Source organism: Neoarius graeffei, chromosome 19 (assembly GCF_027579695.1).
Source record: "Neoarius graeffei isolate fNeoGra1 chromosome 19, fNeoGra1.pri, whole genome shotgun sequence".
NCBI lineage: Eukaryota > Metazoa > Chordata > Actinopteri > Siluriformes > Ariidae > Neoarius > Neoarius graeffei.
Genome location: NC_083587.1, coordinates 60,522,485 through 60,666,663, shown reverse-complemented (window position 1 = coordinate 60,666,663; position 144,179 = coordinate 60,522,485). Strand labels below are relative to the sequence as shown.

Below are 144,179 nucleotides of genomic sequence, written 5' to 3'. Positions count from 1 at the left end.
CCCGGAGGAAACCCACGCGGACACGGGGAGAACATGCAAACTCCGCACCGAAAGGCCCTCGCCGGCCACGGGGCTCGAACCCGGACCTTCTTGCTGTGAGGCGACAGCGCTAACCACTACACCACCGTGCCGCCCTATTTGAACTACTACTTCATTTTATTATTTTATTTTTATTATTGTTTAATTCTTATTATTTTCTTTTAGTTTCTTTTAATTCTTTTAATTAATTGTTTTAGAATAAAAATTAAATTATTTTATGTAATTTTATTTCTCTATTGTTTACTGTTTTTGTTTTTACTTCTGTAAAGCACATTGAACTGCCATTGTGTATGAAATGTGCTATATAAATAAACTTGCCTTGTCTTGCCTTGCAGTCTGCAGTGCAAGTTTTAAGTTTTCATAAAACAATTTGATTCTGCTTGTTAAGCAGCACTGATGTGTCCATGCTTACAGAAAAGTTGATAATACTAGCACAGAAATGGGAATTTTCTGTATGTTGTAGTGAAGCAACTCTTGGTTTTGCCAGCAGTGGAATAGAGACAAATATATGTCTGGCAAGAGTGTGTAGTTATGTATGTGAAATGTAATTTTACAGTGGTCAGTAAATTCCGATTTTCTTCAGTGACACAGATATCGTGATGTGGTTGAAATTTCTTGCAATATATCGATTATTGCAGAATCACTGTACCGTGATATTATCGTTATCGTGGGCAAAATATCGCCATAGTATCGTATCATGAGGTATCTGGTGATACCCAGCCCTAGTATGCAGGGTTCAGGGATGGATCCAGCCCAAGAAGCTGACAGATGCACATTTGCAGAAATATTTTCACTAACTTTACCAGATCGCTATGGATTCTCACAGGGGCACAGAGCACACTGAGCCCTTTCCGAAGAGGGCAGCCACGGCCAGCTATTCGCACCTGAAGCACCCGCACGAGCGTGGCTCGCCAAAAACTTTAACTTGAGCCCTGGCTCCAGTCACACACTCATGCAGGGATTTAAAAATTCATAACTCCGCCACCAAAAGTCCTAGCCCTGCCAAACTTTACTGGCACCTCCTTCTCCCTGAGACCTTTCGAAACAGCCCAGGTCTGGCCCGCATCAACCATGGCTCAGCCCATTAATCATGGCGAATTTCAGCCTTTTTCTGGAGCATTTGATTGGTTTCACCTACTACATTCTTTGTCTCAGGTCATGCTATACAAAGAGAATACAGGTAATTAGGTCAGGAAAGCATCGCCGCTTCCCACAGGTGATTGGATCCTGAACCATTGGTCTGTCGGATGAGTGTGGCTATAGCCCATGTAGCCAGCTACTGGCAAAGTAAACTGCGACCGATGCCAAGTGGTGCACATATATATTTCTGACCAGTGCATGTGCATCAGTTTCATTGGTCTAGATCTGTCCCTGGAGTTCTTGCGATCTTTCGGCTGCACCCACACATATGGATATTTTTTAAACAAAGTAGTTTTTCCATCTCTATTTTAAAAATAATTTGCGTCCATGGTAATGAGGTTCAGGTATTGTTTAAGCTTAGACTTGAAGACACAATGTTCCTCCAGGTTTTATTGAAAATCTGAGCTTGTGGTATGGATCAGGAGCAGTAGAGCATGCATGAGAATCTGGCGCCTCTGCACAAGGGGAAAATAACATGTTTGACCATTTAAATAATGCTGTGTTCACACTTATACCGGTACGAAAGTGGTATAACTGTATCGATACAAAGTATACCGGTACAGTTTAGTGCATCTGTCCACACTAGCGAGAAATGTTTGCAGTTTTCTTTCACGGAAGTTGAAATGCGCGTGCGCGAAATGTTTCCGTGGTTACCGAGTAACTTCCTTCCGAGAATATGGCGGATGAAACAGCGTGTGTGTGCTTTTTGTTGTCAGTGTACAGTCTGTATTTCTGGTGGTCATTTATTTAGTCGAATCGTATAAAACACGCGAGGCAGTTGGGAAAGAAACAAAGAAAACGAATCTCCCTTTCTCCCCCCTCACTTTCTCCATCTTCCCTTCTCTTCCCCTCCCTTTCTCTCCCTTTTCCCCTCTTCTTCCTTTCTTCCTCCCTCTTTCCCCCTCCCTCCCTCCCTCTCTCACTTTCTCCACCCTTTCTTTGCTCCATGTAGCTCCACGGCCATTTTGAGCCATTTTACAGCTGGAAAGCGCGTGCGTATTGTATTGTATTGTATTGTATGAATAACCCGGAAGACGTAGGAATGGTTCATTGCGCATGCGCATTATATTTGTATCGATACAGAGCCGCTTCATCTGTCCACACTACAGCGAAGCGCTACAGTACCGATACTGTACCGGTACACTCTAAAAAGTGTTTTCAGCAGTAGTTGAAGTAACGTAAAGTTCTGAGTGAGTTTCATTCAGATTTCTGCTTTAGTGAAGGCAGTTTACATTTGTGGAGTATATCAACTTGGAATTACACGTTGTTCCCTCAGTACACATGTAACCTGCTATTCTCATTTGAGTGAACCTGCATCAGTTAGGTTTCTCGTGATGCTGTGCTTCTGACGTCATGACGTCTCCGCCTTCTCCATGTTTGTTTACCCCTGTGCGCCACTGTATTTCTTTATTCAATGCATTTAAATAATCGATTTTTGGACGTTTGTGAATCGATTCAGAATCGTTCACGTCCGAATCGCGACTAACCTAAAAATCGGAAATTTCCCCCACCCCAGTTGAGATTGTTAGGCATATTTGTATAATACATTGTTGCACTATTTTGCACTTTGCTGACAAAGTAAGTTTGTGGTCTTACCAACAGTTACTTATGCATTTTGTGCATATGTGTTTTAAAAAGGACAAATGTGTAATGTGATGGCACAAAAGCTGTGTTGGTGGCCATAAAGTTAATGGTCCTTTACATTTATACAATAAAGTATGAAAAAACATCAGATTATGAGGGTTTTTTTTAAATATTTTCAGCCAACTTAAAAATGTAATTTTAGTTATATTTAACAAACTAAAATTTCATTTTAAGGTTACTACAAAAAGTAATTTTAATGAAACCATGGTATTAGGTTAGAAAGGAGCACTATTTTACTTTTGGGTTATGCAAATTATGGAGTTGGAAAAATGGAAAACTTTAAGTTGCCTTTTAACTTTAAGCCTTAATTTTAAGTTGGATTAATGCAAAACGTTGATTTGAGAACAATTGAATTATTAAGTACATGTGACTTAAATCAATTGTGTTAATCTAACTCATTAACTTAATTTCAAAGAACTTAATTCATTTAGGTGTTACCAATTGAAACAATTCAATTAAGTTGGTCCAACTATTTTCTTTTTTCAGTGTACGAAACCCATACATTTGTGGGTTTCGTACCGATACAGTTATACCGCTACAGTACCGGTATAGTTGCTAGTGTGGACAGGTGTTGCGGTACGAAAGTAGTATCGTATCGGTACAAAATCCCTAGTGTGGACAGGGTATTAGAAATCACAGCCCACAAAGTTACAACCTGGGGTTGGTTTCCTAAAAGCCTCTTAACGCTAAGAGCATCTTAACTAGGAGAGAGAGTGTTCATTGTGCTGCTTGCTCTACCATTTAACCATGATCTTTGTGCTACGATGCTTTTGGGAAACTTGGCACTGGTCAGCAGTCCTGATAAACTGCATCCTAGCATGTTCATAACAGGGTAGTTCTTCAGTAACAGCAAAATGTGTTAACTTTTTTAGTTGCAGTACTCAAGATAATGGTATTGAATAAAAATTTCACACTGTTTGGGGAATCTTTTGACCCTAAAAAAGCATTTAAAAAATTGGCTATGTTTAACTCCAAACACAAAATCTCTTATGAGGAAAGAAAAGTCAGTAACGGAATTACATCAGAAAAAAAAAAAACCCTGAACTTTCATTTCTTAAAATTCCAACCAAGATTTCTCTGAAACAACATTGCTATAATTGGGGTGATGATTTTTAAATATGGTTTTCAGTACATTTTGCCTTGGATTCCATACTTTAGCAATATCACTGAGCTGATAAGTTAAGGTAACCTTGACCATTTCAAAATTTTGGCCTCTCTGCTGAAGAAAGAGAGAGCACTTGGGTTGGTTTTCCACATCCACATGAAAACAGTTCTGACGGAGTATTGAAAAGCTTTGTTTTGGTGAAACAAAAGATTGTTTATGTCTGGGCACGAGATCAAAGCACAGAGAAAAAGAAACAAAAAACAAAAACGTCTGGATGGGGGATATATTCACTGGCCACTTTAACAGGAGCTTGTTCCTGATTCTAAGATTCCTGTTCTAGGCTGCAGGAGTGGAACCCAATGTGTTCTTCTGTTCTGCTGTTGCATGCTGAGATGCTTTTCTGCTCACCACGGTTGTAAAGAGTGATTATATGAGTTGCTATATCCTTCCTGGCAGCTCAAACTGCTCAATCTGGCCATTTTCCTCTGAGTTCTCTTCTCAACAAGGCGTTTGTTTCCACTCACAGAACTGTTACACATTCACTCGATTTTTTTGTTTGTTTGTTTGTTTGTTTGTTTGTTGCACCATTCTAGAGAGTAAACTCTAGAGACTGTTATGTGTGAAAACCCCCAGGAGATCAGCAGTTTCTGAAATACTCAAACCAAAAATATTCATCTGGCTCAAACCAACACCCACATCACAGTGAAAGAAAGTCACACTGTGAGATCACAATTTCTCCCATTCTGATGTTTGAACATTCTGAACATTAAAGGTCCCATGGCATGAAATTTTCACTTTCTGAGGTTTTTTTAACATTAAAATGAGTTCCTCTGACCTTCTTAAGTCACCCCAGTGGCTAGAAATTTCATAATGTGTAAACCAAACTATGCCCAACATTTGAGAATGGCGCGTCAAAACGGCGCGTTGATAAGCTCTTCCCTTTACTACGTCAGCAAGGGAGATGATCCCCACGCCCCCCCTCTGGATTCCCACCCACTGTATGGATTGCCCCGCCCAGTTGTAGTGAGGAGACCATAGAGGACACAACAACATGGCATCACCTAAGCGAGCGAAACATGGAAATTGCGCTGTACATGGATGTGACAACACAGAAAAGAGTCTGTTTTTACTGCCGACGGGAGAGCCCCTGAAGACACAGTGGCTTAATTTTATTTACTTCAATAATACACCGTCGAGTCTACCTAAGACGGTGTATGTTTGTCGGAAGCATTTTCCTGAGGAATGTTTCCACAACTTGGGACAGTACAGGGCAGGTTTTGCACATCAACTGTCACTGAAGCCTGGGTCCGTACCAAGCATCCCTGCCGCATCAGCCACAAACACCGAACAAGTAAGTGTATAACTGTTAAGTCGTTTTGCCGTGTTTTAAAATCGGTGCGTTAGCCTAGCAATGGCTACATTAGCTGTGCAGCTAACCGCTTCCTGCAGTTAGCCAGGTACTCTGCGCTACAAAACTAAAGAGCATGCAGCATGCTCTGTTAAACTGAGTTTAGTCTGGAAATTGACTGTAACTTATGAGCTTATGTTTGACTATTGCTCCGCAATGCATGTCTTCTGTTGGATAAGCGATATGTTGCTGTAGTTGCTGCTTCTATCCTCTTTGGTTATGGAGTGCGTGTTCAAGCCTAGGGTATTATACGTTCGTAAACTACCACTCCAAACACTCTCACTCTCTGTTCTCTGTGTCACATTGAGTTTACGAAAGGAGTCCAAGGGAGAACGGGGTTTTGTCTTAGCAGCGTGGCTACAGGCACTGATAGCGGCGAGTATGTGTGTGCGCAGCTTGGTCAAGCCCCTCCCCCTCCCCCATGGCCCACCCCTACCCTCTACCCTTCCCCGCCTCCTGCTTCTCATTAGCAAAACGACGCACTGGGAAAAGCACTGAAATGGAGCTTTCTCCCAGGAGGCTATATTTACGTGCCGAGGGTTCATTTCGAGAAAGGCTGGGGATATAACATCCGGAAGCCTCCACGAGCCCGTTTAAAGCATCAACAAACCACCATGCCATGGGACCTTTAACCGAAGCTCTTGATTTGTATCTGCGTGATTTGATGCTTTGTGCTGCTGTCAAGGGATCGGCTGATTAGGGTTGTTTTACAATCAGGGTATGCAAGCTAAAAATCAGATTTAACACTTATTATCTTCAATATCAAAAGGCTTGACTAAATAAACTTGGTTGTTTATTGTAGCCCTGTGATAGCTCTATTTACCATGCAAAAAAAAAAATTGGTGATAACGTTATTTTTGGTGAATGTATGGCAATATATGTCATATTTAGCAAAATTACTCGTGTCATTTAGAAAAAGTGCTTTTTTGACCACAGGTAGCTCCAAAAGGGATGCACTTAAATCATTCTTTGTACCATAAAACAAATATTTGGTTCCATGTCATTTGGAAACATAGTTAAGTTTTAATGTTGAATGCCAGTAAGTTTTCAGACTATTTTGATCAAATTAGTATGTAATTGTGTAAAAAAAAATGTCCTCTCCGAGACAGCTAATTTTTCAATATAAAATAACATACGGTATCTAAAATGATTATTTTCATCCTAAAATGTGGTCGAGATATTGGGACATAAATATTAGAGACAACTAACACAAAGCTTACAGCCTTATATTTAAAAGCACGATGGAAGTAGTGGATTCTGAATTGTCAAAAAAAAGTCCTCTCCGAGAATCACTTCATTTGTTTCTCCCAGCCCTGCTTAAAGCTACACTTAATCTTGTTATAATACAAACTATTACACATGCCTATGTTCATCTAATCTCATTATCTGTAACCGCTTTATCCTGTTCTACAGGGTCGCAGGCAAGCTGGAGCCTATCCCAGCTGACTACGGGCGAAAGGCGGGGTACACCCTGGACAAGTCGCCAGGTCATCACAGGGCTGACACATAGACACAGACAACCATTCACACTCACATTCACACCTACGGTCAATTTAGAGTCACCAGTTAACCTAACCTGCATGTCTTTGGACTGTGGGGGAAACCGGAGCACCCGGAGGAAACCCACGCGGACACGGGGAGAACATGCAAACTCCGCACAGAAAGGCCCTCGCCGGCCACGGGGCTCGAACCCAGGACCTTCTTGCTGTGAGGCGACAGCACTAACCACTACACCACCGTGCCGCCCCGCCTATGTTCATATGTGTATTAATTTCCAAAAGTGCAGATTTGATAGTTTTTTTTTTTTTTATTTGAATTTTGGACCCCTGTGACACAAACTTTGTACCCTGATTGTAAAACAACCCATTAATGCTTTTATGGCTGAGGACTACAGTTGACTTGCTAACTTTAGGACTGCAGTTGTCATGAACAGTTTTGTTTCCATCAATGAAGAGTTTATAACATCAACGAAACTGACCATCTTAAAACTGTTAATGTTATAGACTTACTTTATTCTGTTTATTTTTATGTTTATTTCTTTTTTTTATGTTTATTTTGTAACAGTCCAATAAAGTTGGTTGTCTGTTGTTACCCAAATGAGGATGGGTTCCCTTTTGAGTCTGGTTCCTCTTGAGGTTTCTTCCTCATGTCGTCTGAGGGAGTTTTTCCTTGGCACCGTCGCCACAGGCTTGCTCATTGGGAATAAAATTAGCTCATGTTTTAAGTCGTTCAAATTCTGTAAAGCTGCTTTGCGACAATGTTTATTGTTAAAAGCACTATACAAATAAATTTGACTTGACTCGATTAGAGAACAGGTGGATGGGTGGGTGTTCCTAATAAACTAGCTTTCTCGTGCTCTCCATTGTGCTTCGTTGGATTGTACAACCACGATTTCAAAAAAGTTGGGACAAAGTACAAATTGTAAATAAAAACGGAATGCAGTAATTTACAAATCTCAAAAACTGATATTGTATTCACAATAGAACATAGACAACATATCAAATGTCGAAAGTGAGACATTTTGAAATTTCATGCCAAATATTGGCTCATTTGAAATTTCATGACAGCAACAAATCTCAGAAAAGTTGGGACAGGGGCAATAAGAGGCTGGAAAAGTTAAAGGTACAAAAAAGGAACAGCTGGAGGACCAAATTGCAACTCATTAGGTCAATTGGGTATAAAAAAAGCATCTTGGAGTGGCAGCGGCTCTCAGAAGTAAAGATGGGAAGAGGATCACCAATCCCCCTAATTCTGCACCGACAAATAGTGGAGCAATATCAGAAAGGAGTTCGACAGTGTAAAATTGCAAAGAGTTTGAACATATCATCATCTACAGTGCATAATATCATCAAAAGATTCAGAGAATCTGGAAGAATCTCTGTGCGTAAGGGTCAAGGCCGGAAAACCATACTGGGTGCCCGTGATCTTCAGGCCCTTAGACGGCACTGCATCACATACGTACAGGCATGCTTCTGTATTGGAAATCACAAAATGGGCTCAGGAATATTTCCAGAGAACATCATCTGTGAACACAATTCACTGTGCCATCCGCCGTTGCCAGCTAAAACTCTATAGTTCAAAGAAGAAGCCGTATATAAACATGATCCAGAAGCGCAGACGTCTTCTCTGGGCCAAGGCTCATTTAAAATGGACTGTGGCAAAGTGGAAAACTGTTCTGTGGTCAGACGAATCAAAATTTGAAGTTCTTTATGGAAATCAGGGACGCCGTGTCATTCGGACTAAAGAGGAGAAGGACGACCCAAGTTGTTATCAGCGCTCAGTTCAGAAGCCTGCATCTCTGATGGTATGGGGTTGCATTAGTGCGTGTGGTATGGGCAGCTTACACATCTGGAAAGACACCATCAACGCTGAAAGGTATATCCAGGTTCTAGAACAACATATGCTCCCATCCAGACGACGTCTCTTTCAGGGAAGACCTTGCATTTTCCAACATGACAATGCCAAACCATATACTGCATCAATTACAGCATCATGGCTGCGTAGAAGAAGGGTCCGGGTACTGAACTGGCCAGCCTGCAGTCCAGATCTTTCACCCATAGAAAACATTTGGCGCATCATACAACCCCGATTCCAAAAAAGTTGGGACAAAGTACAAATTGTAAATAAAAACGGAATGCAATAATTTACAAATATCAAAAACTGATATTGTATTCACAATAGAACATAGACAACATATCAAATGTCAAAAGTGAGACATTTTGAAATTTGATGCCAAATATTGGCTCATTTGAAATTTCATGACAGCAACACATCTCAAAAAAGTTGGGACAGGGGCAATAAGAGGCTGGAAAAGTTAAAGGTACAAAAAAGGAACAGCTGGAGGACCAAATTGCAACTCATTAGGTCAATTGACAATAGGTCATTAACATGACTGGGTATAAAAAGAGCATCTTGGAGTGGCAGCGGCTCTCAGAAGTAAAGATGGGAAGAGGATCACCAATCCCCCTAATTCTGCGCCGACAAATAGTGGAGCAATATCAGAAAGGAGTTCGACAGTGTAAAATTGCAAAGAGTTTGAACATATCATCATCTACAGTGCATAATATCATCAAAAGATTCAGAGAATCTGGAAGAATCTCTGTGCGTAAGGGTCAAGGCCGGAAAACCATACTGGGTGCCCGTGATCTTCAGGCCCTTAGACGGCACTGCATCACATACAGGCATGCTTCTGTATTGGAAATCACAAAATGGGCTCAGGAATATTTCCAGAGAACATTATCTGTGAACACAATTCACCGTGCCATCCGCCATTGCCAGCTAAAACTCTATAGTTCAAAGAAGAAGCCGTATCTAAACACGATCCAGAAGCGCAGACGTCTTCTCTGGGCCAAGGCTCATTTAAAATGGACTGTGGCAAAGTGGAAAACTGTTCCGTGGTCAGACGAATCAAAATTTGAAGTTCTTTATGGAAATCAGGGACGCTGTGTCATTCGCACTAAAGAGGAGAAGGACGACCCAAGTTGTTATCAGTGCTCAGTTCAGAAGCCTGCATCTCTGATGGTATGGGGTTGCATTAGTGCGTGTGGCATGGGCAGCTTACACATCTGGAAAGACACCATCAATGCTGAAAGGTATATCCAGGTTCTAGAGCAACATATGCTCCCATCCAGATGACGTCTCTTTCAGGGAAGACCTTGCATTTTCCAACATGACAATGCCAAACCACATACTGCATCAATTACAGCATCATGGCTGCGTAGAAGAAGGGTCCGGGTACTGAACTGGCCAGCCTGCAGTCCAGATCTTTCACCCATAGAAAACATTTGGCGCATCATAAAACGGAAGATACGACAAAAAAGACCTAAGACAGTTGAGCAACTAGAATCCTACATTAGACAAGAATGGGTTAACATTCCTATCCCTAAACTTGAGCAACTTGTCTCCTCAGCCCCCAGACGTTTACAGACTGTTGTAAAGAGAAAAGGGGATGTCTCACAGTGGTAAACATGGCCTTGTCCCAACTTTTTTGAGATGTGTTGTTGTCATGAAATTTAAAATCACCTAATTTTTCTCTGTAAATGATACATTTTCTCAGTTTAAACATTTGATATGTCATCTATGTTGTATTCTGAATAAAATATGGAATTTTGAAACTTCCACATCATTGCATTCCGTTTTTATTTACAATTTGTACTTTGTCCCAACTTTTTTGGAATCGGGGTTGTATGACCTTTGTGCCTGTTTTACTTTTCCACCAAGTCGCAACTCAAAGAAACAATCCTGTTCTCCTTAACTATTTTGCAAGTCAGGCAGAACTGCATAAATACATTGTGAAACTTGTTATTTCTCCACAGTAGGGTAATTTATTCCCTTGATCTTCAGTCAAAGAAGGAGACTCGTTTCAAAGCTGAAATTGCACCTCTATTACATCCTGCCACCACCAAAGCATTTCCGTTGAGGCACTGTAATTCAGCTGTTTTTGTGTGTGACAAGCGGTCGAGGGTCAAACTCAACCCGTCTTAAAGTACTGAAACTGTGTTATACTATTTTGGGAAGAACTTTTTTTTTTCATGGTACGTTTGCTCCATTGGCTGGTTATTCATTGAGTACGAAACAGCAGAGCAGGCGGCAAAAAAAAAAAAAGTGATTACGCTTGTACGGGCAGTGACATTTGATTTGTCAGCGACTGTGCTGCAGAATTCTTTACCTGATGAAATCTACCAATAGGCTTGTGCAAAATGCTCAGCACAGACTGACATGGGTTAGAAGTGCTTGTGTCAAGCAGGAAAATAATTCCACATGCTATTCTGTCTGGCAATCAAGCACAAAAATGCTCACTGGAATAGCTGGGACTTGCGAACTGATGCATAAGGACACTGACTAAAATATTTCATGTGGCGGTTCATACGATGACTCATATAGCCTTAGAACTCAAAACGTCCTGCACTATGCGTAAGCAATTTATAATGGACACACTCCTACAATGTCACACATTAAGTAGCAGTGACTCATTGTACAAAGTAAAATGTCAGCTATAAATGATCATGGTTTTAAATTTATATAATGCTGGTGCAGATCTGCTGCTAAATATACAATATATTCAATGTCAAAAACTGGACTGTTTGGTTACTGCTTCTTCGAAACTTCCACCCCCCACATACGGTACCATGGAAGTTTGTAACAAAGCTCATTTTTACCCCCAGACTTAGTAGTTTGGTACATTTGGCGAAGTTTTCAAGAGGAACGATCCGAGGGCATTTCAAAAACCATTGATTCATCATGTCACGTTACTTCCTGTTTCAAGTTTTTTGATGGCAGAGGAATTGTTATGATCAGAAAAGGAGTTCGAGCATCTTATTGATTTATAAAAACTCACTTTTCATAGGACTGGAGGACTGCAATTAGCTCATCTCTGTGGTGCAAGTGCTTGCACGTAGAACCTCGTGAAAAAAATGCATGTTTCGGGTTTTTTGTGTGTTTGTTTGTAGGTTTATCTAGATTTTTAGCATAAGTCGTGCTAATTATTAGCTCATCCGGCTGACGGTTTACGCCATCATGTGTTGTCCGGCGTCGTCCAAGTTTCACGAAAATCTCTTCTTCTCTCTCAGTTTTTCACCGATTTTTATTCTTTTTGACAGGAAGATAGGTCTGTCTGGGGTGCATAGAGTTTCTACCCAAATTTGCATAATTGCAATTACTAATGAAGATATCGAGTCATCAATCCCTAATGAGCAGTTTACACACAAATCGCTTCTTCTCCCTCAATTTTACACCGATTTTGATTCTTTCTGGCATGAAGGTAGGGGTACCTAGGGTGCATATAACTTCTACCCAGATTTGCTTAATTACAATTATTAATGAAGTTATGGACTAATTAAGCCTTAATGAGCAGTTCAACAAAAATCGCTTCTTCTCAGTCAATTCCTGGCCGTTTTGGATTCTTTCTGGCAAATAGGTCGGTATTTCTAGAGTGGATATCGCTTATATAGCTTGCAACATTTATTGTGCAAGGTGGCCCACTTTAGCTCGTTCCTTCTGGACTAGACGGGGCCGGAGTGAGCTACGCCATCACTGACGGTCTCATTAACAGTTCTTGAGGACTGTCAGGCAAAGCCATGGCCAAATAGTTAGAGAAGCAGCTTTGGGACCAAAAGGTTGCCAGTTTGATTCCCTGGACCAGCAGGATTAGCTGAAGTGCCCTTGAGGAAGGCACCTAACCCCCAACTGCCCCAGCAAGAGTGGTGGTGTACCTTGTGTCTGATTAGCCAAAGAAAAGCTGTTGAATTATCAGTTTGAACAGTGCCTGGCCACAACTAAACAAAAAAACTTCCTGTTAAGTTTCAGTGTTCATTTTCATAGGCCAGGCTAAATCTTTTACCAGTTAACGGCATGTTCTAGCAAACTATTTGACCCGAGTTGCATACCTCACAGTTAACATTAATTTGTGACTTTCAGCCTATGTTAAGTTTTTGTCATTTGTGCACAAAACAAAACAGACAAAAAAGTGTTTCAAAATAGTCATCAGCATACAACATTATTTTATAATACCATGAGAAGGTGTAACTTGTAAAACGCAAACATGTTTTGTTTCATCAATCAATTGATCAATCAATCATAGCTTTATCTTCAATATGTACAATGAGTCAAAGACTCATAACAAATACATTCAAACTAATAAAAGATCTAAATTAAAAATATAAAAAAACAAACATTAAACTCCTATAATCAGTGGATATCAAATATATATCTTATGAAGAAGTCTTATAGAAGACATAACATTAAAATTAAAAAGAAAAAAAAATAATTATATTAAATCGAGAATATAACTAAATGCAATGTAATTCTCTTGATCACACATAGAAACAAACAACCATTCACACCTACGGTCAATTTAGAGTCACCAATTAACCTAACCTGCATGTCTTTGGACTGTGGGGGAAACCGGAGCACCCAGAGGAAACCCACGCGGACAACATGCAAACTCCACACAGAAAGGCCCTCGATGGCCGCTGGGCTCAAACCCAGGACCTTCTTGCTGTGAGGCAACAGTGCTAACCACTACACCACCGTACCACCCATCTGTGAGTCCATTTGCTGTTCAATGTTGGTTGTGCTAGTTTGAGCTTAGCCCCTCTTAAAGTATAACAGCTTTGTTGTATTTGAAAGAGCTCCTTTATGTAGTTTGGACTGCAGGCTTGATAAACCAAGGACAAGGAATGGTATGACTGTCTGTGTTCAAGTGTCTGTAGATTGGCCATGTCTAAAGCATCTTTATATGAACAGTAATAATGCAGTTTGAAAATGGATCTAAGACCAAAACAACTGGCTTTCTCAAGTTTATCAAAGTCCCTTCCATGCCAGGATCTGGTCTTCCCAGGCAGTCTCCTGTCCCAGTACTAACCAGCTCTTTTTGAGGTGCATGGGTGTGGTGCTGATCTCTGTTTCTGTAGCCTTCAGCCTCTCACCTATACAGCTAGGGTTACAGTGGGGGGCTAGTCCTCTGGTAACCACAAGAGTTTGACTTCCCTACTTGCATCTCTATTGCAGCATGGCTTGCCAGATAGCAGTAGGTACCATTTTTATGATGGTCTTTGGTATGATCTCCCAGTCAAGAGGCAGACACGCTAACCACTAGGCCAACTCGTGGTCACAAGTTTATCCCTGAGACTATTAGTAATATCCAGTAGTAATGGACTAGCCTGGGCCTGCCCATCCTAAGCGTGACGCAACACGAGGGCCTGTTGTGAGCTTAGTCTGGCAAGGCAAGCTATCTACAGCTCTTCCAAGCTCCCGAAAAATCGGGAGCCAATCAACTTTGAGCATCTCCAAACGGCCCTGGGTAGAGGCATGTTCAAGGCAGTGACGTAGTAGAACTGCGACCGGAAGCCATAGATTGTTTACAGAATCTATGCCGGAAGCACTTCATTCACTAGAAACATTACGAACATGGAGCAGCGGCAAGCCTTTGACACAGTGGTAGATGCTGTATTGAAAGCATTCAACAGGAAGTTCTCATTGAAAACGGAGCAAAGAGCAGCCCTGGAGGTATTTATCTTCTTCCTGTTACTCAAGCAGTTTCTGTCGCGTCACATACGTCAGAGGAAAGAGTGATGTTATTGGTTTAAGCTTCGTCACAGCCTTTTCTGGCTTCAACCAGTAGCAAACTGAGGCATTTCAGGGAGGCGGGTCAACCACGCCTTTGGGAAACGGTTGGGCTTAATATCTTTGCCAGACCAAATGCTCGCAGAGCTTTGAAGTCGCGTTAGCCAGACTAGTAATGGACTACAGTATTCAAAATGTGGCAAGATGAAAGCCTTAAATAGCTTCACAGCGGTGTTGTTGGAGATTACTTTTTTTTATTTTTTGATGACTGAAAGTTTAGCGTATATTTTAAGTATATTCTTAATATGAAGACCCATAGACAAGATACTGTTAATAGTAACAGCAAGTACAGTAGTTCCAAACTGTCTTTCTGTTCATTAGCCTTGTTCTTGAGTGCCGTATTGTGATAAACAATGTTGTTCTGTAAGGCAGGCTGTGAACCCATCGACCACTGATCTTTGTTGTATCTCACAAGTCGAAAAGTGTGTAAGACTGTTTTGTGTCTCATGAGAATGGTTCCCAGATAAGTCTGTGCTCTTGAACATGGCGGTGTGAGTGTGATATTCAAAAATGCACACCTCAAATGTTGTTTTCCCACTTTTGCACATCAGAGATAGAAGCATCAAGAGCATAACAGTGGCATATGAGGAGAGACATGAGTGAGAGAAAGGCAAGCAAACAAACAAACAAAAGAGGGAAAGGAGTTGAGCTGGTGGAAGATTGTACGCTGTGCTCCTGAAACATTCACAATCATTTGTAGCACAGACGTTACATTGAAGCTACCTACCAGTTTAACATGCTATTAAAGTCCATAAATGGTATAAAGTCCACAAAAGTATCTCATCTCATCTCATTATCTCTAGCCGCTTTATCCTTCTACAGGGTCGCAGGCAAGCTGGAGCCTATCCCAGCTGACTACGGGCGAAAGGCGGGGTACACCCTGGACAAGTCGCCAGGTCATCACAGGGCTGACACATAGACACAGACAACCATTCACACCTACGGTCAATTTAGAGTCACCAGTTAACCTAACCTGCATGTCTTTGGACTGTGGGGGAAACCGGAGCACCCGGAGGAAACCCACGCGGACACGGGGAGAACATGCAAACTCCACACAGAAAGGCCCTCGGCGGCCCCGGGGCTCGAACCCAGGACCTTCTTGCTGTGAGGCGACAGCGCTAACCACTACACCACCGTGCCACCCCCACAAAAGTATAGGCTGTGCAAAACAAGATAAAATTATCACAAGATTTGTATCATTACGTTACAGACATTTAGCAGAAGCTCTTATCCAGAGTGACATACCCACATACCTACAGCAGTCAGTGTTGCCAGATTGGGCGGTTTCCCTCCCCAGTTGGGCGGTTTCAAGTGCATTTTGGCGGGTTTTGAACATATTTTGGGCTGGAAAACGTCAGCAGTATCTGGCAACACTGACAGCAGTAGGCAGCCCAAAGACCAGTTGGGGTTAGATACTTTGCTCAAGGACAATCTGTGGTTGGTAGAAGAGAGCAACTGGACTTGCTTGAAAAGTCTTGAAGACGTTTCGCCTCTTGTCCGAAAGGCATCCTCAGTTCTGTCTGTCTAATAGGGAGTATCAAGTATTTATCCTCTCATGGATCATAATAGAATCCGAATCAGAATGCTGATGGCTGTATTGTAGGTGGCTGATAGATGTCATAGACACCCACCTCTGTTCAGTGATGGTCGTTCCAGGTTGACAAAAATGAACGATCCTCTCTGGCTAAGATGTCTGCCAGTTTTCTGGAAGTCCTCTCATACTCCCGCACTAGTCGAAGGGAACTCATCCCAAAGTGCGTAGAAACATATCTGTGAAGATACTCAGTCATCCAGGTACATAGTAATCTGTGGTTGACATCTATAAGCCACCTACAATGCAGCCATCAGCATTCTGATTCGGATTCTATTATGATCCATGAGAGGATAAATACTTGATACTCCCTATTAGACAGACAGAACTGAGGATGCCTTTCGGATGAGAGGCGAAACATCTTCAAGACTTTTCAAGCAAGTCCAGGTGCTCTCTTCTACCAACCACAGATTACTATGTACCTGGATGACTGAGTATCTTCACAGATATGTTTCTACGCACTTTGGGATGAGTTCCCTTCAACTAGTGCGGGAGTATGAGTGGACTTCCAGAAAACTGGCAGACATCTTAGCCAGAGAGGATCATTCATTTTTGTCAACCTGGAACGACCATCACTGAACAGAGGTGGGTGTCTATGACATCTATCAGCCACCTTCAATACAGCCATCAGCATTCTGATTCGGATTCTATTATGATCCATGAGAGGATAAATACTTGATACTCCCTATTAGACAGACAGAACTGAGGATGCCTTTCGGACGAGAGGCGAAACGTCTTCAAGACTTTTCAAGCAAGTCCAGTTGCTCTCTTCTACCAACCACAGATTACTATGTACCTGGATGACTGAGTATCTTCACAGATATGTTTGCTCAAGGACACTTCAGCCATTCGTGCTGGTCCAGGGAATCAAACCAGTGACCTTTGGGTCCTAAAGTTACTTCTCTAACCTTTAGGCCATGGCTTTCCCATGTTTCTAGTGAATTTATTAGCTCATATTATTCATTTATTTTACATTTAGCAACATGGTGGATTTCTAGAATGCCAGAATTTGGGTGAAATGCTACAAGCACTTCCAACTGTGAAAAGCACAGAACAATCTCACTCAGTCATGCAAGTAAGATACTCTTGTGCGTACTTCTGAGGTGCATGTCATCAATATCTGAGCGTGAGCTAGCAGAGGAGCAAGTGGGCTTCAGAAAAAAAGTGTTGGTACAAGGGATCAAGTGTTCAATCTTCGCCTTATCTTGGAGAAAGCATGGGAGTATAACCAACCTCTATACTTGGCTTTCACAGACTATAAGAAAGCTTTCGATTTCATAAGACACCAAAAGCTCTGGAATGTAATCAGCCAGATAGGAGTCAGCAACAACACCATCACAGTAATGAGAAGCCTGTATCAGAACCAGTGTGCAGAGAGAGAGTGAGAGTGGAACAGGAACTCACAGATTTCTGCCCCATGAAGAAAGGAGTTAGGCAAGCATGCTTATTGTCACCTATATGCTTCAATCTATAAAGTGAAGAGGTTATGCGATAGTCCGTGGATGAAAAGGACCAAGCTGGGATTGCCATCAATGGCTGCAGAATTAATAATCTTTGATATGCTGATGATATAGTTCTTATTGTCAAATCCCCAGACTCAGTACAACAGCTATTAGATAAAGTAGATGAGATCTCAAGGGAATATTCATTAGAGATCAACACCACAAAGCAAAGTAATGAAGGTATCCTATGAGGTAGCACCAATAGACATCTGTTGTAATGGAACTCAATGAGAACATGACACCTGCTTTAAGTATCTTGGAGTGACCATCCATCATGACAAAACTGTAGCAAGGAAATCCATGCCTGACTTGGAATGGCATGTAAAACAGTAAAAGAGATCTTGATGTTATGGAAAGATAGAGCTCTCTGCATACGCACCAAGCTGAAATTACTCAGAAAACTAGTGTGGCCCATTGCAACCTATCCTGATTAAAACACAGTACAGGCTTTCGAGCTCTGTGCCTATTGTAGATTACTCAGAGTCAGCTGGACTGAAATGAGAATGGACAAGTGTTGCCAAGCAAAACAAACCTTGCCTGGCAGCGCTTATTTTATAGCTATATGTTGGTAATGGTAATATTTCTCAATCATCAGCTGTCAGGTTATAATCCTATGAAAATCCATGACCTTGAGTTTGACATTTCAAAGTCATTCATGGTCAAAGATCATGGTGCCAAATGAAAGCCCATATGGCACTTCCTTTAAGTTGATAATGGTAAATATCTGTCTACCATCAACCGTTTTCAAGTTACAGCCCTCTGAAAATCCATGACCTTGAGTTTGACCTTTCAAGGTCACTCAAGGTCAAAGATCATGGTGCCAAATGAAAGGCCATATGAGAGTTCCTGTATGCTCATAATAGTAAATATTTTTCTATCGGCAACCGTTTTTGAGTTATAATGTAAAATGTTATTTTGACCAAAAGGTTGACCTTTCCGGTGATCTTGACCTTCACCTTGACCCAATTACCCCAAAAATTTAATCAGGTAATCTACAGACGATTGCCCACCTACGCAGAAAATTTGAAGTCAATCGGTGCAACCGTCTAGATCAGGGGTCACCAAACTTTTTTCTCTGGGGGCCACATTGTCGTTCCTGACTGTGATGGGGGGCCGGGGTCGGGTCAGCTATATAATATAGAATTGTATGACCCAGACAAATATGACCACCAGCAGGCCTCATTGTGTAGTAGAGATTACTAGCCTGGCACAGCCGTCCCCACTACTATATACACACTACTATATCCCCCACTATTATATCCCCACTACTATATCCCCACTACTATATCCACACTACTATATCAACACTTGATTCCTGGCACATATTTGTTTATCTTTACTAGTGGTTTGCAAAAGTAGTAATCGAGTCTTCACACTTTTGTTTTAATTTGAAATACCACAGATATTCCATTTATTTATTTTCTAATAAAAATAACATCAAAGCTGTCAAGGTAAGAAACATCTGCCTAGTTGAGGTGATTGACACTGGCAAAGGTGAGTGGAAAATTATAAATTGTAGGTAGGCCTGTTGATATTATTAATAATATTAATAATAATTGTGTGCAGCACTTAATAAAGGTCAAATAAATAGGCCTATAAAATAAATACATTTAAAAAAACAGTGAAATTATAATAATATGAGCAATAGATCAATAGATCACAGCAGTTGTACTGTGTCCTGCATGTCATTGCTCTCATCCATGGCCAAAGCAAAAAACTAGAATTCTGACACTTTCTCGTTCAGCTGGTCATACACGTTGTCCCCCAAATCTTCGGTTCGCCTGGTCATAGCAGGTGCGGAGAGACTCACCACGTTGAGCGCATCCTTCTTGTCGGGACACACCTCCTCGGCCACAGCAAGCATGTATACTTGAACAAAGTCCCCATCAGTAAACGGCTTTCCATGGGCAGCTAGTAGGTGAGCTACCTTATAGCTAGCTCGGACAGCAGCCTGGTTGATCTGGGTTTGGTGAAGGAATACATTCTGTTGTGCAGCCAGTCCGCATTTCATCCTCCGAATCCTGTCTTCTCTTGTTTGCCCTCGCAAACTAGCATACTCTTTGTGGCGGGTTTCGTAGTGACGACGCAGATTATATTCTTTGAAAACCGACACACTTTCTTTACATACAAGACAAACTGCACGGTCCTTACACTGAACGAAAAAATAATCGGTGGTCCACTGTTCTTTAAAAACTCTGCACTCTCTGCCAGCTTTTTGCTAACCGCTAGCCATTTTGCTGTCCTGAACACTGACAGTTCTCTGCGCGTGCGCTGCCTGTCACTGCTTGATCGCGAGCATATGACAAAAATTCGGAAAATATGAATAGTTCATTTTATAACTAAATATCAATTTTAATTGATAAAATCAACAAAATACAAGATGCAGACATGTTATTATTTGCCAAAAAGCAATTTTAAAAAAATAGGCCATGACCACTTTTGGGGATTGCCTCATAGGGCCGGTTCAAGTGGTGGGGGCAGAGGGGCTGGGGGGCCGGTCAAAGGGGGGTGGTGGGCCAGAGTCGGCCCGCGGGCCGTAGTTTGATGATCCCTGATCTAGATACTAGATTGTGAACAGACAAACAAACAAACAAGCAAACAAACAAACAAAAAGTCGTGCAGAGCACAATACTTGTGAAAATTACAAAGAAACAAAAGTTATGGCCAATTAGGTGTTTCTCCAAAATTTGACCTTGGTGACCTTTGACCTTGACCCACCAAAAACTAATGATGTCTGTGTGACCCTAGTGAGTTTTCCTGTGCATTTTGGTGAAGATTGGTCAAGAAATGATGGCGCTAGAGCACAAACAAACAAACAAATGGGCAAACGGACAGATCAACATACTTGCGAAAATCTCCAATTTTTGCAAGTAACAAACCGCACTGATTACAATATCTTGGCCCGCTTACTCCATCATGGGCGAGGTAACCAGTCTATATCAGAAGAATTTCAAACCACAAGCCAGTTGTTACAACACATCATGGAGAGGAAGCTGAAGTACTTTGAACACATTACTTGAGCTGGGAAGCTTTCTTCTGTTATTCTACAGGGGAAAATGGGAGATCAGAGGCCAAGAAGCTGACCAAAAAGAAGATGGTCAGACAACATCAAAGACTGGAGTGGGATGTCGCTGGTGAAATGTAGCAAGATGGCATACAACAGGAAACAGTGGAGAGATGGGACTAAATCCATGATCTCCAACCCTCATTAATGAGGAAGGAAACACACAAGATGTGACGCTACAAGCATGTCATTTTCTCAAGGCTGAAGATACTGGAACTGGAACAACCAAGTCCTTAAGGAATCCTTTGAAATATAGATTAGGATGTCAGGAAGGCATGCTTTAATTACACCACTGTGCTGCATACCTGAATATGTTTATGGGGGAAAAATTCAAGTTTATATCCTTAAGGTGTAATATTGACTCAGTAAAGTCTCCACCTGTTTATTCCACAGCTCTGACCTGAAGCTGGGAGATGAGCCATTCGAAAAAGAGGCTGCTCCAAGCACAAGTACTGCAGTGAGATCAGCACTATTGGATGGGCCCTATTCCCAAAATTGTAAAACAAACAGATTCAGGGCAAGTTCAAGCTGAGTGGGAACTGTGCACAAAGAAGAAAAGCTAAATATCTGGTTCTGTTCAAGCAACTCCAAATATCCAAACTCATATGAAAAGGATGCATGCTGATGCATGCTTGAATGTGAGCACCGTCAACATTATTACAAAAAGACATTTGTTCCAACACACAGGCAGACGAAGCTGTTTACTGACCATCTCAGATCTCACAAAAGAAAAGAAAAGAAAAGAAAAGTAAGCTTCTTGTCTATGTGGTGAAAGCGATGCATCATCTTTCAACTGTTGAGTAGAAAGGATTCATTCATCAACCTGATTCAGGAACTGAGCCCACAAACATCAGTGATGTCAAGAAGAACTCAAGGGAGAAGAAATGATTTCAAGTTTGCCTCAAAAGTGAACGGTTTGAAAGAAATCTTGAAACGTGTCAAGCACCTGTGTACCAGAGCTGACATTTGGTCTACGAGTGTGTCGAGCTTTATTGGTATGACAGCACAGTGGATTAAGCCAGACACATTGGAGCATCAGTCCGCTGCCTTTGCTTGCTGTCATTTCTTCAGTCTGCACACAAATAATCGAATAACAGACATACTGAATGAAATTCACTCAAAGTATAAAGTACGGGTAGTCCTGTGAATGCATTGTTGCAACAGAGCAGTTACAGATAATGGGGCCAACTTTTTAAAGGCATTCAAAGGATTCAGTGTGCCAGGAGTGTGTGTGTGTGTGTGTGTGTGTGTGTGTGTGTGTGTGTGTGTGTGTGTGTGTGTGTGTGTGTGTGTGAGAATGAACAGAATCTCAATGATGAAAAAGAACTCGGTTTTGTGACCATAGACTCCAGAAGAGAATGAGCCTGGGATAATTTTGCCCACTCGTCTGCATATGCATGCCATACCCTCAGGTGGCGTTTACATTAGACCGTATCCGTATCATTTTCGTTGCGGATGCACTGTCCGTGCACATTAAAACGCCGGGAAACGACTCCACAAGCGGAACAATTTGAATCCGCCAGGGCCCACGTATTCAACCCAGTACGTATCTGATCCGGTGCTGTGTAAACATTGAGGAACGAGGATACGCAGTGCTGAGCTCTAGCTGACGTCGTCATTGGACAACGTCACTGTGACATCCACCTTCCTGATTCGCTGGCGTTGGTCATGCCACGTTGGTCATGTGACGCGACTGCTGAAAAACGGCGCGGACTTCACTTCCTGCTATTTGTCGACGGAAATACAGCATGGAAAACAACATGGACAACGACAGTCGCATTCAGAATCTTCAGAACCTGCTCTCTGTCCTACTGCTGGCAGTACAGTTTGCCCAGAAGTACTTGGCGAAGAGGCGCGAGATTCTGCAAGCCTTCTGCGATGTGAATACCCTGCAACTGCGGCAACGGAAGCCGTACATGGAGCGCCGGTTTTGGGTTAGACCAGGAAGAAGCAGCGCTTGGTGGGACAACTTCGTGGACCAAGTTGTTGTCGCCGAAGAATGGCGTGAGAACTTCCGAATGTCCAGATCAGCACTGATACACCTGTCGGAGCGACTATGTCTACAGCTGGAAGGGACAACCACGAGAATGAGACAGCCCGTCGACCTTCTCACCAAGGTTGCATGCACCTTGTACTACTTGTGCGATGAGGGGCGACTTCGTAAAACTGCCAATGCTTTTGGACTTTCCCGGTCAACTGTCTCTGTCATCATTCGTCAAGTGTGTAAGGCAATATGCACCACCTTGGGTCATGAGTACATCGCCACACCAAAGACGGAACCTGAGGTACAACAGCTCGTAGCCAACTTCTACAGCAGTAACGGTATGCCACAATGCCTGGGGGCAATCGATTGCACGCACATCGAAGTGAAACGACCCAGTACTGATTCCACAGGGTTTGTAAACAGAAAGGGGAAACATTCTCTGAATGTACAAGCACTGTGCGACTACAACTACTGTTTTATGGACGTCTTGGTGAAATGGCCGGGCAGTGTCCACGACGCACGCATCTTCACGAACTCTGTGTTGTGCAGTGAACTGAGAGATGGGACAATACCACCCTGCCCAAAAGAGTTGGTGGAGGGTGAGGATGCGGTTCCTGCATTCATCCTTGGTGATCCAGCTTATCCCCTGCTGCCTTTCCTAATGAAGGAATACCCCAATGGCAGAGCCACTCCTCAAGAACAGTATTATGGACTAACGCTGTGCAAGGCACGTATGGTGATTGAATGTGCGTTTGGGCGCCTGAAGGCACGGTTTGCAGCTCTGAGGAGGCCTATGGATATAAACCTGGATGACCTTTACTTCGTGATATATGCTTGCTTTGTACTGCATAACTACTGTGAACTGCAGAAGGAACCTCTGCCAGAGGGTAGTGTGACTGCTGCTAGGCAATATGACCAAGAGTTTCAGCCACCAGCTGCAGCGGACAAAACACACGAAGCTGAAGGAAGGCGTGTGAGCCGTGTTGTCACGATGTTTTTGGATCCATGAGTACCATTTCAGGTGGGGTTTACATTAGACCGTATCAGCGGATCATCAGATTAACGTTTTTAAAACGATTAGCGTGCACACAGCAACACCAATACACGATTCGCGTGCACACAGCAACACCAATACACGGATACGCTCGGCTCCGCAGGCATCCTGCGCTCCAAATCACTCCGCCCTGAACAGCAAGTGCCCTCTGAAGGGTGCGCACTCCGGCCCTGCACAGCTCACAGAGCGCGCGAGTGAAGTGCACGAGCAGTGATTTGGGACTGAGCCGCTGTGTGTGTGATCTCAGTGCATATCACTTACCACTTGCAAGTGGAAGGATGGCAAGCCTAAAGACAATCATAACTACACAGTGAGCAGTATTTGCAGTATTTTCATACTTTTATACCCTTTAATGAAAGGTGATACAAGGCGGAAGTCCGCGCCGTTTTTCAGCAGTCGCGTCACATGACCAACGCCAGCGAATCAGGAAGGTGGATGTCACAGTGACATTGTCCAATGACGACGCCAGCTAGAGCTCAGCACAGCGTATCCGCGTATTCTCAATGTTTACACAGCACCGGACCAGACACGATCTGGATTGAATACGTGGACCCTGGCGGATTCCCGTTTCCCGGCATTTTAATGTAAATGGACAGTGCATCCGCGAAGAAAACGAGACAGATACGGTCTAATGTAAACTTGGCCTCAAGGTTCCATTCAAGATAGGCTTGGTTAGTTCTCATCGACTACAGGGATGGTCGGAGAACTCTGCATGATTTTGATTTTTTGTGTGTGTTCAAACTGTCATTCCATATCATACACTCTTGTGTTCATTAGTTATGTTCATTAGTTATCACTCATCACTAGTTATCACTCATAGTTCATTAGTTGTGTTCATTAGTTATTGACATTTAATAAACTACTCTTTAACATCTCTTTGTCCTGTCAATATATTCAGCAGCCTTCAACATGTTGATGAGTACTTGCTTTGAGTGGTGTCAATGTGAATAACCATAAATGAAGTTACACTAATATTAACACCTGCACAAAATGTGCGTGCTAGGCACACATGTTAACTTTCTAGAAGGTTGTAGTGAAGACACCATATCAAACTGCTTTCAGTAATATCTGAGTAACCCCAATCATACATGTTACATTGTCATTTAGCCCAATGTCAATCCTCTGTGATATAGCTTTCAGTGCAGAGGAAGAGCGCAACACTGCTGCTTTACGTATCACCACTTTATTTTTTAGCTTGCTGACGTTTCGGCGTCAAGCCAGAGGCTTGACGCCGAAACGTCAGCAAGCTAAAAAATAAAGTGGTGATACGTAAAGCAGCAGTGTTGCGCTCTTCCTCTGCACTGAAAGCTATGAAACTTCGAAAAGCTGCACCTGCAAACAAAGACTCTCAAGGTGTGCGGACCCTTGCAAATCCTCTGTGATAAATCATAACTACACAATGGGCAGTATTTGCATCTTACCATGAACAACATTAAGAATGACAAAGCAAAGCATTATATTCATACTTTTATACTCTTTAATGAAAAACAAAAAGGTGATACAAGGCGGAAACAATGCCCACACATGAGTACAACACGTATTAAAAGGTGCAGAAAAAATTAAACATGGGTATAAACATGCAGTAAAATGGTATAAGTGCTACATGTTTTTCACTCAATAAAATTAACAGTGAACAAATTGAACTTGAAATTGTAAATTTAAAAGGGTTTTTTGCTATTTGATTCTTCTGTTAAACACCATGTTCTACTCACCCATGGTAGCTGACGTGTCATTTGGAGCACTGCCGAAGATAATGGGTTTGGCAATATCCATGAAACGCCTTCCTATGGGCAAGCAAATGCAGGCACAAAATACGTTATTTTAAATGTATTAATTGCGGTACTGTAGCACTAATAACGTGTAGTGAATGTTCTTGTTTGGAAACATCTGGGTTATGTGGGGAATGCAATTTTTGCAAGTCTGAATGAATGGACGGCAGCCACTCCAGTCAGGCACCAGCCTATGACGTCAAGAGCACCCGCCTTCACCAGACTTGCAAAAATTGTATTCCCCACATAACCCAGATGTTTTCAAACAGGAACATTCACTACATGTTATTAGTGCTACAGTACTGCAATTAATACATTTAAAATAACGTATTTTGTGCCTGCATTTGCTTGCCCATAGGAAGGCGTTTGGATATCACCAAACCCAATATCTTCGGCAGTGCTCCAAATGACACAAAACTACCATGGCTGAGTAGAACATAGGCCCAATTGCAAACAAATTTTCTTCTCCTTTAAGTGGCAATTTACAGATGCTCATAACTGGGATATGGCATGCCATCCTGTGTGTCACTGTAGTATGAGGTACCGTGGCGTGGTGTGCTGTAATGTAAGGAGGTGTGGTGTGGTGTGCTGTGGTGACTGAAGCCTCCTGTGGCTGGAGCCACTGACCATGTGCTGCACCAGCATTTCAACTGATGTGGCCATGCGGTTCATGGCGCCGACGAACTCACAGCCAGTCTCCTCCAGCCGCTGGAACATCTGATGCTTTAGCTCCAGTTCCTCCTGAGCAATGACAAGTGGCGAGATCTTCCTCTTCAGCCGGTCTGTGCGGTGCGACTCCATCACTGTGGCCAGTTGAGTGCGACGCCTCGCAACCGTCTGCCCACTCAGCACCTGGCTACCCACCTCATCCTCATCACAGTCAGCACTACCTTCTGTCGTGGAGCTTGATGCCTCAGAAGGTTGGTCTGCACAAAGGTCTGCTGTCTCTATTCCTCCAGGAAGGGAGCAGGTGCCAGCTGATCCCCCCCAAATGGCCTCACACAATTCAAAGAAGAGGAGAACCACTCGGCCGCAACCACTCCTCCGCCCAGCATCCACAGTAGAGCCCTGCACTCCCGCGGGAGTCCCGCGGGACTCGCGGGACCCGCCGCAAAGCAGTGCGGCGCGGGACAAATTTTGAAAGCTCATTGCGGGCACGGGCGGGAGCAGGAGTGCACATATGCGGGCACGGGCGGGAGCGGGAGTGCACATATGCGGGCTCGGGCGGGAGCGGTGATAAGCTGCAGTCCCGCTAACTAAAAACGTGTTTAAAATAAAATTTATAAATTATTAATTTATGTCTATCATATATAATTTGTGCTAAATTTGCAGAGAGAGTCAGATTGCCAGATTGAGTGAGGAATGGCATCTTAAATTTGCCATTGATCACCCTAACAGGCAATCCTTTGATCACTCTAATGACTCGCCGTTCACACCCAGCCTCCAGTGACCCACACTAACATAATGCCTCAATGACACTGTGGCAGCGGGGGCGTGGTCGAGCGCCGGTCTGTGACAGGAGGGTGGAGCCGGGGAAGGTGAGTGGCAGAATCGCGACACCTGAGGATAATTAACCTGTGTTTGTGTGTGTGTTTTCCCAGTAACCGCTCCCTATTTAAGGAGGCAGAGAGAGAGGAGAGCGAGCGCAACCCGGGACCAGACGAGTGTGTGTGTGTGAATAAACAAACAAACGAATAACTAAGATTTGTAGACTGAAAAGTTGTAAGAATAAATCACCTTGTCTGCCCCCAAACGCTGTCCTGCCATCCTCTGTGCTCCACCCACACTCAATACGCGCTACAGTGGTGCCGAAACCCGGGAAACGGTGGAGCACCAACACAGCAGCCCCATGGAATCCTCCCCGTTCACGGACTTGGTCCACGCCCTCGCCACGGCTCAGCAAAGCCAGCACCAGGCACTTGTCACGCTCCGAAAGGAGCAGGAGCGCCGCTTCGAAGCCCTGGTGCTGGCCCAGCAGGAAGATCGAGAGGCGTTCCGGCGTCTCCTCGCGTCGGCGGGGTCCACCAGCGCCCCGGCCGCGGGCCCGTCTCCCTTCACCGTGACCAAGATGGGCCCGCAGGACGACCCCGAGGCTTTCATCACATTGTTTGAACAGGTCGCCGAAGCCTCGGGGTGGCCGATGGAGCAGCGCGCGGCGCGCCTCCTCCCCCTCCTGACGGGAGAGGCGCAGCTGGCCGCGCTACAGCTCCCCGCCGATCGCAGGCTGGCCTACGCCGACCTTCGCCGGGCTGTCCTCCAGCGCGTGGGGCGCACGCCGGAGCAGCAGCGCCAGCGCTTCCGCGCGCTGCGGATGGAGGAAGTCGGCAGCCCGTTCGCGTTCGGCCAGCAGCTCCGGGACGCCTGCTGGCGGTGGCTGAGGGCCGAAGATCGCGACGCCGAGGGAATCATCGACCAGGTGGCGCTGGAGCAGTTCATCGCCCGTTTACCAGCTGGAACCGCGGAGTGGGTCCAGTGCCACCGCCCGGCATCGCTGGATCAGGCCGTGGGACTGGCGGAGGATCATCTGGCGGCTGTTCCTGCAGCAGGACAGCGGACGACAGCATCTTCTTTCTCCTCTTCTCTCTCTCTTTCTCCCCCCCCTCCTCCCGTGTCCCGTCCTCGCCCCATTCCCCCACCGCGGAGGCGGGGGCCGGCTCCACCCCAGCCGGCCCGCCGCCCCCGTGGTGCCCTCCCGTTTCTCCCTTCTGTGTCTGTCTCTCCCCCCCCTCAGGTGAGTGAGCCCCAGAACACAGCTGCAGAGGGAAGGCCCGGGCCGGTTTGCTGGCGCTGCGGGGATCCGGGCCACCTGCAGCAACAGTGTGCAGCGATGGAAGTGGGGGCGGTGGTGCGGATCCCCGACGCGCCAGAGGCTGCCCTCGATCGGGCCGGAGCGTATCGCATACCGGTAAGTGTACAAGGGGCTACATATCAGGCGTTGGTGGATTCAGGTTGCAATCAGACCTCAATCCGCCAAAGCCTGGTGCAAGGCGAGGCATTGGGGGGAGCACAAGGGGTGAAGGTGTTGTGTGTGCACGGGGATATTCACAGCTACCCGTTGGTGTCGGTCCACATACATTTCAGAGGGGAGAAATCGATAGTGAAGGCGGCGGTTAATCCTCGCCTTACCCACTCTTTGATCTTGGGGACTGATTGGCCGGGATTTCGGGGTTTAATGGCACGCCTAATAAAGAGTGGGTCCTGCCGGTTAACAGGGGAGGGTCCCGGTGTCGCTTTGGCTGGAGCTGCGGTCGCAGAGCCGTCTACGTCATCTCCGCGACAGAGTGAGGAGCCACCGGCCCCTCCTCTTTCTATTGGGGAATCCCTCGCGGATTTCCCACTGGAACAATCGCGAGACGAGACTCTGCGACACGCGTTTGACCAAGTGAGAGTAATCGATGGTCAGACGCTCCCGCCGGGCGCCACCCCGTCCTTCCCCTATTTTGCCATTTTGAAGGATAGGTTATACCGAGTGACGCAGGACACTCAGACGAAAGAGCGAGTCACCCAATTGCTAATTCCAAAGAGCCGCCGGGAATTGGTATTTCAGGCGGCTCACTTTAATCCCATGGCTGGACACCTCGGGCAGGATAAGACACTCGCCCGGATAATGGCCCGGTTCTATTGGCCGGGGATTCGCGGCGACGTCCGTAAGTGGTGTACGGCGTGCCGCGAATGCCAGTTAGTAAATCCAGCGGCCATCCCAAAAGCGCCCTTGCGCCCCCTACCATTAATCGAGACCCCATTCGAAAGGATTGGGATGGATCTCGTCGGGCCATTAGATCGGTCAACACGAGGGTACCGCTTTATATTGGTTCTGGTGGACTATGCAACGCGATACCCGGAAGCGGTGCCTCTTCGCAATATCTCAGCACGCAGTATTGCGGAGGCCCTCTTCCACGTCATCTCCCGGGTTGGAATCCCGAAAGAGATTCTGACTGACCAAGGCACCTCGTTTATGTCACGGACACTGAGCGAACTGTATGGGCTACTGGGTATTAAGCCAATCCGCACCAGCGTTTATCACCCACAGACGGACGGTTTAGTTGAACGGTTCAACCGCACCCTCAAGAATATTATCAAAAAATTCGTAAGTGAGGACGCACGTAACTGGGATAAGTGGCTCGAACCCTTGTTGTTTGCAGTGCGAGAGGTCCCCCAAGCCTCCACGGGGTTCTCCCCATTTGAATTATTATATGGGCGTAAGCCGCGCGGCATCTTAGATGTACTGCGGGAAAATTGGGAGGAGGGACCTTCACCGAGCAAAAACGAAATTCAGTACGTTATGGATCTGCGCGCAAAACTCCACACGCTCACCCACCTAACTCAGGAGAATTTGCGGCAGGCCCAGGAACGGCAAACCCGCCTGTACAACAAGGGCACGCGCCTTAGAGAGTTCACTCCGGGAGATAAGGTACTCGTCCTGTTGCCCACGTCGAGCTCCAAATTAATCGCCAAGTGGCAAGGACCCTTTGAGGTCACACGGCGAGTCGGGGACGTCGACTATGAGGTTAGGCGAACGGACAGGGAGGGGTCCCTACAGATCTACCACCTCAATCTGCTGAAACTTTGGAACGAGGAGGTCCCCGTGGCGTTGGTGTCGGTAGTTCCGGAGAAGGCGGAGCTGGGGCCGGAGGTCCAAAAAGGGTCATTGGCATCGCGTACCTCTCCGGTCCCCTGTGGAGACCACCTCTCCCCGACCCAACTCATGGAGGTCGCCCAGTTGCAGGCCGAGTTTTCGGATGTGTTCTCGCCCCTGCCCGGTCGCACTAACCTCATAGAACACCACATAGAGACGCCCCCGGGGGTGGTAGTGCGGAGCCGTCCTTATAGATTACCCGAACACAAAAAAAAGGTGGTTCGGGAAGAACTTCAGGCCATGCTCGAAATGGGCATCGTCGAGGAGTCCCATAGTGACTGGAGCAGCCCGGTGGTCTTGGTTCCCAAGGCCGACGGCTCGGTCCGGTTCTGTGTGGACTATAGAAAAGTCAACGCGGTGTCTAAATTTGATGCGTACCCAATGCCTCGTATTGATGAGCTGCTCGATCGACTAGGCACGGCTCGCTTTTACTCGACACTGGATTTGACGAAGGGATATTGGCAGATCCCCTTGACTCCCTTATCCCGGGAAAAAACGGCCTTTTCCACACCGTTCGGCTTACACCAGTTCGTCACACTTCCTTTTGGGCTGTTTGGGGCGCCCGCTACATTTCAGCGGCTGATGGACAGGGTCCTCCGGCCCCACGCCACCTATGCCGCCGCTTACCTAGATGATATCATCATTTATAGTAATGATTGGCAGCGGCACCTACAACACCTGAGGGCCGTCCTTAGGTCACTGAGGCGGGCGGGACTCACTGCCAACCCGAAGAAGTGTGCGATTGGGCGGGTGGAAGTACGGTATCTGGGCTTCCACTTGGGCAACGGGCAGGTGCGTCCCCAAATTAATAAGACGGCAGCGATTGCGGCCTGCCCGAGGCCCAAGACCAAAAAGGGGGTGAGGCAGTTCCTGGGGCTGGCTGGCTACTATCGTAGGTTTATACCTAATTATTCGGACGTCACCAGCCCGCTGACTGACCTCACTAAAAAGGGGGCGCCAGATCCGGTCCAGTGGACGGAGCAGTGCCAGCGGGCTTTCTCTGAGGTAAAGGCTGCACTGTGTGGGGGGCCACTTTTACACTCCCCTGACTTCTCTCTCCCTTTTGTGTTGCAGACCGATGCGTCGGACAGAGGGCTGGGGGCCGTTTTGTCCCAGCAGGTGGAGGGGGAGGACCGCCCGGTCCTGTATATCAGCCGGAAGCTGTCGGTGCGTGAGGGGCGCTACAGCACCATCGAAAAAGAGTGCCTGGCGATTAAGTGGGCGGTCCTCGCCCTCCGTTACTACCTGCTGGGGCGCTCTTTCACTCTCTGTTCGGACCACGCGCCCCTCCAGTGGCTCCACCGCATGAAGGATGCCAACGCGCGGATCACCCGTTGGTATCTGGCACTCCAACCCTTCAACTTCAAGGTGGTCCACAGGCCGGGGGCGCAGATGGTCGTGGCGGACTTCCTCTCCCGTCAAGGGGGGGGGGAGTCGGCTGCCGGCCGGACGAGCGCCCGGCCTGAGTCGGGCGGTGGGGGTATGTGGCAGCGGGGGCGTGGTCGAGCGCCGGTCTGTGACAGGAGGGTGGAGCCGGGGAAGGTGAGTGGCAGAATCGCGACACCTGAGGATAATTAACCTGTGTTTGTGTGTGTGTTTTCCCAGTAACCGCTCCCTATTTAAGGAGGCAGAGAGAGAGGAGAGCGAGCGCAACCCGGGACCAGACGAGTGTGTGTGTGTGAATAAACAAACAAACGAATAACTAAGATTTGTAGACTGAAAAGTTGTAAGAATAAATCACCTTGTCTGCCCCCAAACGCTGTCCTGCCGTCCTCTGTGCTCCACCCACACTCAATACGCGCTACAGACACCTTAGATGAGCTGGTCATCAGAATTCTGATTCTGATCCAGGAGAGGATAAATAACTCTCGTACATTTCCGATTCCTTTCCTCTTCCGTGTTTGAGATCTCCGATCATGGCAGAAGAGCAGAGCTCCTTTACTGAAGCTCACAGTGCTTCAAAAGTAAGTGCTGCTTTAAAAAGAGGTACATTTACCGTTAAAAAGTCAAGAGTCCTGAAATCGGACATTTTAGTTAGAAATGCTTTACAAATGTAAACTGGGTTAGCCTAATGTTTTGTATGGCTGAACAATAAATATACCAAATTTCCACTTGGAATTACGTGCTCGCCTGTCTTTTTTTATTGTTTATTATTATTATTATTATTATTATTATTATTATTAGAGACACTGACGAAGGCAACAGCCGAAACGTTTGTCTCCTTCTGCTGCTAAAAACAACTGAAAAGAAATGTAACTAAAAGAATAAGTTCAAGAGTGCGATCCATCTCTCCTTTCACACTAATTATTCATAGGAGACGCACCACGGGAGAGCGCATACTTAAATGATTAGCCTACTTCAATAATTATTATTATTAGGTCTACATGCTGCAATTTCAACATTCCGAATTCAGAAACAAGGTAAATAATAACAAACGTGAACGTGAGCTGTAGATATTTATGCTCAAATCCACTCAAAGTAGGGGGCGGGGCACCATCACGCTGTGTCAAGACAAGAACTTTCCTGAGAAATAACGTGAACGTCTGCATCATGCGGGATTTGCGGGCGGGAGCGGGACAAAATATGGCAGGCGCGGGCGGGAGCGGGACTGAAAATCATAATTCTTTGCGGGCGCGAGCGGGAGCGGGACTGAAAAATCATAATTCTTTGCAGGCGCGGGCGGGAGCGGGACTGCACAATGCGGGCGCAGGCGGGAGCGGGACTGAAAAATCCGACCCGCGCAGACCTCTAATCCACAGCCCATCTGTACTTTGCGCGTACGGCCTTAAGCTTCGATGTCACTTGAGCTGAGAATACAGGACAAGACACAAAACATCAACATCTGAAATATAACAAAATGTTCTGTGTGAATAATTCTGCACAGATTGTATGACACTACAGCATTTTTTTAGGTGAGCAAAAGTATTGGAACGTGTGTAATGGGTGTTTCATGTTGACCAGTTTTGTTGAGTTTAAGGTTGATTTTTCAAATATTAAGTAGTCTGCATGGCTTACAACCTTTTGGCCTGGGTTTAAACCCATAACGACTCTGCATTTCTTGTCAGAGGATAAACAAACATGACATTAAAGAAGGCCAGAAAGTAGGAAAGTCATGCAGACTATTTAAAATTTGAAAAATCAACCTTACACTCAACAACTGGTCAACATGAAACACCCATTACACACATGTTCCAATACTTTTGCTCACCTAAAAATGCTGTAGTGTAATACAAACAGTGATAAGTCCAAGATTGTTTAACATATCTAGATGTAAATACCAGGAAATAAAAGCTGACATTCTGAACTATTGTCTCATTATCTTCTTTTGGTCTTGAACCCAAATGTCTTCAGTGAACGACAAAAACAAGAGAATTTGCCTTGTTGTTCTTTTGGAGGGGACTGTACATTTGGGCATTTCGCTTATACGTATCATCTACGGAGTTTTGGCGCACTCAACCAGATATTTTTGAAAACACCGTCCAAAGGGGAGATTTTGCAAACGGATTTATTTTTACCCATTTGACTACGTTTACACCTATATGGATAAAAAAAAATCGTTTTGCAGAATCTTCTCTTTGGACTACTATTTAAAAATATCCACTGGAGGTCACTAGACTCCGTTTAGTAGCTTATAAACGAAATGCTCTGCCTTTTCACCGTCTCTGGTTAAACTATAAGTCCTCAAGCAATCGCATATAGAATAGAGCAGCTATATTTAATCACTACAGCATTAACAATGATTTGAGGACTTCTCATTTATTTTTTGAAGGACAACAGCATAAACAATGAACAGCTATGTACCATAGCACGCAGCACAACAACATTGCTTGTCATTATGGTTGGAGTGAAGGTAAGCTACTCTTACAATGATGTCTGTTATGTATTTAGCCACCAAAACTTTCCCTTACCGGACTAATTTGACAACTAACACATGTTTCAACATTATATACTACATGAAAAGCGTTTACGGGGTAAGATATTTGTACAATTTGTACAATAACGACGGTGTACGGAACTACTGTTACTACTTTGTGAACGTCAAGCAGACATCTGTAGTTCGAAAATATTGGGCACTTCGCTCAAACAATCAATCGATACATTGGCCATTCTGTTCAGAATTAAGTGAATGAGCAATACAGGAAGTGTGTTGGTTACCGTAGCACTAAATAGTCTTGTTGTAATCGCAAAAAACGGCCGTTCTGCGAGGTGAAGAGTGTACCGAACACGGTTAGATCCTTCTAGCATAAACACGAAGGCCATACACGGTGTAAAAAGGGCGTCATTGTAGTACCAGTACCGCCGATAACAGACTGGCATACTTCTTTTTTTACAACGACATTTCATATTTACTTCAGTTTTAAACAAAGACATATTTCAAATATGTACCTTTTGACATCTCCTTCGCGTGAGGGAAGTCTTTCCCACTTGCGCGGGCATCCTTTGGCGAGGGGTAGTGGTCCAAAAAACGGCCCAGTATGTCCCCATATTTTGTTTGGACACTTTCCCAGTCCACACCCTGAGCCGACACCGTTGTTTTATAATCCAATGTTACGTTTAGTAACAATTGGACCTCGTCGTCCGTCCATGAAAAAATGGTCTTTAGGATTGCCATCCTTCCACTTGCAAGTGGTGAGTGACTTGCGCATGCCCGATATGCACTGGGATCATGTGACGTGCCGTCTAATTAGTCATGTGATTAGTGTATCCGTGTATTGGCGTTGCTGTGTGCACGGGGAACGTTTTTGTTGCGGGCACAGAAATTGTGTGTGTGTACTCAAATCGTTTTAAAAACGTTAATCTGATGATCCGCTGATTCGAAATAATGTAAACAGGGCCTAAGATCCCTGTTCTTGGCTACAGGAATGGAACCCAATGGGGTCTTCTGTCCTGCAAGCTGAGATGTTTTTCTGCTCACCACAGTTGTAAGGAGTGATTCAAGTCAAGTTTATTTGTATAGCACTTTTAATGATAAACATTGTCACAAATCAGCTTTACAGAATTTGAACAACTTAAAACATGAGCTAATTTTATCCCTAATCTATCCCCAATGAGCAAGCCTGTGGCGACGGTGGCAAGGAAAAACTCCCTCAGACGACATGAGGAAGAAACCTCGAGAGGAACCAGACTCAAAAGGGAACCCATGCTCATTTGGGCAACAACAGACAACATGACTATAACATTAACAGTTTTAACATGAAGTCAGTTTCGTTGATGTTGTAACTCTTCATTGATGGAAACTTGAGTGCAAAACTGTTCATGACAATTGCAGTCCTGAAGTCAGCAAGTCAACTGTAGTCCTCCGGCATAAAAGCATTACTGTAAGTGTCCAGAGCGTCCTCCAGGTGTGACTTTCAACTGTCCACATGGGGCCGTCCTCCATAGGAGCGATGCGATGAGACTCCAACCAGACACAGGGCACCAGGATGGATCAGGCAGGTCCGAGGAGCAAAAGAGGTCAGCATCTCGATAACAGGACCAACATGTAACTCAGAGGGACAGATTTATTTATTTATTATTTTTTTTTTGGGGGGGGGGACAGGTTGTAAGGTATGCCCAATGTCACCTGAATAAGTAGGAACAGTATACATATTGCACTGAGTACAAGCAGGGACTCCAGCAACTAACTATGACAGCATAACTAAAAGGGGAGAGCCAGAAGGTAACACAGGCATGAGGGAGCCCCGGGACATAAAGCAGCAGCCACTACACCGTCAACAAACTCGAGTGAACAAGTGAGTGGGGACTGACAGCATCCATACATCCCAGTTTACCAAACACTCTATGTCTGAGGACCCTCCAGATCTATACCTTTACCTCATAAACACCATTAACACAAGGCTTGACGAAACAGATGTGTTTTCAGCCAAGACTTAAACACTGAGACTGTGTCTGATTCCCAAACACTACTTTGAAGGCTGTTCCATAACTGTGGGGCTTTGTAAGAAAAGGCTCTGCCCCCTGATGTAGCCTTCACTATTGAGGTATTTCACTCACGTGACCAAGTCATGTGATGCTGCCATTTTGGACGGCACGGCTCAAATCAGTTTGAATGCGAGGAAGGCGACAAACGAAAAACATAAAAGAAAAAGGAGCGAGATGCAGAAAACACCTTCACTATCCAGCGACGTAGGGCATTTACAGGGCGAGCAGAGGGAGAGGTATTTGCAAAAATTGAGGTTAGCAGGCTTAGAGAATGACGTTTACCTGCTTCCACCAGGATTGTTCACTGACGTACGGAAGTACACGAAGCCCTCGTCTTTACCTGACTTCAGCCCACATGATCTGTATACCTATGTCGTTAAAAACCCATCGCCATACACAGGTATTGATCTGAAAGCGTATACAAGTTTGGATGCCTACAAATATTTTGTGTCAGGCTGGGTAACATGCCTACATCAGCGGGTCATCCCTGGAGCCGGTGGTCGCCATCTTATTACAGCTAAGGTTTGTTCACATTTTCATTTACTTTCGGTCCTCAGGATAAACAAAATGTTATTAAATGTCATTGAAATAACTTCTTAGTCTGTTGAGACATGGCCCGTTATAAATTTGCTGTTACCAGGCAATGACCAAGAACTGTATTATTACGGTCAGTGTAGTTGTAGCAGTGTATTAGCAACTAGCTGTTAGCACTAGCTAATGTCAACAACATCGTAGCTGGTATGTTACTGTAGCAATGTTTACGTTCAGTCATTTGGATGACTGTTAAAACCTTTCAGTCTCAAGTTTTTCCTTTACTGGATTTACTAGTTTACTGAGCCATCGCGCGCTCGCCGGCCAAGCCGGGAGCCATCGCGCGCTCGCCGGCCAAGCCGGGAGCCATCACGCGCTAGCCGGCCAAGCCGGGAGCCATCGCGCGCTAGCCGGCCAAGCCGGGAGCCATCGCGCGCTAGCTCAGTAAACTAGTAAATCCAGTAAAGGAAAAACTTGAGACTGAAAGGTTTTAACAGTCATCCAAATGACTGAACGTAAATATTGCTACAGTAGCATACTAGCTACTGTTGTTGACATTAGCTAGCTTGCCATCCAAAATGGTGGACACCGGGGCGTCACGTGACCCTGTGACGTCAGGTGAAATACCTCAATACAACGTACCAGCAGATAGCCTGCACCTTTTGATCTAAGTAGGCGTGGCGGGTCATAGAGGACCAGAAGTTCGCTCAGGTACTGTGGTGCGAGACCATTCAGTGCTTTAAAGTTCAATAGTAGTATTTTATAATCAATACGGAATTTGATTGGGAGCCAGTGCAGTGTGGATAAGACAGGGGTGATGTGGTCATATTTTCTAGTTCTAGTAAGGACTCTTGCTGCTGCATTTTGAACTAACTGGAGCTTGTTTATGCACTTATTGGAACATCCAGACAGTAAGACATTACAATAATCCAACCTGGAGGTAATGAAAGCATGAACTAGTTTTTCCGCATCATGTAGTGACATTAAATTTCTTATCTTAGAATATTTCTGAGATGAAAGAAAGCTATCTGGGTAATGTTATCAATGTGAGTTTCGAATGAAAGACTGGGGTCAATAATCACTCCGAGGTCTTTTACTGCTGCACGTGAAGAAACAGAAAGGCCATCCAGAGTTACTGTGTAATCAGAAAACTTACTTCTAGCTGCATGTGGTCCGCGTACAAGTACTTCAGTCTTGTCAGAATTAAACAGAAGGAAATTAATAAGCATCCAGTGTCTAATGTCCTTCACACATTTCTCAATTCTATTAAGCTGGTGTCTCTCATCAGGTTTTGCAGAAACATACAACTGTGTGTCATCAGCATAACAGTGGAAACTAATACAATGTTTACAAATAATATCACCCAGAGATAATATATATAAAGAAAAAAGCAGTGGACCCAAGACAGAACCTTGTGGAACACCAAACTTTACCTCATGTCTAGAAAAATCACCATTTACATCAACATACTGATAGCAATCAGTTAAATAAGACCTGAGCCAGGAGAGGGCCATTCCCTTAACTCCCACAACATTTTCTAGTCTATCCAGAAGAATGGAATGATCAGTGGTATCAAATGCTGCACTAAGGTCAAGCAACACAAGCAGCGAGACACAGCCCTGATCAGACTCCAACAGTAGGTTGTTTACTACTTTAACCAGTGCTGTCTCTGTGCTATGATGAGGTCTAAATCCTGACTGATACATTTCATGGATGTTATTCCTATATAAATATGAGCATAACTGCTGTGCCACAGCTTTTTCAAGGATCTTGGAGATAAAGGGGAGGTTTGATATTGGCCGATAATTGGACAGCTGACAGGGATCAAGGTTAGGTTTTTTAATCAGGGGTTAGATAACTGCTCGTTTAAAGGATTTGGGTACATAGCCAATCGTAAGAGAAGAATTAATTTTTTTAGAAGCGGTTCAGTTACTTCAGGTATTATCTGTTTGAATAGATGTGTAGGTAAGGGATCTAGCACACAAGTTGAGGCTTTTGATGCAGAGATTAATGAAAGTAATTCATTTTTTCTAAGGGGAGTAAAACATTCTAATTGCTGATCTGATACAGTTATATTGTTAATTACAGGGTTACTTACATTGTCTGACCTTAAATTAGTAGTTTGAAATTTTTGTTGGATCATCTCAATTTTGTCATTAAAAAAATTCATGAAGTCGTTGCTACTACATACTGCAGGTGTGCATGTGTCTATGATTATATGAGTCACTATATCCTTCCTGGCCCAAAAGCTCAGACCAATCTGGCCATTTTACTCTGACCTCTCTCATCAACAAGGCATTTGTTTCCACCCACAGAACTGTCGCTCCCTCACTCAACTCAGTGTTTTTTGTTTTTCGCACCATTCTAGAGTGTAAACTCTAGAGACTGTTGTGTGTGAAATCCCCAGGAGATCAGCAGTTTCTGAAATGCTCAAAACAAAATACTCATCTGGCTCAAACCAACACCCATACTACAGTGAAAGAAAGTCACACTTTGAGATTACAATTTTTTCCCATTCTGATGTTTAAACATCATGAATATTAATTAGCTGAAGCTCTTGATTTGTATCTGCACAAGCTGCCATCAAGGGATTGGCTGATTCAAGAACTGTGTAAAACAGCAGGTGTATGCACGGGTGTTCCTAAAAAAGTGGCCGGTGAGTGTATGCCTTAAAGTGCCATTCCACCATTGGATGTGTTCTTTGGCATAAAATACAATATATTTTGACAACATATATAAATGGTATCACTAGATAGAGAAATCTTTGAGCTTCAAAATGATATATCAAACATAATTTTTTGACAACGACAAGTATATTAATTTTGCGACCAAAGTCACCTACCCTTTTAATTTCCGCGCGTGATGTCATCGGCAGGTTCCCCTTCTTGTGTACCACGTGACGTGTGACGTGGCACATATTATCAGCAATGGCGGATAGAACACGATAAAAATAAAACCAATAAATCAAGCTAACTGAAAGATTAACTCAAAATTTTTCGCAATTTTTTTGGCCCCCATATACGAGGAGAAATGACTCTCTCACTTTGGGGGTTTCCTGGTCTAAAAATAGACCGATACGTGGTACACAAGAAGGGGAACCTGCCGATGACATCACGTTTCACTACCGAGCGGAAATTAAAAGGGTAGGTGACTTTGGTCGCAAAATTAATATACTTGTCGTTGTCAAAAAAGTATGTTTGATATATCATTCTGAAGCTAAAAGATTTATCTGTCTAGTCATGTTGTCATAAAATATATTGTACAACCCCGATTCCAAAAAAGTTGGGACAAAGTACAAATTGTAAATAAAAATGGAATGCAATAATTTACAAATCTCAGAAACTGATATTGTATTCGCAATAGAACATAGACAACATATCAAATGTCGAAAGTGAGACATTTTGAAATTTCATGCCAAATATTGGCTCATTTGAAATTTCATGACAGCAACACATCTCAAAAAAGTTGGGACAGGGGCAATAAGAGGCTGGAAAAGTTAAAGGTACAAAAAAGGAACAGCTGGAGGACCAAATTGCAACTCATTAGGTCAATTGGCAATAGGTCATTAACATGACTGGGTATAGAAAGAGCATCTTGGAGTGGCAGCGGCTCTCAGAAGTAAAGATGGGAAGAGGATCACCAATCCCCCTAATTCTGCACCGACAAATAGTGGAGCAATATCAGAAAGGAGTTCGACAGTGTAAAATTGCAAAGAGTTTGAACATATCATCATCTACAGTGCATAATATCATCAAAAGATTCAGAGAATCTGGAAGAATCTCTGTGCGTAAGGGCCAAGGCCGGAAAACCATACTGGGTGCCCGTGATCTTCGGGCCCTTAGACGGCACTGCATCACATACAGGCATGCTTCTGTATTGGAAATCACAAAATGGGCTCAGGAATATTTCCAGAGAACATTATCTGTGAACACAATTCACCGTGCCATCTGCCGTTGCCAGCTAAAACTCTATAGTTCAAAGAAGAAGCCGTATCTAAACATGATCCAGAAGCGCAGACGTCTTCTCTGGGCAAAGGCTCATTTAAAATGGACTGTGGCAAAGTGGAAAACTGTTCTGTGGTCAGATGAATCAAAATTTGAAGTTCTTTATGGAAATCAGGGACGCCGTGTCATTCGGACTAAAGAGGAGAAGGACGACCCAAGTTGTTATCAGCGCTCAGTTCAGAAGCCTGCATCTCTGATGGTATGGGGTTGCATTAGTGCATGTGGCATGGGCAGCTTACACATCTGGAAAGACACCATCAATGCTGAAAGGCATATCCAGATTCTAGAGCAACATATGCTCCCATCCAGACGACGTCTCTTTCAGGGAAGACCTTGCATTTTCCAACATGACAATGCCAAACCACATACTGCATCAATTACAGCATCATGGCTGCGTAGAAGAAGGGTCCGGGTACTGAACTGGCCAGCCTGCAGTCCAGATCTTTCACCCATAGAAAACATTTGGCGCATCATAAAACGGAAGATACGACAAAAAAGACCTAAGACAGTTGAGTAACTAGAATCCTACATTAGACAAGAATGGGTTAACATTCCCTTCCCTAAACTTGAGCAACTTGTCTCCTCAGTCCCCAGACGTTTACAGACTGTTGTAAAGAGAAAAGGGGATGTCTCACAGTGGTAAACATGGCCTTGTCCCACCTTTTTTGAGATGTGTTCTTGTCATGAAATTTAAAATCACCTAATTTTTCTCTTTAAATGATACATTTTCTCAGTTTAAACATTTGATATCTCATCTATGTTCTATTCTGAATAAAATATGGAATTTTGAAACTTCCACATCATTGCATTCCGTTTTTATTTACAATTTGTGCTTTGTCCCAACTTTTTTGGAATCGGGGTTGTATTTTATACCAAAGAATACATCCAATGATGGAATGGCACTTTAAGAGCAACGAATAACACTTCTAATCTCTTATGCCTGAATAACTCAACAATGGGAAACAGTTCTTTCTTCTCTGTAGAATGTCTCAGGAAGATTCAAAATGGCTGAAATGTTGTCTGAAATGCAGCTTTATACCACTTTGTAGGACATGGTGGAACTCTGTTTATGACAACCTTCGTAAGCTATCAACCATATGAGAGAGACTCACTGACATCATGACCAACATCGGGTTGGATCTTCTGACATTTGGGCATCCTGAGATGGATTTGATCAAAGAGTACACAAAAGTCTTGATGCCAGGTTGCAGTGGTCATTGAGAGATTACAAGCAGAACTGGTTTTGCTGTTGAGATAAAACTTGAAGCTTTGCATGCCTCCAATCTGCAATACTACTCTCACCTTTTGCATGTTGCTGTTGATGGTTTCTAATGCAGATTTAGTGGCTTCCTAGATCTTCAACCAGAAGTCAAATCAATGAAGCAATCCTGGCAAGTGTGATGCAGTCATGCTTCAAAATGCCTCCCCAAATGTCATGTAATAAAAAAAGGATTCTTCATAAACTAATGTTCAGGCTGCCACAAGACTTGGGCTTGTGACAGAGAGAGAGGCTTCAAGTTCAGCTGCTGTAACAGAGGAAGATGACAGCTCTTTCATCTTCATAGAGGATGTGGACGTTTTCCAGAAGCCAACTCAGAGCAAGGCAGAGCTGGAGTCATGGCAGTACTTTGAGGATCATCTTTGGAGGAGTATCCCTTCATCAAATACCTTTATGTGAGGTTCAACACAATTCTCAGCTCCAGTAGAGCATTTATTTTCCTTCACTGGATTGATCAATAGGGCCATTGATGACATCTAAATGCCAAACTCTTTGAAAAGTCAGTTGTGCTTAAAGGCATCAGTAGCTAAAGAGACTCTTGTAGTGTAGGCTACAGAGCACCTACACTCACAAATTTGCCTGTTTTTGGTTGAACCTTTGAACCGCTTTGAAACACCTAATCTGTAGTATTCTCTATTTAGCCTTTTTGGAGTTGTAATAAATGTTTTTACTTGACTGTGAAGGTGTGTGTTCTCTAAACCCACATTCTGCAGCTCTCAAAAGGTTCAATGATTAGCGTTGGGTTTGTACAAACTCCTGGACAAGTTCAGCTGCAACTTTCTGATCACATTTCTGGCTTTGTTTAAAATCAAGGCATATCAATCATTTAAGAATTGTTAGATAAGTGCTAAAATGGTTGTTTTCAACTTCCAAATAGGTATCCACTGTTTGAGAACTAATAGACTGGAGACCTGCCCAGGGTGTACTCCACTTCTCACCTGAAGTCAGCTGGGAATGGATGGAGTGATGGATGAAGTTATGGAGTAATGGATGGATGGAGGGAGAGATGGACAGAGTGATGGATGGAGTCACGGTGTGATGGATGGAGTGATGGAAGGATGGTGGGATGGAAAGATGGATGGATTGTTGATGGACAGATTGTTGTCTAAATAATTGGGCTAAATGATTGAACCCTAATTGAAGTAGCTGGTTACTAAGCTCATGCATTGACATTCCATTGAATGAATGACTCCCTGACACAAAATTTATTATTAGAATTTACAATTAACAATTGAATAATTGCTTACTTAGAGACTAGTTGCTATGGCTAAAGGTGCTATCAGTTCTTTGCTTATGGATTTGGGTGTACATATCAACGCAAGATTCAAGATGAACACTTAACCGATCAAGTAGGATGCCTTGCTGATAAGACACAAAACAGATGGACTAATGCATTAAGCATTGATTCCCAAATCCATCCATTATCCATAACCACGCTTATCCTGTGCAGGGCAAGCTGGAGCCTATCCCAGCTGACTATGGGCAAGAGGCGGGGTACATCCTGGATAAGTTGCCAGGTCATCACAAGGCTGAAACATACAGACAAACAACTATTCACACTCACACCTACAGTCAATTTAGAGCCACCAATTAGCCTAATCTGCATGTCTTTGGACTGTGGGGGAAACCAGAGCACCCGGAAGAAACCCACGCAGACACGGGGAGAACATGCAAACTTCACACAGAAAGGCCGCCGTCGGCCTCTGGGCGTGAACCCAGGACCTTCTTGCTGTGAGGCAACAATGCTAACCAGTACAGCACCATGGATTCCCAAACCACAACAACAAATTGTGTTAGAGTTTTCCAATTTGCTCACTATAGAACTGGATGAAATGATGGAGAACATCATGAAATACAATTACAGCTTGCATCGAAGTGGGAATACAAGCTCTAAAGATGTTAAAGCTCTAAAATTCTAAGTGTTCTTTATTTCTTTCTTTCTTTCTTTTCTTCAAAGCAAAGAAATGAACCTTGAGGGCATTTAATCATTCTTACCTGACCCTGTTTCACTTCTCTGACTTAAAAACTTGCTTGTGACCAAGAGGTTTTGCCCACAAGGCTGAATTTTTTCCTGCCATAAGCAAAAACCAAACAAACAAACAAAAAAAAGAATTTCCACATGAAAGACTTCTTCATGGTGATAAAATGCGAGGAATGGAGATATACAAATGTAAGAAATGGGAATGTATCCTGCATCATTATGTGTCAATAAATCTCCATCGTTATGAAGCATGATTGTGTTTTGTTTAATTAATAGCCATAAGCACACAAAATCCCATCCTTTCTGAACAAGAATGGGGATTAATTTGATAGTGGGACTGGTCATTAATTCTGAATCAAAAAATTTGCCTTGGCATATTTGTTCAACCCTTCCCATCACACCCAATTAGGAGATATTCAGACAGTGAATATATTAAAGCAAAATATATTCAATGTAGTCCAATTTTTACCCTTTGATATACAAAGAAATGTAATACAGAGCTAAAGACTATGCAGGCTGATAGGGACAGATCTCATCTCATTATCTGTAGCCGCTTTATCCTGTTCTACAGGGTCGCAGGCAAGCTGGAGCCTATCCCAGCTGACTACGGGCGAAAGGCGGGGTACACCCTGGACAAGTCGCCAGGTCATCACAGGGCTGACACATAGACACAGACAACCATTCACACTCACATTCACACCTACGCTCAATTTAGAGTCACCAGTTAACCTAACCTGCATGTCTTTGGACTGTGGGGGAAACCGGAGGAAACCCACGCGGACACGGGGAGAACATGCAAACTCCACACAGAAAGGCCCTCGCCGGCCACGGGGCTCGAACCCGGACCATCTTGCTGTGAGGCGACAGCGCTAACCAATACACCACCGTGCCGCCCCCTGATAGGGACAGATGATACATAAAATCAACTCAATAAATTGACTGGTATTTGTGGGAGATTTTTAAAATAAAACTGACAAGTTTTGATTGACTTCATTGGTTATGTAGTTATGTAAAAGGTTATGGAGCTGCATAACAGCTATGTAAGGTCTTTGCAAAACCTACATTTAACAGTTATTCCATGAAATTGAGTCATCCATGAACTGATAGCCAATGAGGTGGGTAGCATCTTACCATGAAATACTTTCATTCCAGATTTTGTTTCTTTTTTGGGGGAGTTTTGTTTTCGAGTAGAGTTTTTATTTCGTCCTCGGTTGGTTCAGCAACACGCCCTGCCATTTTCTTCTTCTCCTTTAGGTTTTTTTTTGGTGGTTGGCAAACCAACTTAAAGGTGCATTTCTGCCACCAACTGGGCTGGAGTGTGGAACAAGAGATATTGGGGGGGACCATCCATTATCCATAATCGCTTATCTTGTGCAGGGTCGCAGGAAAGCTGGAGCCTATCCCAGCTGACTATGGGTGAGAGGCGGGGTACACCTTAGACAAGTCACCAGATCATCACAGGACTGACACAGAGACAAACAACCATTCACACTCACACCTACGGTCAATTTAGAGTCACCAGTTAACCTAACCTGCATGTCTTTGGACTGTGGGGGAAACCAGAGCACCTGAAGGAAACCCGCGCAGACACGGGGAAAACATAGAAACTCCACACAGAAAGGCCCTCTCTGGCCACTGGGCTCAAACCCAGAAACTTCTTGCTGTGAGGTGACAGTGCTAACCACTGCACCACTGTGCTGCCAGGGGGACTATATTCTTTTATTTATCCATTTCTGTTTCTTTAAAATACTTGATAACAAAGTGATATATTTGCCTTGATGCGCTCTGCCATTTTGTTTTTCTCTACTCATGGTATATGAGCTGATAGCCTTGTCATCATCAGCTGTTCATCACTAGCAATGATGACAGTTTCATTAGGATGTGCAGAAACACAGATGGGGCGTGATGCCTGCACCAGAGTGACAAAGTCGCCCACAGTGGTAGCATGAATGGCCTGGCCAAGCTGCCATGGAATGTCTGGCCTTGTGAGCTCTTGTATACTATGCACCTCTCCTAACAAAGCACCTTGCACAGTAAGGTAAGGCAAACAATGTCATGCCCCCATCATGTTGTCTCTCTGGACCTTCAGACCTGATGCCAAGTGGTGCAAAAAAGTGCCACAGACCTGACGGGTATGAAAGTTGCCCTGCTGTGATAACTAGCTTGCTGAGTGATGCCATCCGTTGGCCATTTGTGTGGCTCTTCCGCATGCCATCTGGTGGTGTGCCATTGACCCTGTTGGGTTCATCTGCCACATTGCACCAAAAAGTGCCCTGCTGCCAGTGCCTTATTGGTGATGTACTATTTAACCCATAGCTGGAGCCCAGGCAGGTACTACCACTCCGGGTCAGAGTGGACCTGGGAGCAATGGTGATTAAGGGGTAACGCCACTTTCCCCAATACTCAAGTCCTCCTGGACCTGAGACTCACCAGTGGTTGGAGTTTAAAGTCATACCCAGGATTATGCTGATATCATAGAAGTAGCTGATATCCTGGTAGTAGAGTAGCCAATCAGAGCACACGATTGCTCATATCCAGTGAAGATGGATAGAATAAAACAGTTATCAAGACATATCAATAGTTATTGGCTGTCAAAAATTGCATTTATCAATGTTGAGGTCAGTTTGACATTGCTGGAGTCAAGACTCTTGTTGACCTTTTCCTTATCAGTTGTGTTGTGATGTTTTCTGGAATGGCATTATAATGTTACAGCATTGGACACACCAATCAGGCTTCGTCACGCTAGCATGTTTATATCCATGTTTGTGTATGTGGAAGCCATGGCCTAGAGGTTAGAGAAGTAGCTTTGGGACCAAAAGTTTGCTGGTTGGATTCCCTAGACAAGCAGGAATGGATGAAGTGCCCTTGAGCAAGGCACCTAACCCCCAATTGCTCCCTGGGTGGGGTGTGTCAAGGTCCTGGTGTGCCTGTAATGTAAATAAATGGATAACTGGGATTAGTTTACGGCTCTTTTAGACCATTGTTAGCTGTAAGTCTCAATTAAGGCTGTGTAATTTTTCATCAATTGTTCGTGAGGACAATTTAGGCCAGCGTTAGCATTAATGTATGCAGAGAGCAAGCGTGCAAGGACGTGATATGTGACAGACCTTTGTGTTAATCTCATGGCAAGCACTTAGCAATTATCATCATGCTATAAGGGCAGCTATCATTTGTGTTGATAATTACATCAGTATGATTAATGCACAATGCAATCTCATTGTAAATTCATGGTCTAGACACCAGCAGGAATGTGTTAGAGAGAGAGAGAGCATGGAAGTCTCCCAGGGACAGCAGCAGAGAAACTGTAGAGAGAATGAGTGATGGGAAAGCCTGGCTTCATGCGTGTGAGAAATAAAAAAGACAAGCACACCATTAGGGACAAGGGACAAGCAAGCGTGTTGCATCACTCCGCCTGATCCCCAACCGTGACAAACACAAGGGTGTATTTGTAACTCGCTGTCCTATTAGACTTGCTATTCTCTGCCATTTATTCAGATCTGCATCCGCTCGACCTCCTCGGCAAAGACGGGTGTCAAGCACTCACCGGCATCTCTTAACTAAGATTAATTGCTGCTAATCTGCGATGGCTGGTGGAACAGTGAACAAGGAAGGCTGCAGATCCCATTATGCAGGTGCTAGCGGGGAAAAATTAGCTCACTCTGCCCTCTGATGCCAGGAAGAGACGTGAGCACTCGATACGCTGTTCGCTTCCAGCTGCACATAGATCTGTCAAAAGGAGAAGAGGAGGAGGGGTGTGTGTGTCCGAGAGAGAGAGAGAGAGAGCGAGAGAGAGAGAGTACAATGCCAGCCCTTTAGCTTTTATCCAATTTCTGTCCTTCTCCCATCTGGCAAAGGAAGGAGGGGGGATTACTCTACCAGGAAGTGCCTGGTGCATATCTGAAAATGGTAGACAATTTCATATTTCACACTTAATCTGTACAGAGCATCTCTGGTGAATATCTAATGACCTGTAGGATTTCAAGTGCAGCAGACAGAAAATTCAATGGGACTTATGGTCGTACAGCATCAGAATTACAAGCACACACACAAACACACGGACACACACACACGGGTAGCACGGTTCTGCCTCTGATCCAAAAGTGATTCTGTATTCACTCTATGTTTGTCAGTCTTGCAATTTAAAGCAGCCATCTGCAAATTTGCAACTTGTCATGATGATGTATTAATTACATTATTTCAAATTTACTTAAAGGCGTCACGCAGTGGCGATAAAAGTCGCATTATTCTGCACCAGAATGCTTTCGAGATTCGAAATAAATTGACCGTCGATTTTTCAAAAGCTTCCCGCGGTTGTAATCGGTCCTTATTTGGTCATGCCCATCACTTGAAATTTCCCGCATTCGCAGCGCCCCCTCTCGGTCAATGGAACAGCTGCGTGACGTCATACCAGTAACCACTCGGTGCAGTTGCAATGACGGACACACCAGAAAATAGGAGCGATGCTGAGGAAATTAGCTTTGATTTTACCGATACAGAAGAAGAAAATGGCCCACAAGTAGAGATTTTGACAGCTGAATGTCCTGGTGGTATCCAGCCTTACAGATTTGAACCTGAGCGCTCATCTTCAGAAGAAAATGAGGACAGTTCTGACGACGACAGAAACGAAGACGAGAATGAAGAAGACCGGCGACTTGAAGACTTGTTTTGGTTGGTTTCTCTGACTAAATCACTACTTGTGTGTATTTTTAAAGACCATTTTCACTTGAATTAGAATGCTGTATGATTAATCTATGATTATGTGTAATACTGATAGCTGTAGGGGGTGAAAGTATAGCTAGAAAGATTGAATTCTAGCAACTTGACAGCTTGCGATCTCGCGAAATGCAGTGGGCCTTCTGATACAGTAGACCCCTTGATATTCCAGTTTTCATCATTTTCCTTTTATTGCGGTTGATTTTAACTTGATATTCAGTATGTTATAGGCTGGGAGTATTGAGCTTTGTATTGTATTGTTTAGTAAACGTACAATCGTCAGTAATAAGTGATAATTATTAGTTAAAGGCAGCTCTGTGGCATAAATCTTTCAAGTAATCTTCTGTCATCCATTTGCTAAAATGATGTGCCACATATGTTATCAAGACAGCACTTCATGTGACAAAGAAAGATATGACAAATACATAAATGTATGAAAATCATTTTGTACAATTAATGATTGATACATAGAAACACTTAAAACACGTGTTTTTAAAAAAATATTTTTTTTCTATCAATACCTAGCCATGACCTTGAAATCAGATCCATTGATAACAACAGTCACAAATAGTGTTCAGTGTTCGTTGTTACAGCCAAACACAATACACCGATTAGGCATTTTGTATCACAGAATATTAATACATCATTTCATAGTGTTTTGAGTGTTCAAAACTATCCACAAACTGAATAAATCCACAAAATCCGCAAAGTAAACAACTCTGGTAAACACACGCCATAGAGAAAACATGGCGACAGGCCAGCATCACCCAAGGGAGGTTACTGGTATGACGTCACACATAAGTTGACCTAGTTAACGGCTGGCTGCCTAAATTTGGCTGTGCGTGTCAACTTTAAAGGCTTGTAGCGGGCGCATCTTGACACTGAGATCGCGGGAAACCGAGGGGCTTGAATAACCCACCAAACCCGACATTTTGACACATGATATAGCCTGATTGCTGAAATTACCACACGACGCCTTTAAAGCTAGACGACCTTTCGATTTCATAAAATCGGTGAAATTTAGTTCTCTCTGAAATTTGGTCATGTTTATTTCTGTAACATCTCAAAAATATCAGGCCATTCTGTGGCTGGGAAGTTATTTAATTAGAGAGGATTCCCGATCAAATAATGTGCATGAAATCGCTCGCTTTGTACAGTCAAGCAAACAGAGGAAGCCCGTGCGTGCGCGCATGTGCAGGCCTTTGAGCGTGCACTGACAGTTCCATCATTCTGTCGCTAAACGAACAGCGGATCACACCGAGGTGCTCGCTGAGCGCCGATATTTATTAGTTTGGTCTTGCGTTTCCTTTCCTTCGTATAGAACATAACGTCTTTTCTTCTCGCTTTCTTTCCGTTACTGTAGTCGGTCTTTCAAGTTTCATTCGCATCCTCCATTTTTCTCTCCTGTTTCAAATGTGTATCCCACCACGTCATGCATGACGTAGTATCTTGAATTGGATCATGGTGAAGCAGGAAAAAATAGCGGAGAATTTAGAGCCACCTGGTTCTAAATTCATTAATTGTTCTATTAGAAAAAACTAATAAAATTGGAAGTCTGTGATTTGAATTCAGTAGCTTTCGTTCCATTAAACAAAAATAATTGGGTGTCGGGAAAATTCTTTTTATGACCTACACGTGAAAAATCTGAAAGGTAGTCTAAGGGCTGATGACACAAACATGACTCTATGCAATTTCTTAAATAAACTATACAACATGGCAAACATGTTAGATTTCTGTTATAATTACGTGAAAAGAAGCTGTTGTTACGCAAATATCCAACTTTTAATTGCACAGCGCAAGAAAACTGGGTCCGTGGCTCGCGGCCATGTTGTGACGTCAATGGAAGAACACGCTGCGGTTCACTGGCTGTTCTACTCTGGTTCTACTCAATGGAAATGGCGCATGAAAACGCCGGTGAACTCTCTAGTGCTAGCTCTTCCTCTTCTGGGAGTCTAGAATTGTGTTGATCTCTTCCGAATAGAATCTATGATAGCCTACCCTCTTTACCCTTTGCCTCTCGTTGCTAGGCGGCAGTTACATGAAAGCCGCAAGCTTTCACAAGCAAATACATGACTGATATCACGCCGACTTTATGATTACATTTATGATTATCATGTAGAATCTATAGCTCTACGTACCTTTATCTTATGTCGTTTCACAACACATGTTCTGACAGGAGGACTGTCTTTGGATCCGGCATAGCTACTAGTAGACCCCCTCCGGAATACTGGCAGTGTTGCCAGATTGGGAGGAATCCTGCCCAGTTGGGCGGTTTCAAGTGTATTTTGGTGGGTTTTGAACATATTTTGGGCTGGAAAACGTCAGCAGTATCTGTTGCCAGATACTGCTGAAGTTTTCCAGCCCAAAATATGTTCAAAACCCACCAAAATGCACTTGAAACCGCTCAACTGGGCGGGAAACCTCCCAATCTGGCAACACTGTGTAGGCACTGCTGATGGTAGTAACACACGTTTGTGCTGAACTGAACACCCAAGAGATTCTTTTAAGCTGGGAAGGGTGTCAAAACAATCCAAATCGAAGTGTTCAGAGCACAGGACGGATGTTGGTGAGGGCTCCCACTTGTCACGAGTGCGCCTGACTTGCTTCACCCACTTCGCATGCAGCTCGGGATCTCTGGGAAACTTGAATAAACTTACCCCATCCTTGTGGGTTTTGGAGCAAAAGCCGGCAACACAACGTGAAGGCATAATAACTATATATATATATATATATATATATATATATATATATATATGTAGAATAATAATACTAATAACGACAAACTGAACACCTGTCACATCAACAACAAACTGGTAAGTTAGGAGGAAGGTTCTTTCGCTGACGTCATATAGCTCCTCCTCCTCCTTCGTCTCCTGGGTGCTGCAGCCCCGTCAAATTTGCCCAAATAGCCGCGTTTTTTATCATAACTTATAAAATAGGCGCCTTCGTGAATTAATATATGGATCATCGGGAATTACTTTTATGTTATAAAACATCGCCAAAGATGTCAAAAACGTGTCATCAGCACTTTAAAGGTGCTGACTGCAAAGTCATCTGAATTTTTTTTTTTTAATTGTGCATGACAATTTCCTGTATCTCGCAAGAACAATATCATGTGGACAAGATGTGATCATTTTGATGTCCTGAGGGCCACTTTTCTCTGTTTTGGGACTGTTTTTTCCTACCTCTTGAGGTAAACAGTATGGCCCTACATGAGGAGCTTTAGCTAATTAGCATAACTATGGAACTGCGTCACACCAAGATGGCAACACGCAGAAAACATTGTGACTCTGCATCGACCTCAGAGAGTTTTGAATCACAGGGATGTAATTTGTGGTTGACATTCACAAACAGGTCCATGAAACAAAAGACAAATATATATTTTCTCTGTTCTTGCTTTTGTGTTCTCGTTTCTTTCTCTGTAAGATCAAAACATTAGGTGTACAACTCCATCATCGACTTGCTACCGTGGAGTTGAGCATGAATTCAAAGGCTAAGATAGCTAAGCACTAGCTAAATGATTTAGTTATCTGTCCAGAAAAATGGCACGTCATCTAGCCTTGCTCTATCTTGCAGTTGCACTCACTAGGCAGGCTTTCCTTTTCTTTCCGCTGGAGGGAGAGCCGAGTCCGCCATGTTTGTCCATGCCGATTTGTTTTGGTTAAAAGTCAGTCAGACACACCCCACGGTGGTCATGTGATATTGCTGCTCATGTGCTTTGGCGATCTCCGGAATCATAAAATGCAGGACGCTTTTTATCTCAAAAAAACATTTCTACACCGTACATATACATGGTGTGTGTGCACATCAGCGAAACATCTCAAAACTCCAACAGCAATAGAAATAGAACATTTTACCCAGAATTCAACTTTGCAGTCAGAACTTAAAAAACAAACAAATAGTATGCTTAACAGGGGCGGCACGGTGGTGTAGTGGTTAGCGCTGTCGCCTCACAGCAAGAAGGTTCTGGGTTCGAGCCCCGTGGCCGGCGAGGGCCTTTCTGTGCGGAGTTTGCATATTCTCCCCGTGTCCGCGTGGGTTTCCTCCGGGTGCTCCGGTTTCCCCCAAAGACATGCAGGTTAGGTTAACTGGTGACTCTAAATTGACCGTAGGTGTGAGTGTGAATGGTTGTCTGTGTCTATGTGTCAGCCCTGTGATGACCTGGCGACTTGTCCAGGGTGTACCCCGCCTTTCGCCTGTAGTCAGCTGGGATAGGCTCCAGCTTGCCTGCGACCCTGTAGAACAGGATAAAGCGGCTACAGATAATGAGGAATGAGTATGATTAACAAGATTGCCATACAACAGATTTGGATCATTTCTCCAGGTTTTTTTTTTTTTTTTGACCTAGAAATTAGCTCCACTCCTAATTCTATCCAGAAATCACCAAATTCTGGTCAACTCACAAAGCATACATAATTTCAACAGAAGGGGTAAAGTCAGTTTGAGGAAGGAGAAGGCTTGTCTGTGTTTTCATGGCAATTAAAGTTCGCGACTGATTTACTTTGTGATTTCTTGGCTTGGATTCCAGTTTGAGTGACCATGCATTGGTGCTAACACAAAGCCCTCATTTCAAACATTTTTTTTTTCCTGTTCACTTTGCCTTGTTTTGGATTGTTGACTTGTTGCAGGGCACGCCTACATTTCAATCTTAAATTATTGTGATTCTATAAATTGCGGGAGAAGCCATGGCCTAAAGGTTAGAGAAGCAGCTTTGGGACCAAAAGGTTGCCGGTTTAATTCCCTGCACTACCTGGAATGGCTGAAGTGCCCTTGAGCAAGGCATCTAACCTCCAACTGCTCCCCAGGCTGCTTTGGGTATGTTGTACGTCACTCTGGAGCATCAGCGAAATTCCTGTAATGTAATGTGAAATACAGGATGTCCCCAAAGTCTCCGTACACAGGGGAAATTAAAGCTTTTTAACAAAATGCCTTCCAAAATTTGTCATAGTTAATTTATATGACTATTATTATTATGATGTATTTTTTGAGATAGCCTTTAAGAATTGCTTTGACAGAAGAAAAATGCACTCTAATAATTCTCATGGCTAATGGATTCTCAAAGATCATTTAAAAGAACATATTCAAAGTAGGATTACATGCATACCACCAGATGTTTCAACACGAGTTCGTCATGAGTCGGAGAGACGACTCCATGTGCGTTTACAAAGAAATGGCATCATGTATAGGATGCTTTGGAAATAAAGTTACATTTTGCTAAAAAGTGTGAATTGCTGCTATGTATGGAGACTTTTGCAGATCTACATGTCCCTTTTGTTCATTCATTAAAAAAAATGGGGGTGTAAACTTTTTCAATATATATAAAAAGTCAAAGTTCCTCCCATGCCATGCCCTGGTCTTCCCAGGCAGTGTCCCATCCCAGTACTAACTGGGCCCTTAAGGTGCCTTGGACAGCACTGATCTCCACTTCTGTAGCCCTCAGCCTCTCGCCTATAGAGGATGTGCAGTAACGTGACCCGCACGTGTGTACTCCGCCCACTCCGCCATATTGGACGGCATCAGGATAGTTTACCTTGCGCGAGCGTAATGGATCCAAGCAGTAATCCCCAAGAAAATTCGGAAAATACCCCATCTACATTGCGCGATTACTTGTCTAAGTTTGTTCAGCATCTTGAAGGTGACGTGAGGCAGCATTACGTGGAAAAGTGTTCCAGGTTGGGGATTGCAGATCCATACAACTTGCCACAATCCTTGTTCAGGGAAATTCGGAGCTGCGGTGCCGGCGATTTGCCCGATCTGGCCTACCACGACATTTACAATTTTCTTATTAATCGTGAATCGTGTTACACTGGCAAAGCCCTCAAAGCTTACAAGAGCCTGGAAGCTTATAAATATTTTGTTGCGGGATGGGTATCCCAACTATACCTCTGGAAGGTTCCGAAGAAGAATGTCTACTTGATAACCTCACAGGTAAGTGGCACTAAGACGTTTGTCATAAAGAGACTATGCAGGACATTTTATCTTAAGAATGTTCGTAATCTAAACTCAGTTCCAGATAATGACAGGGTTGTAAATATGTATGTTTTTGTCTGAAAAACAGCCACGCACGCCTGCGTGGAAGCTGCACAAATGTGCTCAGCTTTCTAACCAACTGCCTTCTTCTCATACTAATACTTCCTATGTTTTATGGACTGTAACAGCATTTGCTCATTTAGTAATTTTAATACATAATTTACTTTGATGAAATTATTCAGACACTCCAACGCCCCCCCTAAAAAAAAAATCGGATCTGCGCGATTCAGCCGTGAAAAAGGCGGCATCTGCCGTTTGCATCCCTGTTTAAACTCATAGGTTAACCGACTTTAACCGGCTAATTGAGGCTCGGTGGTCGGTCAAGATTTTTTTTAGTTTTCGCCATCCCTACTATGGATTGGCCTTTCAAAGGCATATATGAGCCAAAAAGATAAAACATTGTCATAGACTAGGCCAGGGTAGTAGGGCTAAGCATAGCCATTTTAAATGTTAGAGACTGTCTAGTTTCTAATTATGCAGTTATCATTCAATCCGAAAATCAACTTAACAGATGTACTAGGAGTATTGAATTAGAAGATTACACCTACCTGATATGAAGTGTTCACTACAAATTCGGCTGGTAGAACTGGGGTACCAGTTTTCTCTTCGCACAGCGGACACCCATTTTGCGCGTCTCTCCTCGTCTGCGGGGAATCTATAAAATGACACGCCCTCCTTTTGGCCCTGTCTATTGGTACAACCAAATGCTGAACAAGATATAACCATTCTCGAAAGATCTACTCCCACACACTTAATAATTAGAATGGGTTCGTCTAAGTTCTATGCGTGACCTTGCCGTCCAAAATGGCCGATAAACAAATATCACGTGATCTCGTGACGTCACGTGCACGCTCTCTATACAGCTCAGGTTACAGTGGAGGACTGGTCCTCTGGTAACCGTAAGAGTTTTGACTCCCTGCTTGCATCTGTATTGCAGCGTGCCTTGCCAGATGGCAGTAGGTACCATTTTTATGATGGTCTTTGGTATGACCCGACTGCAAGTAGAACTCATGATCTCCTGGTCGAGAGGCGGACATGCTAACCACTAGGCCAACTTGCAGTGGTACAGAGACATCATGAAGAAAAAGTTGCAGAGCTCAACGGTGCCTCTAGTGTGTGTATGTAACTAGGACAATTAGTTTGCGCTGCTCATCTGCAAATGTATTGTAGCTAGTTGGCGTACCAAGCCTAGCATGTAACATTTCTCATCAAAACTGGAGATAAAAAAATGCTGGATGGACTGTATATGCCAAAAGCAAGAACAGTAGCACTCTCAGATGTAGCTAGTGGTGCTGTGATACTAGCTGTAATATGTTGTCTTGTCTTGATTTCTGATTATTCTATCCACATTCACTGGATATGAGCAATCGCATGCTCTGATTGGCTACTCTACTGCTAGGATATCAGCGCATATACCGTGAGTAGAGAAAAACAAAATGGCGGAGTGTGTTGCTGAACCAACCAAGGACGAAATAAAAACTCCTGGAAAACAAAACCCCAAAAATTCTTATCACATATTTAAAAGAAACAGAAATAGCTAAAAGAATATAGGTGTTTGCCCCCCCCCATAGCTCCTGTTCAACACTCCAGCCCAGTCGGTGGCAATAATGCACGTTTAAGTTGGTTTGCCAACCACCAGAAAAAAGAAAAACCCTAAAGAAGAAGAGGAAGAAGAAGAAAACCCAAACAAATACAAAAAAAAGCATCAAAATATGGAATAAAAGTATTTGATGGTAAGAAGGTATCTTTTTTTATTTTTCAAGAATTATTATTATCACATTTTTCATAAATTGCTCCTGTTATTTCGCCAGCTTGTTTACATTCTAAGCGTAAATTATTTTATCGGACGTTTTGTATAAAGTTTTTATTTATCGAATTTGCAAAAAAAAATACAAATAAAAAAAACGCTCCGTTTCTCAAAATCCAGTGAATGTGGATAGAGTAAAACAGAGAAACACTCAGGCCAAGTTTACATTAGACCGTATCTGTCTCGTTTTCTTCGCAGATGCACTGTCCGTTTACATTAAACCGCCTGGAAACGCCGGGAAACGGGAATCCGCCAGGGTCCACGTATTCAATCCAGATCGTGTCTGGTCCGGTGCTGTGTAAACATTGAGAATACGCGGATACGCTGTGCTGAGCTCTAGCTGGCGTCATTGGACAACGTCACTGTGACATCCACCTTCCTGATTCGCTGGCGTTGGTCATGTGACGCGACTGCTGAAAAATGGCGCGGACTTCCGCCTTGTATCACCTTTCATTAAAGAGTATAAAAGTATGAAAATACTGATGCAAATACTGCCCATTGTGTAGTTATGATTGTCTTTAGGCTTGCCATCCTTCCACTTGCAAGTGATAAGTGATATGCGCTGGGATCACACACACAGCGGCTCAGTCCCGAATCACAGCTTGTGCACTTCACTCGCGTGCTCTGTGAGCTGCGCAAGGCCGGAGTGCGCACCCTCCAGAGGGCACTCGCTGTTCAGGGCGGAGTGATTTGGAGCGCAGGATGCCTGCGGAGCCGAGCGTATCCGTGTATTGGTGTTGCTGTGTGCACGCAAATCGTGTATTGGTGTTGCTGTGTGCACGCTAATCATTTTAAAAACGTTAATCTGATGATCCGCTGATACGGTCTAATGTAAACATGGGCTCAATCTCATCGTACATGGCTCATAGACAATTCAGTGCGATGTGCCTCGTCGGCTAACAGCTCATGTACGACTCGATTTCGTGGAATGACTGTTAAGTGTTTGTGAGACGTGTCCTTGTTTGATCTCTGTGTCACAGGACTGTCTCATCATTTCAATCCAATTCAATTCAAACGTCAGACTGTCACATTATTCTGTGGCTTTGGGCTTCGACTCAAGTTTTACAACAGCTAGAGAATACAAACAACCCCATGTTTCACCTCACTTTCTTTCTTTTGTGTCCTGGACTGGATTGTTAGATATTGGACACATACACCACAAACAGCTGGATGAAAAGTGTTCAAGCCAGAATGTTTAAATGTAATTTCAGGGTAAGGGTTGGTTAACTTCTTTTGTGCAAATTCATCTATTTTTGTCTTAGTAAACTTGTTTACTTGGTTTATTTGCACCTTGGCTTTAGCAGGTGTATAAATTTTAATGGGGAAAGAAAAAAAAACACACACACACCTTGTCTTTGCACTTGACCTTGTGTCGTGTGCTTGTTCCCAGTGTTGTATAGTAACGAAGTAAAAATACTTCACTACTGTACTTAAGTACATTTTGGGAGATTTTGTACTTTACTTGAGTTTTCAAATTTTTGAGAACTTTCACTTTTACTTCACTATATTTTTTAACTTAATTGCATACTTTTACTCCGATACATTTTCAAAGAGCCGTTTAGTTACTTGTTACACACTGAAAAAAGTAACCTATAGAATTTACCCAATAAATCTGAGGTAACAATTTGCATTGACTTGTTTGGGGTAGATTTAATTCCATATACTGAGTATAAAATAAGGGCGGCACGGTGGTGTAGTGGTTAGCGCTGTCGCCTCACAGCAAGAAGGTCCTGGGTTCGAGCCCCGGGGCCGGCGAGGGCCTTTCTGTGTGGAGTTTGCATGTTCTCCCCGTGTCTGCGTCGGTTTCCTCTGGGTGCTCCGGTTTCCCCCACAGTCCAAAGACATGCAGGTTAGGTTAACTGGTGACTCTAAATTGACCGTAGGTGTGAATGTGAGTGTGAATGGTTGTCTGTGTCTATGTGTCAGCCCTGTGATGACCTGGCGACTTGTCCAGGGTGTACCCCGCCTTTCGCCCGTAGTCAGCTGGGATAGGCTCCAGCTTGCCTGCGACCCTGTAGAAGGATAAAGCGGCTAGAGATAATGAGATGAGATGAGTATAAAATAACTGAAATAAAAAGCTATGAAATACTTAAATAAATTGGGTAAAATTTACCTCACATTTATGTATCTATTCAACAGCTACTTTCTCATTGAAATTGGGTAAAATTATCTCTTGTTTGCTAGTAGGTAATACCTGATAATTACTAATCAAAGGTCATTAATATCAGTTAGTAACCATTACTTATTCGGAAAAGGTAAGATGTACTCACCCCCCCCCAAAAAAAAAGACTTTCAGATGGTTCATCATCTCAATGTTTTTAATCCATAAAATCATCCAAAAAAAAAAACCCACAGAATAAAGTGCAGTACAACAGCTTCACACAACATTTCAAGTGATGAACCTGTTTTATAACTCACTAACTAACAGCCAGTGCCGTATTAAGCCAATGCGGTGCCCTTGGGCACTATACCTCAAGTGCCCCCCACCACTACCCCCACCCCCCTGCGTGCACGCGTTCAGTAACCTCCTGCACACACTCACAAACCTTGCCCTTTGCTGTCAAAAATAGTAGCATATACATAAACAATAGTACACATAAACAAGGTCATTCTTCCTCATTGAAAATGTATTAATTTCAATTAATACATTTTCAATGAGGAAGAATGACCTTGTTTATGTGTACTATTGTTTATGTATATGCTACTATTTTACTATTTTATTTAAGTAGGCTATATCAGCCCATCAAATTCACTGAAAACAACCAACGATATGCATGTAGGCATATTGAAATGTCTTATTAAAAAATGAGCAGCATATATTTGTATGTCTCAATAAAAACCTTCAAAGCATCCATACTCTATTCTATCCATATTAAAATGTCTCAATTCAAAATGTGTATCAATTCAAACAGCATCAGCAATTTAAACAGCATCCATCTATATACAATACAGCATATTCAAATGCGTCCATTCAAAATGTGTATCAATTAAAATAGCATCGATCTAGGCAACATATTCAAATGTCTCAATTCGAAATATAAATTCAAATAACATCCAGTACGGCATATTCAGTCGCCGACCCCTCGGCTAACACTGGCTGTGGTTGTAGCATCTCCCCGGCTAGTGCTAGCAGGGCCATCTCCCTCACTAGCATCGCTGATTTCACTAGTTTCGGCTTCAGCGCTGGTAGTGACGGCATTTGTCGATGTCTCATCTCATCTCATCTCATTATCTGTAGCCGCTTTATCCTTCTACAGGGTCGCAGGCAAGCTGGAGCCTATCCCAGCTGACTATGGGCGAAAGGCGGGGTACACCCTGGACAAGTCGCCAGGTCATCACAGGGCTGACACATAGACACAGACAACCATTCACACTCACATTCACACCTACAGTCAATTTAGAGTCACCAGTTAACCTAACCTGCATGTCTTTGGACTGTGGGGGAAACCGGAGCACCCGGAGGAAACCCACGCGGACACGGGGAGAACATGCAAACTCCGCACAGAAAGGCCCTCGCCGGCCCCGGGGCTCGAACCCAGGACCTTCTTGCTGTGAGGCGACAGCGCTAACCACTACACCACCGTGCCGCCCCATTTGTCGATGTTTTTATAAAAAAACGATCTAACACTGGAACATTTTTAATTGCAGCTACACACCTGGAGTCTTTCTCTTTTTTTAATTTTCTCTTCGCACAACCACTCAATTGATGTCTGTCCATTTTTCATTTCTACCACGGTTTTTAAAAAATTGATACATTTCACCGTAGGTGGACTGGCTCAACTGACAGGTTGAGGAAAGGGGGGTTAATGGTCACATAGGCCACTCTAGCTCAGAATAATGATTATTGTTGTTGTTCTTATGAAATTAGTGTTCATAATGAATTAAATATGACTATTTAATAATGTCAAGTGTATAACCATTTGAAGTGTACAAACATTCACGAAAAATATTTTTAAAGTTTCTGTCATGTGGTGCCCCCCCCACTGGCTGTGAGTGGTTAGTGCCCCTGGGCACTGTGCCGCAGGCCCATATAGTTAATCCGGCCTTGCTAACAGCCGGAGAGAGGAAGATGGCGGTCCGAGAGTTCCCTGTCCCGCTCACTCAAACGCGCGCTCTGACGCATGCGCAATTTGGAGCACAGGACTCACGGCTTTGGGGTCGATTTTACCGGATTTTTCCATGTAACGGTTGTTACTGTTAACGAATAGGTAGCATATGTATAATTTACCCATTGCTTTATAATTCCTTGGCTGACTGCAATAATCGAGTAAATTTTATCTGGTTTGCATAGATTATATTTACCCCTCTCCAAAATCATTTCTTACAGTGCAAAAAAAGAAAGGAAAAAAAAATGTTTTAACCCCACTGACTGCAACGAAGTCAGGACGTGCCTGAGCTTGTTCACCACTTGCGCATGACAACCAGTAGGCTACACCTGTTGGCTTCACGCAGTAAGCAGAAAGCTAGCTTCACAATCAACAGTCCTGATGGAAGAGGAGACGGAGACAGCAGCTACTTCGGCTACAAATGAAGAGGAACCTGATGATGAGCACCCCTGGCCGTATTAGAACACAATGTTCTCTTACGGTGATGTGAAGGATTCGTCCTATCGAATGAAGTGCCTCTTATGCCTTCCAAAAAATGTGGAAATTCTATCTTATAGAAACTCCCCGTCCAATCTAAAGAAACACATCGAGGTTTTCTCAGGTTTTTCAGTTTTCTCCAAATTACTTTTTTCTTTTGATTATTATGACAGCAATTGGTCGTGTATGCACCTCCATAGTTTATAAAGTGCAAAAACAGTAGCAGCTTTTATGTTTTTTTTTCTTAATGGTGTGATGTATGCCTAATTTTCAGTACTTTCTCTTAGTTTAAAAAACAATGGAAAAAAATGAGAAAAAAAAGTGTCAAAACTGTGATCTCCATCTTCAGATGCCAGATAGGCAGCTTCATTTTTCTCCCAATTTATTTTTTTCTTGTTTATAATGGTTGTGTGTGCACCTCTTTTTTCAGCAGTGTAATTGCTTGTCATGAACCATTGGTGACAAATTACCTTCAGTTTACCAAAATATTAAAAATATTACAAATTCAGATTGCCTTTGCTCGTTTACTTTTACGTGTACTTTTAATTACATTACTTGAGTACATTTATTTTTGCATTACTTGTCATACTTAAGTGCAAGAAATGTCAGATACTTTAAGACTTTAACTCATAACATTTCAGTCAGTGACTTTGACTTTTACCAAAGTCATTTTTTGGAAGGGTACCAATACTTTTACTTGAGTGTGATTTCCCAGTACTTTATACAACACTGCTTGTTCCTAAGTTTCTTTCTTGCATCTCTCACACTTTAATGCATTCATCTCCCTGCTACCATCAGTGCAAGTGTAAACAAGGTAAACTATGAGCTACTGCTAACTTACGTATCCCCCTCCGCTCTCGCTTATATCAGAATGCAAGCAATCGAAGGAATAAGACACTTATTATGAATGTTGACTTCAACAAATAATGAGCCCTGAAACAAATAAGTAGAGTCGTGTCTCTCCCCAGGGATTTCAAACAGCATCCTGGTAAACTGTCATTTTGAAACAGCATTTTGCTTCTTGAAATTGCGTCAAAATCCACCCTATATGTTTTGTAAATACATTCAGTTGGTAAACAGGAAGTTGATGTGCGACAGACCTGAAAATGGTATACACGGTAGAGAACCCCAAGCTGAAGTTCAGTACCAAATATCAAACAGTTGTGATTTGTAGTTGCTGAGAAAAATGTTATGAAAATCTTGTAAATCCACGCTATAGGTTTCATAAATACAGTTAGGTCCATAAATATTTGGACAGAGACAACATTTTTCTAATTTTAGTTCTGTACGTTACCACAATGAATTTTAAACAAAACAATTCAGATGCAGTTGAAGTTCAGACTTTCAGCTTTAATTCAGTGGGTTGAACAAAATGATTGCATAAAAATGTGAGGAACTAAAGCATTTTTTAAACACAATCCCTTCATTTCAGGGGCTCAAAAGTAATTGGACAAATTAAATAATTGTAAATAAAATGTTCATTTCTAATACTTGGTTGAAAACCCTTTGTTGGCAATGACTGCCTGAAGTCTTGAACTCATGGACATCACCAGACGCTGCGTTTCCTCCTTTTTAATGCTCTGCCAGGCCTTTACTGCAGCGGTTTTCAGTTGCTGTTTGTTTGTGGGCCTTTCTGTCTGAAGTTTAGTCTTTAACAAGTGAAATGCATGCTCAATGGGGTTGAGATCAGGTGACTGACTTGGCCATTCAAGAATATTCCACTTCTTTTGCTTTAATAAACTCCTGGGGTGCTTTGGCTTTATGTTTTGGGTCATTGTCCATCTGTATTATGAAATGCCGACCAATCAGTTTGGCTGCATTTGGCTGGATTTGAGCACACAGTATGTCTCTGAATACCTCAGAATTCATCCGGCTGCTTCTGTCCTGTGTCACATCATCAATAAACACTAGTGACCCAGTGCCACTGGCAGCCATGCATGCCCAAGCCATCACACTGCCTCCGCCGTGTTTTACAGATGATGTGGTATGCTTTGGATCATGAGCTGTACCACACCTTCACCATACTTTTTTCTTTCCATCATTCTGGTAGAGGTTGATCTTGGTTTCATCTGTCCAAAGAATGTTCTTCCAGAACTGTGCTGGCTTTTTTAGATGTTTTTTAGCAAAGTCCAATCTAGCCTTTTTATTCTTGAGGCTTATGAGTGGCTTGCACCGTGCAGTGAACCCTCTGTATTTATTTTCATGCAGTCTTCTCTTTATGTTAGATTTGGATATTGATACGCCTACCTCCTGGGGAGTGTTGTTCACTTGGTTGGCTGTTGTGAAGGGGTTTCTCTTCACCATGGAAATTATTCTGCGATCATCCACTACTGTTGTCTTCTGTGAGTGTCCAGGTCTTTTTGCATTGATGAGTTCACCAGTGCTTTCTTTCTTTCTTTCTCAGGATGTACCAAACTGTAGATTTTGCCACTCCTAATATTGTAGCAATTTCTCGGATGTTTTTTTTTCTGTTTTCGCAGCTTAAGGATGGCTTGTTTCACCTGCATGGAGAGCTCCTTTGACCGCATGTTTTCTTCAGAGCAAAATCTTCCAAATGCAAGCGCCACACCTCAAATCAACTCCAGGCCTTTTATCTGCTTAATTGAGAATGACATAACGAAGGAATTGCCCACACCTGCCCATGAAATAGCCTTTGAGTCAATTGTCCAATTACTTTTGGTCCCTTTAAAAACAGAGTGGCACATGTTAAGTAGCTGAAACTCCTAAACCCTTCATCCAATTTTAGTGTGGATACCCTCAAATGAAAGCTGAAAGTCTGGACTTTATGTCCATGTCCATTATATAACTATAATTTGAATATGTTTCAGTAAACAGGTAAAAAAAACAAAATTTGTGTTAGTGTCCAAATATATATGGACCTAACTGTACATTCATTTAGTAAACAGGAAGTCGATGTGCGACAGACCTGAAAACAATACACGTGGTATAGAACCTCAAGCTGAAGTTTGGTACCATACCAAGTGACTATGATTTGTGGTTGCTGAGAAAAAGGGTGTTTTGGACAGACAGAGGTAAACCAGTACCCCCCCAGAGTGTGGGTATAATAAAAGATCGACTAACTAATATAACTCTGATGCACACCAAGGTTTATGGCTGAAAATCTGGCTTGGTTATCATATAAAAAAGGACACAAAACTAAATCATAAACTTCTTTCTCACTATGTCTTCACGACAAGTTACAGCATTCTAGATGGGATCGGAGCACCATTTCTTCAGATTTGACTGGAGAGCAAATGTGTTTGTTTGGGGTTTTTTTATGATACAAGTCTCACAGACCAAATATATATATATATACACACACACAGTATGTCTCACAAATCCAGACTTCTAGTATTCACTAGAGAGGGAATGGTAGTACAACCCTAAATCAGAAAAAGTTGATACGGTATGGAAAATGGTATGGCCAAAGTAAAAGAAAGCAGTGATTTCTAAATTTACTTTGACTTGTATTTGATTGTAGACAGAATGAACCCAAGGTATTTCATGGTTTGTTGGTCAACTTCTTTTCATTTGTTAATATACAGTACACCCATTCCTGTGTTTCAGTCCTGCAACACATTCCAAAAAAAGTTGGGACAGGGGCAGCTTAGGGCAAGTAATGAGGTACAACAATTAAATAATGATGTGATTTGAAACAGGTGATGTCCACAGGTGATTGTAATCATGATGTGGTACAAAATCAGTATCCAGGAAAGGCCTAGTCATTGAGGAGGTAAAATGGGCCGAGGATCTCCAGTTTGTCAACACCTGCATGAGAAGATTCTTGAAATGTTTAAAAACAAATATTCCTCAAAGCAAGATAGGAAGGGATTTGGATATTTCACCCTCTATGGTGCATTATATCATTAAATGATTCAAGAAATCTGGAGGAATTTCAACGAGTAAAGGGCAAAGGGTTCAAGCCTAATCTGAACACCCGTGATCTCCGATCCCTCAGATGGCACTGCATCAAGAACCATCATTCATCTATAGCTGATATAACCACATGAGCTCGGGATTAATTTGGCAAACCTTTATCAAGCGCCATGATACGGAGTTACAGTATATCCACAAATGCCAGCTAAAACTTTACTGCGCAAAAACGAAGCCTGAGGTTAACTGCGTCCAGAAGCGCCGTCAACTTCTCTGGGCTCAGACACATCTGGGATGGACCATCACAATGTGGAAACGTGTATTATGGTCAGATGAATCAGTATTCCAGGTTTTTTTTTGGAAGAAATGGACACTGTGTGCTCTGAAGACAAAAAGGACCATCCAGATTGTTACCAGCAACAAGTCCAAAACCCAGGGTGTGTCATGGTATGGGGTTGTGTCAGTGCCCTTGGCAAAGGCAACTTACACTTCTGTGATGGAGCATTAATGCAGAAAAGTACACTGAGATTTTGGAGCGATATATGCTGCCTTCAAGACAACATCTTTTCCAGGGAGATTTCAGCAAGACAATGTGAAACCACATTCTGCACACATTGCAAAGGTGTGGCTGTGGAAGAAGAGGATGTGTCCTCTCTGTCCCCAATGGAGAATGTGTGGAGAATTTAGAAATGAATAATATAACAATGACAACCCCATACTGTTGCACACCTTAAGACCTGCGTACAGGAAGAATGGGGCAAAATAACACCTGAAACACTTCATCAGTTGGTGTCTTCAGTCTGTAAATATCCTCTAAGTGCTTTAAGAAGGAATGGCAACATTATCGAGTAGCAAATGCTTTAGTGTCCCAACTTTTTTGCAATGTTTTGCAAGAATTGAAATCGAACTGTGTTTATTTTGAAAAAAAATAATACAATTCATGAGGTAAGACATCAAATAATGTGCTTTTGTATTGTTTCGAGTGCAATACAGGTCAAAGATTATTTACAAGTCAGTGTTTTCAGTTTTAATTTCAATTTACCATCCCAACTTTTTCAGATTTGGGGTTGGATTTTATTTGTACATCCATAGATGTGGCTGTTTGACTGACATTATAATGTTCAGCATTATAATGACATTGTAATGCTTATCTTGTTCTTCTTTTGGCTGCTCCCATTAGGGATCTGCATATTTGAATTGGCATAGGCTAGGTTGTTGGGGGAATTTTTTTGTTTGTTTTTTTACACCAGATGCCCTCCTGATGCAACCCTCCCCAGCCTATCCAAGCTTGGGACGAGTGCTAAGTATGCACTGGCTTGTGAAGCCTCAGTTGGGTATATTACTGAATCTGCATGTCTTTGAACTGTGGGAGGAAACCCAGAGAAAACCAATGCAGACACAGGGAGAACATACAAACTCCACACAGAAAGGATCCCATCGGCTGTGAGGTTCAAACTCGGAATATTCTTGCTGTGAGGCGACAGTGCTAATCACTGCACCACCGTGCCACCTAGCATTATAAGTAATGCTTATAATGCTATTATAATGAAAATTGTAATGCTACAAAATACAAAGCCATTATAGACAATCGTGTGCTTCCAAGTCTGTGGCGAGTTTGGGTAAGAAGCACAGAAGGGTGCGGTGGTCAGGTGTCCATATGGACCCTTTTCACGTGACGTCACGACAAACGTGGCCGCCATTTTGGACATGAACTACCAGTAGTCTACCACAGCCAACAACGAGGAACGACGGCGAAGCATCGAAAGGAATATAGCCATCAAAGAAAGTTTTTACTTTCAGCAAGACTTCCATCATGCCATTATATTGTTGTGCACCTGGATGTAGTAACCATCAACACACAAGGCAAGATTTATCATTTTATCGGATCCCAACAGATTCTGACCGACGGAGAAGATGGATGGTCTCTAATATATTGGCAAAATGATGTTTATTGACATAGCAATCGTGTGTAACGGGAAGCATTTGCATATCCGAAGTGTTGTGTTTACATCAAAGATAAAATAAACCGATATCACAACGACTGCTGCTGCCAGGTTGGGGACACAAACTAGTAGAAAGCAAGTGTGCCAACAGACTTCCTTTGTGGTCGATTCTGCTTTAAGGTAAGATGCATTTAATTATTCGTCTGCTGTGGGTTTGGAATCGGTAGCCTGACCGATTCGTTCATGTTTGTGGTGCCATTTGTTTGTTGACGCGTGTTGAAATGGAAGATTGGTTGTTGACATGATTTCCAGTGATGCTTTGGTGCTGCTGTGGATCAGATGTGTTGAGTAGCCTGACTGTTTTTTTTTTCTTGCGTGTGGTATCATTGTTGACGCAAGGTTGTTTTTTGAACATGCCAATGTGGACACGATTTCCCCTGATGAGTTATGACTTCAGACGCGATGCGTGTGTGGAGGTGTGGAGTCCGCGTGATATGTGCGTAAGATAGGCTTCTCATGTGTTTGGAGATCTGCGCTCTGACACAAGTGCAAGCACAAGCACCCCCAAGGGAAAAAAAGGGACCCCCCGAAAATATCGGCATAGTTCGAACACTGGGTTGGAGAAAGTAATGGCAAATAGTGAGTGCACAAACCATAGAAGGTAAACTGTACACAGCGCCAGGGCAGCATGATGGTATGTCTACTTTTAGATTGTGTTAGCTTATCAATGAACACACTCGTCACTCGACGAGTTTCATGTCTTTACGACGGATACTTAAATGTGTGTTAGGTATTATTGTTGCAGTCTAAGCAGTCATTGTAGCATCTAGATGAGCGAGAACTGAAAGGGTCTGTGCCATAAACCGTTATTTCTTCATGTCCAAAATGGCGGTCGCGTTTACGAAGGTCATGTGAGTGAAAAGGGTCTATACGTTTGCCCTGAGTGTGTATTTATGGTTTCTCAAAACAAAGCCTGTAAAACCAAAGATTTTCTAGAATTCAGCCAGAGATTATCCAGTAGGTTTTCCCACACTTGCCAAACATTTACAAACTGTAGATCAGTGAGAAGCAGTTAAAGATAAAGCAACAGTCTCTTACTCTTACATCCCGACTGAAACTATTATTAGCTTCCTACAGTATACCCAAGAGGGCTCATCATGAGATTTAATTAATGCCAGACCATACTGAGTAAATTTATTCTCCAGCTTTGCTACACTTCTAAAATGTTGATAAAGACATTGAGCTTCCCTCACTGTTAAGAGCTGGCTAAGTCTTCAAAAACTTTAAGGGATCGTTAGAAACTGACTTTCACAGAGCAAAGCATCAATCGAAAGTTTCAAATGCTTGTCTGCTGTGCACTGTTAGCAATGTAAGCTACTGTGTATGAGGATTTTGTAGCATAGCATTCTTTGGAAGTCATGACAGAATAGTGATGATACTTAGCTTTAATGTTTAACCATTAGTGAGTAGTTCATGGCTTAGTATTTGGCTCTTTGTGATGAAATACTTTGCTCTGGATGCTGATCAAGCACAGTCCACAAATGGCCCTTTTCCACTACCCTTTTTCAGCTCACTTCAGCTCGCTTCAGCTCACTTCAGCCCGACACGGCTCGCATTTCAACTACCTTAGAGCAGCACGACTCAGCTCGCTTCAGCCCTGCTTAGCACCCAAAACTCGCACGGTTTTGGAGTGGGGCTGAAGCGAGCCAAACCGAGCCGAGTGGGGCTAGGGGCGTGAGGAGACACTCCCCTGTGCACTGATTGGTGAGGAGGAGTGTCCTCACATGCCCACACACGCCCCGCGAGCACGCTGGGATCTGTAAACACCGTAAACCCGGAAGAAGAATTACGAATTACAAGAATTTCTGAAGCCTTATGCGCCTCGCCTCATCTATACGCTCTTGCCAGTATCTGTTGGTGTTGTCGGTGACAACAAGCCACAGCACCAAGACCAGCAACACTAACGACTCCATGTTTATTGTTTACTATCCGGGTCGTGAGACTACCGCTTAAAAGATCACTGATGTCACTGTTTGCACCGCCTAACGACATCACGTGACATCCACCCACTTTCGCTAACTCCACCCAATGTGTCCACCCACTTCCAGCCAGCACGGTTCAGCGCGGTTGTAGTCGAAATGCAACTCCAACAGCCCCGCTCAGCTCGACTCAGCACGGCACGGCTCAGCCCAACTCAGCCGCGTTGGTAGTGGAAAAGCGGCAAAACTGTTCAATGCTACTTGCCCACACCTGGAACTCACAGTCTGATCCCCACGATGCCTCATGTGCCCTTGGATTTTTGACCCAAACTGAAAAATGGGAATTACCTGTCACTGCAGACGAAGACTTTGTCTCTGGATATCCAGAGGTCCTCGGATAATTACGGCAAGAAGTGCAAAGAAGGGTAGGAAGCAATCGAGGAGGTTTCTGGGTGCAGATCTTATCAAGGAGCTTATTTCTGGTGTGGTGCTTATCTGCAGTGCCACACTCATAAGAGGGCACAGGAGTGGTATTGCCAGTAAAAAGGCATTGAGTACCATTTGGACAGGTTTGGAAAAAGTACAGAGAATCTGTCCCTAAGTGAAAGTATGGGTAATTATTTTAATCAAAATCTTACTCAATTAAAAGTAAATCAAAAACTTAAAAGTTCACAACCTCATTTAACAAATTTATAAAACTTAGCAAGCAAGCTAACTTAACAAACATGTACAAAAATTGACTAGCTAAATAAATTAACCAGGAAAATTTGCACCACCCACCATTTTTGTTATTTTTTTAACCATTTTTTAGACTTGGATAACAGACAGGACCTCAGAGATGAGATGGACTAAGAGATGAGATTTACACCCAGACACTGTTAAAGCAATCTGCTAAAACTGTGTGTGGGACATACTCGCTGACGGCCATTAATAAACCAAGCCGTTTAAGTAAAATAGCGGCCGAGAGCCAGGGCCACTGCGGCAGCATCCATTCTCCCAGCAGCATTCAATTTGCCGATGTCGTGAATCTCATCCGATCTCATTCCCCAGAGGTGTACACGATGAGTCCAGAGGTTTAGAGGTCAGACATCAGGCACAAATAAGCCACACCGCACCGTTGATTATGTGTCTCCAAATCCCTATGACCTTCACAGTCAAATCGACAACACGCCTGTCTCTGATGTCACATTTAAGCTGGGCAATTAAATGCAGAAACAATTCCGGTCCTGACTTGCCTCTTAACAGCACTTGGAATTGAGAAAGATGGCAAGAGAAGCTTTTTCAGGGACATGCTGTCAAGGTTCGAATTCAGTATTCACCTCAAAGACCTCAATTGCTAGCATATGTGCCACATATGTACCTTATATATCTCAGCTGTTGTACCATATCAAAATCCCTCCCATCCCAGGCAGTCTCCCGTCCAAGTACTAATTGGGCCCTTAAGGTTCATTGGGCAGTGCCAATCTCCGCTTCTCTAGCCCTTGGCCTCTCGCCTATTATACAGCTAGGGTTACAGTGGGGGACTAGTCCTCTGGTAACCACGAGAGTTTGACTCTCCACTCACATCTGTATTGCAGCGTGTCTTGCCGGATGACAGTAGTTACCATTTGTATGATGGTCTTTGGTCTGACCCGACCACGAGTAGAACTCAATCTCCCAGTCGAGAGGCGGACACTAGGCCAAATCACAGTTTTGTATCATATACTCTGGTATAAATGGGCTAGCAAAGATGGAGCTGATTTCTTTTTAGCCCATTTATGCAACCTGATGCAAACAGTGACAGTCGTGTATTTGAAACGCTTCATGACATGCCCCTGAGATTTCATATGCACCGGGGTTGATTTTTTTAAGCCCACTTCACTGACCCATCCATAACATGTCATCAGAAGTGATGAAGTGAAATACAGCAACAAGTGTAAGGAACGTGAACAAGTGGAATACTTTCACAGATTTTTCAAAAAAAATTCAAATGTAGACTGACACACTAAGAAAACTTCAGTCAAAGAAGAAATCAAATGAAGCAGAGATAAAACTACATTCTCTTTCACTACTTCTAACCATTCTAACGTTCAGGGCTGGTGTTTCAGCACCTGGATACTGTCAGAGTGCAGGCAATTGCAGGGGAAAGCTGGTGCATCGCAAACTGTTGAACAAAGCTAAGTCATGAGACGAGAATTGAGGATTATACAAAGTCAGGAAATACGTAGCAGGGGGTCAGAATACACAAGAGTCAGGTCAAAGAAACAGGTGTGATCAGGTATGAGAACACAGAACAAGACTTCGCAATGGGCTGGAGTGTTTGGCATGCTTATATAGGATGTTTGGCATGCTTACATAGATTAGAAACAGGTGTACTCCCAATCAGAACTCAGAAGAGGGCGGGCGCTGTGGCTCTTGGGAGTTGTAGTCTGGGGCAGCCATGTTTGAAGGCTATCACTTTAACACAAAGTCGCACAGCAACCACATGAAACTCAACATGACTGACTTTCCATTTCGAATGATCTCAACGACTTTAGTTCAGGTTCCAAGTGACAGGGAAACCTGTGAGGTATCCAGTGTTTATCGAAGAGGTCTGGTTTGAACAGAAAAGTTGGTTAACGGCAAGCACAGCTTGAGATACAGCAGCATAATTATGGCCATGAAATGCTGAAAAATTATCATGAATAGCTGTGGGTGGTAAAAGAGAGCAACTGGACTTGCTTGAAGATTCTTGAAGAAGTTTCACCTCTCATCAGGTTTGATGCTCCCTAACAGTCAGACAGAACTGAAGAAGCCTTTCGGATGAGAGGTGAAACGTTTTCAAGAATCTTCAAGCAAGTCCAGTTGCTCTCTTTTACCACCCACAGTTTACCATGACCTGGATGAATGAGAATCTTCACAGACATATCATGAATAGCGTTTTGTAGTTTTCTTTTTGTCTACACTGAAACCCTGTGAGGTTTGAATATAAGGGTTTCATAATTGCAATGCTGAGTTACAGTGTAGGAGGCAGGTGGATGCAAGTGCAGACACTTTTATTAAAGGAAACAACAGGAACAAACAAGATGAAAAAAAACATAAATATGAGCTATGAACACAAAGCAGGGAACATCTGGACTATAGGCAATAATAGGTATACATGACAAAACGCACACAGAAACCAGAACTTAATTTGGGATACTAATTAGGTGCAAACAGGAAATGCATAGAGACAGGTCATGTGCTGGGGCTGATGGGTAACAGAGTTCAGCACTGTTACTGGTGCAAACTGGCTCCAATCCCAGTTGGCTTTGGGAAGGAGACAGGGCAGGGTACACCTTGGGCAGGTTGCCAATCTATCACAGAGCATCTGGAGGAAACCCACAGAGGCACAGGGACAAGATGCAAACTCCACATAGAAAGGCCCCCATTGGCCACAAGGTTCAAATCCAGAAACTTTGTGCTGCGAGGTGACATTGCTAACACCTGCAATGTTGTAGTCCATTCACTAAACCCCAAGTCCAGTTTCAGGTCTTCAGCATTCAAGTCCAAGTCACGTCCAAGTCATTAAATAAAATTTCAAGTCGAGTCCACTATTGATCCAAGTCGAGTCCAAGAACAAGACTCCAACTACACCATTTGATGGTGGCTGTTGCCACCTTTATGTGAAACCATCTCTGCTATTGTGTTGGACTAACGTTACTGTTTGACTGCCCCATTTTAGTTAATAGGCTACAGATAAAAAGCTTGTTCATCGTTCAGCAAGCCCCGCCCACTATCAACAGGGCAAATAACATGAGAGAGGGTTAACACGAGCTAGTTCATCAGTCAGCAAGCGACCCCCACTATCAACACAGCAATGAACATAGCATGTCACTTTCTTCTCTGGGTGGAGTCTTGTCAAATAATGATTGAAGTTCGAGGTTGTCCCCGTCATCTCCTCGATAGTTCTTCTACATAAGGAACACATAGCAGTGCATTTTTTCCCACTGCACAAGAAGTCTATAAGCAAAGCAGACAATCCTAGGGGTGTTCTCTCCAGGCATTTTAGCGCCTAAAACGTTAGTTAAAACGTTAGTTTGTTCCTGAACATAACATATGAACAGGTGAATGTGCATTCTTTTGCACAAAATTAGTATAAAAATTAATGTCAATATAAATATCTTATGCCAAGTTATTATGGCATGTTACAAAAAATAAAGACAAAATCTGAGTCCTCATCTCCAATTTACAAGTCCGAATGCAGTTAATGCACAAGTCTAAGTCCGAGTCATCAGTGCTCAATTCCAAGTCAAGTCATGAGTCCTTAAAATGAGGGCATGAATCAGACTCGAGTCTGAGTCTTGGACTCAAGTACTACAAGCCTGAACCCCTGCACCACCGTGCAACCCCTGGTACAAGCATGACACTTGCCCCTTTTCCACCAAAGCAGTTCCAGGGCTGGTTCGGGGCCAGTGCTTAGTTTGGAACTGGGTTTTCTGTTTCCACTGACAAAGAACTGGCTCTGGAGCCAGAAAAACCGGTTCCAGGCTAGCACCAACTCTCTGCTGGGCCAAAGGAAAGAACTGCTTACGTCAGCGGTGGGGGGGCAGAGTTGTTAAGACCAACAACAATAACAAGACCGCGGAAGATTGCCATTTTTAAGTGACGAGAAGCAGCAGCTGTACAAACGCAAAGTCATCCATTATTATTGTTGTTGTTGTTGTTGCTGCTGCTTCTTCCGTGTTTTTTTTTTTGCTTCGATATTCGCGCCAAGGTTTATGCAAACGTAGCAACGTAACTGACGTATACAGCGACGTAACTGACGTATACAGCGATGTAATGACGTGGCTTCCCTTAGCACCGCGAGCTATGGAAAAGCAAACTGGTTCTCAGCTGGCTCGCAAGTTGAACGAGTTCTGAACCAGCACCAGCACTGGCCCCGAACCAGCCCTGGAACTGATTTGGTGGAAAAGGGGTAACTGATAATATGGATTACGAACTGGGTGCTCATCAAGCAGGCCTTGGCACTAGTCTTGGACCTTACTGGATTTAGATTTGAAGTGAATTAATCCATTGCACTCCAAAACCTGAAAATGAAAGATAAGCCAGAGAATTCTGGGTCGGATTAAAAATGGCCCAAAGAAGTCTGAACATGCTGTCACTTCTGGTCACTGAGTCAGAGCTTGTTAAAGAACTGGACCTTCATGGATTGGTGGATGACTTTGCAAGGTGAGAAGCAAGAAACAGGCCAGTCACCTAAGGGTTCACCAAAACAACTTTTGATCAGAGCCTGACAATTTATCAATCCATCCCTGATCCGTCCATTTATTATCATGACAAGCCATCACTGTACTTACCAGAATGCCTTGACTGCTCATCCATGATTTTTTTTTTCAGATCCATAACCCACAGATCCATTCAATCAGCGACACTTCCGAAGGGATGTACTGATTCATGTTAAGGGTCACAGAACTTTGTTGGCCAAGTGCCCATGGAACACATTCCCTCTCCAAGGCATGGATTCTACACCTCGGACAAGCTCCACTGTGGCAGCTCCACTTCTTGGTTTTACCTACCTGGGCTCTGAGTGGAAACAGGAAGTGCAACACTGTCACCTTCTGAGGAGGGAGAGAATAACAAATGTTGGTGGATGATAAAGAATGAAAACCTGCCATAGCAGATGCAGGCACTGAGACTGAGGTATTTCTTTCCCCTTATACTGGGCTCAGTGAGGATAACAATAAGAAAAGTCCTTTTACTGCTTTTACTGTACATCTACCATCATGCTCAGAAGGAGGAAACAGCATGGGAGAGATAGAGAGAGAGCGAGAGAAAGAGAGAGAAATTATGATGGCATGAGCTTCCTGGAAGTGATGATGTGTTGCCGAGGCAAGATGACTAGCTCAGCAGAAAGCAGCCACTGAGTCTGATTTTAAGAGTGATAGAGCTCTGAAGACTACTGGCACAAACTGCATCCTGCCAGGGTGCAAGTTATGTCTTTTGAAATAGTCCTGAATCGGTGCTTTAAATGAGAAGTGAAAATGGAACATGAGCAGAGAACATGAAACCATCACGGTCTCTCTTTCTCTCTCTCATACAAAAACGAGGGTTTTTCTCCAAAAATACTTTTGAATCATCCAAATAGTCCAAGAGTTTTGACAAAACTTTAAAGGGGAAGTTTGTCATTTTTCGAGCTCTCTTTGATGCAAACTTTAAGACGTCTGATATGATTACTATTACCATCTGCTTGAAAGTTGATTGCGTCCCCGAGTGTTGTTCTCACTTCTCACAGCGGTTTGTCAACGATTGCAATTTTTCACTGACTAAATAATAAAAATGTTGCACTTTTTATTCATTTATAATTACGTTTCATGTTGTGGAACATCCACCAATCAAGTTCCTATTAATCAATTATGTTAATAATAGACAAACAGCCAGCCATTCCTTCTCGAGCTGCAGGTTTGTTTGTTTTTAATCAAAAAACAAACAAACAAACAAGCAAACAAACAGATAGATAGATAGATAGATAGATAGATAGATAGATAGCAGTGGCGGCTGCTGGTTTTTAAAACAGGGGAAGCCCATTTTACGCATTCATCGTAAAACCTCATCTCATCTCATCTCATCTCATTATCTCTAGCCGCTTTATCCTTCTACAGGGTCGCAGGCAAGCTGGAGCCTATCCCAGCTGACTACGGGCGAAAGGCGGGGTACACCCTGGACAAGTCGCCAGGTCATCACAGGGCTGACACAGACAACCATTCACACTCACACCTACGGTCAATTTAGAGTCACCAGTTAACCTAACCTGCATGTCTTTGGACTGTGGGGGAAACCGGAGCACCCGGAGGAAACCCACGCGGACACGGGGAGAACATGCAAACTCCACACAGAAAGGCCCCCGCCGGCCCCGGGGCTCGAACCCAGGACCTTCTTGCTGTGAGGCGACAGCGCTAACCACTACACCACCGTGCCGCCCATCGTAAAACCTGTAGGCCGGATATCAAAGCATAGAAAGGTGTGCCCCATTAGCATAGTGAACTAGACAACCCTACCTAGTGGCAGAAAGTATTTTTGCTTGTACATTTCATGTTATAGTCTGGCTTGCCAGGCTAGTGCCTCATATCCTTAATCAAAAATATCAAACATCCAAAAATCACTGGCTATTCAACGAAGAGCCTTGAACATCATACCCTGATATGCAACACAGAGTCTTTAACACAACATCCAGCTGTGCAACACATCCTTGAACATCTTCTGCAACACAGTCTGGAAATTCATAACCAGGTAGGCTATGCAACACACAGAACCTTGAATATTATACCCAGGTATAACCTATAACACAGAGCCCACCATTCTCTTAACATTACTGAACAATATACACACTTCAGATTCATGAACATGAACACTATTTATACACAAATTCTGCCCTCCGCTCCTTTTCCAGAAAATGGTCTGTGACCCTGTCATACCAGCTGGTTGTGCTTTCCAGAGACTTTACCAATTTCTGTTAGCAGCTAGCACTGCAGATCCCAATAAGGCTCAAGCTAGCCTACAACCAGATTGAACTACAAATGAAATAAACGAGTGAATTCACGAATGATCAAACTGATAGAATGGATGAAAGTTAACGGAGCACAACGAGTAATATTTACATTTATTTACAGAGTAATGTACAGAGACATCAATGAGAAGAACCGTTTATATGAAAAGAAATTCGGACAGCACTTTGGCACACGACTACACTTTCTCGACATCCGCTAGGGACTGACTGATCATGCTTCCGTGTTCCTCGCCGAAGTACCGCCCTCCTCATGTCTTTCAAACACTACCTCCAATAATCCTTTATCAGCCCGGCTTCTTGTCCCTCCCACTGTCTCGTTTAGTCCCAGAGAAGCCCGGCTTCCCTGGAAGTGACGATTTTGTTGATTTTAACCAATAACAACTAGCTGAAATTGGCTGTTCAGAGCCGTCTCGTAGACTGCAACGGATACCCGGCTGCCAGTCAGTGTTGCCAGATACTGCTGACGTTTTCCATCCCAAAATATGTTCAAAACCCGCCAAAATGCACTTAAAACCGCCCAATCTGGCAACACTGCTGCCAGTCCATAGAGCCCATTGAAATAAGAAAGGTTACAACCTGGCAGCAAAGGTGATTCTCATAGCGAACTGCAAGTTCGTCAGACATCACTCAAATAAGTTACAGGATAGTTATGAACATAAATACAATTGTGGCAGCGGGGGCGTGGTCAAGCACCGGTCTGTGACAGGAGGGCGGAGTCGGGGAAGGTAAGTGGCAGATTCACTTCACCTGAGAGCAATTAACCTGTGTTTGTGTGTCTTCCCAGGGACCGCGCCCTATTTAGGGAGGGAGAGCGAGAGCAGAGGAGATCTCTCCCGAACCAGACACCTGTGTGTGTGTGTGCGTGTGTCTGGTTAAAACCTCTTGTGTCCCCTGAAAAGTGGAAACAATTAAACTGTTTGTTGAACCTGATCTCTGTCCTGCCGTCCTCTGTGCTCCACCCACACCTAGGGAAGTCTACAGTGGTGCCGGAACCCGGGAATGGAGCACCAACCCAGCAGCCCCATGGAATCCTCCCCGTTCACCGACCTGGTCCACGCCCTCGCCACGGCTCAGCAAAGCCAGCACCAGGCGCTCATCACACTCCGAAAGGAACAAGAGCGGCGCTTCGATGCCCTGGTGCTGGCCCAGCAAGAAGATCGCAAGGCGTTCCGGCGTCTCCTCGCGTCGGCGGGGCCCACCAGCGCTCCGGCCGCGGGCCCGTCTCCCCTCACCTTAACTAAGATGGGCCCGCAGGATGACCCCGAGGCTTTCTTCACGTTATTCGAACAGGTCGCTGAAGCCTCGGGGTGGCCGATGGAGCAGCGCGCGGCGCGCCTCCTCCCCCTCCTGACGGGAGAGGCGCAGCTGGCTGCACTACAGCTCCCCGCCGATCGCCGGCTGGCCTACGCCGACCTTCGCCGGGCTGTCCTTCAGCGCGTGGGGCGCACGCCGGAGCAGCAGCGCCAGCGCTTCCGCGCGCTGCGGATGGAGGAAGTCGGCAGCCCGTTCGCGTTCGGCCAGCAGCTCCGGGACGCCTGCTGGCGGTGGCTGAGGGCCGAAGATCGCGACGCCGAGGGAATCGTCGATCAGGTGGTACTGGAACAGTTCGTCGCCCGCTTACCAGCAGGAGCCGCGGAGTGGGTCCAGTGCCACCGCCCGGCGTCGCTGGATCAGGCAGTCGAGCTGGCGGAGGATCATCTGGCGGCTGTCTCGGCGGCAGGACAGCGGATGTCGACATCTCTTCTCTCCTCTTCTCTTTCTCTCTCTCTCTCCCCTCCTTCTGTGTCCCGTCCTCGCCCCATTCCCCCACCGCGGAGGCGGGGGCCGGCACCACCCCTGCCGGCCCGCCGCACCCGCGGTGCCCTCCCGTGTCTCCCTTCTGTGTCTGTCTCTCCCCCACCTCAGGTGAGTGAGCCCCAGAGCACCGGTGCAGAGGGGAAGCCCGGGCCGGTTTGCTGGCGCTGCGGGGAACCGGACCACCTTCAACAGCAGTGCACGGCAATGGAAGTGGGCGCGGTGGTTCGGATCCCCGACGCGCCAGAGGCCGCCCTCGATCGGGCCGGAGCGTATCGCATACCGGTGAGTATCCAAGGGGCTACATATCAGGCATTGGTGGATTCTGGTTGTAATCAGACCTCAATTCGCCAAAGCCTGGTTCAAAACGAGGCATTGGGGGGAGCACAAGGGGTGAAGGTTTTGTGTGTGCACGGGGATGTTCACAGCTACCCTTTGGTGTCGGTCCACATTATTTTCAGAGGGGAAAAATTTATAGTGAAGGCGGCGGTTAATCCTCGCCTTACCCACTCGTTAATTTTGGGGACTGATTGGCCGGGATTTCGGGGTTTAATGACGCGCCTAGTAGAGAGTGGGTCCTGCCAGTTGACAGGGGGAGGTCCCGGTGTCGTTTTGGCGGGAGCAGCTGTCGCGGAGCCGTCTACGTCATCTCCGCGTCAGGGTGAGGAGCCACCGGCTCCTCCTCTCTCTATTGGGGAATCCCTCGCGGATTTCCCATTGGAGCAGTCGCGAGACGAGACTCTGCGGCATGCGTTTGACCAAGTGAGAGTAATCGATGGTCAAACGCTCCAGCCGAACGCCACCCCGTCCTTCCCCTACTTCGCGATTATGAAGGATAGATTATACCGAGTGACGCAGGACACTCAAACTAAAGAGCGAGTCACGCAGCTTTTGATTCCAAAGAGCCGCCGGGAATTAGTATTCCAGGCGGCTCACTTTAATCCCATGGCTGGACACTTAGGGCAGGATAAAACACTAGCCCGAATAATGGCCCGATTCTATTGGCCGGGGATTCGCGGCGATGTCCGTAGGTGGTGTACGGCATGCCGCGAATGCCAGTTAGTAAATCCAGCGGCCATTCCAAAAGCGCCGTTGCGCCCTCTACCGTTAATCGAGACCCCGTTTGAAAGAATTGGGATGGATCTCGTCGGGCCATTAGATCGGTCAGCACGAGGGTACCGCTTTATATTAGTTCTAGTGGACTATGCAACGCGATACCCGGAAGCAGTGCCTCTGCGCAATATCTCAGCACGCAGTATTGCAGAGGCACTCTTCCGCGTCATCTCCCGAGTTGGAATCCCGAAAGAGATTCTGACTGATCAAGGCACTACGTTTATGTCATAGAACACCACATAGAGACACCCCCGGGGGTGGTAGTGCGTAGCCGCCCTTATAGACTACCCGAACACAAAAAAAAGGTGGTTCGGGAAGAACTTCAGGCCATGCTCGAAATGGGCATCGTCGAGGAGTCCCACAGCGACTGGAGCAGCCCGGTGGTCTTGGTTCCCAAGGCCGACGGCTCGGTCCGGTTCTGTGTGGACTATAGAAAAGTCAACGCGGTGTCTAAATTCGACGCGTACCCAATGCCTCGCATTGATGAGCTGCTCGATCGACTAGGCACGGCTCGCTTTTACTCGACACTGGATTTAACGAAGGGATATTGGCAGATCCCCTTGATTCCATTATCCCGGGAGAAAACGGCCTTTTCCACACCGTTCGGCTTACACCAGTTCGTCACACTTCCGTTTGGGCTGTTTGGGGCGCCCGCTACGTTTCAGCGGCTGATGGACCGGGTCCTCCGGCCCCACGCCACCTATGCGGCCGCCTACCTGGACGACATTATCGTTTATAGTAACGACTGGCAGCGGCACCTGCAACACCTGAGGGCCGTCCTTAGGTCGCTGAGACGGGCGGGACTCACGGCCAACCCAAAGAAGTGTGCGATTGGGCGGGTGGAAGTACGGTATCTGGGCTTCCACTTGGGCAACGGGCAGGTGCGTCCCCAGATTAATAAGACAGCAGCGATTGCGGCCTGCCCGAGGCCCAAGACCAAAAAGGGGGTGAGACAGTTCCTGGGGCTGGCTGGCTACTATCGTAGGTTTATACCTAATTATTCGGACGTCACCAGCCCGCTGACTGACCTCACTAAAAAGGGGGCGCCAGATCCGGTCCAGTGGACGGAGCAGTGCCAGCGGGCTTTCTCTGAGGTAAAGGCTGCACTGTGTGGGGGGCCACTTTTACACTCCCCTGACTTCTCTCTCCCTTTTATGTTACAGACGGATGCGTCGGACAGAGGGCTGGGGGCCGTTTTGTCCCAGCAGGTGGAGGGGGAGGATCGCCCGGTCCTATACATCAGCCGGAAGCTGTCAGTGCGTGAGGGGCGCTACAGCACGATTGAGAAGGAGTGCCTGGCGATCAAATGGGCGGTCCTCGCCCTCCGGTACTACCTGCTGGGGCGCTCTTTCACCCTCTGTTCGGACCACGCGCCCCTCCAGTGGCTCCACCGCATGAAAGATGCCAACGCGCGGATCACCCGTTGGTATCTGGCGCTCCAACCCTTTAATTTCAAGGTGGTCCACAGGCCGGGGGCGCAGATGGTCGTGGCGGACTTCCTCTCCCGTCAAGGGGGGGGGGAGTCGGCTGCGGGCCGGACGGCTGCCCGGCCTGAGTCGGGCGGTGGGGGTATGTGGCAGCGGGGGCGTGGTCAAGCACCGGTCTGTGACAGGAGGGCGGAGTCGGGGAAGGTAAGTGGCAGATTCACTTCACCTGAGAGCAATTAACCTGTGTTTGTGTGTCTTCCCAGGGACCGCGCCCTATTTAGGGAGGGAGAGCGAGAGCAGAGGAGATCTCTCCCGAACCAGACACCTGTGTGTGTGTGTGCGTGTGTCTGGTTAAAACCTCTTGTGTCCCCTGAAAAGTGGAAACAATTAAACTGTTTGTTGAACCTGATCTCTGTCCTGCCGTCCTCTGTGCTCCACCCACACCTAGGGAAGTCTACAACAATCTTGGGCATATATTATGTTATGCAAGTTATTGTTTTAATGAGAATTCAACGTCGTAGACGCCGCAGTTTGGGGAGAGAATTTTAGGGGAAGCTCGGCTTCCCTTGTTGTCTCTGAGAAATCACCCCTGATAGATAGATAGATAGATAGATAGATAGATAGATAGATAGAGTTTACTCTCTAGAATGGCGCAAAAAACAAACAAAAAAAACATTGAGTGAGTGATTGAGCGACAGTTCTGTGGGTGGAAACAAACGCCTTGTTGATGAGAGAGGTCAGAGGAAAATGGCCAAATTGATTCGAGATTTTTTGCTAGGAAGGCTGTAGTAACTCATATAATCACGCTTTACAACCGTGGTGAGCAGAAAAGCATCTCAGCATGCAACAGCAAAACAGAAGACCAAATTGGGTTCCACTCTTGCAGCCAAGAGCAGGGATCTTAGAATCAACAACAAGTTCCTGTTAATGTGGCCGGTGAGTGTATTTAAACAAGCTTATTATGTAATATTAACCTGTGATTTCATTTGCAGCTGCATTACAGTCAGAGCTGCTATTACGGAAAATTAATGAACAATTCCTGACCAGTCAGAATGAAGAATCCAACAGTGCTGTAGTACAAATTCTTATAATTTAATATACTCTCGAGCTCTGTCAGTCAGTGATTTGTGTGTAGACTTGGCAAACCTCAAATACAACTACCAGGAGGACAGCCAGCACAGTGAGCGTTTGGTGGCCAAGTGCTTTCCTTCTTCCCAGCACACAGAGGATGCTGCCGACATTGAAAGAGCTCAGGGTCAAAACTATCTTTGGTTCCCTTGCTTCACCCTGTCCTCATAATGAAGTCTAGACATCAAATCATCCTATTAAATCTTTATTAAATGTCAGATATAATTGCCGGGTTAACCTTTATTTAACCAGGAAAGTCTGAAAATAGAAAACGAAGAGTAATTTTTAATCAGAATAAACACAGGCCGTCATTATTCCAGGTGCAAACTGGATTAACGGAGAGCAGCCGTGCTCTTCACTCCATTATTGTGGTATTTTTAGCACTTTCCTGTGCATAAAGGACAAAAGGTTTAGCCAATGGTTATGAGGATGCACTGATCCCGATCAGGGCCTGCCATGATTTAGTTCCAACCTTCTGTCAGCAGGGTGGTGCTCGGAGTGCAGCGGGAGGTCAGTTTGCCGCTCTCAGAGGACAGGAAAACAAGCTTGTTGATTCAGATTGCTTGTTAAAGCTTGTCTGACGGCACATTGGCTAGATCCGCTAACAAGCTGGAAGTTGTGGCAAGAACTGAAAGGCCAAACTGGAAATGAGTAGACCAGGGATGTACTGTTTGTCTACTGAACCATGGCTTTCGGAGAAGATATGCTGCTTGTTTGGTTAGCATGGAAGAGTGCTTAAAGGGGTTGAATTCACCTGATAAACAGGAAGTAAATGTACAATTTTTAACGTGTATAAGAAATGAGCAAAATAAAATGCTGTCTCAGGAGGGTGTCAAGCATGACAACGAGGCATCAAGGACCATATAAAACTCTTATTTCCTGTCTTCTAAGATGCCTTCAAACTGCAGTTGAAGGCATCATTGAAGTATCTTCGATGCTATCTAATACCCATAAATCTGTACAGCAACTCCTTCAAACAATGCAATTAGAAAAATAACAGATGAAACGTCACAAAAACATGAATTCATATCCACTCACACTTTAACAGGGACTTGTTCTTGATTCTAAGATTCCTGTTCTTGGCTGCAGGAGTGGAACCCAATGTGTTCTTCTGCTGTTGCATGCTGAGATGCTTTTCTGCTTGCCACAGTTGTAAAGAGTGATAATATGAGTTACTATTTCCTTCCAGGTGGCTCAAACCCATCTGGCCAATTTCCACTGGCCTTTAAATCTTTAATCATTAATAAGTATACTCTTAAGTTAGCATAACTATACTAGGAGTTAAAAAAAATTATATACAAACACAGACACATATATACGCATACACACACACACACACACACACACACATATATATATATATATATATATATATATATATATACACAACCCCGATTCCAAAAAAGTTGGGACAAAGTACAAATTGTAAATAAAAACGGAATGCAATGATGTGGAAGTTTCAAAATTCCATATTTTATTCAGAATAGAACATAGATGACATATCAAATGTTTAAACTGAGAAAATGTATCATTTAAAGAGAAAAATTAGGTGATTTTAAATTTCATGACAACAACACATCTCAAAAAAGTTGGGACAAGGCCATGTTTCCCACTGTGAGACATCCCCTTTTCTCTTTACAACAGTCTGTAAACGTCTGGGGACAGAGGAGACAAGTTGCTCAAGTTTAGGGATAGGAATGTTAACCCATTCTTGTCTAATGTAGGATTCTAGTTGCTCAACTGTCTTAGGTCTTTTTTGTCGTATCTTCTGTTTTATGATGTGCCAAATGTTTTCTATGGGTGAAAGATCTGGACTGCAGGCTGGCCAGTTCAGTACCCGGACCCTTCTTCTACGCAGCCATGATGCTGTAATTGATGCAGTATGTGGTTTGGCATCGTCATGTTGGAAAATGCAAGGTCTTCCCTGAAAGAGACGTCGTCTGGATGGGAGCATATGTTGCTCTAGAACCTGGATATACCTTTCAGTATTGATGGTGTCTTTCCAGATGTGTAAGCTGCCCATGCCACACGCACTAATGCAACCCCATACAATCAGAGATGCAGGCTTCTGAACTGAGCACTGATAACAACTTGGGTCGTCCTTCTCCTCTTTAGTCCGAATGACACGGCGTCCCTGATTTCCATAAAGAACTTCAAATTTTGATTCGTCTGACCACAGAACAGTTTTCCACTTTGCCACAGTCCATTTTAAATGAGCCTTGGCCCAGAGAAGACGTCTGCGCTTCTGGATCATGTTTAGATACGGCTTCTTCTTTGAACTATAGAGTTTTAGCTGGCAACGGCGGATGGCACGGTGAATTGTGTTCACAGATAATGTTCTCTGGAAATATTCCTGAGCCCATTTTGTGATTTCCAATACAGAAGCATGCCTGTATGTGATGCAGTGCTGTCTAAGGGCCCGAAGATCACGGGCACCCAGTATGGTTTCCCGGCCTTGACCCTTACACACAGAGATTCTTCCAGATTCTCTGAATCTTTTGATGATATTATGCACTGTAGATGATGATATGTTCAAACTCTTTGCGATTTTACACTGTCGAACTCCTTTCTGATATTGCTCCACTATTTGTCGGCGCAGAATTAGGGGGATTGGTGATCCTCTTCCCATCTTTACTTCTGAGAGCCGCTGCCACTCCAAGATGCTCTTTTTATACCCAGTCATGTTAATGACCTATTGACAATTGACCTAATGAGTTGCAATTTGGTCCTCCAGCTGTTCCTTTTTTGTACCTTTAACTTTTCCAGTCTCTTATTGCCCCTGTCCCAACTTTTTTGAGATGTATTGCTGTCATGAAATTTCAAATGAGGCAATATTTGGCATGAAATTTCAAAATGTCTCACTTTTGACATTTGATATGTTGTCTATGTTCTATTGTGAATACAATATCAGTTTTTGAGATTTGTAAATTATTGCATTCCATTTTTATTTACAATTTGTACTTTGTCCCAACTTTTTTGGAATTGGGGTTTTGTATATATATATATATATATATATATATATATATATATATATATATATATATATATATATGCGCATCAAGTCAAAGTCCCTCTGGTCTTCAGAATCTGGTCTTCCCAGGAAGTCTCCTGTCCCAGTACTAGCTAAATCTTTTGTATGGGTATGGCACCCATTTCTGTTTTGATAGCCCTCAACCTCTCATCTATTATACAGCTAGGGATACAGTGCGGGGCTAGTCCTCTGGTAACTGCGAGAGTTTGACTTCCCCACTCGCATCTGTATAGATGACTTGCAATCATGTGATCAAAATGTGCTACGTCATGAGCGTCCGCTACGATGGTGGATATACAAAGCAACTAGGATGGCAGCCGCTGAAAGCGTGTCTGTAAACAATGCTGAGTTTTCTCAGTATTACTATGGTTTCAACAGTCGAGCAAAGATTCAATACAAAGAGAAAATAGATATGTGTGGTTTTGACCCATATTATTTAAAAAAGTCAGACTTTTCTGAAGATAAGACACTTCTACCAACCATTGAGTACCCAGATATCGCATTCTATCTGGTTTGGCTGCCAAAGAATCAAGTCCGACCTTGGATGAAACATAGATCATGTTCTGAGTGGGTCCCCAGTCTGGATTGTTTCTATCATATAATTTTGCTGGCGCTCCTAGAAGCGAAATGACAATACACATGTTAAAATTATAACAATGACCGAGTGAACCACGACAAGAGAGAACACTCATTTTATAATAAAATTCTAGCAACATGAAATAAAATTCTTCAATGATGTTATCGAGAAATTAGTACTGCAAACACGAGCTGTTTTGGTTTTAGCCTCTGTTAGATCAGCCCTGCCGAACCCCTGACTAAGCCCCAGAGTTTCCTCGCTCTCTTTCTGAATCACGGACGGAATTCTAAAAAATCGGAACGTGCCACGGTCACAAGTACTGTCGTGACCACAACCATATACAGAACAAAGATATGGCAGAGCTAAAAGAACACTTAAAGCAGTGGAAAAACAAAGAGTTGCACACACATGACTGTTTTTATGGAATGTTGCTTGACCCCACATTTGTATATCCATCAACATGGCTGACATCCAGGTTTCTATTTTGCTTTGACGTCACTTGCAAGTTAAGGATTGCAGCGTACCTTGCCAGATGGTAGTAAGTACCACTAGGCCAACTCGCGGTCTATATAGCTGCATACATACATATAATTATAAATAATCAAGTAACATTTGATTCAATTATACGAGAATAATAATTCAATAATATAAAATGAAATATAAAATATGAGATATCTACATATGAATACTTGTGGCAATGGATTTATATTTATCAAGAGTTTCAGGAATTGTGGATATAGGCTAATTCTTCCGACTTTTTATCGTTCTTGGGTAAAAGGAGTATTAAATATATTATTCGATGTATTAAGTTGGTGAAAAGGCTGAGAGTTAGGTAATTTGGATGCTCTTGTGTTACAAGACACTTCCAGTGGCAGATGAATGTCATGAATGAATGAACAAGATGTTTCCACCCACAGAACCCAAGATGCCCTTGATAGATCTTGTAGAACATGTAGGAAGATCTTGTAGGGGAAGCTCGGCTTCCCTTGTTGTCTCTGAGAAATCGCCCCTGTTTTACACATTGTGCTGCTGTCAAGCAAGAAATTGGCTGATTAGAGAATTGCATCAAACTGCAGGTAGATGTAGGGGTGCTCATAATAAAGTGGCCGGTGAGTGTATGTTACGGTAGCAATCCCATGGCTAACTCAGCTGATTCATTGGTACTTGGTATTCATTGGCAGATACTGCTCAAAATCCAAGCCTAGTCATGAACAGTGTTATTATTTTACAAACAAAATTGGGTAGCACGGTGGTTAGCACTGTTGCCTCACAGCAAGAAGGTTCTGGGTTCAAGTCCAGCGACCAACGGGGGCCTTTCTGTTTGCAGTTTGCATGTTCTCCCTGCGTGTGTCTGGGTGTTTCGGTTTCCCCCAAAGACATGCAGGTTAGGCTAACATGGCATAGCCATGGCCTGAGGTTGGGCTGAATTGCCCTTGAGCAATGGCATCTAACCCCCAACTGCTCCCTGGGTGCTGTAGCATAGCTGCCCACTACTCTGGGTATGTGTGTGTGTTCACTGCTTCAGATGGGTTAAATGCAGAGGTTAAATTTCACTGTGCTTAAGTGTACATGTGACAAATAAAAGTTCTTCTAATCACTGATACAGTGAAGTTTATTAAAATTCATGGAAAGAGTCTCTTAGTAACAGTCAATACATTTCCTGCCACTGGAAGCTCTTCAGGACAGACGTTTACACTTTGTGGTTTCTCTGAAACAGCTGCATTTTTGTCTCCTTAATGCCTACAGATGGAAGGAAGAGAGGTTCATGTGGGAATGACTTTCTATCCACGATAACATAGGTTATAACAAGAACTAACTTGTTTCACAGATGTTCCACAACATTAAATGTAATTATAAATGGATAAATTCCAGCACTGTCACCTCACAGCAAGAAGGTTCCAGGTTCAAACCTCATGGCTGACGAGGCCTTTCTGTGTTAGCCTGGGCCCGCCCATCCTAAGCGTGACGCAACACGAGGGCCTGTTGCGAGCTTAGTCTGGCAAGGCAAGCTATCTACAGCTCTTCCAGGCTCCCGAAAAATCGGGAGCCAATCAACTTTGAGCATCTCCAACGGCCCTGGGTAGAGGCGTGTTCAAGGCAGTGACGTAGTAGAACTGCGACCGGAAGCCATAGATTGTTTACAGAATCTATGCTGGAAGCGCTTCATTCACATCACGAACATGGAGCAGCGGCAAGCCTTTGACACAGCGGTAGATGCTGTATTGAAAGCATTCAACGGGAAGTTCTCATTGAAAACAGAGCAAAGAGCAGCCCTGGAGGTATTTATCTTCTTCCTGTTACTCAAGCAGTTTCCGTCGCGTCATATATGTCAGAGGAAAGAGTGATGTTATTGATTTAAGCTTCGTCACAGCCTTTTCTGGCTTCAACCAGTAGCAAACTGAGGCATTTCAGGGAGGCGGGTCAACCACGCCTTTGGGAAACTGTTGGGCTTAATGTCTTTGCTAGACCAAATGCTCGCAGAGCTTTGAAGTCGCGTTAGCCAGACTATTTCTGTGTGGAGTTATGGGTTTCCTCCAGGTTCTCTGGTTTCCTCCCCCACAGTTCAAAGACATGCAAATGAGGTAAAATACCCAGCCACTGTGGTTGCACAAGCCAGTGCATGATTAGTGTCAGTCCCAAGCCTGCATAGATTGGGGAGGGTTGCATCAGGAAGGGTATCTGATCTAAAAACCTATGCCAAATCAAACATGCGGATCAGGACCGGATGTGATGACCCCTAATGGGAGCAGCCGAGAGAAGAAGATGATACTGGTAAATGGATAAATACCATTTATGAAACGTCATTTTTTTAATAAATGAAAATTGCTATCATTATGTGAATTACTGTGGTATACAGGTCACAGGAGATCATTCAATTCACAATTTAATGAACGGGAGTGTGTATAGCTTCTGTATGTGACAGGAACCAAAGAGAGACACATCAGGTTAATGGAAACATAATTAACCATATTGTGCTATTATCCGAGCTGTGAGGGAACTGGCCTCTGAAAATTACTGCTCAAACTTCTCTGACCTTTTTTCACATGTAGCTAAATCTAGCGAGGGTGCAGTTCAGTTTGTCCTTAGCTTTACCCAGAATTGTCATTTTATATTTATAGAGGACAGTATAGATGTCAATAAAAGCTGAGATCAGCTACTATAAAGACTGCTCTGATCAATCTGGATGTCAAGCTGACGTAACACCCAAGTTGAGTGACATACTGGAGCTTTTTGTTGAGAGTGAGGTTTGAGGATACTTTCCAGAGTTCAGTGTCTTTACAGATGTTCAGTGCATTTGTGCTACATCAGAGTGACAACTGAATTCACACTTTAAGGTCATAGAGAATTCACCTGTTAGTTCATAGCCAGAAAAACATACCTTAACGCTTACCGGTCCCTTGACCGGGGGTGGTCGTGGGGGCACTGTGCAGAAGTATATGCAGCCTCTCTCCCTTTGTGGTGATCATGTGCCAGCCCCTGGGTTTCGGCGAAACTTTTTGTGTCCATTCAGTGATGTTATCAGCCCATTTCTTTTTCTACCTACCCCTCCTTGTTTTTCCTTCAACTGTGCCTTGCAGGATGATTTTTGACAGTCCATTTGTTCTTGTGATATGGCCATACCAGTTCAGCTTTTTCTTTTTACTTGTTGTCAAGTCAAGTTTATTCGTATAGGGCTTTTAACAATAAACATTGTCGCAAAGCAGCTTTACAGAATTTGAATGACTTAAAATATGAGCTAATTTTATCCCTAATCTATCCCCAACGAGCACGCTTGTGGCGACGGTGGCAAGGAAAAACTCCCTCAGATGACATGAGGAAGAAACCTCGAGAGGAACCAGACTCAAAAGGGAACTAATCCCCATCCAGGCAACAACAAACAACATGATTATAACATTAACAGTCCTAACAAAGTCAGCGTCGTTGATACTATAAACCCCCCACTGACGGAAACCCGAGCGCAAAACCATTCACAACAACCGCAGTCCCAAAGTCAGCAAGTCAACTGAAGTCAGCAAGTCAACTGCAGTCCCCAGCCACAAAAGCACCACTGCAAGAGTCCACAGCATCCTCTAGGCATGACCCCCAACTGTACACATGGGGCTGCCCTCCACAGGAGCGATGCGATGAGACTCCAACCAGACACAGGGCACCAGGATGGATCAGGCAGGTCCGAGGAGCAAAAGAGGTCAGCATCTCGATCCCAGGACCAACATGTAACTCAGAGGGACAGATTTTTTTTTTTTTTTTGGGGGGGAGAGAGAGAAAACACAGGTTGTTAGGTATGCCCAATGTCACCTGAATAAGTAGGAACAGTATACATATTGCACTGAGTACAAGCAGGGACTCCGGCAACTAACTATGACAGCATAACTAAAAAGGGAGAGCCAGAAGGTAACACAGGCATGAGGGAGCCCCAGGACATAAAGCAGCCAGCCACTACACCGTCAACAAACTCGAGTGAGCAATCGAGTGGGGACTGACAGCATCCATACATCCCAGTTTACCAAAACACTATGTCTGAGGACCCTCCAGATCTACACCTTTATAAATACCGTTAACAAAAGTCTTGACTAAACAGATATGTTTTCAGCCTAGACTTAAACACTGAGACTGTGTCTGATTCCAGAACACTGTTCCATAACTGTGGGGCTTTGTAAGAAAAGGCTCTGCCCCCTGATGTAGCCTTCACTATACGAGGTACCAGCAGATAGCCTGCACCTTTTGATCTAAGTAGGCGTGGCGGGTCATAGAGGACCAGAAGTTCACTCAGGTACTGTGGTGCGATAGTAGTACTGTGGTCAATAGTAGTACTTTATAATCAATACAAAATTTGATTGGGAGCCAATGCAGTGTGGATAAGATGGAGTGATGTGGTCATATTTTCTAGTTCTAGTAAGGACTCTTGTTGCTGCATTTTGAACTAATTGAAGCTTGTTTATGCACTTATTGAAACATCCAGACAGTAAGGCATTACAATAATCCAACGTGGAGGTAACGAAAGCATGAACTAGTTTTCCCGCATCATGGAGTGACATTTAAATTTCTTATCTTAGTAATATTTCTGAGATGAAAGAAAGCTATCCAGATAATGTTATCAATGTGAGTTTCGAATGAAAGACTGGGGTCAATAATCACTCCGAGGTCTTTTACTGCTGCACGTAAAGAAACAGAAAGGCCATCCAGAGTTACTGTGTAATCAGAAAACTTACTTCTCGCTGCATGTGGTCCTAGTACAAGTACTTCAGTCTTGTCAGAGTTAAGCAGAAGGAAGTTAATAAGCATCCAGTGTCTAATGTCCTTCACACATTCCTCAGTTCTATTAAACTGGTGTCTCTCATCAGGTTTTGCAGAAACATACAACTTTGTGTCATCAGCATAACAGTGAAAACTAATACAATGTTTACGAATAATATCACCCAGAGGTAACATATATAAAGAAAAAAGCAGTGGACCCAAGACAGAACCTTGTGGAACACCAAACTTTACCTCAGTACATCTAGAAATATCACCATTTATATCAACATACTGATAACGATCAGTTAAATAAGATCTGAGCCAGGAGAGGGCCGTTCCCTTACCTCCCACAACATTTTCTAGTCTATCCAGAAGAATGGAATGATCAGTGGTATCAAATGGTGCACTAAGGTCAAGCAACACAAGCAGCAGAGGTGTCGTGGCTCAGGTGGATGAGGTGCCATACCATAAATCTGGGGACCTGTGTTCGATTCCGATCTGAGGTCATTTCCCGATCCCTCCCTGTCTCTCCCACTCATTTCCTGTCTCTACACTGTCCTATCCAATAAAGGTGAAAAAAGCCCAAAAAATATCTCTTAAAAAAACACAAGCAGTAAGACCCAGCCCTAATCAGATGCCAACAGTAGGTCATTTACTACTTTAACCAGAGCTGTCTCTGTGCTATGATGAGGTCTAAATCCTGACTGATACATTGCATGGATGTTATTCCTATATAAATATGAGCATAACTGCTGTGCCACAGCTTTTTCAAGGATCTTAGAGATAAAGGGGAGGTTTGATATTGGCCAATAATTGGACAGCTGACAGGGATCAAGGTCAGGTTTTTTAATCAGGGGTTTGATAACTGCTAGTTTAAAGGATTTGGGTACATAGCCAATCGTAAGAGAAAATTTTATTATTTTTAGAAGCGGTTCAATTACTTGAGGTATTATCTGTTTGAATAGACATGTAGGTAAGGGATCTAGTACACAAGTTGAGGCTTTTGATGCGGAGATTAATGAAAGTAATTCATTTTTTCTAAGGGGAGTAAAACATTCTAATTGCTGATCTGATACAGTTATACTGTTAACTACAGGGTCACTTACATTGTCTGACCTTAAATTCGTAGTTTGAATTTTTTGTCGGATATTCTCAATTTTGTCTCGTCTCGTCTCGTCTTCTTCCGCTTATCCAGGACCGGGTCGCGGAGGCAGCAGTCTAAGCATGGAAGCCCAAACTTCCCTTTCCCCAGACACCAGCTCCTCGGGAAGAACACCGAGGCGTTCCCAGGCCAGCCGAGAGACATAGTCCCTCCAGCGTGTCCTGGGTCTTCCCCGGGGCCTCCTCCCGGGGGGACATGCCTGGAACACCTCCCCAGGGAGGCGTCCAGGAGGCATCCGAAAAAGATGCCCGAGCCACCTCAGCTGGTTCCTCTCAATGTGGAGGAGCAGCGGCTCTACTCCGAGCTCCTCCCGAGTGACTGTGCTTCTCATCCTATCTCTAAGGGAGCGCCCAGCCACCCTGCGAAGGAAACTCATTTCAGCCGCTTGTATCCGCAATCTTGTTCTTTCTGTCATTACCCAAAGCTCATGACCATAGGTACTGAGATAGTTTAAGTATCTCAATTTTGTCATTAAAAAAATTCATGAAATCGTTGCTACTACATACAACCCCAATTCCAAAAATGTTGGGACAAAGTACAAATTGTAAATAAAAACGGAATGCAATGAAGTGGAAGTTTCAAAATTCCATATTTTATTCAGAATAGAACATAGATGAAATATCACATGTTTAAACTGAGAAAATGTATCATTTAAAGAGAAAAATTAGGTGATTTTAAATTTCATGACAACAACACATCTCAAAAAAGTTGGGACAAGGCCATGTTTACCACTGTGAGACATCCCCTTTTCTCTTTACAACAGTCTGTAAATGTCTGGGGACTGAGGAGACAAGTTGTTCAAGTTTAAGGATAGGAATGTTAACCCATTCTTGTCTAATGTAGGATTCTAGTTGCTCAACTGTCTTAGGTCTTTTTTGTCGTATCTTCCATTTTATGATGCACCAAATGTTTTCTATGGGTGAAAGATCTGGACTGCAGGCTGGCCAGTTCAGTACCCAGACCCTTCTTCTACTCAGCCATGATGCTGTAATTGATGCAGTATGTGGTTTGGCATTGTCATGTTGGAAAATGCAAGGTCTTCCCTGAAAGAGACGTCGTCTGGATGGGAGCATATGTTGCTCTAGAACCTGGATATACCTTTCAGCATGGATGGTGTCTTTCCAGATGTGTAAGCTGCCCATGCCATACGCACTAATACAACCCCATACCATCAGAGATGCAGGCTTCTGAACTGAGCACTGATAACAACTTGGGTCGTCCTTCTTCTCTTTAGTCTGAATGACACGGCATCCCTGATTTCCATAAAGAACTTCAAATTTTGATTCATCTGACCACAGAACAGTTTTCCACTTTGCCACAGTCCATTTTAAATGAGCCTTGGCCCAGAGAAGATGTCTGCGCTTCTGGATCATGTTTAGATACGGCTTCTTCTTTGACCTATAGAGTTTTAGCTGGCAATGGCGGATGGCATGGTGAATTGTGTTCACAGATAATGTTCTCTGGAAATATTCCTGAGACCATTTTGTGATTTCCAATACAGAAGCGTGCCTGTATGTGATGCAGTGCCGTCTAAGGGCCCGAAGATCACGGGCACCCAGTATGGTTTTCCGGCCTTGACCCTTACGCACAGAGATTCTTCCAGATTCTCTGAATCTTTTGATGATATTATGCACTGTAGATGATGATATGTTCAAACTCTTTGCAATTTTACACTGTCGAACTCCTTTCTGATATTGCTCCACTATTTGTCGGCGCAGAATTAGGGGGATTGGTGATCCTCTTCCCATCTTTACTTCTGAGAGCCGCTGCCACTCCAAGATGCTCTTTTTATACCCATTCATGTTAATGACCTATTGCCAATTGACCTAATGAGTTGCAATTTGGTCCTCCAGCTGTTCCTTTTTTGTACCTTTAACTTTTCCAGCGGCGGCACGGTGGTGTAGTGGTTAGCGCTGTCACCTCACAGCAAGAAGGTCTGGGTTCGAGCCCCGTGGCCAGCGAGGGCCTTTCTGTGCGGAGTTTGCGTGTTCTCCCCGTGTCTGCGTGGGTTTCCTCAGGGTGCTCCGGTTTCCCCCACAGTCCAAAGACATGCAGGTTAGGTTAACTGGTGACTCTAAATTGAGCGTAGGTGTGAATGTGAGTGTGAATGGTTGTCTGTGTCTATGTGTCAGCCCTGTGATGACCTGGCGACTTGTCCAGGGTGTACCCCGCCTTTCGCCCGTAGTCAGCTGGGATAGGCTCCAGCTTGCCTGCGACCCTGTAGAACAGGATAAAGTGGCTAGAGATAATGAGATGAGATTAACTTTTCCAGCCTCTTATTGCCCCTGTCCCAACTTTTTTGAGATGTGTTGTTGTCATGAAATTTCAAATGAGCCAATATTTGGCATGAAATTTCAAAATGTTTCACTTTCGACATTTGATATGTTGTCTATGTTCTATTGTGAATACAATTACCTTACACACAATACATACACCTCAGGACTGTGCACCTTACACAGCACATACACCTCAAGTCTGTGCACCTTACCTTACCTTGCAATACTTCATAATGTGTAATATTTTATCTTATAATGTGACTCTCTCGTGCAATAATTTATAATGTGACTGTCTCTCTGCAGTACTTTATAGGTGCAATACCTCACTCCATAATGTGTAACACAACACATACACCTCAGACTGTGCACCTTACATCCCCCCCTTTTTTTTCTTTTTCTCTCCCCCTTCCTCTCTGTCTCTCTCTCTCTCTCTACACGCTGTTTGCACTGTTATTGGAGATGCTTTAATCTCATTGTACATGTGTATAGTGACAATAAAGGCATTCTATTCTATTCTAATTACAGTTTTTGAGATTTGTAAATTATTGCATTCCGTTTTTATTTACAATTTGTACTTTGTCCCAACTTTTTTGGAATCGGGGTTGTACTACAGGTATGCATGTGTCTATAGTGGACTTATTCCGGGTTAATTTTGCTACAGTATTAAATAGGAATCTAGAATTATTTTTGTTATATTCTATTAGGGAGGAGAGATATGTTGATCTGGCAGCACTAAGAGCTTTTCTATACTTCAGAAAGCTCTCCTTCCACGCTAATTTGAACACTACCAATTTTGTTTGACGCCATTTACGTTCCAATGTTCGAGTGGTCTGTTTTAATGTGCGAGTGTCATCATTATACCAGGGTGCTAATTTTTTGTCTCTGACCATTTTCCTTTTAAGAGGAGCTACATTATCTGAAGTATGGCGGAATGTTGAATCTAAGCATTCAGTTGCCTGATCAAGTTCTGCAGGGGCTGACAGTGACCCAATCAAAGTTGATAACTCTGGGAGATCATTTATAAAGCTCTGTGCAGTAGTTGACGTGAATGTACGTTTAATACAGTAGCATGTTGAGGTGCATATATTATTACTCAGACATAGTTTGAATGAGATGAGATAATGATCTGAGATAACTTCAGACTGTGGAAGTGTGACTATATTTTCTACGTTTAACCTGAATGTTAGTATTAACATTCAGGTTAATTCTTTGCTATATTTGTTAATATTATAGTCAGGCTGTCTGTTGTTGCCCAAATGAGGATGGGTTCCCTTTAGAGTCTGGTTCCTCTCGAGGTTTCTTCCTCATGTCGTCTGAGGGAGTTTTTCCTTGCCACCGTCGCCACAGGCTTGCTCATTGGGGATAGATTAGGGATAAAATTAGCTCATGTTTTAAGTCGTTCAAATTCTGTAAAGCTGCTTTGCGACAATGTTTATTGTTAAAAGCGCTATACAAATAAACTTGATTTGATATTAGATCGAGGGTGTGACCACCATTATGGGTCGGTCCTATGACATTCTGATTAATCCCTACTGAATCTAAAATAGACACAAACGCTGTTTTCAAAGGGTCTTCTGGGTTATCAAAGTGAATATTAAAATCTCCGACAACTAAAGCTTTGTCTAAGGAAATAACCAGATCGGAGATCTGTTGTAAGGAGGTCTTCGTGGTGCTTGGTTATTTGTTTAATAGTGTTTCTTATTTGTTCATTTGTTATGCAGTCCAGGTCAGAGATGTTTAAAATTTGTCTATAACACTGCATCTCAACAGCCTGTATTCTTCTCTGTAGCTCTGCTGTCAATGTCCAAGCCTCGCAGGCATACGTGAAGATTGATATGACAAGTGCTCGCATTAGTCGTTGTTTGGTCTTGAGTCTGATGTTTCCATTTTTCTATCTGGGTCTGAGCCTTGCCATGGCTGCTGATGTCTGTGCCGCTCTTGATATTACCGCTGTTTTTGACCCTTCGTCACTGATGATGGAGCCCAGGTATTTGAAATGGCTTACTGTCTCAAGTTCTTGTCCACTGACTGTGATCTTTGTTGTAACTGGCCTTCTGCTATTTGTCATCAACTTGGTCTCGTCTGTATTTATTTCCATACCAAATTTTGAGGATGTTTCATCCATGCATTTTATCAAGTTGGCAAGTGAAAGATTTTTTCTTTTACCTCTCGGGCCCTCACCATCTCGAGATCAGTCCCCCCCGTGTCACCCAGACGTCTGGGGGGGGGGGGGGGGTGAGTCGCGAAAGAAAGACAGGAACCCCAAAGTAGTTCACATCTCTATTCGCAAGTCCCCCCCAATTAGACAAGAATACAGAGGGTTATTATATGTGGGTGTTATCTGTGTGGATGAAATGACATCACTGTTTGATATCTGTCTATGTGTGTGTGTCTGTGTGGATCTGTGGGTGGGTGTGGGTGTGTCTGTGAATGCGTGTGTGTGAATATGGCTAGGTCAGCAAATCACATCTTAATTCCAATTCCTTAATACCATTAATATGTATGTGTGTAAGTGAAAATATATCCTGTATACATTTCAGATGTTCTAACAGATATCAACATTTACCTCATGTTCTGATAGAATGTTCCAAAACACGTCTCGAGCAATGTGTCTAGCTTAGACAGAAGGTCACACAGTAACTTACAAGTTACACAGAATTCAATGCCTTCTAACCGAAATAATAAAATAGAACAGAACAGAACAATATTAAGAATAAGTATTAAGTATTAAGAATTACTGGTCAAGAATAAATATTTACAATTATTTATCCTTACAAAGGAATAAAACCTTACAATATGTGTGTGTGAATGAAACCTTCGATCATAAGCAAAATAATATTCATATCAGCGATTCAGCAATTTCAGCATTTATGCACGTCAAAGCATGCGAGATATTTTCACAACAATTTTAAACAAGACACCATGTTTATGTCTAGCAAAGAGGAAGGTCAGGTTAGTCTAAAATAATAAAGGATCTTAAAAGCTCGAAAATATTAAAATCATAAAGTCTAACAATCCTAAATCACGTGTAGCTATAAAACTAACTTAAATCATGGCTTTAAATCTAACAGCAAGCTCCTGTTCCCTTCCTGCTAGTCTGTCAATGTCATCGGCAAACCGAAGGTTTGTGATGGTTCTTCCTCCAATGCTAACTGTGCCATGATGGTTCTCAAGGGCATCAGTCATGATCTGCTCCAAGAAAATGTTGAAGAGCATAGGCTACAGGTGGCAGCCCCATCATACACCCACTATGGTACGGAACCATTTTCCCACAGTGCCTTGGATGAGTACTGTGCTGCTGGCCTTGGCATACAGTTATTGGATGGTGTAGATCAGTTTTTGTCCCATGTTGTATTTCTTCGTAGTTGCCCAGAGTGCATCATGCCAAACTCTGTCAAATGATTTCTAAAGTTTGGGCACACCTTCTATACTCATCTCATCTCATTATCTCTAGCCGCTTTATCCTTCTACAGGGTCGCAGGCAAGCTGGAGCCTATCCCAGCTGACTACGGGTGAAAGGCGGGGTACACCCTGGACAAGTCGCCAGGTCATCACAGGGCTGACACATAGACACAGACAACCATTCACACTCACATTCACACCTACGCTCAATTTAGAGTCACCAGTTAACCTAACCTGCATGTCTTTGGACTGTGGGGGAAACCGGAGCACCCGGAGGAAACCCACGTGGACACGGGGAGAACATGCAAACTCCACACAGAAAGGCCCTCGCCGGCCCCGGGGCTCGAACCCAGGACCTTCTTGCTGTGAGGCGACAGCGCTAACCACTACACCACCGTGCCGCCCACCTTCTATACTAAGTAACTTTAAAAACGCACAATGGAATTCAACACGATATCACTTTAGATCCATGCATATATTTGAAATTTATGATATTGTATGTAATGCACACACATCTTGAAACATCGATAAAGGACATTTATTGTCAAACTCAAGAATTAATTCACAATAAAAACATTCAAAGTGACAGTTGGTCCATGTTCGGACCGTCATGCTGGAGATTCTGGGTCTGTGTCGTCCAGGGGTCTCAGCAGCAGTGACTGAGGGTGTCAGGAATCTGTCACGGAGGTGAGCTAGCCTGATGTGCCGATCCTGAACTGGCGTCGTGACTCGAGGCTGACCAGGGCGTGGACGATCCCTGGTGCTCCCTGTCTGTCTGTAACGCTGACTCAAACGGGAAACGGTCGAATGATGAACACCGAAGTGCCAGGCGACCTCTGTCTGTGTACTTCCGGCACGCAACATCCCGATGGCCTGTTCACGTTGATTTGGGCTTAGGCGTGGCATCTTCAATAATGACAATTTTCCCATCATTTCCCCCGGGTATTTATAGGCAAGATTGTGTGTGTACAGTGTATGCAAAATTTGTTTGAAAATTAAAGCCTGTCCATGTCATTGACTACCCGAGTCATATTGTACGTTATTGAGTACAACTCCCCTAAATTCTGATTTGAGCACAGATTTGGAACTTATTCGGGCGGAACGAAGTTATTTTTCCATTGTGATATATTTCTTTTCTTCTTGAGATAAACTCAGCACGAATTCAGCAAGTTTTATCAATGTGCGTTTTTAAAGTTACTTAGTGTATTTTATTCAATGTGTTTTCTTCATTTTTATTAATTAAAAGTCACTTCATGTCTTAAAAGTAATGATGGATGTCATTTCTCTTCACGTAGTTGAGTGGTTCTTGATATAATACAGTATGGATTACTACAGTTGTGCATGGAATAGGGCTGTTTTATTATTGGTATTTTTATTATTTACTGTTTGATGATGTCAAACACAAGAAGGCAAGAAACTGGTCCACTAATTAACTCACATGGCCATAGGCCGATGTGCTATTGCCATCAGTAATTGTTTTGTTTTGAAGATCAAATTGTTCTAATTGTTTTCATGAACAACAACTTGGCTAATTATAAACGAGTCTGGTTTCTCATGGTATGGCCGTGTGAGGTACTGCATCGCTGATACTCTGGTTAACTTTTGACGAGACACACCTGTTAATTGAAAAGTGTTCCAGGTGACTACCTCATGAAGCTGGGTAAGATAATTCCAATAGTGTGCAAAGCATCATCAAGGGAAACACTGGATACTTTGAAGAATCTAAAATATCAAACATTTTGTTTGGGGTTTTTTTTAGTACTTTTTTTAACTATTTACCACGTAATTATTATTATCTCATTTCCACTTCACTGGAAATTGGATCTTGAAATTGCTTAGGTTTAGTGTACACGTCATAGTAGTAGTTAGACAAGGGTCATTTCACACTCAGTTTTCAAGATATCTGGATGAAACTTGGTGTGCATATAGGCAGTGACCATCTGTGATTTCCATATCATGCATGACATCACATGACATCATGGCATTGTTTTATGATGTCATAATTTTTTTGAGAAATGGCTATGAATAGGACCACCTGGTTCAGTACCAGGACAAGCTAGACAAAATGTTTTCATGCCATGTTCCATGGCCTTTATACCTTAATACTTTTTTGCACTCATTTGACCTCTGACCTTGACCCTTTGCCAGAATTAGGTCAAATGTCATTTATGTGTTAAATCGCTGCTCCTCCCTCATTTCTTCATGAATTTTCACCAAATGGGGTAGGGAGAACCTATTTGAGGGGGCTTCAAAATAGTTTGCACCGGTTTAGTGATTTGACCGATTTTCACCGAGTTATGCGACCTTGAACTTGTCAATTAGGTGACTCTGTAGCAAAAAGTCAGAGTTTTGTCTATTTTGCATGGTCTTTGAGCTATCCTTGCTCCTTTGGCATAGAAAAACATGTTTTAATGAAAATTTATAGTTTTTACCTATTGACCTTTGACCTAGGTCAGTATTAGGTCACATATTTTCAATGGCCTATATCTCAAAAACAGAGCAAGATGAGGCTATGGTTACTATTAACCATGCATAGGAAGTTATATATGGGCTTTCATTTGGGAACACTGATTTTGCCCTGGAGCAACCTTGACAGGTCAGATCAATGATCTGCATATTTTTCACTGGCCTGCATCAAGAAATTGGTGAAAGACAGGAACTTAGTTAATATTATTAACCATGGAAGTATTATATCCTTTTCCCTTTGTCATCAGATTCCAGACAAGTGGCTTTTCTTTTCTCTCAGTTCTATGACCTTTGTCCCAAGGCCTCAGGTGTGGAAATGGGATACCACTGTGCCCTTGGTACAGTACCTCTAGTTCCATATGTTATTGCATAGTTTTGATGTCTTCAGTGTTGTTCTACAATGTAGAAAATACAAAATATAGAAAAACCTATGAATGAGTAAGGGTGCACAAACTTTTGACTAAGTGTGTGTGTGTGTGTGTGTGTGTGTGTGTGTACACACACAAAGTAAGTGTAAAGAGCTCATTTTTAAAAACAAAGGACATCCAGGTATCTTTCCTTCTATTTTGGGAATCCCACAGTGTAATGAACTATCAATTCTTGGAGTGACATTTCAAAATGACAGCAGATTCTCGTCTCATGTCCGTAATGACCTCATCAAGAAAAATAAGTGTCTGCATGTGTTGAAGGTACTCCACAAAGAAGGATGTAATCAAAGTGACATTGGCCTGCTATTCCACAGTTTGGTACTCTCTACTATAACTTATGGTCTTCCAGTTTATGGGGCTGCAGAACCAGAACTCACCATCATTCCAATTTTTTTGGACAGACCTACAAGCAAAAGTACAGATGAACAGTGTTGTAGTCGAGTCACCTGAGTACAGTCCCGAGTCCCCAGTGTTCAAGTCCGAGTCAAGTCCAAGTCATTAAAAAAAAATTTTGAGTCAAGTCCGAGTCGAGTCCAGTATTGATCCGAGTTGAGTCCGAGAACAAGACTCTAACCGCACCATTTGACGGTGACTATTTCAGCTCCATTAACATTAGTTTGTTCCTGAACATGATGAACAGGTGACTATGCATTCTCTTTGTCAGGGAGTGTGAAGTATTCTGTCAGAGATGGTTGGGAGACAGATGTAAGTGCAGAAGGTGTGTTTATTAATCCAAGTGAAGACAGGTAAACAATCCAGAATGGCAGGCAAAATTGTAAAACGGTGAAACAGGCGATAGGTTGAGCGAGACACAAACAGGCTATCATAGACTCAGCAGGATCAAAGACAAGAAACAAGAAATCAGGAAACCAAACAAGGAAATAAGGCTCGGTAAAGTGTCAGCAATGCAACTCAATACTTTGTAAAATAAATGCATTTTCACAGTTTTTATACAGGCGTGCTGATTGCACCTTAATCCTGTGCAGGTGCGAGTTGTTTACGGCGCGCACTTGAGAGTCCGCTTGGCGTGCACACTGTCTGGAGCGTGCCCGAGAGTCTATCTGATGCATGCGCCAAGGCACGCAGGTGTGACACTCTTGCACGAAATTAGTACAAAAATTAATGTAGATATAAATATCTTATGCCAAATTACTATGGCATGTTACAAAAAATAAAGAAAAAATCCAGTCCTCATCTCCAGTTTACGAGTCCGAATGCAGTTAATGCACGAGTCTGAGTCCAAGTCATGTCACGAGTCCTTAAAATTAGGGCACGAGTTGGACTCCAGTCCGAGTCCTGGACTTGAGTACTACAAGCCTGCAGATGAACAATCACCCATTGTACCCTCTGCTTCCACGAATTAAGAAGACTACATACAATTTAAGAAACAACCAGTCACAATGCCCTGAATTTAATGCAGATAGATTTAATAACTCATTCTTTAATAGAATCATATTTAAATATGAATTAGCTGTTTAATTACCGGGCGGCACGGTGGTGTAGTGGTTAGCGCTGTCGCCTCACAGCAAGAAGGTCCGGGTTCGAGCCCCGTGGCCGGCGAGGGACTTTCTGTGCGGAGTTTGCATGTTCTCCCCGTGTCCACGTGGGTTTCCTCCGGGTGCTCCGGTTTCCCCCACAGTCCAAAGACATGCAGGTTAGGTTAACTGGTGACTCTAAATTGAGCGTAGGTGTGAGTGTGAGTGTGAATGGTTGTCTGTGTCTATGTGTCAGCCCTGTGATGACCTGGCGACTTGTCCAGGGTGTACCCCGCCTCTCGCCCGTAGTCAGCTGGGATAGGCTCCAGCTTGCCTGCGACCCTGTAGAACAGGATAAAGCGGCTAGAGATAATGAGATGAGATGAGATGTTTAATTACCAGTGTATAGAATTTGCTAAGTGGTTTTTTTAATTATTGGCATCTATGAATTTTTAGTGTTTATTATTGTATATTTTTTGTCTTCCACTTTATGTAAAATAAGATATGCATATTTGTCTTATTTAATTAAAGACTATTGATTGATTGACTGATTGATTGATTGATTGATTGATTGATTGATTGATTGATTGATTGATTGATGATTAACATTACCAGAGGAAAAAATAAAGCTTGAGAGGAAATATTATAGATCATTGGTGAATATGTATAGCTAATACATTTAATTTGCTTTGCTAATTTGGTTACAAAGCTTTGCACATCTCATATAAATCAAATAAATACCAATCTTTCTACAAAAGTGCTGTGTATAAATCATATAACAGATGTAGGTTATACTTTTTGGCTACTACTGTTTTTCACTGGAACAAACCACTAAGAGACAAACTGCAGGTGTCATAATATAGCCGTAAGTCTATCATTTATGTCAACATGACTTTAGCGTTGATGAAAAACTTTACATCAGTTGGAATAAACCAATAAAAATGTTTAATTAGGTTTATTCCAGTCGTCCTTAAATGGCATGTTATGCAGGTGTTATGTTGTAAAACATTCCCAATTTTTCAAGTTGGTTTCATAAGGTTTTCACCAGAGGTTCTAGCAGGAAGGGGGTCTGATACCACAGTTGCCTTCGCTACCAAGCAAAGATTACATTAAAAAAAAAAAACAGATGAAAAAGACCTTATATCCAATGGGAACAATTATTTCAACAAATTTAGGACCAGCTTTCCCTATAGATACACAACAGAAGCAGAAGAGCACAATCCCTAGGATCAAAGGTGCTCTTGAAAGCCAATGATGTTCTCTCTGTAACGCTGAAATTGGACATTAAGGTCAGTAAAAGAAAGATGAAAAAAGTTCTGTTTCCTGAATTGTTTATGATGTTTCCTGATATGAAATGGATGGTGCACTGCTTTCAATGTGGAGGCCAAATATGAGATCACAGGGTCTGACCAGAGTGTGCATCTGTTACCAATCTATAAGCAAATTGTCTTCAATCAGCTCTTGGGAAATGTACCAAGAATAGAAAATGAAAAAAAAAAAGCCAATTTCCCGTTGATTAGAAATGACATGTCATTTGCATCTGAGCCATTCTTCATGCTAAGGAACAAGCCAATTAGGTGGTGCTCATTTTTTTTTCCTTTGAGGGTTTATTTAGCCAGGGCCAAGGTTTATTCATTTCAGGCCAATTCATTTTGCTCCTTTGGGGTTTTCTGTGCATTTTGTTTGGTCAACTTTCAAACACACTGGTGCCCTGAGACACGATCTCCTCATGTTTTGCTCTATTAGTATATCAACAGCACACAGAAACCAATTTCTGTTTGCTCTTAGTTTGGAAAGCACCAACTGTCAGTGCAGAACAGCTTTCTATATCTTCCATACTGGGTGTTGGTTCAACCAACTCAAGCACGGTACATCCTCCTATGAACCGGCACCAGCTGCATAGTTTTGATGAACACAGGCATCACTGTTTCTGCACCTTCATTCACCACTATTTCATCATGCATTTGGATGTAGAGCATCTGGGTTTATGCTCACTCCAATGACCAATAGCAAAAAATCCAACTTTTCTGTGCTATTACAATCACAAAATTTGCTGGAAAGAACCATGTGGCTTAGATTTTCACACACATTTCCCAGGAGGATTGCTATTTGTCCAGCTGCATAGAAAACAATGCTCATTAAACCTTTTGTTTTCAAATGATAAATTAACAGTCAAGCCAGCTGGCTAATAGGAATAGGCAAATGCCACCAGCTGCATAGTGGTGCCAGGTTTGGGTTAGAATTATCACAAGAGATGGTGGGATTGATCAGTTTCCTTCAGTAGTGGACAAAATTTGTCAAAACACATTGAGGAGCAGATGGGATTGGTCAGAATTCCTTCAGGAGTGGACAAAATTGGCTAGGTGTCCTTCAAAAGTTAACATCATTGGTCAGAATTCCTTCAGGAAAAAGAGGACAAAATTCTTGCAAGAGCAAGTGGAATGAATGGATCAGTTCCCTGCAGGAGTGGATGAGATTGTTCGGGAATTTCTTCTGGAGTGGGCAAGATTGGTCAGAGCTCCTTCAGAAGTGGAATGGATTGGTGAAAACTCATTCAGGTGTAGGCAGGATTGGTATTCTGTCAGAATTATTTTGGGACCGGGTGGGATAGGTCAGGATTCTTTTGGGAATTACATTAATTACTTTAATGGCATTTAGTAGATGCTCTTATCGAGAGTGATGGACAACATACCCAGAGTAGCCTGGGGAGAAGTTAGGGGTTAAGGTGCCTTGCTCAAGGACACTTCAGCCATTCCTGCTGGTCCAGGGAATCGAACGGGCAACTTTTTGGTCCCAAAGTTGCTTCTCTCACCATTAGTCCATGGCTTGGTAAAGAGTGGTCAGAATTCCTTCAGGAGCAAATGGGATTAGTCAGAATTCCTTCAGGAGTGGACAAGATCGGCTAGGTGTCCTTCAAGAGTTAGCAGGATTAGTCAGAATTCCTTCAGGAGCAAGAGGACAAAATTCCTGCAAGAGCAGGTGGACGGGATGGATCAGTTCCCTTCAGGAGTGGATGAAATTGGTCAAGAATTTCTTCTGGAGTGGGCATAATTGGTCAGAGATCCTTCAGAAGAGAAATCAATTGGAAAAAAAAAACTCCTTCACGTGTAGGCAGGATTGGTATTCTGTCAGAATTACTTTGGGACTGGGTGGGATAGGTCAGGATTATTTTGGAAGTGGGAGAAATTAGAATTCCTTCAGGAGCAGATGGAATTGGTCAGAATTCCTGCAGGGGCAGGAATCAGACAGAATTGGTTTGAATTCCTTCAGAAGCAGATGGGATTGGTCAGAATTCCTGCAGGGGCAGGAATCAGACAGGCTTGGTTTGAATTCTTTCAGGAGCAGGTGGGATTGGTCAGAATTCCTGCAGGGGCAGGAAGCAGACAGAATTGTCTTGAATTCTTTCAGGAGCAGGTGGGATTGGTCAGAATTTCTGCAGGGGCAGGAATCAGACAGAATTGTTTTGAATTCTTTCAGGAGCAGGCTGGACAAGTCAAAAGTCCTTCAAGACTGGGTGGGATTACTTAGAATGACTTCAGAAGTGGTCCAGATTGGTCAAAGTTCCTTTGGGAGTGGCTTGGATTGGTCAGAATTCTTTTAGGAACAGACAGTGTTGACAAGAATTCCTTTGGGAGTGGATAGTATTGGTCAGAATTCCTTTGAGGATCGACTTATTGTTAGGAATTCAGTCATGACAGGGTGGGAGTGGTACAGAAAAATAATCATGAACCTACCTTCTACTAGTATGCCACAGGTTTTCTGAAATCTGATAGAAATTACATGTCCCCAAAAAAATGTCTTTATCTCCTTTACTATAAGTATTTTTGGCCACTGAGTGGATATTCCTTTGTATTCTTTACATCATCTTAATTTTGCACCATTCAGAATATTTAGCATAACAGTAGTTGATTAAAATGTCAAGGATTCACTGTGCAGCAACAGCTTCTGATTCGAGGAACAGGAACTGAAGTCTGTGTGTGATTGCAGCATAAAGCTTAAACACACAGCATGTGTTCTATCAGCTTGGCTTTGGCTCAGCTCCCTGCAACCACCACCCCCACCATCACCCACAAGGCAAAAATCAAGAAACAACTTGGTTGGAAAAACACATCACACCAAGTCACACATTTTGGCTTATGATCTCAGTGAATGCTGTATGCTGCTTGCCTTTTTGCTGTCCACACTTTCCCAGCAAACATCTGGGCAAAAAAATAGCTGCGGCCTAAATATCCCCATGGCTGTGTTTCGAGCTTGTCTTACTGTAGCAACGGAGTGATGCAATGTAAAGTAACGACTGTACACCACTCAAGAAAAAAAAAGAACAGGTGAATTACTTATTAATCATGTTCTCCAATCATTTTCATACGGCCTCCTGGATTTCTCATGTACTTGTCAAGAGAAGCGCAAGAAATTCTAATTAGGATGGTATATTAGGAATAAAGTAATGATCCTGGTTTGTTGTTTGATTGTCTCTCTAAAGGTAGCCTACTTATTAAAAATTGATGTTGTGGTACGTCCCTAGAATGTCATCTTGGCTGAAAATGAGAGTGAAGTCTAATTCCCTTGATAAAGTATGCCTTCTGCAAGATGCCAAATTAGTCTGTTTACCTGTGAATTGGATGTCTACTTTATGTTGTGAATCTTTAAACTAATGAAATAAGGTTTAATAACATGTCTGTCCTGTTAGCTGGCAAGGACACGATGTTTATGTATGTAAGGGGGAAGAAGAGCATAGAGCTCAGTGCAACTGGAAAGGCAGATCATCCACTCAGAGGAGTTTGTTCATGGCATGTCAGGACTTCATGCAGGGGAATAGTCCTCCTTATTCTTTTCAATAATGCAGTAGAAGTGTCGGCTTTGGGTATGTCATACCATCTGTCCATCACAGTGCGATGTAGCCCAAGATAAAAACGTGGGTTTACACAAAGCTCAGTTTCGCCGCATCCAGGGCCGGAGTGGGCCATGTTTTCAGTCCGGGAGTTTAATTCACATTCAGGCCACTTTGAAATGGAGGAGGAATTTGAGTACATTAAAAAAGATAAAACAAATAACTGTTCTTTCACAATGCTTTTTATTTGGTTTAAATTCAGGTAAACTTCACTTCACTTCACTTTAACAATATAGGTTCTCGCGTGCATTTGAACCAATGCTTGTGCATTACATGCCGCATACGCCTCGAAAATAATGGCAAATCAACAATGCTGGGTACTCAGCAACCGGCAGATAAAGCGTGAGGGCGCATTAGGCAACTCAAAAATGGTTAAATGAAATGTAGGCTAAAGCAAGTGTTCGATTCTGCTTAGAATATTGGCATACGCATACACCTCTTCTAAAGGCCCGGTCCCACTGGCCGATGGACACAAAACGTATGCAAAAAGGACACAGCGGACGAGCAAAATTTCGGGGGTGGCTCTATCCGTTTTCATCCGCTCCAGAAATGGACAAAATTGGCGAAAATTTGCGAAAACAGAACGGAAAAGAACGGGCGTGGGTAGTATATAGCGGGGATGTTAAACGCATGTTCATAGGAAGCCTAGCGGATGAAAGCGGATGGAAGTGGATGACAGCTCCGAAGGGGTTACCGGTGATAACTGAGAAGCGGACGCATAGCAGAAAGAGCGGATGCATAGCGGATGAAGGGGATGCATCACGTACGCCTAATGGAAACAAAGGGGATGTTGCGCGGATGTATATCGGATGCAGACCGTTCACTGCGCATGCGGGGGGTATGAATTGCGTCTGCTCCGCGGATATAAAGGGATGCAGCACGCACACCATCAGCATAAAGCGGAAAGACGTGCTGGCGGCTACATCGAGAGATCCAGATGATTTTCTCCCCCTTTTTATACAAAATATCGATTGTCCGCTAGGTGTCCTTCTACATACTCTAGACATACTCCAGACATCCTAAATATACGAGATACATCCCAGATATAAACGCTTTGTCCGTTTTGAATACTTTATATACGAGATGCATACGCTTACATCCTTTCTATTTCCGTGCTACTAACGATGAATAGATGTTTCATGTACCTTATCTTTCCTCCCTCTTTCCGTTTTCAGCTGCAGCGGATGTGAGTTGCGAGGATGCCCAGAGGATGCAGAGAGGATACAGCAGACGTTTAACGGATGATAACGGACATAGAACGTTTGTTGCTCGTATATGTCGCGGATTTACATCGTACACGGCGGAAAGTTCATCCGTTCTAAAAGTTTTGTGCAGCTCAAAACTTTTTGCGCGGATGAAATCACAGTGGACGGATGCTCGATGGATAGAGCGTATGAAGCACGTATGCAATGAGTACACAACGGATGCATAGCGTTTTCCAACGGACGGCAAAGATTTTTTTACGTTTTACATCCTCTTTGCATCCGTAAGTGCAGTGGGACCGGGCCTTAAGTTATATATTTAACAACAATTATTTAACATCAGATATGACTTCTAGGCCTATGTGTTCATAACCACAATGTGCGCACGCCTGTGGAAATGCACGGTGTGACAGCGAGATGAAATAGGCTGGATGAGGAAATAACGCACAACAGCACATTTGGGACCTGTTCATCTAAAATTGTTAATAACTGGGATGTAAAGCAATGTCCGGTTCTTCTTAGAATTAAGACATACACCGCGTCTATACCGTGTAAATTGCGAGATTTCACATGACATCAAAAAGCTGAATTGACATCGCAAACTATCGACACATTATAGGCCTAGCATAGACTGATAAAATCGACAAACAGGGTTATCATACTCCATATCTTTCGTAACCTACCAGCTGGTCTTGAGAACATATCTGTCAATTTGGCACATTTTGCTGCCACCTCCTTCCTTTTTTTAAGCTTCACCCTTTCGGTTCCACCTGGCCTCTTTCTGCCCTCCATCACTGACACGCGCTGTTTCGCGCCAATGTTGTTTAAGTTCCCTGCAATACAGAGGAGGAGTCTTGGACCAAACCAACTGCAATAGAGGGGAGGGGAGAATTTCCTTATTTGGTAGCGCCTATTTAATCTGCTGCGATGCTGTCGGCGTCTGGGCTGCCATGTGAAAATGCAGAGTGCAGTTGAATTGATGATTAATGCAAGAATAAGATCAGTGACCAAAATTAGTGAAAATTATTTTCCCCATGCTCCAAGCAGGCCACCATTGATGGTTTGGGCCGGGGATGGTCCCGGCTAAATATAGGGCCACCCCGGCATTGGCCGCATCCCACTCCTATCAGACTAGAGCAGAATTATGGTATGGGTCATGTTTTAATATCGAACACTACAGAGGTTTGCATGTGGATGGGATGAATTGAAAATGCAAAAGTACATTCAATAGTTATGTCAATATTTACATAGGGAAAGTTTTGCGTATTCAGAATCGGGTTATGAACTTGCTTAGGACAACTTAAAATGCAAGCACTAAAAATTCAGGGATTGAAAATCCAAACAAAGAAATCACTTCAAGTGTAATATTTTCAAGATGAGAAGATAAACTTCATATCTTCATGTAATGTTCTTTATATTATATGGACACATCCACCAAAAAAAAAAAAAACCACAAGTTCACTAAAAGTATTTTAATTTTGGACCAGTTCACCATTTTGACAGCGCACGTCTAGTCAGCAGGAAAACACTGAGAGTGACATCATCGAAGTGAAATATCGGGAATTATTATACATACAGGACACTTTTTCGATGGAATAAAAATGTGTTCTATTCCCTTCTAGCAGGTTTCATTCACTTGGTTTGATAGCATGCAATATTGTTAGCATATCGCTTATCCTACGTGTATTATGTCACTCTACCCAATGGAGAATGAGCGTTGAATATGGTTTATGATATTGCATGGTTGTCAAGACAACATGATGTCACACATTGGAGATGTAAAACTTCTGTGCGAGTGAGCGACTGGGACAATTTGTAAACAAATATGGCCGTCAGGTTCGCTTTGTTAAATACGGAAGATTTTGAGAGAATTTTGAAAGAGAATGATACATTGAACACCTGAAAGGAATGTGTATGGATAATAATAATAATAATAATAATAATAATAATAATAATAATAATAATAATAATGATGATGTCTGGCTTTTTTCGTGGTACAGTGCTCAGCATAAATGAGTCCACCCCCTTTGAAAAGTAACATATTAAACAATATCTCAATGAACACAAACAATTTCCAAAATGTTGACAAGACAAAGTTTAATATAACATCTGTTTAACTTATAACGGGAAAGTAAGGTTAATAATATAACTTAGATTACACATTTTTCAGTTTTACTCAAATTAGGGTGGTGCAAAAATGAGTACACTCCACAACAAAAACTACTACATCTAGCACTTTGTATGGCCTCCATGATTTTTAATGACAGCACCAAGTCTTCTAGGCATGGAATGAACAAGTTGGTGACATTTTGCAACATCAATCTTTTTCCGTTCTTCAACAACGACCTCTTTTAGTGACTGGATGCTGGATGGAGAGTGATGCTCAACTTGTCTCTTCAGAATTCCCCAAAGAAAATAATTTCTTTACACCACAAAGGTGAAGGCTACAAGAAGATCAGCAAAGCTTTACTTATCACTCAGAATACTGTATCAAAATCTTAAGAAAGATGGAACTGCAACCATCTCACAGAGACGTCCAGGTCATCCACGGAAGTTAACACCTCAACAGCGGTGTCTTCTGATGAGAAGGGTTGAAGAAAATTGGCATGCAAGTTCACTGCAGTTATCTAAAGAAGTAGAAAGCCAAACTGGGGTGACTATTTCCCGTGACACAATACAGCGTACACTGCAGAGGAATGGTATGCATGGATGCCGTCCACGAAAGAAGCCTCTCCTAAAGCCCAGGCACAAAAAAGCCTGCCTAGAGTTTGCCAGGGCCCATGCTGACAAAGATGAAGACTACTGGGACTCTATACTCTGGAGTGATGAGACCAAGATAAATGTTTTTGGACCTGATGGCTTCAAAACTGTACGGCGTCACAAAGGTGAGGAATACAAAGAAAAATGCCTGGTGCCTACAGTGAAACATGGTGGTGGCAGTGTCCTTATGTGGGGCTGCATGAGTGCTGCTGGTGTCAGGGAGCTGCATTTCATTGATGGCATCATGAATTCACAGATGTATTGCTCTATACTGAAAGAGAAGATGCTACCATCACTCCGTGCCCTTGGTCGTCGTGCACTTTTCCAACATGACTAAACACACATCTAAGGCCACTGTTGGATTTCTGAAGAAGAACAGGGTGAAAGTGATTCAGTGGCCAAGTATGTCTCCTGATCTGAACCCAGTCGAACACCTATGGGGAATTCTGAAGAGACAAGTTGAGCATCACTCTCCATCCAGCATCCAGTCACTAAAAGAGGTCATTCTTGAAGAATGGAAAAAGATTGATGTTGCAAAATGTCGCCAACTTGTTCATTCCATGCCTAGAAGACTTGGTGCTGTCATTAAAAATCATGGAGGCCATACAAAGTACTAGATGTAGTAGTTTTTGTTGTGGGGTTACTCATTTTTGCACCACCCTAATTTGAGTAAAACTGAAAAATGTGTAATCTAAGTTTATATTTTTAACCTTACTTTCCCGTTATAAGTTAAACAGATGTTAAACTTTGTCTTGTCAACATTTTGGAAATTGTTTGTGTTCATTGAGATATTGTTTAAAATGTTACTTTTCAAAGGGGGTGTACTCATTTACGCTCAGCACTGTATATCAAAGATATTCCATTCAGCTACTCATCTTCAACTCGTTCAATATCATGCTAGCTGAATGGAATATATCTGATACACCACTCAACCCCAGCCAATATTATTTAAATATGTCACTTAGAGCCGTGATGTATTTCAACATGAGAAGATAAACTTCATGTCTTCAAGCGAACGTGTGATTTTTCCTTATTATATCGACACATTCACAAACAAAAAGTACCCAAATTTATCAAAACAATTCATCCATTTCCTCACGAGTGACAGAGATTTCACAGTTTTGGTTCTCCATGTCCCAGATGGAGCTTGGATGAAAATATGAGTGGTGTATTTCCCAGTAAAACACTCATTTCTATGTCATATATATATATATATATATATATATATGGTGTTGATGTTGATGATGAATAGAAATGATTAAATGATTTACAGAGGAATATTTAAGGTCCAAGACTCAATGCCAGCAGCATCAGCTAAACATCAACATATGTGACATTTATAGTATAGCTGCCTCTCAATATCACAATTTTAGAAGCATAGAAATAAACAGCTAATTATGCGCAATTTAAAAGTGCTTAGCGTCTGATTTGAAAAGAAAATAACGTCTTAATGAATTCTCAAACAGAAAACACAGCAACTCATGTGACTTACAGCTTATTATAAGATCACTACATTACAACAGCAGTATTTCCTGGAACGTGCTTTTCAGCGTTGGGAGTAGTTATCTCTCCGTGCATGTGGGTGTTTATTGGTGTGTCCATTTGTGATGCTTTAGAGCAGCTAAATTGATTTGTCAATACAGAACATTGAATTGTCCAATTACACTGGCAGATCAATTTGCTTTTGGCCCTCATGGCTGTAACTACAACCCTGATAAACTTCTGCAAAGTGCAAACATCTCACAGAACAGCTTCAGCTGTGACCGTAAATCTTTGGCACAATAGTCCATCATAAAGGACTTTAAAATACTGTAGTTACACCATTAACAATGAAATACATGAGTACTACATAATGACATTATGGTTTTTGTGGTTACTGCCTCATAGAGGCGAAGCGAGGCAGTAGTCACTATGTCATCATGTTGTAAGAATGAGTGTAACAATAGTGCACTGCGCATGTAGCCTGGGCCCACCCATCCTAAGCGTGACGCAACACAAGGGCCTGTTGCGAGCTTAGTCTGGCCAGGCAAGCTATCTACAGCTCTTCCAAGCTCCCGAAAAATCGGGAACCAATCAACTTTGAGCATCTCCAACGGCCCTGGGTAGAGACGTGTTCAAGGCACTGACGTAGTAGAACTGCGACCGGAAGCCATAGATTATTTACAGAATCTATGCCGGAAGCGCTTCATTCACGCTTCCGCATCTTTTACGCATAGATGCTGTATTGAAAGCATTCAACGGGAAGTTCTCATTGAAAACGGAGCAAAGAGCAGCCCTGGAGGTATTTATTGAAAGGAAGGACGTTTTCGCCTTGCTCCCGACCGGCTTCGGTAAGAGTTTAATCTACCAGTTAGCCCCGTCGCGTCGCATACGTCAGAGGAAAGAGTGATGCGATTGGTTTAAGCTTCGTCACAGCCTTTTCTGGCTTCGACCAGTAGCAAACTGAGGCATTTCAGGGAGGCGGGTCAACCACGCGCTTTGGGAAACGGTTGGGCTTAATATCTTGGCCAGACCAATAGCTCGGAGAGCTTTGAAGTCGTGTTAGCCAGGCTACTGCGCATGCGCATAAGCATTACAATCACCAGAACGGCGAATCATGATCTCGTGATACTTACAGTTGATCTCGCGTTATCAAAGGTATACAAGAACAAGTGGTGAAGCCACTATGCCATCGTGTTGTAAGAATGAGTGTAACAATAGTGAAACTCCGTAACCAATCAGCACTTATCCTGATCAAGTTCGATTCCCCGTTCTACTTCTTGATAAACTTCAGAACCAATCAGAACCAGAAAAGAAATGAGAGAAACCTCGTTATAACTTCATAGTATTGGAAGATAGTCAGCAGATAAAAAGATCAACGAAATTCACCTCGTGGTTCGCCAAGGCTACCGATTCGATATCGAGTAAGTGGTGTTTATTTGAAAAAGATGTACCTTTTGATTATCATGGCTTTTGTTTGGTCCTTCTGAAAGGTCAAATGAAAGGTTTTGTAAGTTTTTTGGCAGATATTTACGCCAAGAATTCCAGCCATTCAACAAAAACTCGAGAAGGTAGCGAAGACAACATTGGAATCTTTTCAGTGATCCGCTCGGTTTGCAATTACAAAAGTCCCATGTGGGAATAAATCAGCTCCTTTGTGAAAACTAAGAGTAAAAGTTAAAAGTATAATTGGTCAAACTTCTGCTATTCGCTTAAATTTTTTACATTTTTTTTTTTTATTTTAGAGTCTTTACACTACACTTGTGAAACAAAATGTGCTCATTAGTACTAAATAATGCTTCTGAGACAATTCATGAACAAGTGCTTTCTTACCATTTTGAAAATAGATCGAGTTCACAGCTCTGTATTCTGAACAAAACACAGTAAACAGAATTGGGAACCAAAATACTCCGAGCCCTGATGCTGCTCACAGCTTGGTGATGCTTGTAAGAGATGAGGCGAGTGTAACTGATAACACGTATATATGCCATATTTACTGTATGGACATGGGATCAGAAAACTATTTTATTTATAAGCAGCAGCCACATGGACCCATAGGGCACCTATTTTTTGGGTCTTTTTTTTTTTTTTTAAACAATATATTCGACTAATTTTTAAGGCTAGATATGACAGACAATGGAACAGCTTCATTTTTTACAATTTTTTTCTCCTTGCCACACATCCATCCATCCATCCATCTTCTACCACTTATCCGGATCCGGGTTGCGGGGGTAGCAGCCTAAGCAGAGCAGCCTAGACTTCCCTCTCCCCGGCCACCTCCACCAGCTCTTCCGGGGAAATACCGAGGCGTTCCCAGACCAGCCGAGAGATGTAATCTCTCCAGCGTGTCCTGGGTCTGTCCTGGGGTCTCCTCCCGGTGGGGCATGCCCAGAAAACCTCCCTTAGGAGGTGTCCAGGGGGCATCCTAACAAGGTGCCCGAACCACCTCAACTGACTCCTTTCGATGTGGAGGAGCAGCGGTTCTACTCTGAGTCTCTTCTGAATGACCAAGCTTCTCACCCTGTCTCTAAGGGACAGCCCAGCCACCCTGCGGAGGAAACTCATTTCTACCGCTTGTATCCATGATCTCATTCTTTCAGTCACTACCCATAGCTCCTGACCATAGGTGAGAATGGGAACGTAGATGGACCAGTAAATTGAGAGCTTTGTCTTTTGGCTCAGCTCTGTCTTCACCACAACAGACCGGTTAAGCATCCACATCACTGCTGACGCTGCCTCGATCCGTCTGTCCAACTCCTGCTCCCCCTTACCCTCACTAGTGAACAAAATACCGAGATACTTAAACTCCTCCACTTTAGGTAGCAACTCCCCCCTGACCCAGAGTAGGCACTCCACCCATTTCCGGCTGAGCACCATGGCTATGGAGGTGCTGATCCTCATCCCAGCCACTTCGCACTCGGCTGCAAACCATCCCAGCACATGCTGTAAGTCACAGATTGATGAAGCCAACAGGACCACATCATCCACAAAAAGCAGAGATGTGATTCTGATGCCATTAAACCGGACCCCCTCCGCCCCTTGGCTGCGCCTAGAAATTCTGTCCATAAAAGTTATGAACAGAACCGGTGACAAAGGACAGCCCTAGCGGAGTCCAACATGCACCGGGAACGAGTCCAACTTACTGTCGGCAATGCAAACCAAACTCCTGCTACGGTCATACAGGGTCCGAATGACCCGCAGTAGTGGGCCCTGAACCCCATACTCCTGAAGCACCCCTCACAGGGCACCACGAGGAACACAATAAAATCCTTACCACACAATACAATGTTTTGTTTTGTTTTTTTCTTGGAAATATTTTTATACTCAGAATGTGTATTTTTATATTTTTTTATTTACTTTTAATTCAAAGGTTTTTTTTAATTATTTATTTACTCTAAATGATTTTTTAAAATTATTTGACTCAAAATATTCTTATACTTTCGTTAGAATGTTCGATGTATTTTTTTTTCTTTTTACTCATATTTTTTTACTCACCGGGTTTTCTGTTATTGTCTCCAGAGGTTTTATTTTAGTTTTCTCAGAATTTTAATATATTACACATTTCTTCTCATTTTACTCACATTTATTTTTTTTTATTTTACTAAGAATATTTCTTATTGTTGTTTTTTGAATGCTTTGTAATTATTTTGCAAATAATTTTTTGCATTCAAAATGTTTTTCCACGGTGGTGTAGTGGTTCATGCTGTCGCCTCACAGCAAGAAGGTCCGGGTTCGAGCCCCGTGGCCGGCGAGGGCCTTTCTGTGCGGAGTTTGCATGTTCTCCCCGTGTCCGCGTGGGTTTCCTCCGGGTGCTCCGGTTTCCCCCACAGTCCAAAGACATGCAGGTTAGGTTAACTGGTGACTCTAAATTGAGCGTAGGTGTGAATGTGAGTGTGAATGGTTGTCTGTGTCTATGTGTCAGCCCTGTGATGACCTGGCGACTTGTCCAGGGTGTACCCCGCCTTTCGCCCATAGTCAGCTGGGATAGGCTCCAGCTTGCCTGCGACCCTGTAGAACAGGATAAAGCGGCTACAGATAATGAGATGAGATGTTTTTCCATTTTTTTATTATACTATTTTTTTTTCTTAAAGTTTTTTTTTTGTGACTTAAAATTGTTTTGATTTCACTCAGATTGCTTGGAAACAGTTTATTTTAATAATAATGCTGATAAATATTACATTTATAACCAAAAAAAAAAAAAGAATCATTAGGTCATTTAAACAGATCTCTCTCTCAAAAAAAAAAAATTTAAATAAAAAATCCAGACATTTCCTTCATCAAATAATGTCGTATTTATTCTGCTGCAGTGGAAATGTGTGTCATTTTGTTGTGTGGATTCTTTGAGAGCTGAAGTCACAGGTAATGCAGAGACAGAGGTAAAACCGTGACAAACAATACCCGTAACATCTGTAACGATAATAGATATGAACAATAAGCAGCACAAGAGAAAATGTTAAACATCACCACCTGGATAAGATTCTTTACCCACAGTCAGTCAACCTCACTCAGGAAATCTTAATCCCTGAAAATGAGAACAATTCGGACAGAAATATTTCTATTAAAATAATCCTCTCGCTGGATTTAAAAGAGCTGAGAACTCAGAAAAAAAAAGAGATGGTATTGAAATGACACTGCAAACAGAAAAGAGAAAAGAGTCTGGGTATAAATGAAACATACCCTGACTTGTGATGGGTCCTGACAGGCACGTTACACACGCACATCCCTGCAAAACGCAAAAGCATAAAATAAAATCGATTTTCTTTGAGATTGCATTCAGAGGAAGCGGAGCGTCAGTGCAAAACATGAGCTCACGATGACAAAAGAGCAAGAACACACAGAAGAATCCTGATTATGATGACTAAAGTATCCAGTTTGATTGAAATATCCAGCACTGAGATTTTACACCTGTTGAGTTCTCGATTTTGATTGGTCACAAGGTGTGGAGTTATTGTTCTTTAACAGCAGCTCAGGTATAACAGTGCAGCTACAAACATCTTCAGTCAAAAATATTAAACTTATCCAGTGCTGGTGACTTCTAAACAAACCTATGATCACGATCTTACAAGGGCAGCATGGTGTAGTGGTTAGTGCTGTCGCCTCACAGCAAGAAGGTCCGGGTTCGAGCCCTGTGGCCGGCGAGGGCCTTTCTGTGCGGAGTTTGCATGTTGTCTGTGTGGGTTCGCTCCGGTTTCCCCCAAAGACATGCAGGTCAGGTTAACTGGTGACTCTAGCGCTACGTTCACACTGCAAGGCTTAATGCTCAATTCCGATTTTTTTTTGTGAAATCGGATTTTTTTGTGAGGTCGTTCACATTAACAAATATATGCGACTTGTATGTGATCCTCAGTATGAACGAAAAGCGACCTAAAAGTGTTCCGCATGCGCATTGCAGGATACGACGACGTCACACGCAGTGAGCACGGCCAGTGTTTACGGAAGTAAAACCGCCCGGTTGCGGTATGACCCATCCAATCTAGCTTGAATAGCTGCATCCCCCCAAATGGAAATCAGCTCCCTAACCACTGCATCCTTCCATTGAGAAGATTCAGAACCTTCACAGCCCAAAGCATCCCTTGCATTGATGTCATGCGCAGGGGCGCAGATACGTTTTTTGAACTGGGAGGGACAAAAAACTGGGGGGGACAAAGCTGCCAGCAAACCAACCCCAACCCCGATATGCCTGTCAAACTTGTTGTTAGTAACCATAGCAACCAAGCTCGAGCTCGCAACCTGTGCAGTCTGCGCAGCTCAACCAACCGAATATCAGTCTTTGTTTTATGTGAGTTGTTGCAACTATGTATACACTGCTGTGCACCTCAATAAACCGAATGGTAATTAGTCTTTTGATTTTTCCGTGAGGTTTGCCTTAAAGAAAGACAGCATAGACGTTTTTTCCTCCCTATAAGTGGGGGGGACCGAACGAGGTGAATTTAAATCTGGGTGGGACGAGTCCCCCCCTCTATCTGCGCCCGTGATTATGCGCCATGTTGTTGTAACTTTTTTGAGAGACCCGCCGCCTACTTCAGTGCAGAATAGTGACGTTTGTGGCTTGTTGATGACGTGTAAGTCGGATGAATGCGACCTGGCGGTTCAGACTGAAGTCGCATATGAAAAGAGCGGATAGGAATCGGAATTAGGACCACATATCCAAACGGCCTGGGTCGGATTTGAAAAAATCGGATCTGTGTCGTTCATATTGTCAATAAAAGATCGGATACAGGTCACATATGGGCAAAAAGATCGGATTTGAGTCACTTCAGCCTGCAGTGTGAACGTAGCCTAAGGCTACAATGGCAACGAGATTTTATTTAAAAAAAATATCGCGTCCACATGGGCAACGGATCAGTAAAATATCAGGTACATATGGCAACGCAACGCTTGCTGAAAACGATGCAATACACATGCCACACCTCTACGTGCGCTGTAAGACGGTCCCATCGGAGACACCAGAACAATAGAAGAAGTAGGACACATGCGCATAAACCCATAGATATACATAGAAGACTAGATGCCTCACCGCGTATTCCAGGACGTCCGCACAGGGCGGCCATCTTACCACAGACAAGCTTTTCTACAGAATTTGCGGTACACTGAAGTAAGACCATTGAGATGCTTAAATGTTTATACTCTTATCTCGCTGAAATTTTGACGTATATACAAATGGTTTGATTTCTTAAAACATTATTAATGTGTTTGTAATTCTGGGTGCTTGAACATGCTAAAATCGTACCTTTTCTCTTCAAAAACGACTTACTGCAGCTTTTAGTCAAAGTTGTGTTTCATGCTAGGCTAGCTCGTAGCACCAAGTAATTTTACATGGAAGGTCATGAGATAATATTTTCAATAACTGAAGTTGCACTTGCACATGGTTTTCATTTTCGGATTGGTTAATTGAAAACACTGGTTGTGTCCCTATTTTTTAAGCTTAGACTCCACCACATTGCCAAGATGACAACCCTTTCCTTCCAGAACAACAGCATGAGACAGAAGCACAACAAAGCAGTACTGTTTAAAGGGCATTAGCCAAATATCTCATCTCATCTCATTATCTCTAGCCGCTTTATCCTGTTCTACAGGGTCGCAGGCAAGCTGGAGCCTATCCCAGCTGACTACGGGCGAAAGGCGGGGTACACCCTGGACAAGTCGCCAGGTCATCACAGGGCTGACATATAGACACAGACAACCATTCACACTCACATTCACACCTACGCTCAATTTAGAGTCACCAGTTAACCTAACCTGCATGTCTTTGGACTGTGGGGGGAAACCGGAGCACCCAGAGGAAACCCACGCGGACACGGGGAGAACATGCAAACTCCACACAGAAAGACCCTCGCCGGCCACGGGGCTCGAACCCAGGACCTTCTTGCTGTGAGGCGACAGCGCTAACCACTACACCACCGTGCCGCCCCATTAGCCAAATATACAGTATAAAAATTTTCAAGGGGTATGAAGACTTACACAAGCACAGCACAGCCCAGCACTCACATTATGATTTACCGTACACGAAATCAAAGTACTGACTTTGATGACAAGATGATGGCTGTGTGTGTTTTAATTGTAGATGTTTGTATCAGTATGTTTAGTTTTATTTTAACTGCACATTGGAGCCTAGTCAAATGAAATTTCAATCTTCTGTGCTAACATATATTGACTTTGACATGATAATCAGCTTTGAATGTTCTTTTTGTAAATGTAAAGATATCTTTTTATCCTTGGAAGTATAACCACGTGATTAATTAAATGCTTTTTTTGTCACAAACTACCGTGAGTCGCTGTCACTGTTTTATACTATTACTTACTAGGGCAGTGCATTTGTTATTATGCTATGATGTGAGTTTACATTTGTTATTATGCTATGATGTGAGTTTACATTTGTTATTATGCTATGATGCGAGTTTGCATTTGTTATTATGCTATGCTGTGAGTGCATTAGGTTTTTGAGGTGGATGAAGTATTTCTGAAGTTTCAGAAGTGAGTAAGCTGTTTATTTAACTTTAGCTTCCCCTACGGCCCTATCACATGTAAAAATATTTTCACTAAAAATTGGAAATAAATTGTATGGTTATTTGTCCTAAGGCCGCAGTTATCCATAAGTATGCAGTGTTAGGCTTCTCACAGCAGAGGAATTTCAGCATGTATTTTTTTAAAACATAAAATGATTATTCATCATGAATATCATAAATACATACTTCCATTTGTTTTGTTTTTTTATATATATAACAAACCAAACCGTTTGAATATCGATTGAAATTTGAGGAAGTTACGGTCATCTGAAAAGTACATATCGCTACCAACACAATGTAATGGGTAAGCCAGCTGTCTGAGGTAAGATGGCCGCCATGTGCGGACGTTCGACTTCATTGACGGGCAACGGGGACGAGGCATCTAGTCTTCTATGTATATCTATGCATAAACCCCTTCTTCTACCTGGTGTGAAGTACTCACAGGAACAAACACACAACAATAAGAAGAAGATGGCTGCGACTACGTGAGGAAATCGTGCCTTCTGTGTGTACAAATTAGTTTTATTAGTGTGCATAGTTTTATATAACTTAATTTTCTTATTGTGTGTGAACATTTTGAAAAGCATTTTTATATAATTTATATAACTTTTTATATTGTGTGAACATTTTCAAAAAGCAGTCTTATCCAATAAAAAAAAGAAATTCAAGAAATGGTTCAGTTACTTGTTTATTTAAAAGAAAAGCTGTATACAAAAGTGAATGCAATGCAGTGGTTCATACAAAACAGCAAGAGTGCTGCTTGTTCTAGTCATGTGGTTGTGACGTCATCGTAAATAAATCCGTTCTACTCATCCAGACGACTTCGCAACGGCGCCGTTGCCAGATTTTTCCACTCTGGAACCCGTTCTCAAAAAATATCGTTTTGGGGCACCCAAAACGCCGGTGCCGTGTGGACGCCAGGCCGAAACGATAAACAATTTTATCAGATTCACCTGAATCCGTTGCCGTGTGGACAGGGCCTAAATTGACCGTAGGTGTGAATGTGAGTGTGAATGGTTGTCTGTGTCTATGTGTCAGCCCTGTGATGACCTGGCGACTTGTCCAGGGTGTACCCCGCCTTTCGCCCATAGTCAGCTGGGATAGGCTCCAGCTTGCCTGCGACCCTGTAGAACAGGATAAAGCGGCTACAGATAATGAGATGAGATGAGATGATCTTGCAACAGATTTTGATGCAAAACTCCATAAACAATGATCAGTTCAAAAGAAAACAATCAAACAAAAACAAACAAAGATGAGATTTAGTTCAGTGGTTCTGGGTTTTCTACAAATGTCCTAATAACCATGACTACATTGCTGTACACACCAACAGGTCCCATTTACAAATCTTTACATATAATTGTTTGTAAATATTCATGAGAGCGAAATTGAACCAAAACTAAAACACCTTCCCAAATGAGAAAGCTCATTTGCATTTAGTGACGCCCACAAAATTCCATAAAAGGTAAAGTACGCCAACCACTGGGAGCACGAAATGCACAATCAAGGTTGAAGAAACAGAAGTGTAAATTATTTTGACTCATGTCTATACCAATACATATATTTAATATTTAAATAATATTGGCTGGCTTTTTTTCATGGTATATCAGATATAGTCCATTCAGCTAGCATGATATTGAATGAGTCGAAGATGACTAGCTGAATGGAATATATCATTATACAGTCCTTTTAGGTGTTCAACGCATCTTTCTCTTTCAAAATTCTCTCAAAATCTTCCGTATTTAACAAAGCAAATCTGGCGGCCATGTTTGTTTGCAAATTGTCCCAGTCGCTTGCTAGCGTGGAAGTTTAACATCTCTGACATGTGACGTCATGTTGTCTTGACAACCATGCAATATCGTAAACCATATTCAACACTCATTCTCCATTGGGTAGAGTGACGTAATACACGTAGGATAAGTGATATGCTGACAATATTGCATGCTATCAAACCAAATGGAAGAAACCTGCTAGAAGGGAATAGAAAACATTTTTATTCCATTGAAAAAGTGTCCTGTATGGATAATAATGTATAGTATTAACTCAAACGGCACTCGGTAGAGTGTATACCTCCGTCAAGCCACGTACACTGCAACCCCGCTGTAACGAACTCTTTTATGATGAGCTTTCGCATATAATGAACTAAGTTCGTGTGACAATGAGTCGCAGTCTTCAAAAAAACCATGACTGGGCCCTGAGCTCCTCAACAATAAATAATCAAGTCTGCAGTTAACAATCAATACGTGTCAGCGGCATAAAACAAAGGCTTAATGAGCCTCGCTTAGGTGTTGTTAACACTAACAATGATTGACAATTAATGGTGATCAATGACTTTTAAAAAATCCCTTAATTAAAAGACTTTATTTTACAAGCTAAAAGCAGTTTTACTCAAGTCTTTACTCCATAAGCACTGTTGCCATAGCTACTCGTAAACATAAGTTCCTCTCCATCTAAGACAAATTTCACATTCTGGACCATTTAAAGCGTGGTGAGAAAATACAATGAATTTATCTCAAGAATACAGCATCCCGAAAAATTCTATTTCAACTTTTAAAGCAAAAGAAAAAGAGCTCCGAGACTTCATGCATAACTCCAATCAACATGATGAGCTGCAAAGAAAGAAGATGCACCAAGCAAATGACGGCAAGTGTGATTTATTTCCCGTACTTCGTAAATACGTAAGTGAATTAAGTGTAAATATAAAAAAACACAGTTGGCCTTATTTTATGCTAAAGTGTTTGGTGTGACAAAAGAATCCATTTCAGTATTACAATATGTATATTTTTCACTATAACAAACTATCTGGACGTCCCCCAAGGAGTTCCTTAGAGCAGGGTTGCAGATTGGTATCAAAATCTAAGCAATTGTTCCTTGGCCCATGGTCCACTTTTTCTCCAAATTTCATCCAAATCCTTTGTTAGTTTTTTCTTTTTTATCAGACATCTAATTTTTTAGGTTTGTTTACCTGACATGTTTCGACGTACGACTGTCGTCTTCCTCAGAGTGTCACCGGATGTTATTGGTGACGCATCTTTTATCAGCTGATGTTTCTGAAGGCATGGCCTTCCTGTCTGGATTGACAGGTCGGTCACGCCTTCTACTGTCAGTTCGTCAACTGCAAGATGGCACTCCAGGTATGGGAGAGCATGTATGCTCCCTCATCTCGGTTGATGGTCCTCGGACTTCGCCTACGGATCTCTATGGCCTCCCTGATCAGGGAGGCCATAGCTGATGTTTCTGAAGGCGTGGCCTTCCTGTCTGGATTGACAGGTCGGTCACGCCTTCTACTGTCAGTTTGTCAACTGCAAGATGGCACTCCAGGTATGGGAGAGCATGTATGCTCCCTCATCTTGGTTGATGGTCCTCGGACTTCGCTTACGGATCCGAGGACCATCAACCGAGATGAGGGAGCATACATGCTCTCCCATACCTGGAGTGCCATCTTGCAGGGGATGAACTGACAGTAGAAGGCGTGACCGACCTGTCAATCCAGACAGGAAGGCCACGCCTTCGGAAACATCAGCTGATAAAAGATGCGTCACCAATAACATCCGGTGACACTCTGAGGAAGACGACAGTCGTACGTCGAAACATGTCAGGTAAACAAACCTAAAAAATTAGATGTCTGATAAAAAAGAAAAAACTAACAATATTCAATATAAGACATAATGAACGTAATCGAAAGTTGATCCAAATCCATTCAATATTTTATGAGTTATGTAGGGAACGGACAAAAAAAATGAACGGAGGCAAAAACTCAACCTCCTCTAACAAAGTTGGCGGAGGCAATAATAATAATAATAATAATAATAATAATAATAATAATAATAATAATGTGCTATATGTTCTGTCAGCTGAGGACTTTGTTGTGTTGCGCAGACAGACCAGCCCAGTCTTCTGTTTACGCTGCCATTTCTTTTGTCATAATTGAATAATTCCTTTTATTTGTCCTAATTTATGGTTTTGTGTTGGCTCAATTTTTTTTTTTTTATCACCAGTAAAAATAAAATGACTGTTTTTGACAAAAATGTTCTCGACGGTGGGTGCTCTTTTTTTTAAATTCAATGTCAACATTTATAAAGATAATCTTACCTGGAACAATATATATATATATATATATATATATATATATATATATATATATATATATATATATATATAAAGCACATAGTGCCTTGCAAAAGTATTCATCCCCCTTGGTGTTTGTCCTGTTTTGTCGCATTACATGGTGGAATTAAAATGGATTTTTGGAGGGTTAGCACCATTTGATTTACACAACATGCCGACCACTTTAAAGGTGCACATTGTTTTTTTTTTTTATTGTGAGACAAACAATATTTAAGATGAAAAAAAAAAGAAATCTGGAGTGTGCATAGGTATTCACTCCCTTTCATATGAAACCCCTAAATAAGAGCTGCTCCAACCAATTCACTTCATAAGTCACATAATTAGTTGATTAAGATCCACCTGTGTGCAATCAAAGTGTCACATGATCTGTCACATGATGTCTGTATAAATCAACCTGTTCTGGAAGGACCCTGACTCTGCTACACTACTAAGCGAGCAACATGAAAACCAAGGAGCCTCCGAACAGGTCAGAGACAAAGTTGTGGAGAAGTATAGATCAGGATTGGGTTATAAAAATATCCTAAACTTTGAATATCCCACAGAGCACCATTAAATCCATTATAGCAAAATGGAAAGAATATGGCACCACTACAAACCTGACAAGAGAAGGCCACCCACCAAAACTCTCAGACTGGGTAAGGAGGGCATTAATCAGAGATGCAACAAAGATACCAAAGATGACACTGAAGGAGCTACAAAGATCCACAGTGGAGATGGGAGTATCTGTCCATAGGACCACTTTAAGCTGTACACTCCACAGAGTGGGGCTTTATGGAAGAGTGGCCAGAAAAAAAGCCATTGCTTAAGAAAACACATTTGGAGTTTGCCCAATAGCATGTGGCAGCCTCCCCAAACACATAGAAGAAGATTCTCTGGTCAAATGAGACTAAAATTGGTCTTTTTGGCCATCATGGGAAATGCCATGTGTGGCGCAAACCCAACATCCTGAGAACACCATTCCTACAGTGAAGCACGATGGTGGCAGCATCATGCTGTGGGGGTGTTTTTCATCTGCAGGGACAGGAAAGCTGGTCAGGACTGAAGGAAAGATGGATGGCACTAAATACAGGGCAATTCTGGAGGAAAACCTGTTTGAATCAGCCAGAGGTTTGAGACTGGAATGAAGGTTCACATTCCAGCAGGACAATGACCCTAAACATACTGCAAATGCTACTCTGGAGTAATTTAAATGGAAACATTTAAATGTCTTGGAATGGCCTAATCAAAGCCCAGACCTCAATCCAATTGAGAATCTGTGGCATAACTTGAAGGTTGCTGTACACCAACACAACCCATCTAACTTGAAGGCGTTGGAGCAGTTTTGCCTTGAGGAACGGGCAAAAATCCCAATGGCTAGATGTGCTAAGCTAATAGAGACATACCCCAAGAGACTCGCAGCTGTAATTGCAGCTCTACAAAATATTGACTTTGGGAGGTGAGTACCTATGCACACTCCAGATTTCTGTTTTTTTTTTTTTCATCTTAATTATTGTTTGTGTCACAATAAAACAACAATGTGCACCTTTAGGCATGTTGTGTAAATCAAATGGTGCTAACCCTCCAAAAATCCATTTTAATTCCAGCTTGTAATGCGACAAAACAGGACAAACACCAAGGGGGATGAATACTTTTGCAAAACACACATTGTTATATATAATTAGATTCTTCAAAGTAGCCACTATTTACCCCCTTTCCCTTTCTTTCTCCCCTTTTTTCCCCTTCTTCGCCTCCCCTTTTCTTTTTTCTTCCCTTTCCTTTCATTTTTTTTCTTCCTTTCCCCCACAGGCTCCAAGAATGACAGACCGTATCAGAAATAAGGGGATATAAAAAATTAGAACAGAGATAACAGAAACAAAAGAGCAATGACAAAAAAAAGACAAAAAGCAGGAAAGATAAACCAAAAATGGATTAAAAAAAACTGTCATACTTATACAATGATCATGATGCAAAAGGAGAGCAAGAGAGAGAGAGAGAGAGAGAGAGCAAAAGTGGGTGCTCTTAGTCCCTGACCCAGTAAACTAGCATCTCATTATTATCTCCAGCCGCTTTATCCTGTTCTACAGGGTCGCAGGCAAGCTGGAGCCTATCCCAGCTGACTACGGGCGAAAGGCGGGGTACACCCTGGACAAGTCGCCAGGTCATCACAGGGCTGACACTTTTGGCCCTTTTCCACTACCCTTTGTCAGCTCACTTCAGCCCGACACGGCTCGCGTTTCGACTATCTCAGAGCAGCACGACTCAGCTCGCTTCAGCCCTGCTTAGCACCCAAAACTCGCACGGTTTTGGAGTGGGGCTGAAGCGAGCCAAACCGAGCCGAGTGAGGCTAGGGGCGTGAGGAGACACTCCCCTGTGCACTGATTGGTGAGGAGGAGTGTCCTCACACGCCCACACACGCCCCTCGAGCACGCTGGGATCTGTAAACACCGTAAACCCGGAAGAAGAAGAATTACGAATTACGAGAATTTCTGAAGCCTTATGCGCCTCGCCTCATCTATACGCTCTTGCCAGTATCTGTTGGCGTTGTCGGTGACAACAAGCCACAGCAACACTAACGACTCCATGTCCTCCATGTTTTTTGTTTACTATCCGGGTTGTGAGACTACCGCTTAAAAGGTCACTGATGTCACTGTTTGCGCTGCCTAACGACATCACGTGATGTCCACCCACTTTCGCTAACTCCACCCAAGGTGTCCACCCACTTCCAGCCAGCACGGTTCAGCGCGGTTGTAGTCGAAATGCAACTCCAACAGCCCCACCCAACTCAGCCGCATTGGTAGTGGAAAAGCAGCAATAGACACAGACAACCATTCACACTCACATTCACACCTACGGTCAATTTAGAGTCACCAGTTAACCTAACCTGCATGTCTTTGGACTGTGGGGGAAACCGGAGCACCCGGAGGAAACCCACGCGGACAACATGCAAACTCCGCACAGAAAGGCCCTCGCCGGCCACGGGGCTCGAACCCGGACCTTCTTGCTGTGAGGCGACAGCGCTAACCACTACACCACCGTGCCACCCTAGTAAACTAGCATGAGGATGAGTTTTTGATCGAGACTCCAGAACTCCTCAAGAAGTCAAGCTGGATAAAGGCGTTTATAAAACGCAGTAAATGTAATCAAATATGAGCACTTTAAACTCGACAGTATGTTCCAGATATAAAAGCGCACTAGTCCATGCAGATGATCTGATTTGAAGTTGATAAAGTCGAGGTTTACCTGAGTTAGTAGTCTTCTGCACACAGTAAATTCACACACACACACTCAGGAGCACAAGTAAGATACGAATGCTTGGTCAGAATTGACCAGATTTTCATGAATAACTAATTTCTTATGTAAACACCCAGCTTGATAAATGAGGCTCGTATTTTTAGCAACAAATTACTCAATCAGTACCAAAAAAAAAAAACATGCTCGTCATCATATTTCCTGATTGTTTAATTTTCCAGTTTATGAGCCACATCTCTTTCTCTCTCTCTCTCTCTCTCTACTTACTACAACCCTTTAATCTTGCATTCACTTCCCAAGCAGATTGAAAGTCAACCTGTCAACAGCAGTTAATGTTCCGTCTGCTAAAGTCAGCGCAAAATTCATTTAGTTTTATTTCATGTCTGTATCCGAGCGCCGCGTCTTCCCGCGGTCGCTGTGGCAAATAATTAAAATCTGCCTCCCGGTTCCGAGGTCTCCTCTGTTTCAATTCCGTGGGCCGTGGAGGAGATGGCATTAGGATTATAGCATCCTATCTTTTCCGAGCGCTCGCATTTCCTCCCCTGCTGCTTATGAAGCTGTTGATGCATTGTGCACCACAATGCCACAAATAATGCATTTCTGGACGATAAAACAAATCTTTTGATAGAACCCAAAGGACGTGTGGTAGGAAAACAGAAGAAAAAAAACAGTCTTTTCTCGAAGAGCAAGTTGGAATAACCCCTCTTGGGTTGGCAAACATAAACAAAGAACTAACACACACAGAATGTCGTATACACAGTAAATGTGGACTTGGTGGGGTTTTTTTCTGCTGAGTTGAAGATATGGAATAAATTTCTGTTATGCAACTACAGCAGAAAGAAACAAAAGTTTTATTTAAGTAAATCTCACAAATCATGTAGGAAGTGAACATGAATAGGAACTCTTCCAGCTATAGAGTAAAAGGCTCTTCAGTCATTGAGCATAGCTTCCTGTAACAATGCTGTTTCTGTGGCAATTTTTATCATAAATTCAGTAAATTAAAAACTAAGAACATTCTCAGAAAAGTTGAAAACCTTCACTAAATTTTCATCAACTGTCGTAGTTTACCGATCGTGCTTTAAAAGTCATTTGTAGAAGAAACTTTTACCCCTGGTGAACCGTTACTATTAGCGCTGGGACTTGACCCCAGCCAAAACTTACCGTACCCAGACACCAAAAAAGCAACAGGGCAAAGGATTTTGTAAGGGATTAGCATCAGGCTGCCAGGTCGCTCTGTTGTGTGTAGTTGTCGATGTTGATTTTAAAAGTAGTCAAGTAAATGACACAGGGAAATGAATACTTAAGTCCAATGCCGGGGTGGCCCTATATTTAGCCGGGACCATCCCCGGCCCAAACCATCAATGGTGGCCTGCTTGGAGCATGGGGAAAATAATTTTCACTAATTTTGGTCACTGATCTTATTCTTGCATTAATCATCAATTCAACTGCACTCTGCATTTTCACATGGCAGCCCAGACGCCGACAGCATCGCAGCAGATTAAATAGGCGCTACCAAATAAGGAAATTCTCCCCTCCCCTCTATTGCAGTTGGTTTGGTCCAAGACTCCTCCTCTGTATTGCGGGGAACTTGAACAACATTGGTGCGAAACAGCGCGCGTCAGTGACGGAGGGCAGAAAGAGGCCAGGTGGAACCGAAAGGGCGAAGCTTAAAAAAAGGAAGGAGGTGGCAGCAAAATGTGCCAAATTGACAGATATGTTCTCAAGACCAGCTGGTAGGTTACGAAAGATATGGAGTATGATAACCCTCATCTCATCTCATTATCTCTAGCTGCTTTATCCTTCTACAGGGTCGCAGGCAAGCTGGAGCCTATCCCAGCTGACTACGGGCGAAAGGCGGGGTACACCCTGGACAAGTCGCCAGGTCATCACAGGGCTGACACATAGACACAGACAACCATTCACACTCACATTCACACCTACGGTCAATTTAGAGTCACCAGTTAACCTAACCTGCATGTCTTTGGACTGTGGGGGAAACCGGAGCACCCGGAGGAAACCCACGAGGACACGGGGAGAACATGCAAACTCCACACAGAAAGGCCCTCGCCGGCCCCGGGGCTCGAACCCAGGACCTTCTTGCTGTGAGGCGACAGCGCTAACCACTACACCACCGTGCCGCCCCTATGATAACCCTGTTTGTCGATTTTATCAGTCTATGCTAGGCCTATAATGTGTCGATAGTTTACGATGTCAATTCAGCTTTTTGATGTCATGTGAAATCTCGCAATTTACACGGTATAGATGTGGTGTATGTCTTAATTCTAAGAAGAACCGGACATTGCTTTACATCCCAGTTATTAACAATTTTAGATGAACAGGTCCCAAATGTGCTGTTGCGCGTTATTTCCTCATCCAGCCTATTTCATCTCGCTGTCACACCGTGCATTTCCACAGGCGTGCGCACATTGTGGTTATGAACACATAGGCCTAGAAGTCATATTTGATGTTAAATAATTGTTGTTAAATATATAACTTAGAAGAGGTGTATGCGTATGCCAATATTCTAAGCAGAATCGAACACTTGCTTTAGCCTACATTTCATTTAACCATTTTTGAGTTGCCTAATGCGCCCTCACGCTTTATCTGCCGGTTGCTGAGTACGCAGCATTGTTGATTTGCCATTATTTTCGAGGCGTATGCGGCGTGTAATGCACAAGCATTGGTTCAAATGCACGCGAGAACCTATATTGTTAAAGTGAAGTGAAGTTTACCTGAATTTAAACCAAATAAAAAGCATTGTGAAAGAACAGTTATTTGTTTTATCTTTTTTAATGTACTCAAATTCCTCCTCCATTTCAAAGTGGCCTGAATGTGAATTAAACTCCCGGACTGAAAACAGGGCCCACTCCGGCCCTGCTTAAGTCTGAGTGAAAAATACTGTAGCGAGCATGCAGCGTGGAAGAAGAGTCTGGAGACAGAAATCTTAGGTGGGGTTTACATTAGACCGTATCAGCGGATCATCAGATTAACGTTTTTAAAAACGATTAGCGTGCACACAGCAACGCCAATACACGGATACGCTAATCACATGACTAATTCGGCACGTAAGTTGAAATGTGTCAGTGCGGCTCATCGCTTCCTCCTCAGCAGCTGCGCTCCGAATCACTCCGCCCTGAACAGCGAGTGCCCTCTGGAGGGTGCGCACTCCGGCCCTGCGCAGCTCACAGAGCGCGCGAGTGTAGTGCACGAGCGGTGATTCGGGACTGAGCCGCTGTGCGCAAGTCACTTACCACTTGCAAGTGGAAGGATGGCAAGCCTAAAGACAATCATAACTACACAATGGGCAGTATTTGCATCAGTATTTGCAGTATTTTCATACTTTTATACTCTTTAATGAAAGGTGATACAAGGCGGAAGTCCGCGCCGTTTTTCAGCAGTCGCGTCACATGACCAACCCCAGCGAATCAGGAAGGTGGATGTCACAGTGACGTTGTCCAATGACGACGCCAGCTAGAGCTCAGCACAGCGTATCCGCGTATTCTCAATGTTTACACAGCACCGGACCAGACACGATCTGGATTGAATATGTGGACCCTGGCGGATTCCCGTTTCCCGGCGTTTTAATGTAAACGGACAGTGCATCCGCGAAGAAAACGAGACAGATACGGTCTAATGTAAACTTGGCCTTAGTTTCTCGGTCGTTAGCCTGTGCTACTTGCTCTCGATAGCACTGGCTTGACCGCTTTATTAGCATATTAGCATTTGCTAACACTACTGATGAATGCTACACCGGCTGGAAGGTGACTTCGCTGCTGCACTGATGGTGCCGATTTGCGGTTAAACTCGCGTTGGCCTTCAAGAAGGTCTCGGGTGATACATTTTTGGTCCTTCCCACTATAAATCAAAATCTGATTGGTTAATTTATCTGTCACTTCCTACACTACCGTTCAAAAGTTTGGGGTCACCCAGACAATTTTGTGTTTTCCATGAAAAGTCACACTTTTATTTACCACCATAAGTTGTATTAAAATGAATAGAAAATATAGTCAAGACATTTTTCTGGCCATTTTGAGCATTTAATCGACCCCACAAATGTGATGCTCCAGAAACTCAATCTGCTCAAAGGAAGGTCAGTTTTATAGCTTCTCTAAAGAGCTAAACTGTTTTCAGCTGTGCTAACATGATTGTACAAGGGTTTTCTAATCATCCATTAGCCTTCTGAGGCAATGAGCAAACACATTGTACCATTAGAACACTGGAGTGAGAGTTGCTGGAAATGGGCCTCTATATACCTATGGAGATATTGCACCAAAAACCAGACATTTGCAGCTAGAATAGTCATTTACCACATTAGCAATGTATAGAGTGGATTTCTGATTAGTTTAAAGTGATCTTCATTGAAAAGAACAGTGCTTTTCTTTCAAAAATAAGGAAATTTCAAAGTGACCCCAAACTTTTGAACGGTAGTGTACATAAACGTACACCGCCATGGCCTTCTGTCCCGGCAATGAAGTCCTAACCAATGAGTGAGCAGCTCTAAACTCTTCTCAACCTAGAGACAACAAACAAAACAATCTCATTGGATAACTCGATTTTAATGTTTTCAGGACAGTAACGCTTTCATTTCGGAAGCACATTTGATAGAAAATGAAGCCAAATTAGAATTAGAAGAGAATAATTATAATGAAATTATGAAAGAATGAAAAATCAAATATAACCTTTGAAATGCTGATATGTTTGGGCTTCTCTGAACACCTAGAAAGCCCTGACAGTTCCCCTCTGCCTTTTACCTCGGTACTGAGTTGCATATGGATCATAATGAGGTCAAATAAATGAGAAATAAATCAATAGATAAGAGCATAGTTTTATGCCAGATGCTCTTCCTGCTGCAACCCTCCCATTTCTGGGCTTGGGAAACAACCATTCACACCTTCGGTCAATTTAGAGCCACCAGTTAACCTAACCCACATGTCTTTGAGGGAAACCAGAGCACCCAGAGGAAACCCATGCAGACACAGGGAGAACATGCAAACTCCACACAAAAAGGCCCCCGTCAGCCACTGGGCTAGAACCCAGAACCTTCTTGGTGGAAGGCAACAGTGCTAAACACTTCACCACTGTGCTACCCCACCAAGTTTCAACCTTACAGAAATCATGTTCATTTTTAAGGAATTAAAAACAATGACTTTCTTTCAAATACAAATATATGTAGCAATAACTAGATCACGGGCGATTGCTCTAAGACAACGAGGGAGGCTCAGCCTCCTCTAAAAATGACGAACATCGTGTAGGATGAATTGCGCTAGGCTTATGTTATAGCCGACCTTATAACCTGGGGCGGACCGTAGGGGGGGGCTGAAAGGGTGAACCGCCCCCGGCCCGGGCCCGTGGGAGGGCCCGGAGATAAGCCCGATATATCGCTTACACTCAGTCCTTCGAGATTACATTCGTCGTGCTCATGCCCGGGCCCGTGTGAGGGCGCGGGGAGTTATCTGATGCACCCCTTAAAATCATTGCAATGTGTTGCAAATAGTCGAGCGCGCGAGCGTGTACAATGTTGTAAGATAATGTATGTTGCCGTAGCTCAGCTGCCCGGCGGCTTAGTGAGCACTACAGCCGGGACATCGACCCTAGCTTCCCTGGCCAGCTGCTTTGTTTTAGAACCTCTTTCAAGGACCAGATACCAAAGCAAAATACTGTTGCGGATCTGGCAAAAATGCTCCTTGTCAACCACCCAGCAGTAATTTCTGCATTCAGTGAAATTTGCACCGCCCTCCTTTTATTTCTGACTCTTCCTGTCACCGTTGCAACCTCTGAGCGCTCATTCTCCAAATTAAAGCTAATTAAAAACCACTTAAGGAGCGCAATGGGACAGGAGAGACTGAGTGGACTTGCCATGTTGTCCATAGAGAATGAGAGAGCAAAGAAACTGGACATACAGAGCATCGTGGACGAGTTCGCGGAGCGCAAGGCTCGTCGTATGCCCTTCAAATAATGCGCGCAGTAGGCTATTGATGTTTTATTATGAGCCATGTACAGTATGTCGCCTAATGTTTTTTTGTTTCTGAGTTACATGTTCGTTTGAAGGACTTAATGTACAAAATAACATAGTTGCACCCCGTAGTGTTGAAATTGGTAAACACAGTGCATTCAGTGAGGTTTGCACCGCCCTCCTTTTATTTCTGACTCTTCCTGTCACCGTTGCAACCTCTGAGCGCTCATTCGTATGCCCTTCAAATAATGTGCGCAGTATAGGCTATTGATGTTTTATTATGAGCCATGTACAGTATCCTAATGTTTTTTGTTTCTGAGTTACATGTTCGTTTGAAGGACTTGATGTACTAAATAACATAGTTGCACCCGGTAGTGTTGAAATTGGTAAACACCGCAGTTGCGGACATTTTGTAGCCTAAAATGATGTTATGATAAGCTTTAATAAAGGGCCCGGTCATTTGCCCCGCCCCCGGCCCGGCTCTGACTTGTTCTGCCACTGCTTATAACATTGCTATTTCAGATCCAGAATCATAGAAATATATGTGCTCAACCCACTACAGTGCGAAATCATTCCCTTATAACTTTCCCCAGTTCGCCTAATGTGTGCGTGAGTTTTTCCCCCTCGTGACAGCGCGATGCAGCCCAGCCTCAGTGGACTTTAGTGGCATTTGGGCGCTCTGCGCTTTTCAATCTCAAAATGCAAGACGGTTATTGGACAAATACTGCGAAAACGCCCGCCCACAGACTCCGAGCCTCACAGTGGGAGGGACATGGCAGTTTCCACGAGGAGACTGGTGATTGGTGAAAGCGGCCGGATATTTTCTTTGATTGACAGCTCGTTTCAAATATAGACAGGCAGCGGTGAATCTCAGTTCAGTCCCATGCGGATTCACAAGTGCTGTGGTGTATTGTAAGAGATCGGCTTACATTTCGATTTCATTCATTACATACGGTTTCTACCAGCTTTTTTAGTTTGTATATATTTTCATTGTAAATAAAGTGTAAATATAGTGTTGTCAAGTTTGCTATCTTAGTTCCAGAAATTTTGTTTATTTGAGTGACTGAACTTGAACTTGAGGGGGCTAGTCAGCTAGCAAGAAAGCTGCGCACGGATGCCAAGCATTGCTGATTTAATTTTGGCGAAGCCATTTGCCAGTCTTCCTTTTGAGGAAAAAATTAAAATTAAAGAGCAGGGTAGACCAACGCCTCAAACTGACTTGGTGAAAAAGGTCGGGAATAATACTCGTTCCTTTCAGCTCTCCTGGTACGAGAAAGTGAATTGGCTAACAGCAAGTGACCCACATCAACAACATCAACTTTAGTAATATGTCATGGATGGACCAAAAATATAGACTCTATTTAAAATGTTTATGCTGAGTATATTATATTGGAATATATATTTCTCTGGATATGAATTAAACACAGCTACAATTTGGAAAACATTTTTAAACAAACACAGCCGAGAACATTTCACACTACAGACCTGGATTAAAAGTGAAGGGTTATCAAAATTGTCAATAAAACATTTCTCAGTCAAAATAAGTAAAATATAGGGAAAGTGTCATTGAATGAAATGTGTGGCACCCAGCTCTATGTTTGGCTCCCCAAGGTCAGTGCTTGTGCCTATTCCAGAACACTCTGCTGTTACTGCTGAGGTTCCTGACAAAGAGCTGCTTTCAATAATGATCAATTTTTAAACAACATGCCACAATTTTAAAATATAAAATGTTAAAATATACCCCTCCCCCCCACCACCACCATCATGTATATTGGACAGTAGGCTAATGGGCCAAAAGAACCTGTTATTTCACAGTTTGTGACCCTGCCAACAATCAGCCAGATCAGAGGCAAGAGTATGGGCAAAATTGATGTGTTTTTTCTTTTTTCTTTTAAAATCTGGAAATATCATAACCGACCAGCCTCCCCTGTTTGAAAGACTACCAGCCGCCACTGAACTAGACCAAAGCCGGTATGAAAACAATATGAGGATGTATAATGAAATGAAATTAAATTTAATTTAAATATAACCTAAGATACAAATGTCCCAGAGGAAACTGAAAGCTACATCAAGAGTGATTAACAGCACGTGTCCTACAGCCATTGTGTAAACCAGTAAACTTTTACTGGAAACTTTTACATGTGTACCCCAGAGGACTAGTACACATGAATGAAGATTGTGATATTCTAAAGATTGTGCATTTCTACTCTGGCATTTTGGATTTCTAGTTATGGCAAACTTCCTGTCCAAGAGGCAGAAAAATGCTCCTCGACTGTCACGTGTTGTGTCGTGTAGGCGGCGTTTATTTCTGCAGCCTCTGCACTCGTCAGCTGCTGCTTCCAAACAAGTCAACTTCACTTGTTCACTCGTAGTTGGTGCTCCATAACAATCCATCCAAGCGTAATGCTTGCAGGTTATGAGCTGCTGTTGTGATTAATTAAACCTGGCACAGCTAATTAGCTATTGTGTCTCATTAGTGTGCTGCTACTATGATAACAGCTACATCCGTGGTTCTGTACGGGCATGAGGAAAGCTAGAACGCTATCACCTTGATACATTTTTTGAAAGAAAGAAGAAAAATGCTTTCCTGCACACTGAGGAGAAAACACACACACACACACACCACAATCTATAAAGAAGTAAACATTGGACTTGATGGATTGGTGATTCAGTGTGTTCCTGCCCTTTGGAGAGAGCAGCAGAAGACTACAGATGGAGGAACTGAGGAATGAACAACGAGTACGATGCCCACACACCATGAGGGGAAAAAAGAAGCTAGGTTTTAATTAAACGTTCACACATTTACTTACTGTACGGCCCAAACAAGCAGAAAATGCAAAGTTTTTTTATGCTTTAACAGTGAGAGTTGGAAGTCAAGTGTAGAAGAGTGTTTCTATTTAAAAAGAGGACACAGCTGAAGGGCAAGCAGTCTTGTCCAAAAAAAAAAATGGTTGAAATCAATTCTCATAACTTTGCAAAGTATCCCCTGGCTATTTCTTACATATCGCTCGAACTGCACTGCATCAGATCCAACATCTGATCCAGTTGTGAGCTGCTTTCCAAACCCAGTTCAGTCGGGATGTAACGCAAGACTGACGCAAAGAAACTTTTAGATGCATGCAGAAATAGTTTTGATTTTAAAAAAGGATTTAAACTTAGAGGTTTCAAGGGAGGGCGGCACGGTGGTGTAGTGGTTAGCGCTGTCGCCTCACAGCAAGAAGGTCCGGGTTCGAGCCCCGTGGCCGGCGAGGGCCTTTCTGTGCGGAGTTTGCATGTTCTCCCCGTGTCCGCGTGGGTTTCCTCCGGGTGCTCCGGTTTCCCCCACAGTCCAAAGACATGCAGGTTAGGTTAACTGGTGACTCTAAATTGACCGCAGGTGTGAATGTGAGTGTGAATGGTTGTCTGTGTCTATGTGTCAGCCCTGTGATGACCTGGCGACTTGTCCAGGGTGTACCCCGCCTTTCGTCCATAGTCAGCTGGGATAGGCTCCAGCTTGCCTGCGACCCTGTAGAACAGGATAAAGCGGCTACAGATAATGAGATGAGTTTTCAAGGGAAATAGGAAAGTGGAATTTCAATCTGTATCATAGTACATTTCTTGATTTATTTCAAATGAAAGGCAAATAAATTATTCATTCATTATCTCTAGCCGCTTTATCCTTCTACAGGGTCGCAGGCAAGCTGGAGCCTGTCCCAGCTGACTATGGGCGAAAGGCGGGGTACACCCTGGACAAGTCACCAGGTCATCACAGGGCTCACACATAGACACAGACAACCATTCACACTCACATTCACACCTACGGTCAATTTAGAGTCACCAGTTAACCTAACCTGCATGTCTTTGGACTGTGGGGGAAACCGGAGCACCCGGAGGAAACCCACGCGGACACGGGGAGAACATGCAAACTCCACACAGAAAGGCCCTCGCCGGCCCCGGGGCTCGAACCCAGGACCTTCTTGTTGTGAGGCAACAGCGCTAACCACTACACCACCGTGCCGCCGCAAATAAATTAATGCTGAGAAAACATTCCCTGGATATAAAGAAAAAAAAAAAATTGGGAGTGGTTTTGGCTGGAAATTCCACCCCCATGAGCACTAGACTTTCATTAAATGAGGAAAAAGTTGATGGTTTGTAGACTTAGACTATTGTATTATGTAAACATGAGTGTTTTACTGGGAAATACACCACTCATATTTTTCATAGGGCAGCCCGGTGGTGTAGTGGTTAGCGCTGTCGCCTCACAGCAAGAAGGTCCGGGTTCGAGCCCCGTGGCTGGCGAGGGCCTTTCTGTGTGGAGTTTGCATGTTCTCCCCGTGTCCGCGTGGGTTTCCTCCGGGTGCTCCGGTTTCCCCCACAGTCCAAAGACATGCAGGTTAGGTTAACTGGTGACTCTAAATTGAGCGTAGGTGTGAATGTGAGTGTGAATGGTTGTCTGTGTCTATGTGTCAGCCCTGTGATGACCTGGCGACTTGTCCAGGGTGTACCCCGCCTTTCGCCCATAGTCAGCTGGGATAGGCTCCAGCTTGCCTGCGACCCTGTAGAACAGGATAAAGCGGCTACAGATAATGAGTTGAGATGAGATATTTTTCATACGAGCTCCATCCGGGACATGGAGATCCAAAACTGTGACATAAATCTCTATATGTCACTCGTGAGGAAATCACTGAATTGTTGATAAATTTGGGTACTTTTTGTTTGTGAATGTGTCGATATAATAAAAAGAAAATCACACACTGACTTGAAGATATGACGTTTATGTTCTTGTGGTGAAAAACTCGCATTTTACATACAAAATACATCGCGGATCTGAGTGACATATTTACTGTAAATAATATTGGCTGGTGTTGAGTGGAATATCAGATATGTTCCACAAATAGAACATATCTGATAGACCATGAAAAAAAGCCATTATTATTATTATTATCACATCTCATTATCTGTAGCCGCTTTATCCTTCTACAGGGTCGCAGGCAAGCTGGAGTCTATCCCAGCTGACTACGGGCGAAAGGCGGGGTACACCCTGGACAAGTCGCCAGGTCATCACAGGGCTGACACATAGACACAGACAACCATTCACACTCACATTCACACCTACGCTCAATTTAGAGTCACCAGTTAACCTAACCTGCATGTCTTTGGACTGTGGAGGAAACCGGAGCACCCGGAGGAAACCCACACGGACACGGGGAGAACATGCAAACTCCGCACAGAAAGGCCCTTGCCGGCCACGGGGCTCGAACCCGGGCCTTCTTGCTGTGAGCCGACAGCGCTAACCACTACACCACTGTGCCGCCCCTATTATTATTATTATTATTATTATACATACACATTCCATTCAGGTGTTCAATGTGTCTTTCTCTTTCAAAATTCTCTCAAAATCTTCCGTATTTAATGAAGCAAACCTGGCGGCCATGTTTCTTTACAAACTGTCCCAGTTGCTCACTAGTGCAGAAGTTTTATATCTCTGACGTGTGACGTCATGTTGTCTTGACAACCATGCAATATCGTAAACCACATTCAATGCTCATTCTCCATCGGATAGAGTGATGTAATCCATGTACTAGGATAAGCAATATGCTAACAATATTGCATGCTATCAAACCAAATGAACGAACCCCGCTAGAAGGGAATCGAACATCTTTTTATTCCATGGAAAAAGTGTCCTGTATGGATAATAATTCCTGATATTTCACTCCGATGACATCACTCCCAGTGTTTGCCCACTGACTAGATGTGCATAGTCTAAATGGTGAACCAGTTCAAAATTAAAATTCTTTTGATTAGTTTGTGGTTTATTTTTGTTTTTTGTGGGTGTGTCTATATAATATAAACAACATTACATGGTGGCATGAAGATATGAAGTTTATCTTCACATGTTGAAAATATTTTCAAATGATTTTTATATATTTGTGTTTAATACTGGATATTCACCACTCCGAGATAAACACACACACACACACACACACACACACACCACAGTGCTGTTGAATTCTCTGTTCTGATTGGCCAGACAGTGTTGATTAATTATCCATAACAGCAGCTTTGATAGTTGTTCCAACTCTTAGGCAAATCTTATTAATTAATGGACTCATTAGCTCATTTGGCCAACAGGCGATGAGTTTATGCAATCATGTGTTGTCCATCCAGCATCGTCCACATTTCATGAAAATCGCTTCTTCTCTCTCAATTCTCATCTCATCTCATTATCTCTAGCCGCTTTATCCTGTTCTACAGGGTCGCAGGCAAGCTGGAGCCTATCCCAGCTGACTACGGGCGAAAGGCGGGGTACACCCTGGACAAGTCGCCAGGTCATCACAGGGCTGACACATAGACACAGACAACCATTCACACTCACATTCACACCTACGCTCAATTTAGAGTCACCAGTTAACCTAACCTGCATGTCTTTGGACTGTGGGGGAAACCGGAGCACCCGGAGGAAACCCACGCGGACACGGGGAGAACATGCAAACTCCGCACAGAAAGGCCCTCGCCGGCCACGGGGCTCGAACCCGGACCTTCTTGCTGTGAGGTGACAGTGCTAACCACTACACCACCGTGCTGCCTCTCTCAATTCTTCACTGATTTTTTTTTCTTTTTGGTAGGAAGGTAGGTCTGTCTGGGGTGCATATGGCTTCTACCCAAATTTGCATAATTGCAATTAATAATCAAGATATGGAGTAATTAAATCAATCCTTAATGAGCAGTTTCCACACAAATCGCTTTTTCTCCCTCAGTTCTTCACCGATTTTGATTCTTTCTGGCATGAAGGTAGGGGTACCTACTGTAGGGTGCATAGAACTTCTACCCAGATTTGCTAAATTACAATTATTAATGAACTTATGGACTAATTGAGCCAGAGGCGATTCTAGAGTCTGTTGTGGCCCCAAGCAAAAATTTCCAGGGGGCCCTTTTGACCAGTGTTCATCACCAATATGTTATAAATAATCTGACACCAACGAAAAATGTATGAAACCAAAGTTTTTTTAAATTCCAAATGTGAAAATACAATGGTAAAGAACAATAAAAACAATAAAAAACAAAATAAATAAGCCCTCGAGCCCCGACTCTCGGGGGGCCCCTGAGCCAGGGGGCCCCAAGCAGTTGCCTGCCTTGCCTGTTCACAAGCTGCGCGTCTGAATTGAGCCTTAATGAGCAGTTCAACAAAAATCGCTTCTTCTCAGTCAATTCCTTGCCGTTTTGGATTCTTTCTGGCAAATAGGTCAGTATTCCTAGGGTGGATATCACTTCTCTATATAGCTTGCAACATTTATTGTGCAAGGTGGCCCACTTTAGATCATTTCTTCTGGACTAGACAGGGCCAGAGTGAGCTACGCCGTCATTGACGGTCTTGTTCTAATATGTTTTCATTTCTGTAACAGCTCACTCACAGGAACTTGTACTGTAGTCGTTTCACATAAGTCAAGCCAAGTCAGCTTTATCGTCAGTTTCTTCATATGCGCAGGTCATACAAGGAAATTGAAATTACATTTCTCTCTATCCCGTGTAAAGACATAGACAAACATAGGACTGACATTAACAAGACAAACATTAAAGCGCAAGACAGGACCAATAACAGTGTAACAAGCAATAAGTAATAATAAAGTAATGATTAAAAAAAATCAAATAATAATAAAAAAGTAAATTATTATTATCTCATCTCATCTCATTATCTGTAGCCGCTTTATCCTGTTCTACAGGGTCGCAGGCAAGCTGGAGCCTATCCCAGCTGACTACGGGCGAAAGGCGGGGTACACCCTGGACAAGTCGCCAGGTCATCACAGGGCTGACACATAGACACAGACAACCATTCACACTCACATTCACACCTACGCTCAATTTAGAGTCACCAGTTAACCTAACCTGCATGTCTTTGGACTGTGGGGGAAACCGGAGCACCCGGAGGAAACCCACGCGGACACGGGGAGAACATGCAAACTCCACACAGAAAGGCCCTCGCCAGCCACGGGGCTCGAACCCAGACCTTCTTGCTGTGAGGTGACAGCGCTAACCACTACACCACCGTGCCGCCCATTATTATTATTAATAATTAAATTATTATTAAATAATAATAAAAATTAAATAAATAGATTTATTCATAAAAGCATCATTTAAAAAAAAAGTAAGATGTTTATTTTAAATTTATGGAAGGAGTCTCCAGTTTCAGGAAGCTTTCTATGAATCAGAGGTAAAGCTGTAACTGGATGTTTTCCAACACATTCAGGAAAGATGAATTTACGCTTCCATGATGTGACAAGCTGCTGTCTTTATCTTGATTACTTTGAGAGGGAGAAAAAAAAGAGACACTGGTGAAGAAATGAATGTTTATCCCTGCTAAAATGTAAGTGATAACAGGACCGGTCTGTGTTATGATGAAGTTTAGAGTTGCATCAGTTTGTCTCCAGAATACAGGCCTCACTGGTAGAAATATGTAATCATAAGTGATCCTTGGAAAAACATCGTATGCTGACATCGTAACATCCAGCAGGTTTTTAGTTGAAAGGCAACACACATTTAAGATGTAAAGTCTACAAGTTTTACATGAAACATATTCTGAGAATGTGATTACCTACGGCCATTATTGCAGTCCCCCGAGTATAATGATAGCGTTATTAGGATGCAAAATATGTAGCTGTCACAGTACGATGTGAAAAATTCAGCTTAACAGCTATAAGTGGCCAGTCAGTCTGACAGCTGAGAGTATGATTAGACATGTGATAGCTCAGGGGCGTCAGAAGCATTTTTCATGGGGGGGGTGACACACTGGCAGGGGGTCCTCTCCCAGAAAATTTTTAATTAATTAGATGCCATTTCCTGCATTCTGGTGCATACATGTCAACCTTTGGTCAATCAAACCTGTATAACCAACCTCCAAAATCCGTATTTCCCTTATAAAATCCTTATAAGATGCAAATTAAAATAATTTACCTAAAATTTGAATGATAATTAACAATGATATATCCAAGTTACTTTTTATTCAATATTAATAACAATAAACCTTCAGAATGAATACAAAGCTCCAATGTTTGACAAAAACACAAAGTGTCACTCTAATGTTCTGAACTGTACTCCATGACAGCATTTTATCAGTCTGCACCAATACCTCACGAGGCTGCATGTCACAGCAAGTGTCTGTGTTGATCTTGCCGGAGTGCCCATTCAGAATCTTTTCAGTCGCTAGTGAAAGTCGCTCAGGTGGAAATACGCTTTTCAAACAAAATGTTACTTCCCGGTTGGCGGGATTCTCGCAATGCAGTGTGTGCATGATCAGAAGTGGAACGAAGTCTCGCTACCACAAGATAATGCGTGATTTCATAAGACTCTTTACTGGCTTTCTGTGGTGTACAGTACATTTGTAAATGTTATGCGCTCTTTTATCATCGTGGGAATTGATTATAGCTCTAAATAAATATTGAAGTTTTTTTTAAGAATCCGTATAACTTTATTTGTATGCCCATATACTACGTTTATTGAATCAAATCCGTATAAAATACGGACATTCCGTATAGGTTGACATGTATGCTGGTGTATTTTTAACAGGTTGTTAAACACCTAATTTTACCTTCAAAAGTCACTTAATTCAATGACTATTTTAGAGACTCAACAATAAATCCTCATTCAACTCGTCCATATATTCATCAGCCTGTTTTTAAACCCACTGCTCTGCCTAAGATAATGAGATGAATGTGACACAATTTATCACCAACAATGACTTTATGGGTGCATTTTACTTTTTATTTTGTGTTTACTTTTTTATTTAGTTTTAGATGTAACACAACATGCCACTGTGCCAAGCAATAGTGACACTCAACTGGATGTTTAAAAATAAGAATATTCATAATTTCACACAATGAACAGGCATGACATGGCATCATGCAAACTTCATAACACAAAATCACACTGTGTCAAGCAACGGTGACACATAAAAAATAACTTCACACAATGAACAGGTGCAATTTTGTTCACCACCAACAGTGACTTCGTGGGTGCATTTTATTTTTTTCCGATTTAGTGATACTCATTACAAAAATGACACGGCATCATGCAGTCTTCATAACACACAATCACACTGTGTCAAGCAACGACACATAAAAGAGAACTTCACACAATGAACAAGTGCAGTTTTGTCAACCTACATGCAATGGTGGTACTACAGTAACATTTACAGATCAGTATAACAAATAGATTTATAGATATAACTCCTTACATTGGTGCCACCACAATTTCTACCACTTCATAACTTTTATCCCCCTTTCCTTCACAATCCACCTGGAATAACATCCATCTCTCTCCATCGCTTTCCTTTCTGCTATTCCTTCCCCATACACTGATTTCCCATCTTACTTTCCAGAAAACTGCCAAAGACCAGACAAAACAAGTTCTTCAAATCACAACAGGGAATCAATAAATATCATCAGAGTAGACTTCACCTCATTCTTGGCGTTACAGTAAGGTCGGCCTACTGGGATTGAATTAAATGATAGCTAACATTAAGCTAGCTGATACATCTCCTAACATTGACTAGCCAGCTAACTGCACTAACATTTCCATTGGGACAGAAAAACCCTGTCCTGTGGGGAAATTTTGACTGACTTTCCGCTTCTTTGTAAAGAATGTCCTTATGTCCATTGTGTCTGGGGAGGAGCAAATATTGCAAACAATTCATCATCAACCAAGAATCCCCTTCACATTCAGTGGTGGCGATGCCCATGTGATGGCTAAGTGTAGCACTTTCATGAAAAAAAATAAAGAAATAAAAAGCAGACAAAAGTGTTGCTGCTAACTTCCATTTGATTCAATGGCCAATTCTAAAATA

The 144,179-nt window shown here is 43.1% G+C and overlaps 1 protein-coding gene across 1 annotated transcript; it reads left to right on the top strand.

Moving 5' to 3' along the window:
• Positions 1-22,364: 22,364 nt before the first annotated feature.
• Positions 22,365-23,609, top strand: LOC132867635 (putative nuclease HARBI1). Its single transcript, XM_060900610.1, has one exon. It carries the CDS (start codon positions 22,365-22,367, stop codon positions 23,607-23,609), a length of 1,245 nt encoding a protein of 414 aa, XP_060756593.1.
• The last annotated feature ends 120,570 nt before the right edge of the window (positions 23,610-144,179 follow it).

What these genes read in the sequence shown, in the direction of transcription:
- LOC132867635 (XM_060900610.1), top strand. Translation starts at nt 22,365, where the DNA reads ATGGAAAACAACATGGACAACGACAGTCGCATTCAGAATCTTCAGAAC.